Raw genomic sequence first — 124067 nt, 5'->3', positions numbered from 1 at the left:
ATAAAGTGAAACCTCAAATTGAATCAATTTCACATACAAAATGACTCATTCCAATCATTTTCATATTACATACACTTGATGATTTAAAGTTCATCACGATAATATGTATGAAAAAAAATTCTGAAATTTCATTTTTTACAATGTTTTCAAATTGATTATTTTTTTATATCAAAATGAACGATTCCATGATTTATAATTAAAAAAAAATATTTATGTTCGTATTATATTACAAGGATGAAAAACATATTTAATCTTAATAAAAAAACAAAATAAAATTATTTCAAATTGTTTTCAACTCAATGTTATGTAATTTGTTCTTTTTTAACAAGGCATGTTACAAAGTGGACTTTAAACTTAACTCAACTTCATAAAACCGGCTAATGGGGTGAGGTTTGCACCTACTTATATACAATGAAAGGCTCTAATATCTAGTGGAGGTGGGATCTCCATCAAGGAAAAAAAAGACTTTATGAACTTCTTTTAACTCCATTTATGTGACATTTTTATGCAGATAAAAACGACTGAGATAATTCTTAACCTGCATAATAGTAAGTTAAGTGAAAGTTTGTATAATTTGAAAAAAAAGTGAAGTAGAAAGTGTTGGAGAAAAAGAATGTATGACAATGTTATCTGGATTTGAATGATGTTGAACAGAGATTCTCACACACATGGTCCCACTGCTACAAAAGAAAACAATAAAAAGCCAGCTGCTGCTGCTGCTTGTATTTTTGTGAGCCATGATGAGTGTTGGGAATGAGACATCTTGTTCTCTACCTTCTTCTCTCAATGCTCATTGATTTGATATTTTTGTAGCCTTTCTTTGTTTTTATCTACTTTGTATATATATGAAACTAATTCTTCAATAATTTCATACTTAAACTCATTTATAATGCAGCATGTATAAGGAAAATGATTAAAACTGTAAACTAATCATGGTAAGATAATGATAGTTAGAGACTGTTACTGATAAAGCTAAACAAAGTGGTTGTTCATCTCTCTTTGTCAATAGTGATTCTTATTTTATGTTTTTCTTCTGCCTTTTTCTTGTCAATAGTTAGTTCTAGATCTTCCAAAGGTTGACCAAATCATATGTTTAAAAGCTTAGAACAACTTATTGCATAAACTATTGTTAATTAAATTCAATGGTTGTTTTCCCAGTTCTTGACTCAGAAGGTGGTAAAGGTTGAAGAGTTTGATTTTAGAATGAAAAATTTAAATAATTATCATAAAAATTCACAGCTTTTTACTTGTAATAGTTTATGAATGAGGAAAATATAATACATCTTTTTCTGTATTATTATAAAATTTTATGTTGTTCAAGTTTCTTTACTTTTTTTTAATATTGTTTCAAGATGGAGTTAAACAGAGTGTTAGGAGAGGCCCACATGTGAATTCTTTATATTGCAAACTATAATTCTATTAAACTAAGTTATCTCACATAAATAAAAGCGACATTAGAATTAAGAAAAGATTTTTTATTTTATGTTTTTTCTGACAATCTCTCGACTGAATATGTGATAAACATAGATGAATTTACTTGCATGATATTACTGATAAAAAATGAGAGAAAAAAAATTATAAACATTTATAAAAAATACTTCATTTTTTTAATATTTTTATAAAACATAGACGGTCATTCTTTCGAGGTATATGTGAATATGGTAAGAATTTTCGAGTTGTTCCATCGAGTGGTGATGTATTTGTAGAAGATTATTTGACCCTCAAATCAGTTAGATAATGAGATAAATCTACTTTCTGATAGGATTAATGTTTCTATAAACTCGTAGAGTATTGATGTTTTTATAAACTCGTGACTACTTTGTTGTAACCGTTCAGGCTATGTTTGTTCTTTCTTACATGTGTCATATTAATAAGGAGACTTGCTAGTTATTTGACGGATAAGACCGAACAAATATGAATAGTTACTGTTGAACTATAAAATGAACTGTCATAACCGATTTATTGATTCTTTTATTAATACATAATATTTTGTAAATCTCTATTATTTAGGTAATGAGTATTACTGTAAATTTATTTTGTTGTGAAATATTTTCTTCCCACTATAATGCCATATCAAAGAAAGGTGCGAGAGTATACATGACCAAAAATCATATGTTTCCTCTTTTTTAAGTTGAAGTTAGTGTCTTACGTTGATGTCTACTTCAAAACACACGTCTTCACATAGATTTCAATTTATGTTTCAGAGGATCACGTGTAATTATAGAAGTATGCACAAGTAGATATATGAGTAGAGGATTTTTTTTTGTCAATAAATTCAATCGACTCTATAATATTACTGAAATTTCAATTTGATTTATTTATTTGAATCCATGTGAAACAAAAAAAAAATCTAGTTTCTAACTGTTCTTAACAGCAATTAAAAATCCTTTGGAAAATTATAAACATGACTTTATATATCTTTTACATGTTTAAAAGAGTTTCGACTAAGTAAATTGACTCCTACGGGTAGAACTCATTAAATAGTTTAATTTATGATAAATGATAATTTTTTGTAACTCTACACAACTGAGCTGACTCACTTAACTATATATATTTAGTTCTCCAACTTTTTTTTAACCTATTATATAAACTACATTGAAAATGCTTCAATGTTTTCAGAAGCTCAACTCCATATTTGAGTTTAAAAAAACAAAAAAAAAATATTATAAAAATGTTCCAAATCTATCTAGTTTGAATTTAAATAACAAAAATATTATAATAAATTTAGGGATTTAAATGGAAAATAATAGTGAATCAATTTATCACCAATAAAATTTGTAGTGGCATGGCTGACCGACATTCTGACGTGTCTCAGACACTCTGACCGAACCGACGGAGACATCACGCATGGTCAGACTGACCGACACATATATCTCAAACCAAGGTCAGTGAAGTTAAACTACCATTAACAATTAGGTAATAGATAATGCAACTATAAGTGTGATCCATTCCACTAATCAGGCCCAATGAGGTAAGCCCATTAAAATAATATAAATAGCACACATTCCAAGGAACAAGTACGTCATTATTACTATACACCTATCCGAGTGTCGAATACCCTTTACTGACTTGAGCGTCGGAGTGCCTTATGCAATATCTCCCCCATTTGACATTCACCCGAGACTGAGAGCCGAAGGAGTATCACGAAGGCAAGAAGGATCCCGGTGAAGCCCTAACAACCTACCTGAAGGAAGGAGGAAGACGAAGACTTCAATAGTTCTCTAGGTCTCATCTCCCTAGCAGGAACAAAGTTCAAACTTGTATATATTGTCTAGTTTTAAAACATTGGCGTTGATGGTAGAAATGGAAAAGTAATTCCAAAGACGGATATTCGCTCATTTGGACTTTGACAAGATGAATCCTTGTTCCCCATAGTTCTTGACTGAGGTTTTATTCCGGTACATTCAATAGTCTCACTTTGTTGACAAATTAAGGTCAAGAACAATTTAAAAACATATTTTGATGAGTTGGCTAATTTATGATTTATTCATAGAGAATCATTTCATTGGTATAATAGGTTTCCATCTAGTATGTTATTAGAATTCTTTATGAATATGTTATAGTTTACCTATGTATCGTTTTTATTAACATATGAGTTTTTTTAATAATATTTTTTTCATGGGAGGCAGATGATTATTGTTACTTGAGGTGTCAACCTACCTGAAATGTCAAGTTGCATAATCATGTCTAACATGAAAGCATTTTTATAAAAGAAATACATATTCTTTCCTTAATCTTTTCGAAGTGCCTTTTAAAGACAAAACCATTATCCACCTCTAAATTCCAAAAGAATATTATTTAACATTACAAAACTACAACTGAGATTGCAATTTTAATGATATATCTTATACATAGTTTAATTATTATAAAATAATTTATTAATATACGGTTCAAATACGAGCGAATCATTGAATGTACCTAAACCCGATAAATGATGAGTCAGATTTTAATTACACGAGTATCTAAACTCTTAATTTCATATTATAATTCCATCTTACTATTCTATGATATCTCTCTTTTACTTAGAACTTGTAAAAATATTTTTCATGAACAGTTTAACCCTACTATAACAGCACATGTAGCACTAAAAATGATGAAGAATTGCATGTGGTGAACAAAGAGAACGATAATGGAGCCCTATCATCATATGCATAGTAGCTAAGTTTGTTCTGTTCTAATTATAGACATTTTGTTGCTCTCCGTAAATCAATCCAAATTTCTTTTCAAATTAACAGAAAAATTGTCAACCATTCAATGTATTTGTCTAAATTCTGTTCTATTCAATTTTCTTCATCCATTCACTCATTGAACTTCTTTTCCTTCAATTTGTTTTTGTATTTTTGGCACTGGTTTTGTTGATCAAGAACAGTTTCTATAAGGGGTGGCAGAGAAATAGAGTATGGAAATAAACAGCTATTGTTAGATTGATGATTCTGCTTGTCATTTATGGAAATCAATGGAAGTATGAACCTCTCATCCGTTCATTCAGAAACAAACTCAACAGATTACTGCTATTATCTGCTTCAAAACATGAACACCACAATTCTATGAAACAACATCAAGTTATTCATTTTCTCTTAAGTTTCTCTGCTGACATTCTTTGACATAAGTTTTCTATAGAAGGGGTTCTTTTTCCTCAAATAGTACTTTGAAGGAAATAAACATCAAGAAGAGGGAACACAACAAACATAGCTTCAAGGCCAACATTTCACCTTCCAACTACTTGTTCCTTTGTTTTTTTTTTTAAAAAACAAAGGTAACAGTGTGACACTCAAAGAAGGTCGGATCAACGATGGTTCGAGCTTTTCATCACCGAAGCAGCATGCAGAAATCCAAATCTTTTCATTTCAGAAGGATGTTTGAGAATTCAGGGAAACATGGTCATGGTTTAGGTGATAAGGATCATGATGAAGCATGTGAAAGTGGGAGGATATACTCAAAAAGCCTTGACTCTAGGAGCTCATTTAATCACTCCTTGGAGTTTCATGTCCCAAATAGCGATCATAGTCCAGCAGCAAGCTTGGGAGTTGAAGTACCTAGAATGCCTCCAAAGAAACCAACAGGTATATTTGATCTTCCTACTTTAATGCAAGTCAATATTGTGCTGGATTTCAGATAACAGTTAAATTAATATGATCACCCTCAAAGTGATGAAATGAAATCATAAAGTGTTTGTTAGTAGTTATAAGAAGATCAAGAACACTAGGCATAAATTGCTAAAAAGCCTTTTTTTGTACTTTTATTTCAGACGCTGACTTGATGAAGGAAAGGTTTGCTAAGTTGCTTTTAGGAGAAGACATGTCAGGTGCAGGGAATGGTGTTTCTTCAGCATTGGCCCTATCAAATGCCATAACAAACCTGGCTGGTATATGCCTTTTTTTTACCTCCAATCAATGTGTGTCAGTTGAGTATTTTATAGTTCCTAAGAGCTTGTAAGGGGATTGAAATGGTTTCCACTTTTCCAGAAGAGGAAGTGTGATTTAAATCATGGGGTTTGATTTATGTATATATAACTAATCGATACTGTAGTCATCTCAATTCAAATTCAAACACATGAATATTTAAAGTGTGACTGACTGAAATTTGTTCTCTCAAGTCTCAGTGAAATTTGCAGTCAATAATTTGCTTGTTTCTGATGCAATGCAGCATCTGTTTTTGGAGAAATATCAAAGCTGGAGCCAATGTCCGCAGACAGAAAGTCAAGGTGGAGAAAAGAAATTGAGTGGCTTCTATCTGTCACTGATCATATTGTTGAATTTGCTCCATCACAACAAATAGCTAAGGATGGATCAAGCATGGAGGTATGCAACCTTATTATGTCTCTACCTTCTTACCCCTCCAAATTTAAGACTAACATATTACTAACTATAAAGCAATATGTTATGATATTGTGCAGATCATGACTACTCGGCAAAGAATTGATCTGCTCATGAACATCCCTGCCTTGCGCAAGCTTGATGCAATGCTCATTGTAAGTTGTTAAATCTTATCTGAATCACTTTATTCAAATGGCTTCACTTCACTTCACACTCGAGACTAATTGGATATGGATGAAACAGGACACCTTACACAACTTTAGAGATCAAGATGAGTTCTGGTATGTCTCTAAAAATGATGAGGATTCTGAGGCTAACTCTAACAGCCTAAGGAGGAGTGACAAATGGTGGCTACCAATAGTTAAAGTTTCCCCAACAGGGCTGTCTGAAGGGGCCGGAAAATGGATACATTTCCAGAAGGACAATGTTAACCAAGTGCTTAAAGCAGCCATGGCAATAAATGCTCAAATACTATCAGAAATGGCCATCCCTGAAAACTATATTGAATCTCTCCCCAAGGTAATATAATTAAACCAAAACGAATCTCTAATTGGCTTAATAATTTCATTAGCACTCAAAACTTGGAACTGGGGTCAATCTTCTTCTCCTTCATGTCTTTGTCAGAATGGTAGAGAAAGCCTTGGTGAATCAATCTACAAGAGCATTACAGTGGAATATTTTGATCCTGGGCAATTTCTCTCAACAATGGACATGTCCACAGAACATAAGGTGCTTGACCTCAAGAATAGGATGGAAGCTTCCATTGTGATATGGAGAAGGAAGATGACCAACAAGGATAGTAAGTCTTCCTGGAGTTCAGCAGTGAGCATAGAGAAGAGGGAACTCTTTGAGGAGAGAGCTGAGACCATATTGCTGATGCTCAAACATCAGTTCCCAGGACTTCCACAATCTTCACTTGACATTAGCAAAATACAATACAACAAGGTGAAAACAACACTGCAACTAGTTTGTTCATGTTACAATATTATGTCTAGATGATCACTAACAAACTTTGAATGCTTTCACAATGAGCACAGGATGTGGGACAAGCCATCCTAGAGAGCTACTCAAGAGTTATAGAAAGCCTGGCTTACACAGTTTTGTCTAGGATTGAGGATGTCTTGTATGCTGATTCAGTGGCAAAGAACCCTTCATTGGTAATGAGCAGCAGAAGGATTTCATTGGATTCTTTACCAGTGTCTGGGAAGACTTCACCAAACTCTCTGGATGAAAATATGAACTTTCACTCTTCAGAGACACCACCTTCAATGACTCTCTCAGACTTCATGGGTTGGAGTTCAATCAAGGAGGAGTTGGACACAAGGAACTCCACAGGAGATTTTGATGAGTATGTGGACGAAAAAGATGAAAAGAATGCAACTAAATCTCCTAATTGTGCAGCCCCTCAGAAATCTTACTATTTGGAGAAACTTGAGTATTTGAATGCTTTAAAAGCTCCCATAGCTCGACATTAATATCAATAACAAATTGGAATGGGGTAGGGAAAAGAAATATTAGAAATATTGGAACACATTAAAAGGGAAGCTATTGTATAAACACTCATCGAGGCTTTGGTTATGCAGGAGTATGATCCTTCTTATGCTTCTTATTATAACCCGCTTGTACATTATGTAACTCAGACTTAGTTGTAAATTATTTATATCTTTACTTCAAAATAGTGGAAGATTCATAGTCCTGGTAAAATCACCGTTGAAATCTTCACCCTTAATTGGAACCCAATTTGCAGTTTATTGGTACCTGAATCCTGGTTATGTTCAAAAGTTCAAGTTCAAAAAGTATGAAAATTCACTTGTGCTAAAAGCCTGAAACTAAATCATTATAACCATGATGATTTTTGCTACCAAAATTCTAAAACTAACTACTTTCAAAGTGCCTCAATATATAACTATTTGCAAATAATGTTTGGTTCTGGAATCATAACTTGCATTGAACTGCCCCATGAGTACTTAAGGCTAGTAGCACTTGAATTACAATCAATATAGTTTTTCATTGGATTCGTTTAGTACGCCGTATGAGCCATAAGATGTCACTGCCATGCAAGGATCTTCTATTGCGTGCAACCTTCTGGGAACCCTACAAAAGAAAATAAAAGCCTTTCACAACTACAAATCTATGACTCATAAAAACCAATTTATTAGGTAACATGCACCTTGAACATGAAACAGGTTAGAGTATAGAAAACAAACTCACTTGAAAATGAAATGTAGGATTTGAAACTTTTGTTAAGACTGATAAACCGTCCCGAACAGGTACCACTATAGTTTTAGAATGGAAAGAAAATTGTGTTAGAGATGCAACTAAAAAGAAAGCCGTGTAGAATAACAAAATATTACACTTTTCACATTAGAAGAACATGATGTTGTACCCATCGTCAAATTGCTATGTTTGTTCAATGTAGTAACATTGGTTGGCTTCAAATTCTTATCTGCATATGGCTTTTGGGTGTACAAGAAAAGTGGCAATTCCTCCTGCTTATCTAGTATGTGTTTATCTTCTACTTTTGAGGGATCTTTGGTTTTAGAATCACTGCATTGGATAAAATAAGAATATATTGAAGACCAAAGTGAAATGTAAAATATAGTTCATTTTCATGATGAGAATGTCATATCCTTGGTTCTGACAATTAGAAAACATGTGTTCAGTTCAGACATTAACTATTGTCAGATTCATGAGGGTATTGAGGAATGAGTACCTTAATCTCTCACTGCTTGATCTCTCTAGGATGGGTGCTGTTCATAGAAAGAAGGTAAAAAACAACAACAAATAAATGGAAAAACATTAATGGACTGACAATATAATGTACTTGATTAGAAACACTTTTGTCCCTTTCAAAAGAATAAAGATGTGCATCAAATCTTTACGTGAAGATAAATATCGAGAATGGAATCTTGGCACTTTCTCCCTCCATCTCATTTTTGTGAGCTCAAGCTTATCAGCATATTGTTCACACGAGAAAAGTCTCTGTTGAAAAGGTCCATTCAAGTAACTGTTAAGGATTTGCTACATATGTTAAAGTTTTATGTCTTTTTCTTCTCCATTGTAACATATATTTTATGGCAATGATATTCTTACATTAGTTTTGTACTTTTTCTATGGAAACTAGTAATCTATTATCAAATTTGTGATCATACATTTTTCATCACTGATGTGTAAGATATTCTGCGAATAACAAGTTACTTTTTTCAAACAAACATAAATCAATCAGCAAAATAAACAAACTATTAGCTAGCATGTATAAGTTGTTTAATGTTACAAATTTGAGAACATCATTGTTCTGTTTTCTATGTAAATTCTAATTTTTAGATAACATGCTGTAATGTATATTTTGAACAAGTGCAAAGTAAGAATACTAACTTGTTTGAGGCACTGGATTCGTGACTCAGCCTCAGAAAATGCATTTGTTTGAGAAATAAGGCCTTCAAGAGTAGCTGAGACGTTTCCGAGATGATCAACTACAGTGACTATGGCCCTGCATATGTATTCTTTTGTGTTTTCCATCACACTGCAATGTACACAAATTCCACTCAGTCAAGGGTCACAGAACAAACTCTAACAAAATTAGAAATGAAAATGATGTATAACAGAACATGTTTAAAAACCCAGTTGTGGAGGGATATGAAAAAAATAGAGTATATAGATACATGCAAATATCAACTAATAAATCATTTTTACAAGGTTAAATTAAGTAAAATCTCGCTCAGATATCACAAATGTTTGTAAATTATTCAAAACAAAGAGAAAAAAAATTAATGACTAAAATCTTGCCATGTACACATGGACCACCATAGCAAGGGAGAAATGAATCTTGAACCTCATAGCAAACTGTCAAAGATAAAAACACAAGGCTAAAGCAAAAGGCAGAAAATAACATTCATATAGGTATAGAGGAACTCACTCTCTCTTAGCTTCACTTTTCAAGAAAGTTGTTTCACAATAATCTGCAGCATGGTGCAGCTGAGACTGCAGCCCTCTTAGTTCCTACAACCACCATAACCAAAACATGGAACTTCATTAACAGACTGTAGAAATACATACAGCACATTACTTCTGCATGTATGTAGATGGATAGATAGATAGATAGATAGATAGATAGATAGATAGATAGAGAAACACAAGTACCTGAAAAGACTTTTGAAAGCGCATGTCTTCTTCTACTTCAGCATCAGCTTCTGGTTTATCAAGGCAAGGAGACTTGAAACTCACCTCCATCCTCTTGCTGCTGATTCAGAGGAACAAACAAGAGTTTAAGCTGTGAAAATAATGCTTGGGAGTTCCTTATCTTTTCCTTATGCAGAATGAGAGCTGTGGATGTGTATATGACTAAACAACATGGCTTATTTGTGTGCATCTTATAAGGAAGTGACGAAGAGGACTCATGTCAGTAATCTAGGTTTGTGTTGTGCCATGTTGAAACAAACAAAAATCATTAAAGAGCTGATTAGCAAGAACAAAACATATGGTGGAACGTGACAAACAACAGTTTCAGTCCCGTGACATTCTGTTTTTTCTCTTTTGTTGAGCTTTTATGTTAAAAGGCATTGTTATGGCTGACACTACACTAGTACTTCCATTACACATTTTATTTTATACCCTTTTGAAAATTGACTGAACAAAACATTGAAGCTTAGAACTACTGATTTGGATTATCTTCTAAAATTCTTTTGATAAAGGACAAGGTAATGTTGCATTTACATCTGTACCATCTCATATATATATATATATATATATATATATATATATATATATATATATATATAAAACAAAATGGCTCATAAATGGTTGAGATTTTTCAGATTAGGTTTGAGATAAATGGCACACCCAACTATGCAAAGGGTTGATGTGATGGGCAGGCACATTTGTAAAGGATGCCACTCATTGAAGAAATGACAGAGTGACAAGTGTCTCAATTAAGCAAATGACTAAAAGATATTTGTTTTGAAGTTGGATTTTTGAATTGATAAAAGTTCTTGAAATGTGTCCAAATTAATTCTAATTTATAAATTTCACAGTGAAAATGACTTTTACTTGATTTTAATATTCAAGTGTTTTCTAGACGACAGTATATGGTGATGAACATGGTTTTTACTTGCTTCTCACAACATTGACCACCACACAGAAAGCTAGCAACCATGTGCAGTGCATGAAATGCTGTTCTTAAAATCAACTCAGAGACTATAGGGAGTTTTTTTTTTCCACTTTCTACAATGAAAGTTTTTAGTTTTATTTATACTTCCAGCAGCATGTGCATCATGAAAAAGTTTTTTAATGAAGGTTTTGATTTAATTATTTGAATGCCAATGAGAAGAGAAAACTTGAATGGGTTGGTGTGGAAGAGTAAATCATAATCATTCATTTCATATTTTGACTTTTAAAGAAAACATACATATTAATGCTGTTTTCAACCTTATTTTGAAAATCAATTTTAATAATGTTCAATGCATTTAATAAAATACAAATAGTCAAAATAAATCAAAATAGGGAAATATAAATTTTATTTTCATTTCCCTAAATTTATAGAAAAAGTCATACATATATATTGTTTGGGGTAGGATTGCACTAGAGCAATTATAGAAGAATACAAAAGAAATAAAACAGAAAATTTTAATTTAAAATATAGTTCTTTATTTTGATTGGTGTTTGCACCTTACATTTACTACCTCCACTCATAAAAAATATACATTCAGTAACAGTACTTTTCACTGTGGTAATAAAAAATAATACTTTTACACTCCTTAAAAAAATTCCTCTCACTTAGTGAAAAGTTTTTCTTCAAATTGGTTAGGTTTGCTTGAAGAATGAGTTGGGCCATTGGGTGAGGAATTGGGCTCATCATGGGGAAGAAGGTGGGGCTATTATTTCTTGCGTGTTTCTTCCTACACCCCATCATTTCTGGAAAAGACTCTTTCTTCTTAAATGTTTCCAAAACATACTTTTCAAAAACACATTTTATGAATCCAGATTTATTATTTTTGAAAATCAAAAAGATATGTTCTGGAAAAGATATTTCTTAATGATTTTTTCGTCTTTTAGATTTTTTATTCCATAAACATTTTTACTTATAGAACACTCCTATTTTGAAATTATCTAAAATTGTCAAGGGTAATTTTAATATTTCGAAGAATGTAGGGTTGCAAGAAGAAACACCCTTACTTCTTTCATAGGAGGATTATTTTTTGCACCTTCATAATTTTCTTTTGCAGCCTTATAAATATATATATAAAAAAATCTGTTCTTTGCACTTTTGGTTTATGAATAAAAAGGCTTTCAGGTGTACATAGAAGTATTTTTTTATATAATTCAAAAATTGTTTTGACTTTTAAATTATATAATCTAATGTTTTTTTTACTTCTGAATTATACAATTTGATTTTTTTATGAAAAAACTTTAGATTGTATAATCTATAAATATTTTTTTTAAAAAGTTTAAATTGAGTAATTCAATAATAATTTTTCATAAAAAAAAATTAGATTCTACAATTCATAACACTTTCTTCCTTTTAAGTTTATTTATGACACAACACAATGAAATATTTAAAAATGATATAATATTAAATACATAGTGATGTAGAAGTTTGTTGAGGGAAATGAGACTTGACCAGCCACTTTCTTCCATTGGGTCCACTCATCCAAATTTCCTATTTAATTTTGAAGAAACCACATTTCACATTCCCTTCAACTACCTATCAAACATAATGCATCACAACTCTCATCCCTCAAGTCAAATTCTCAAACTAATAAACATTTTCTATCAATTAAGTTTTTCACCCTAAAAAACTTTTTTTTTTAAATATGTTTTTTCTTTTCAGTTTTATAATATGAAATTCGTTTTTGTCTTTAATCTAAATCTTAGACCATCCATTAATCTATTTGTAGATGATTGTTAGTTTTTTTTAAAGATTGATAGTTTTTTTTTAAAAAAAATTGTTGTTGTTTTGATTACAAATTGATACTAGTGTAACTATTTCTAATGGGTTGATGGAGTGAAACTTCAAATTGAACCGATTTCATATACAAAATGACTTATTTCAATCATTTTCATACTGCAAGTACCTGAATAATTTAAAGTTTATACCAGAAATAAAAATCAATTTCATGTTATAATACATGGACGAAAAACATATTTAATAATTTCTTCTATCATCAACATTTTGTATAATCGAAACATCATCTTTTTCTTTGATTAATCATCGTAGTTATAAACATTCTCTCCAAGACAAAGCAAATGAAGTGAGAAGATAAGGGTAATTGGGTTTGGATGAGATGGTTGAAATAAAGATGATAATAAAGAAGAAGAATAATATATTCACAACCTACTTCAATATACAAGCTCTGATTGATAATAAAAAATAAAGATATTTTTATCATTTCATATGAAAAACTAATGTTGGTACGAAAATAATTTATTTTCTTTTCCAATAATTTTTTTAATGCACATCATCAACAATAAAGATTTTAAATCTATTGCATTTTTACAAAATTATTTATAAAATAAAAATTATATCCTTATTTAATTTATATGAGGAAATGGAATCTCAATCAATTTTTATCTATTCATTCATCTATTTTTGTTTTCTCTAGTTTAGTTTATTGTTGTTCTAACAACCACTATCTTAAATTTATGCAAAGATCCTCAAATTCCAACCACACTAACCATGCTTTTAACTTTTTCAACCATTAACAACAACAACAACCCTCTCAAACTCTTTTTCCAACTGCATATTCACATTCTATAATCATATATCCATAATTAACTCTAATCTAAATAACCTTCATTTAACAATAGAACCATATTAATTTTCTCAAACACATTTTTCAATTAAAACTTATCTAAACTAATTTTGTAATCTCTATTCCAGAAAAAATTAAAGATTATGTGAAAAAGCCTCAAAAGATATTAGCAAGTATATAATGATAAAATATTACACACACAAAAAATTGAATAAAATAATGATACCTTAATACTAATTACATTTCGATACTTAAATAAATTATTATTTTATTATAATATAACATTTTATTTTAAAAATCAGGCTGTAGAATAATTATTTTTCTTTGATGTTAAATAAATTTTATTTTTTATATAATGATACTTTTAAAGTATATATTTTAAAATATTTTAATTTAAATTGTGAATTAATTAAACCTAGACAAACAACGTGATTTGGCCATGTCACATGCATTTTTTTTTTTGTTTAAATGCTAATCGGAGTGTGTCAGTCTTTTAGTTAATGAATACATATTTATTTTACTAATAAATTTTAGAGTGAAAATGACTTTTATTTGGTAGAAATTAAACTATTAATTAAAGTGAAGAATTTAATTTATGGTATTGTCAATTTTGAATTTCAGAATTTTGTCAAGAAATTGTCTTCGGTGAGTTGAAAGAGAAACATCAACTCTTTAATTGTCTGAGGATACTGGAATAATAACTTCTAATAAAATGAAAAAAAATATATAAAATTTTATTTTTATTTATTTTAAAATTTACTTATAAAAAAACTTCAAGTCATATAATAATTATTTTTTTATACACTTTCTTAATATCTTATCCTTAACTTTTGAATAACTAATTTTACGATAGTTGCTTTATTTTAACCGTGTTAACCTTTGTTTTCTATTATCATAAAAAAATATAGACACATGAATGCTATAATATACATATTCCCACTAATAATATTAATGTTTTCTAAATAGAACAACAAAAAATCGCAAAATATTTTTTTTCTCCTTTAAATCTATTTTTTAAGTTTGGATTTAATTTCTTTGAAAAATAAAAAAGACTGAAACCAATTTTAATTTTTTAAAGAAATAAAACTATATTTTACCAAAAACAAACGATAAGCTTCACACAAAACAATGAATAAGCCCTTATCTAACTAAAAATGAGATCGAACATTTAATAGATGATAAATAACTTTTAACTATCTTTTAAAAAAAATATTTCTTTTAACAAGTAATCAATTCATTGGCTGGCATAACAATTTTTTTCATAAAATTAAAATGAAACACCATTACAAAGTTATTACTGCAAAAATTCGTAGATAATAAAAAAAATTCGTAAGTAAAATAAAGTTATATATGAAAAAAATAAATTTAGCATAGATAATTGTTACCTAAAAAGTATCTATATGTGAATTACATATGATAGTAATTGAAATTATATATATAAAAAAATATATTAAAGATCTTACATATACAGTACAAACAAAATATAATATATAGATAAATATAAATATAATGAAATTGAATTAAATTCAAATCTTATTTTAAAAGAAAATTAAACTTAAAAGTAGAATCTGTATATAAATTTTAATAAATAAATTATTAAAATTTTAAAATGTTGAGTTTAAGGTACACTTATTTATGACGTGTCTTAACCTTAATATTTATGACATGTCTTAACCTTAATTATTTTATATAACTTTATTTTAAATTTATTATTATTGTTCTAACAACCACCACACTAACCATGCTTTTAACTTTTCCAACCATTAACATTTTCCAACTGCATATTCACACTCTATAATTTTATATCCATAATTAACTCTAATCTAAATAACCTTCATTTAACAATAAAACCATATCAATTTTCTCACACACATTTTTCAATTAAAACTTATCTAAACTAATTTTTATAATCTCTATTCCCGAAAAAATACAAGATTATATGAAAAGAAAAGATAAAAAATTAACAAGTACATAATAATAAATTTACGAGAAGCAATGATAACTTAATATCGATTATATTCATTTGACATTTAACTAAATTATTATTTTATTATAATATAATATTTTATTTAAAAAATAAGTTCTAATAAATTTTATTCTTTATATAATGATACTTTTCTCAAAGTACATATTTTAATTAAAATTGTGAATTAATTAAACCTAGAGAAACAACTTGATTTGGCCATATCACATGCATAAGTTTTTTTTTTTATTTAAATACTAATCTGAGTGTGACAGTGTTAGTTAATTAATACATATTTATTTAGGTTATGTGGAATCTTGAAAGAGAATCATACCCACTTTTTCTTTTTAACATTAATACTTATTAAAATATGTTTACTTTTGAAATTGACAGTTACCACAATTTATTACTAATACTTAATTGTGATTAATCATGTTAAGAGGGTTCGAATGTTAGAAAATCATTATTACTTAAAATAAGATATTAAAATTATTTATCACGTATTTTTCTAATTTTTATTTTTTACGGAACACATTTTTGAGATTTGGTCAGTGAAGTCAAATCTATGTGGAAGTGCGCTAAAACCATGTGCAACACATTTTTTTAATATATGTATTTTTATTTATTAAAATTTATAAATATAAAAAGATGATCTCGATGGTTAGTGTTATTATGATCACATATCTTTTCTATAAAGTGTATACTATTTTTTAATTTATTATAAAACCAAGATGAAACATGAAATATTTATCAACTTGGGCCTACAGAGTGTTTGTACAATTGATTTTTCTTTTTTTCTCCTTTTTCTTGTGTTCAGATTTGATTTTTGGTGTAGTGTATTTTTAAAAGGTTATCACGCTCAAGTAAATATATAATATTTAGGTGAAGTTAAATATTACTTTGGTCTAATATTTTATCTATATTATGTATAATAAGTTATATTATTAATAAATTATATTTAACATATATTATTATGTAGTGTAATTTGTATCTTACAATATTTTTTTTTAATTTTTTCCAGTTCAGACTGATAAATACGTTTCAAAACTTTTTGCCTTAGTTCAATTAAAGGCTTGGTCGTGGTCACTATCAAGTCTCACATTATGCTTTTCTCTTTTTCTGACTGGTGTCTTGATCCTCTAGTCTGTATGAAGACGATTTGTTGATGTTTCTTTTAAGGGTTTGTTTTTTTAGATTGGATCTCAAAGTCCAGTTAAATAAGTTGACTTGAGTTTTTTTTATACGGGTTGAACCACTTCTGAAGTGGTTCATATTTATTGGATTTTTTATTATCAATAAAAAAAAGTATTATTATAAAGAATTTAATTTATTGTATATTTTTTATTATTTTAAGATTTTTATACGGACATTTTTAATATCAAATGTTATCGGATCATCACTTCCGACCAATTTAGTATTTATATTCTTAAAATTAAAAATGTTTTTTTTTCTTTTATTGAGAATGTATAATGAATATGATAGTATTCAAGTCTGCATGATTGTATAATCTTCTAAAAATAAATAAATAAAACTTAAAAAATGTCTCTGAAATTATGATATATTAATTAATGTTTAAGGTTTCAAAATTATGTGTGAAATGATATATTTATTTTTTATCATGTAATAATTTCTTCATTTTTTTTCACATTTTCTATTCGGTGGGGAAACACCCCACGAAATTCATTGTCTTCTAAATCGATTGCCACTTTCCATCATAGTCTTTGGCCTTATCCTTCTTAAACCCATTTTGTGTTCTCTCAGTTTCATGTGAAACAACATAGTTTGATTCGAAAAGGAAGGAACTTGGGACTTGTTTCTCTCAGAGATGGCGTTGCCTAAGGTTGATTTTGAGGTTGGAGCTGATGGGGTTGCTGTCATCACTATGGGCAACCCACCCGTCAATGCTTTGGCCATTCCAAGTAAGCTTGATTCACCAATTCTTCATTCTCTGTCAATTCTATTTTTTTGATTTATTTCATGCATTGACTATGTGTGATGTTTTGATTGTTTTGATCAGTTATCATGGGGTTGAAAGACAGATTTGATGAGGCAGCAAGGAGGAATGATGTGAAAGCTATAGTTTTGACCGGTAAGTGTCTAGGTTTATTTGGATTTTACATGTGTGATGATTTTTTGGTTTAATTTTATGATGCTGCCGACATTGGTTTTTATACAATTCATTGTTCAAGTGAGGAATTTTGCATGTGTGATTGTTTTATCTTGCTTCCACCATAATTTCAGGCAAAGGTGGGAGATTTTCTGGTGGCTTTGATATCAGTGTTATGAAGAAAGTTCACGATACCGGTAAGATATGATAGTATGATCACACATCCGTTTTGCAAAATTTAGATCAGCTATGGTTATGAGTCTTGAAAGTTTTTGAACTTTGAATTAACTGTATTTGCTGTTTTTCTTGGCAGGGGATTCCTCGCATCTCCCTGATGTTTCAGTGGAACTAGTAGTCAATGCGATTGAAGGTTGTAACTTGTAACTATTCTTTTAGTTTGGGCTTACCTTGATGGAGACATTTTCTTGGTGCTTCTGTAAATGTTACTTTTGCTGTTTTATTAATTAACATTATTGACAAATTCAGATTCGAAGAAGCCTGTTGTTGCAGCAGTAGAGGGGCTTGCTCTTGGAGGTGGCTTAGAACTGGCTATGGTTAGTTTTTTCCTAGTTGAGGAGTGATGCTGTTCCTTTAAATAAGAATTGTTGTCCAGGTGTCTTCATTAGTGCATGAACTGTAACACCTTGTCGGTGTGTAGGGATGCCATGCACGCATTGCAGCTCCGAGAGCTCAATTGGGTCTACCAGAGCTGACTCTTGGTATTATTCCTGGATTTGGAGGTAATCAAGATTTGCATGCACGTATATTCAAGATGAGGAACTTTTCATCATTTAGTAGCACTTGCTCAAAATAATATTAACAAAATTTGTAATTTTTAAGGAACGCAACGTCTTCCAAGGCTTATTGGGCTGTCTAAAGCTGTTGAAATGATGCTGGTAAGACACTGACCATTGTTTTTCATTTGTTTGTGTTCCCACTGCATTTTTGACCGTGGTAGATGAACCCCAAAACTTATTTAGTGATTTGTGAAATGTAAAAAGAAAATTAATAGAAAAAAGTGGGAAAACTGGAGATCTTACTTTGTTAGCAAAGTGTCACAAATAATTGCACACACTAAATTCAATGAATACAACTTTGGAAGAATAGCTAGAGAGGAACAACTCTATGATTTGTGGTACTTTGGGATCTTCATTACTGTGCTTAACTTTTTTGCAGACTTCATTCTAGTAAACATTATTTTCTTCCCTGAAATTTATCATGTATATATATATGTGTGTGTATATATATATATATATTAAAAAGCTTTGTGATGCAGAACAAATATGTTAATTTTGATGTTGCATTTCTTGCAGAAATCTAAACCTATTACGTCGGAAGAAGGGAAGAAATTAGGACTTATTGATTCTATTGTGTCTTCTGAGGAGTTACTAAAGGTATCTAGGCTGTGGGCTCTTGAAATAGGAGAGAGGCGCAAACCCTGGGTTCGTTCACTTCATAGGACAGACAAAATTGGTTCCCTGTCTGAAGCACGTGAGTTGTTGGGAACTGCCAGGCAACAAGTAAAAAAGACTGCTCCACATTTGCCTCAGCAGCTGGCTTGCGTAGATGTGATTGAATATGGAATAGTTCATGGTGGCTATAGTGGTGTGCTAAAGGTATTATTGGTTCTAAGATATAGTCTTTGTTCAGAAGGAAATATGTGCTTTCTTCCTTCCATTTTTATGCACTTAGTTTCTTGTCATATTAATTTCTAGTCCGAGATAGATGTAGTTTTTGGTCTAGCATTGTTAGCATTCACAGCTTATAACCAGTTCTAATTACAGGAGGCAGAAGTATTCAAGCAATTAGTTGTGTCGAACACATCAAAAGGTTTAATTAATGTCTTCTTTGCTCAGCGGGCTATAACAAAGGTACATGGTTAGATATGACCTTTGTGGGTTTGGGTTTTTAATATGGATTTCTCATTTTATATTGACTAAACTTGAGGAAACAACTGACTACTCTGTTTTGGCAGGTGCCTGGTGTAACTGATATTGGTCTTAAGCCGAGAAATGTTAAAAAAGCTGCTGTTGTTGGAGGAGGTCTAATGGGATCTGGCATTGCTACTGCTCTTCTACTTGGCAACATTCATGTCTTACTCAAGGAAATCAATTCTGAATTGCTTATGAAGGGAATAAAAACAATAGAAGGTGACTATTCCAGTCATGTGAGTGAATTAGGAATAATTTGATACAGGTGATCAATTGGTTAAGTAGGGATACTTGGATGCAGAAGACCAATTGTTAATTGGTTGAAGTTAATAACAAGTTGTTCTTAGTTGCTGTGAGTAGTGTCTTCCATAGTCTTGGAGTTGTATGTACAAATATCATGCTCAGCAGAATTAGTCTTTGGGGCATTTTTAATATGCACCTGCTATCAAATGGTTGGTTTAATATGTATATCATCAATAGTACATTTTCTGGACATTGATTTGTTTATATAATCTAATTGCTATTAAAATAGATGTTAGTGAATTAATGCTCTTTGCTTTATGTATCTGTTATTTGTCATATTTGAAGGAAGGTTTTCTCCTTTGTAATCATTTTAACGAAATGCTAGGCCTTTATGAAAAGTGTAAACTACTCACAGTCTCACCTTTGATACATGTGATAATCTTGTAGACTTTTTTTAATTTATGTTTGCTTCATCTTGCTTGGCAGGAAATGTTAATGCCTTACTAAGAAGAGGAAAGTTGACGAAACAGAAGGCAGATGCTGCACTGTCACTGCTTCAAGGTGTTCTGGATTACTCAGAATTTAAAGATGTGGACTTGGTTATTGAGGTTGGTTGCCTGAAGTACTTTTGTTTTACTGGGAAAATAGGTGACATGTTTTTTAATTTTGGATCCTTTCAAAAACTTAGCAAAGTGCTTTTCGTGTTAACATTTATTCTTCAGTTCAATTCCTCAGTTTCATGGCACTGAATACTTTTCAAACAGTGGAAATATTTAACATTCAGCTGAGGATATATGTAATGGAACATTTCTTTGCTTATACTGTTGTCTGTTCAAATCTAAATAGCATTAATTTTCTCTCTCTGTAGGCTGTAATTGAAAATCTCAGTCTCAAACAAACCATATTTAGTGATCTTGAGAAGATCTGTCCTCCACACTGCATTTTAGCATCAAACACATCAACTATTGACCTTAATCTTGTTGGTAAAATGACCAGCTCTCAAGATCGCATTGCGGGTGCTCATTTTTTCAGGTTATCTATCTCATTTTTCTTATTATCTTGATTTTTAAAATAAAGAGGACCTTTTTTATTTTCTTGATCAGTGAATTCAGTTTACGAGGGAGTATTTTTGTGAGAATAGGAACAAATACTACATTAGATTTCTTTGTATTGTTGTTTTTATATGCTGAGAGAAGTCAACAGCGCTTGATTCATAATTTATAATTTATGCCCCTTTGGCACGTATTCCTGTTCTCGGGGGAATTAATGGAATGTGAAGTTTGTCATGCTATTCTATGTTGAACATTATGAAAAAATATGATTGAGCATCTTTTTATGAATAATTCTTGTTGAAAATGCTGGGCTAGTGTTTTGGGGCTGCAGGTGGGTGCTGTAGCATGTATGTTTAATTTCTGGCAGCAAGTTATTCCTTTAGATTTATCCATGATAGACTTGCTTGATCCACCAGAAGAATTGCCCCCGACTTTTTAGAGTATTCTTTTATACAAGGGATGTAGAAGCTTTAATTACTCCTCTTTATGAAAACAATATGAGAGCATAATATTGTTGGTTGATTTTAAAAAAGTTCTATTTAACTGTAAGCTCTATATAGTGAAGCCACATAAGTTCCATTCTATACTTTCTGGTAATCTATTTCCTGCATTGATGTGAATGACAAAGAAACTACATTTTTCAGAAATAGGTTCTATGATTTCTTTGGTCAGAAGAAGTAATCCAGTCCTATATTTCAAAGAAATTAGGCCTGTCAATAGGCTAGTTTCCTGATGGACTTGGTTGAATATAGTTGAGCCAAGCAAAGAGAATTCAGATGACTCTAATGAATTTAGTTTTATAATGTATTTGTTATCTTTAAATTGGTTTTCTGAGGCTTATCCCAGTTAAAAACTGGTTATTTTCCATTGTCTCCTTTCCTCTGGGATCCATGTTCATGTGCTTTATGGTTAATTTCATGATTTCATGTCTAGAGATCCCACACTTGATCATAGTCAAAAGGCAACTATAATTATTTAGTTAATGTAGCCACACTTATTGCCTCAAGCATATACAAATGTCGTTTACTATAAATGAGGTAACTTGTATACTGCACACTTACCCTACGCTATAGAAGTTTCTGAATTCTGGTAGTTAATGTCAGCTTAGATAGTGAAATTACATTTGTCTCTTGTACTAGGAACATGTTTTAAACAACTGTTAGAAAACACGTTTTATGGAGGCTTTCTAATTTCATTTCTTTGATATACAGTCCTGCCCACGTTATGCCTCTTTTGGAGATTATACGAACTGATAAAACTTCTCCACAAGTGATTCTTGATCTGATAACCGTTGGTAAAGTCATAAAGAAGGCTCCCGTTGTGGTGGGTAACTGCACAGGCTTTGCAGTGAATAAAACATTCTTCCCATATTCACAGGCTGCCCAGTTGTTGGTCAACTTGGGAGTTGATGCTTACAGAATTGACACATTGATACGCAACTTTGGCTTTCCAATCGGTCCTTTCCAGTAATCCTCTTTTCTCAGGAGTTCTGTATTTTCGAAGATACATGTTAATAAATTTTTTACACTTTTATGGATTTGTTAATTGATATTATTGCTTTGCCATGCATTCCCAATATGTGTATGCAAATGATACCATTTCACTATCTTGAAGTTTCTAGTTGAATCCTATGTTATAAAAACTGTTTCAAGCCATCGCCGCATTTTGAAACATGCATTTAAATCTCAAGTCACCAATACTATGCTAAAATTAAGAACTGGTATAAAAGAAAAATTTAATGGTTTCATGGGTATGTGAGAACCAAAGCATTAAATATTGAACTGTGGTTCCATAGTATGAAGTCAAACTTTCTGTTATTTGCAGGCTTGCAGACTTGGCTGGCTATGGAGTTGCTGTTGCTACATCCAAAGTATTTGCCGATGCTTTTTCTGATCGCGTATTTAAATCTCCATTGCTTGATCTTTTGATCAAATCTGGGCGAAATGGTAATTGTGTATCAATGTTCTTTTTAATAATTTTTACTTTCTATGTACAGGGAATGTAATGAATGATTTGTGACCTTGGCTATCTATGTTCTACCAGGCAAAAACAATGGGAAAGGTTACTACATTTATGAAAAGGGTAGCAAGCCAAAACCTGATCCTTCAATACTACCAATCATCGAGGAGTCTAGAAGAGTTTGCAATATTATGCCCAATGGAAAGGTTGTTTTATTTGGCAGTGTCATATTAGAAAATATTACTACTCCCATTTATGTTAGCACTGCATTGAAGTTGACATAATAGCTTTCAATGTGTTGGTTTAATCTTAAGTTCCCTCTCTATCACTAGTTGGAAAATATATATTTGTCTCTCATTGAGTGAAGGAGAGCTAATAGTATTTGTTTTATTTGCAGCCTATATCTGTTACTGACCAAGAGATCGTGGAGATGATTCTCTTTCCAGTAGTGAATGAGGCATGCCGTGTTTTAGAAGATGGAGTTGTTATTCGAGCATCGGACCTCGACATTGCATCTGTTCTTGGAATGAGCTTCCCCAATTACCGGTTGGATTTCCTTTTTTCAATCTTTTAAATTGACATAACTAAGAAAAGGGGACAAGGAAATAAAAAGTAATAACCAATAAGGAACAGCAACAAAAAAAAAAGAGATGTTATTAAAGAAAGGCAAACTGTGCTACTGGCTAATTGTGAGTGATATGCAGCACTGGGTAACTTCATTGGGAAAAACAAAAATAGGATCTGTTTGAGTTCTTCTTTTATGCTTATTATGCATCATCCTAGGACCAATGAAGTGCATGAATCACTAAGAAAAGGCATCACAAGGAAATTGCATGATTGTTACATAATTAAGTATAGCAATTTGCCAAATGTTTGAACTCCTTATAACCTGCACTTGCTTTGCTGTCACTTGTTTTTTGCAGGGGTGGCATTGTTTTCTGGGCAGATTTGGTTGGGGCTAATCATATCTATACCAGCCTAAAAAAATGGACACAATTATATGGTAACTTCTACAAACCCTCAAAGTATTTGGAAGAAAGAGCGCTCAAAGGCATTCCTCTGGTAAGATGCTTCTTCTTTCTACTGTATTCAAATTTCTTGAAATTCAGCTTTAATAATGTGTATGATTCAGTCCTTGATTATCCAAACATGTTCAGGGAAAATGGGAAAGTTTCAATGATTTCAATAACTAGTTTTTTTAGTAGTTATAAATGTATTATTACATAGGAATAAGATTGTCTTTCTTATCATACAAATCTTGCATTGTTCAACAAGATAAAGTGCTTGACTTGGTATTTTGTATTGGTTGCAGAGTGCACCTGCTTCATCTACCCCAAAGCCAGTGGCGCGTCTATGATAAAGCCCAAGTGTTCCAGCATGTTGGATGCTCGTTCTACCATAGAAAATGTAACAGATAATAAAATTTGCTTTCTTCCCAGTTTTAATAATATGATAAAATTGGTTTTGCAAAAGTAAAATTTTATTGATCATGCATCTTAAGTAGTTGTGATTCAAAGTCCCTTTTCTTGAGTGCTGCTGAAAAGTGTTTAATGCATTTTGATTGAACATATTAAGCTACTAGTTTGTTTGGATTTGCTACGAACATACTCTTTGTTTAAATGAGAATTCGAACATGCTGTAGCAGTTACAACTAGTGTTCCAGTGATTTTCTCCCTTGATAAAAAATGATTTTTTTTAAACTTGGTTTAGACAATTTTTTTTTTTAAAATTAAAAACCTTTCAAATTAATTTCTCAATATCAGTTTTCGCAATATATATATTATGATGTTGAAAATGATGAAATAAATGATTATATATAACCTAAATTTGATTATGATTTTTTTTTTCATTTTTCTACTATTAAAAGAATAATAATATGAAAATAATAAATGAAGTACTTTGCTTTTAACTTATTTTTACTTTAAGTATTTTATTTTCTTTCATTTTCCGCTACTCACTTTAACATCTCACCATTGGAATTAACTATTATTAATTACCTTTTATGTTAACTTTAATTTTTACTTATTTGAATACAAGTGATGTCAAATCACCAACCCATGAAAAAATATGGTGACGAATGAATAAAGAAAAAGATTTAGTATAATGGAACTTCTAATTCACTGTGTTTCTTACAAAATAAGCAATTACCCTCTCCAAAATCTATAAATAATAGAATTGAGGGACCAATTACCTCTCACAAAAGAAATGAAAATAAAATAAAATAAAAAGAAATGAAAAAAATAAAATAAAAAGAGAAATGAAAAAAGTAAATTAAAAAGAAAATCTGAACTTTGTTAAATAAAAGGAGGAACTAAGAGAATGATTATCTTGGATCTAATTTCAAGCATAATTATTTATTTGTTATTTTCTCTAAAGAAAGTCAACTCATTCTGCATTTTTAATAAATGAGGAACCAACTATTATTACAAATGGATATACCAGTGATAAAATATGTATAACAAAAAATGATTTTTTTTTCTTTTAATTTAAGTTTTTCTTTCAAATTTAAAGAAAGACAACTCCTTACATATTTATGTTTTACATAAAAATAATAAAAATAAACAAGAGGGAATATCAATCACTTTTTAAAGTTGCACCTTATCTTTAATAACTTTCTAAAGTTCTTTTAAGTTGAACTTTATCTTTATGCACACATGATTAATCATTTGTGATTATTTCTGGAATAAAAACAAAAACAAAAAAGAAATGATTTTTGTTACATACAAGTTTTTTTATTTATTTTTTATTTAGGTACCAACCTATGTTATTTTGTTGTTCTTTCAAAGTCTATTATTAAAATACCTATTTCAAATTGTTTTAACCACTTCTAATTGATGCAGTGAACTAAATTTATTTTAAGTTTGTAAAACTTACTTGTTTTCATGTACCAAAATAAAATATTTAATTAATTATTTTCAGAACATATGAAATTATTAACTGTTACTTCATTTAAATCTACTCGATTATCATATGTTGATTGAAAAAAATGTATGATAAAGTGCATTCTATTAGAAGAGTATATAGATAAATTAAATACATTCCCACTATAAAAGTAGTGAAGTATTATCATTCAATTTTACAAAATAAAATACTTATATATTAAATTTTAATTATATTTTGATAAACTTAAATTTATATGATAAATGCATTTTATTTTTTAAAAAGTCCTGTTCATGGGTAAGAATACTAGTTGTATACAATACAAATCTAAAATATTAAAACACTGAATGGCCTAACCAAAGGCAGTAACAAACTTATTGAATTATTACAGAGAGCTAAACTCAGCTTAAAATATTGCTGTCAATACAGAGGACACAGTAATGAACAAAGCAGAAGAAAAGGGAGACATTGAAAAATCCCTGAATAAAAATGTATATTTAAATTACAAGCTATGGAAGTCATTCAAAGAAAAATCTAAGCGATATACTTTATGAAATTATAACTCAGCAATTTACAAGCATCGCGATAAAGCAATGTTGAAGCTGAAAAATTAATTTAGATATCTATGAATGACCAAAAGGAGGACAAGAAAATAGATAAAAAGAAGAAAAAAAATTGATCCTACATGGGCTAATGGTGGGGTCTGTATGCTTTGCAGACCTTTTGGATGAGGCAGAAAATGAAGAATGACAATGCTTTTATAATTATATTACAGAGAAGTTCTAGCATACCTTGAAAACATTTTCATTTCTTCTTTCAATCATATATGTGCGCATCCTTCTAAGTTAGATTATTTTCATATATCTTTTTCGATTTTGACCTTAGATTCCCCATTTTCAGAAATATTGGCAGGGATCATACTTGTCGAAGTTGTTGCCAAAGGTGAAGCAGCAGGTTTGGTAACACCATTGCTACTGGCTCCATGTTGACGCGAGCTGGCATTTCCAACGCCATTGATGATTGGGTCCTTTTGATTCTCTAATTCATTTCTGGCCAACGAAGAACACTTTGTTTCTGAAAATGAGAATCTAGAAATTAGTCATTTTTAACAATAAAGCAGGTACTGAAATTATATGACAGTCATACCATACAATAATGCATTTAATACCAGAGTCAAGCACCCAATAGGTAACGTTAGACTGGTGGCATCAGAAATTTCAGAACCATTTGAAATGACAGCCATGTAAAACATAATAATTTAATTGCACAATGGAAAGGTCTTCTTGCCAAAGCCAACACCAAGGGATTTTAAGAATGTTAACAAAAGTAAAATTATACGGAAAGGAGGAAAGGAAAGTATTAACTTGCCATTGATTTCCCCCATAGTGATAACCCTATTGAGAAAATCCCTAAACTTTGTTAATACAATCCTTTCTTGCTCAGCATAGACCTCTGTCATTCCTTGTCCATAAGGAAATTGTGAAGATGTATTGCAAGCATGAGCCATTGGCCCAATGGGGGAGGCGGCTGTCATGAACATTGTATCTTGCTCATCACACATCAAGGCTAAAGTCCCAGGAGACATTGGCCTTCCTTTTGGGACATCAGCACCATCGGAGCTGGAATCATCTGGGCTGATTTTATCTGTTTGGTTTGCACTCGAACAATCATCAGCCACAGTCTTCTCAACATGACCTTCCATTTGATTTGGTGGTAATGGCTCTTGACTTGACGAAGCAAGGGATGTTTCTGTCTGATCTTCTGCATGCTTTTCCATTAAAATTTTCTGGTCTGGTCATAATAATAACAATAATTGATGAGAAAAAAAGTAATTACTGATGTATACATTAACAAGGCTGAAGTCACTTGATATGTAATAAAAAGCATCAGATGAAAATGAACCTAGCAGGTAGTACCCCAAAAATGTAATACAAAATGTCCCACGACGGACCCTATAGCAGCAGTGTTTCATGACTTGCTTCCTCATTATTGTTGTACAGATTGACAAATGTGAGATGGACAAATGTCATTATGTAACTTTCCAAAAATAAAACAAAAATTAATAAAGATGGATTATTTGCTAATGAACTTCAATTTCGACTGTTATCCTAATGCACAAAACAGAGTGAGTTATTTAGTTATAAAAGCGAATCCTTGATGAACCATGTTAGAAAGAATGTAAATAGAGATATTACATTTTGTGTATTATTATGTAATTACAATAATTAGGATAAATGTTATTAGAATATGTAATAGTATCTTGATTATATCTTTAGAATAATTTAGACCATCATAGGTATTATCTGATAGGATTAGTCAAGATTACTCTCCCTATTTCTTTGGTTTCCGTAGTTCCTTATTATCTCATTATATTTTTCCTTATTTAGTTAGAATTATGATCTAGTATTGGTATAAACAAAGGTTAGTAGTTTATGCTGTGTAATACATCTTATTAAGTTAATATCAATTTCAAGCGCTTGCAGAGGAAAAAAAAATAAAAAAAAATGAAATGAATAATTTAAAAATAAATTTTAGAAAACTATGAGAGTTTTTACAAATTAACATATGTGGAAACTAATTTCAATTTTGCTTCTAATTTTGTTCTGTTAAAAGTGTTAATGGAGAAGGAGACTCCTTCTCTCCTTTTCCTCCCTCTATGCCTAAACCCTATAATTTCAACAAACATAAATCCTTGTATTCATTACTTTTAGTATATATAATGCGGATAATGTAAATTTATATTCTCCGCTGTATAATTGACACAAATTTCATCACATTCTCTCGTTCTTCTTCATTGAACGAGGAAAACATAATGGACGTTCAGAGATCAATAGCAGCAGTGGTGATTGGTGATGTAGGATGTCAATTTACCTGTAAGTGTCTTTGCAGCTTGTCCTGATACTAGCACCAGAACTGAGCATAGCTCCTTGAGGTGCTGTGGTTGAATAATGTCTGCTAAAAGAGACCTTTAACAATAATCAAGTCAGCAATTAAGCGTAGTAAACTTATCATCATTTCAAATATGTATCCAACATTACCTGTACATAAATTTTGAAGGACCTAACGTTGCAGTTCCAACACGAGCGCCTGAGATAGGTGACAAAGATGAAGAAGGTGCTGGACCTCTGACATGGTTTACCTGGCGGGCACTAAAAAATGTTGATAGTGTACACAATTTCAAAAATAAAAAGCGCCCATTAATCATACTGAATTAGTAATAGCACATTCACTATACATTGCAGCACACATCATAAAAAGGTCTTGAAACCGAGGCTTTTGACCTTGAACCTAATTGCCTCTATTCTATCCAATTTAAATAAAGGGAGCTAAGTTCAATTTAGAAATTCAAGTTTAGATGCATCCTTTAAATAAAATGATAATGATACCAACTCCTAACAATAACATAGTTATGTGACTAAAAATAGTTATGTAGACTGGACTAATGTTGTCTATTTCACTGATTTAATCAATCACTTAAAATAAACCCCTATGCTAGTTGAATTGTGCTATGAGCATGTTTTACCTGTTGTCCCAACTTGCTAATGGATGGATCCTTGGTTGTAGGCCAAAAGAAGAGTTCCTGACCTTTTCTTTTCTTGGATACCGGAGGTGATGAATAACCAGAGGAACCAATAGCTCCAGTTATGGCAGCGTTTGCCGCTTGCTGAATATATGCCATGTTATTTTGATCTCCATGAAACAAAGCTTGCCTTTCTTCACTTCCCTCAAAATTCTTGCAGTCCATGCATTTACAATTTTCAGAACAAAGAATGTTGGCTTGAAAGCATTCGCAGTACTTCTTGAGGCACCCAGATTTTTTACAATGACACCCCTTGTTATGTTTTCCTAATATTAAAACATCCCCAGCCTCCTCCTACATTTGTTTTCAGTCAGATAGTCAAGACAAGAAAAAAAACATTTTTTAAAGTATAAAATACAAAAAAAAAAATGTTCTAGTTTCAACAAGTTCTACAAGGAATATTAAAGTCCAAAAAACCTTTATTTTCCATTTATGTAGAACATAAATCAAGGCACTTGCCAAGTATTTTAATGGTAAGCTCCTGCCTTTCCATTAAAATATAGCATGAAAAGTTCAACTTCCTGCTAAGACATACTGTATAGAAACATGATTGAAAAAGTATATATTTAACTGAGTTACTTCTAAAATTCTAAGTAGATTTTAGCATTTTAAATTGACTTTATATCCTTGAGTTGCTACAAAAAGCAGATGTAAATAAGGAAACTAAAAACAAAAATGAATTTGTTTCATCAAGAAGAAAATTCTTTTAATACAATGACAAAAGGAACAACTGATCAAAATTATAACTTGAAAAAATAAAAATCAACAGAGCAAAGGGCATGAGCCAACAGAAAATTGATTTTTCACTCGCGTGATTCCATGATTATCAATTATGGGATGTTGCACCCAATTGAAATAGCAACAGCATGCTTTTACTTTACTATGAGAAAAAAATCACACTGAGAAAGTGACCTCCCATTATACACAGAAAATATCCCTTTTTCATAAAATTCCACAATGACCAGAAAGAGACAGATAATTCAAGAACAATCAATGTCTGACATTATCAGAACATAATTCATCATAGTATCCTCCAACAAAAAGTTGAAACTTTTATGATCAATATAACCACTATATATAACTGATTTCGTCATCCAAACAATAAAACAGTAAATCCAAAAACTACTAGTCACAAAAAGTTAGAACTAAGCACCCTGCTATCACGTGTTCCATGTGGGCTACTAGCAATTTTGGGCCTAAATGCATTTGGATTGCGCTCCAAGGTAGCTTCAACAGCTTCTCTTCTGGCAGCTTCATTTTCAACATTGTTGAAACAATTTACACAGTTGCAACCATCACAATATATTCCTGATGCAAAACATTCACAATACCTGCTCAAAATACTTCAAAAATTAGCTTCATAAAGCAAACAGTAAGTTGCAACAACAAAATGTCTTCTGTTGAAAGAAATAAATTACTGAAGACAGTATTTTTTTAACATAATACACTTTCAGATTCTTTAAAAAAAAATATATATATATTACTGCACCACAATGGTTCAACTTCACTTTGGTGATGGAATCAATGACTTCATCAAAGAACTACCCATGCATATATAATAAGGAATTTGACAGAGACAGAATAAAAACATTTTCCAATTTGTTTTCTGGCAGGAGTGATATTTCCATTTTCCTTGAAATTTTGTAAGTATTCAATATTATTGAAAGAGAAAGTTTATTCCAAAAAATTGGATGCATACTCAAAGCAGGCCACTGACTCCCATGGCTGATTGTTCAAGCTCACCTAGGTTTATAGTACCCTATTCACTGAGTTGCTTAGGTTAACACTTTAAATCTGCCTTCAAACACACCAAACTGATTTCATCTTTCAAACATCGGGGAGACGTTCCCAAAAAACAAAATCAATGGGAGAAACAACTAGGAAGGAAGAGAAAAAAAATGGAGCAAAATAGCAATGAGTCCTTTAATGAGGCAACTTAACTAAACCAAAAAAATCAATTTTCTAAAGTAAAATAAGTAAAATCAGGAATTGATTTTGAGTCTAAACCATAATAAAAACAAATAATGAACAAATGATGAGTAATTTATGAAAATTCCTTTTTTTGTTGATATAAAAAAAGAAAAAAAATTCTGACAAGTTACTAATACTCTACGAACAGCACCAAGACACTGTGTTTAGAGCTGAAATGTTGAATTATTACTGTGTTACAAATATTATGTTCATATATATATGTAATTTAGAAGGTTTTTAGTATTATTTTTATAAACAGGTAAACTATTATGTGTTCACATATTGAGTCTACAGAGACTCCATGAGTTTATGTAAACTTTAGAGCATGACAACGCACACACCCACACACTGTTAGAGAGAGAGAGAGTTTTGCTTACAGCTTTAAGCATTTAGAGTGTTTACAATTGCACTGCTTTTGCTTCTTGGGTGTAGCATCTTTCATTTCAAAGTTAGGTCTTGATCTAGATTTTGGAGATTCTGGTTTCCTGAAAAAGTAAAGGTTAGTTAACTGAAGATCAAAACATATAGTCAATATCACATTCAGAGTTATAATGTACCATTCAACCAAAACTTCAAAATACTATAACTAGGAAATGCCTATTTCAATTCAAACAGTAACTTCATAAAATGTAAGCCTTACAATTGTGAAAGAACTGAGTGAACAACATTCACATTGCATGAGAAAAAATTTGGAGAAAAATCTAGATCACTCCAATTGTGCGAGATAATACTTTGGAAAAAATAGCCAGACATAGATTGATGTTATACCCCAGTCCCAAAAGGCTCCTCTTTATGTGAAGGTATGGGGGAGGGGCATGGTATGCAACCTTACCCTTGCATATACAAGAGGTTTTCTGGATTTGAATCCAGGACTCAACTTTAGCATTGCGCCAGGGCCCACCCTCTACATAGATTGATGTACACAAAAAGAGAGAAAACATATTATAAAAATAACTTCCAATCATGTAGTGGCCCAACCAACCAATGTCTATATGGGGGTCTGTGATACTTTCATTTCGTTTTTTGATATTTTATAAGATGATACATATAAGTTTTCTATTATATCCATATCCAACTTTGTAACAAAATTCAAATCTCCCCCACATCACACCTGTATCTTATTGAGTATACACATGTCATATATAACAATAAATTTATAATACTTACATCTTATAACGGTACCAAACCATTAAAAGCTCAAAAGCGAATTGAAATTACTACAAACAACTTCATAAATTGTGTTAGCAAGAAAGCCTACAGTTCTAAAGTTCCTTACTAATGCGAGACACTCAAAACAATTTAAACCTCCTACCATCTTATTCCCAGTGGAAGAAGAAACCACAGTTACAGCAAACTAATGAAAACATGTGAGTCTGGGTAAAGTAAGAAATAACGGAAATGATTGATAAAATTGCCATTTTCTACTAGAAAACCGAGGCATTCCATATGCATTAAAAGTTCAACTCACACAAAAACTAAAATCCTCCAAACAAACAGTGACTCCCTAGATAAGATGACTGCCACACACTAATTTTAAAACTAAAACAAAAGACTCCATTACATGAGCATCTAATTTATGGATTTTGAGGTGTTCCTAAGAAGCACACGATCAAAATTTCACTCCAGACATCAAAATTCAAAACAGAAAAGATACAGCAAATCATTTAAAAAAGAACTAGTTTCTACAAACTCACCCAACCCTTGCATGAGGCGCCTGCGGCGGCAACGGCAACACCGCCACCGGCTGCTGCTGTGGATGCTCCGGCGCGCCCGTGAAATCGAGCTGCCGCGCCAGCTTCCTTGCCGGAACTTCCAGCGCCGCCGTGGACACTACCGCCGGCGCAACAACTTCCGACGACAACGCATTCTTCGGAGCGCAACCTGCTCCTTCGCCTTCACCCATGGCACGCGAAGCAAAACAAAAATCCGAAAACTCTCACAACGATTTCCGAATTCCGCCGAAAAGGACCTAGGATTACGGCTTTAGAACGAAACAAAGCGTCGATAGCTTCGAAACGCAGCTCGAATTCGAACACCGCGCGCGGATTGCGCAGCTCGTGATTGATTGCTGCGTGTGTGACGAAATTGAGAGACGCGTGGATCCAAACGCTGCGCTCGAGGAGGCGGAGCTGAAGAGAGATAAGGTTGTTGCAGAAATTATAGACAGAGAAAACGAAGAAGAAGAGTGAGATTTGGAGAAGGAGGAAGAAGCAGCAGAAGAAGAAGAAGGAGAAGAGAAGAAGAAGAAAACGCAACACAAACACACACACTCCCTCTCTCTTCCAAGCTTTTGAAAATTCAATTTAGTTGTAAATATTGAACGGCCAGATCGCATTGCCCGTTTCATCTGACGCTCCACAAAGCATCAAATCCATCGACGGTCACGGTTCGCTGAAGCCACCACAAGCTAATGCCGTAGTGCAATTACTCTGTAGGATAAAGATATCTTCTATTTTGAAAAATATAATTATTATTTTAAAAATAGTTTAAAGGTATGGTAAGATTCAAACATTTTTTTTTATATTTTTGAGACATTATATATATATATATTATTTAATATTTTCTCTATAAATTGTTGGAAATATTTATATGAGAATTTAATATTTCAATATATATATATATATATATATATCAGGCAGTTCTTTAATTTTTCTAATATAAAATCAATATTTTTTGTTTAAGTTTAAAAGTTGACTTTGTCCATAACATTAGTTAAGTTTTTTTTATTCCTTAACGAAATTTGATATTTTTAGATTTTTTTTTGTATAATGTATAATAATAGAAATTAAATATGTATTTTAATTATATTTTTTAAGAGAAACACACGAGTCCAATCAATTAATCTATAAAAAAACAACATTGATTCTATAATCGAAGTCTTTATTCTTAAATGACAATGTTTTGAATTTTCGTTTTGCATTAAGTTTTTCTTGTAAATCTAATTTTTTTTAATTTATTTTAATTTAATATGAGTTTTAATCCACAGATATCAATTACTCATATTAAAAAAATTATTATTTTAAATATTTTATTTACTCTGATAAATTAAAGTTACTTGTTCTTTGCTTATTAGTTTAGTATATGTAATAAATTTTAAAAACTAATTAAATGAAATGGCTATTTAAAGAACAACATATTTTATGGTAAATATACAGGTAAAAAATATTAAAATTAGTTTATTTTTTTATAATTGAAATGCCTTAAAATTTATGGATGACATAATAATTTATTTTTTTGTGGTGAGGAATTATACGGTGCAACAAGCACCACGGTGGGTAGAAACTTGAGTAGAAAGGCGACATGTGTGCTTTGTCATGAACACGTGGAAGCTTCTTATTGGTCTGTGTCGAATAATTGAAAAACGCACGGGTTGAAAACGAGGGATTCTTTTATCATTAATTTTTTTCAGATTTTGGGATTAAATATTTTCTTAAGATTCTTTTGCTCAGTTAAAAGAGAAAATAAAAACAAGTTGGCACTAAAATAAAAGGATCCTATGAAATTGTTGGCTTGAAAAAGAAAATTTATACAAAGTTAGAAAATATTACTTTCATTTTATAATTATAATATCACATAATTAAATTTTAAAATTGTTTCATTATCAATAATTTTAAAATTATTTCATTAACAAGTTGAATTGATATTGATCATCTATTATATATAATCTTATGTATAAATTAACAAATATGAAAAAATATGTTAAAAATCTCTCATATTATAAATTAATTTTGTAAAATTGAATTAATTTAAAGAAAACTCTCAACATATTAACATTCATAACAGTTTATTCTAAAGAAAAAGAAACCTAAACAATAATTATGTTACTTGAATGTTAAATCACATTAATTATCATAGATTTGGTATAGATTCTTAATAAAAGTTAAATTGATTTGTGTGGGAAATTTAGTGTAACTCACTTATCACTCGAGTTAAACTTATATACTCAATTAGATTGATTTTATGAGTAAAGAGTTTATTTATTTTTTAATTATAACTTACTATTCTAACTCATAAAGTAACTTACAAATCTACTTATAAACTTAAACATACTCATTTAATTATAACAAAGGATATTATTAATTACAAAATATTTTATATATAAATATAAAATTAAAATATAAATGAATTTTGAAACTATTAATATATGTCCTTGTTTAACAAAATTAACTTATTGATAATGTAAAATAGGATAAAATAATATAACTATTTAAGTTTTATTATTTATAAAGAAAAAATATATTATTGTGTAATACAATTTTAGATTCTTTTAAATAATTTAATTTCTTAGTATTTTTAAGTATTTTCTAAAGTTTGCATATGTTTTTCTAGTTAGTCGTTTCTTTTATTTAAATGAACTGGTCTAATTAGTATTAATCAAATTTACTTTATATTTATTTTTTAAAATTTAAGTTTTTAATTTAATATATTGTTACATTAAATTTTTTTTAACAAATTTTATCGTTAGTAATTTTTATATAATATCATATAGTAATATACTTATTTTATACACAGTTTAAATTAAAAAATAATATAACAATTAATTATAATTTTAAGAACGAACTAATTAATAATAAGTAATACAAAATTAACAATAATGTAAAAAAAATATTAGGAATAATAAAAAAAATTATATAAGTCACTTTTTGAAGTATTTACTGAACACTGTTACACTTTATCACTTATTTGTAATATAATAAAAATGTTGATTCATCATTTTAATTTAATGTTTAAGGAAATTAATATGTCATATTTACTTTATTTTTTTTAGTATTTTGTAAATTGAGTTAAGATTTTGCTTTTCTTTACCAACATGTGATGGGTTTATAATCTCAAATTTACATAATATTGATAACAAACTAATTGTTATTGAAAATGTAATATAGACAAAACTTGTAAGCAACCACAGTGTCTTTAGTTTGAGCATAAAATAAGGTTATTGTATAAAAAAATAATTAAAAAAATAGATCCTAGTAAAAATAATAAACTAGACCTTTTTAGCAAAAACTAATTAATGCAGACTTCATACTAAGACCATGAATTAATCTGAATAATTATGATATTTAAACACTCTTTCATAAATCTGAATAATTATGATATTTAAACACTCTTTCATACAAGCAAACTGTAGCTGTTATTCACTGGTACACACTGCAACACATTGGAAACTAAATGGTGCAAAATTATTTGCTTCCAGAAGAACAGCATTAACAATGAAGAGATGCAGCAAAAAGAACACAAGTGTAACAAACATCAACTCCACTGTCACATTAATTATGCTTTTCCTTAAGGATCAATGGACAGAAGGAATGCATATTATGGAAGTGCAGAATTCATTATGGATGACATGAAGAAGGCTTTCAAAGATGAATTCTAGAATTTTCATATTCCTCTTAACCACATGAATGACATAAAATGCCCTATCTGAAATAGCACAATTAGAGATACAGATTTGACATGGATACAGAGATATATGTATAATTTCTAAAATATAGAACACGGACAGATATCTATATATTATATAATTATAAATTGATAATAAAGATTTATGTGTACAAGTATGTTTCAGTTTTTTTGGAACAGAAAGATGTTCTTCATGACTGATTTAAAATGATTTATTCCTTATTTTATAATCATAATAAAAGTTTATACAATAAATTTAAGTTTTTAGAAAATCAATGTATTTCTTCTTTTTAAAATTGTGTCAGAACTGTGCTTAAATTGTCAGAAATTCAACAAATATTTTTTAAATTAGACACTTCACCGATACGTGTCCTACGAGTATCGTACAAGTACCAGTGTGTTTGACTCGAACACACTATTTAAGAGGAGTGTCCGAACCTCATAGACTTGAGACCTCTATCGTTTAGAGATAAATCATTGAATAAGACGGTTACATTTAAGAGGATTTTTCTAGTAGAGACTAAAAATTTCCTCTTTCAAAAGAAAAATGTAGCTAACTTTCATATCTGTCAATAGTGAGGCTCTTCCTAATCCTATTGCCTAATGTCTAGCTAGCCTTGTACCAAAATTCTTTAAGCAATGTAGAATTGTATTCCTGTGGTGTAAGAGAAAAACTTTGAATGATGGTTGCAAAAGGACACTGAATAGCTTGAAAGATTGGTTAATGGGTGGTGGCCAAACAACAATTAAGGCTAAAAATGTAAACTCTAAACCATAATGAAATATTGTACAAGAGTTCATAAACATGGAAAATAGAATTAGAACAAGTCTTAAACCAATCACACTGAAAAATTATCCTAGTTTTCCTTACAGGGTTAAGTCATAAAACTATAAATATGAATTAAGATGAAAAATATGATAGCCACCATTATAATGCTAAAGGCATTTAGGTATCATAGACTCAAATAATGGAGAGGGCAATGTTCACTAAATCATATTCTACATATTATGAATGAATGGTTCAAGATTTTCCTCCCATATTTTTATCAGCTAGGTCACTAGACTAGGTGCCAAAATAAATAAAGAACCTGACCCCAACAAAAGAAACAGTGAGGAAACTTAATATTAAGTTTTTGACATTTTTTCTATGTAATTTTCAAGTGCAAAGCAAAGTGAATTATTTGATTCTGTTGCATACACTTCAGTATTGGGTGAAACATGAAGAAATGCAGAGAGAGTATAAAATTTAAAAGAAAAAAAATTGTAAAAATTTAAATTATATTCAGAATTCCATGAATTTTATCTAGAATCTCCCAAGTAAAACATATTGGTATGTTGTACTGTCATGAAGGAAAGTAAATTTACCCTCACACTAGATTTTTGTTCATGACATAACACAGCTGAAAGCCAGATTCTTATTATATTTACACCATTCTGCAACAGCCAAGGACAGGTCTAACATTGTGATTTTGATTTTGCTTCCTAATTATAGTCAAAGGCTGTATTCCAAAAGAACTTGAACAAGTAAAAAAATGGAAATGGCAGCATACTGTCAGATGCTTATGCTTTGACTATCATTTTGCTTATGTTTCCTTTACACATCTGTCTCTTGTAAACCATCTGCATGATCTTCAGTGCTACCTTGCAGCTTCTAAGATTTTCACCTAGCTCGCATTCTTCTTCGAACGATTTAGAATTTCACTGGCATCTTTTAGAAAACCAATGTTGCCAAGCATTGGCAACCAGTTGCACATTGATCATTTTATGAACAATATACTTCTTTTCCATTGTAGTGACAAGTAATTCTTCAGTTTTCCATTTTTGTTTTTCTTTTCCACCCTTGGTATTAAAGTTTCCTATTTGTTTATCAGAGTTCGTTGTTGCAACAAAATGAAAAATATTACCAAGGTAAAGGGTGAATCGTCAAATAGTATTCAATCTCCTCATCATTCCCATTCTATGAACAATTATTGAGTCCATAACTAGATTAAAAGTGTCAACTTTCTTGCTGGATGAAAGAACAAATTAGAGCATCCACGTCTATCTACATGAATTTGACCATGAAATTAAGCAAGTTATATTTAAGAACCCCACAAGAAAAAATGAACCTACATTCCTTATAAGCAATCTCCACCCGCCAATTTACCAGGTTTCTAAGAGGCTGTCTGCAACAAGCTAGTGTCCTATTTGTTACTTTCAACATGTACACGAGTCAACTTTTAAAAAGCCTGTGGAGCCTAACTGTGAAACTAAGGTAATTTGAATATGCTGCTGGACAAATTCAGGAGATTCTACTCCCTCTAATTCCATTTGTGTGAGGTCCAGGAGTGAAAGTAGAACTTTGTTTGGTAAGGAAGCAGATGGTGGTTATAGGGGATGAACACAGCTTGGATACTGATCATTCCAATTTGATGTGTCCCTTTTGGTTGACATGAAATTTGCTGGGGTCAGGAATGGTTACAACTCGTTTCATTTCAAATTGGGGAACTGATAACCAAAACATTCTTGCAATCACGATCTTTAGTGTTGTCACAGTTTTGCTATATGAATGTGGTATGACCTCCCCCAAGTGGTATTTTTGGCCTAAATTCCATATGCACCATCAAGAAGGGACAGTGCTTGAAATCAACACTCTGAAATAGTAAGGAAGCAGAATCAGGTCCCAAAAGACAAATGCAGACCACAAAGAAAAATATAACAAATAGAAGGAATAAAAATAATAAGGATCATCAATATTCAGGGTGTGTCATGAATTCAGACAACTTGTAAAATGTTGAGAGGTCGACTTACTGGAATGCTTTGTAATTGTCCTTGTTCAGTGATCAGAACAGGCAGGCTTCTCCTTGCAGCAACTGGGATAGATTTTAACTTGTGGAGAGCTTGTTTTGCTGATACACTGGCATAGTGCAAACATGGAGATGTCCTGTCCATTATCTGCTTGGTTTCATTCACTGATTTAACCTCATATTGGGTGAAGTTTTTAGAAAGTGGATATTTTGATAACTCAGCCAGATACAGCCAGTCAGATTCAATCATGTGTCGCACCTCAGGTATATGACCAACTACACAAGATGTGCAACAAAAGCTCCTGGCTTCCTTGCTCAAATCCATTTCATAATCCACTAAACCAGAAAGTTCATCTTCATCAATTTTATTTTTCAAACTCCACGTGAGAATGAATCGATCCATAAAGTAACAAAATTGTCCTGGCTGAAGAGATTTTCTAGAAGGGGTAACAATTTCAACTCCATGCTTTGATGCAGGGTCATAACTTGTCTCAGTTTTAGACCTGAAGTTAGCAGTTTCTTGCTTCTGCAAAGCAAGAATATTAGAGTAGGTTGATTCACTGATTATGTTTAGCTTTTTGGCTTCCGTCAAAATTAAAGTAGGATTCACATCCAAAAAGTGTACATCTGAAGCATCTGGAACCAAGTTATTTGCAAATGAGTTTTCATCCTCTATAATTTTTTCTAACTCATTGGCAGCACAATGCACTTCTTGTCCATAAGAGAGAGACTCAAAAAATTCCATCTTTAATGGCAAAGCACAGTCATCAGAGCAGCAGCAGACCAGGAGTCTAGACCCTCTAGAACCAGGATCTGGACAAAGGTAACAACCTGCTGCTGTGATAGAGTTCTACAGGATAATTGAAGACAAAATGAGAAGTGATAATAAATGTTGAAATTAATTAAATATTTAAATAAACTTGTATGTTGTAAAGGAAATATTAGATACAATTCTGTAATTTTGTTAGGAAAGCAATTTTACCTTGCATGGAAATGTACGAATGTAGTCCATTAGCAATTTCATAGCACTGCCTCTGACTTGCCTTTGCCTTTGTGATACAAACTAAAACATAAAATTTGACAGCAATTACAAGTGTAATACACAAAAAAGGATTCAAAACTAAAATAATCACATAAAGATTAGAAGCACCTGTAAGACCAAGGAAAGAAATTTCATCAGGCATATGTCCTCAATTTTCAAAGGACACAGAATCTGTAAATCAATAACAGCATAACCATGCTGCAAAAATAAACCACGCAATGATCCCAACAAACATAATAATAGTAAATTTCAGGGACAGATTAATATAACTTAAGCAACAAACAGACAAAGGGCTTATATTATTATTTTCCATAACAACATCGACATGATATTTAGTTATTCAATACTTAACTTCAAGTGTTATTCAAATAATCAATGAATAGAATAAGAAGTTAAGTGACACTTACATCCTTGATAATCACGGCATCATGTATCAAGCTATAGCCAATTTGATCAACATATGTGCGTGTTATTCTGCATGCAGAAATTATTGCTTGAAGCTCAAACTTGAATTTAGCTGGAAATATTAAAAAAAAGTCATTTAGACAACTCAGCCTGTGTTTTCCATATAAATCACGACCATACCACCTGATCTTCAAGACCATAACAAAATGTTAGTGGATATATTAGCTCAAACTCAATTTTCAGCATGCAGTACAGACAGATGACAACTTCTCAGAATATGTTGTGCTTGCCACAGGTCATGCCAGGAGGCTTACAATGTAATTGCTGTGAATCTATCTAAAATAATCACTTAAGAAATTAGTGCTGAATGCCAAAAGAACTCCCTACTGAAAGGAGTATGTTAGTAAACCACCCATTAACAAAAGTTTCCAGAAGAAAGAGGTAGAGTCGTGACTGAATATTACATTACTGCCACATGCAGTCATTCATAATAGAGATTGTCAGGTGGACAATTAATTGCGATAGTAGCAGACAAGAGACAGAGATTGTAGATGTCTAGATGTCAATAAATTATAATAAAGGGGGAACTTGTATAATCAAGGATAGAAAACCAGATTCATTTTCTCCCCTTTACTGCAAATACTGATATTTTTTCAATTGCACATGCACTACGTTGTTTATGAACCACGTTTACAGACAATTTAATGAGTTTGGGATGAACCAGAATGAGTGCTTTCCATCCAAAAGGGATGATTGCTAGAAGATCTTAACAAATTCTTAGAGTAACATTAAAGAAGTCACGAATCGCATTAACAAAACTTACAAGATGACAAATTATTCAGCACCATCCGTATCCTATTACGTGCATATAATGGGCTCTGATTAGTAGGGTCTTCCACCCAATCCTCACTACCTCCTTGGCATATCTGTACAGATGATTTTTTTTATCATAATTATAACGTAAGATCATGAAAAAGAGAAATCCATATAAAACTAATATCTAGAACCAACCTTGTACATATCTTCCTTTGAAAATTCCAGAAGAGGCCGCACAAGAAGAATGCCCTGGTTTACCTGAACTTCCTGGACGGAATGTGTATATGTAGGGAAAATCTGGGAAGTAAAAGGCATGCCTGCAAGTCCAAGCACACCACTATTTCGAGAAAGCCTTAAAATAAATAACTCGGCCTGCATTGTTTCTCAACAATCACTACATGTCTAACATCTTGAGCAAGCCTTAAAAGGTTACAGGATAATAAAACATCATTAGTCATTTCTCACTCAAAAAGCACTTATGTCCTAAGTATTTAACCACATGCAGACTGTCTATGCCCAAACATCAATAAATCACTTCATAAATACCTAGATGTTGGAGAACCACCTTAATTGTGATCACCCATTGCCCGTCTTAGAGGTGGTCCCTTTGGGAGTTGCCTTAATTGCAACCTCTATGGTGGCCATATAATTCCACACCAACTAGTAATATAGCTAAAATAAAATATATAAGTTGGACACAAACATCGCCTTACAAGTTGATTTTATAAGGTTAAGTTATACCCCATACCCCATGTTCTAAGACTAGAGTTCCTACAGTGACATGCAGTTCATGAAAACAATGTGGGAAAATGAAGAAATGCAAATATAAGTAAATATAAAGCATCATCAATCATACCTGATCATCAGCATGATGTGCAATAAGCAATACCCCAATCTGGTGTTTGGCACAAACTTCTTGAAAGATTTGGTACCTAACGTTCAACAAACCATAATCTGCAATTAGTATACTTTATCAAAGTTCCTAACTTCCCAAAACAGATATCTAAGATTTCTTCAATAAAATGAATAGATGCAATAACCTCATTTCACGGGCAGCTTCCTGCAAATGACCCTGTTTTGGTCTGCCTCTTGGCCAATCACAGCTGGCGATCTCACACCTGATTCCTGTAATAAGTGTCCATGTTGTGTAATGTCAGCCGAACCTATAGCTGGATAAGTTCAAGACCTCGAGTCATGTTACCACACTATGCAATCACTGGAAAATGAATCCTCTCTTGTTAAATTTGCACATAGCATTGCCGTGTAAAATTTGTTATATCATTCTCTTCGTAAACCTCCACAAATTTTGATAAACTCTCGTTTATTTATTTAATCTTTATAAAGAAAATAATTTACCATTGTTTTTCACATGGCTCATAATAAGGTCACGTGAAAATCTAAGAAGAAAATATCCATATTCCATTCCTGCAATAAGAGACAAAGCAACCAAATTTGGACAACGAACCCATTTCTGAAACTCGGTGAGAAACAACGTGGGCCTCCTGTTTGCTCTCTGCTCGAAGACCATGATCAACAATTATCGCCAGTAGCCCATCTATGAGACCACCATTCTCAGTCGTGACAACATTAGCACCAGCAGTTTTCCATCTAGCAGTTAACACACAGAGTGCCATACTGTCAGGGCCACCAGAGACTCCCAAAGCTGATAGGAAAAAGGCATCATAACATCAAACAGTTAACATACAATGCAGTGACTTATTAGTTCACGGCATCATTAGCAAATAGACAAGATTCTAAAACTTTCAATCCCTTTTCAATTTATCAGCATACTACTTTAAGTTTGATTCTGACACAAGTATAATAAAATGGGCACGCACCAAGTTGAGCAAATAGCAAAATTTCCAAAAAAGATTCATTTTTTCTGTATGATATGAGAAGTGAGACAGAGAAGCTGACCAATTTGGTGATGGGGTTTGAGACCAGCCATGGCCATTCGTCTGGAAAATGCTTCTGTGTATTTGGACATGTCAATTGAACATTGGGAAGAGGAAGAAGACACGCTGAAGCAGCAAGCCAATGGAAGTAGATGATGATGATGATAGTATTGATGGTGCACAAGTTTAAAACCAAATGAAAGATTGAAACTTTTTGGTGGGGTTTTGGAGATGGAAGCAAAGAGACAAGTTGCTGCAGTGAGAGTTGAAGAAGATAGCATTAGCTCTCGCGCCATAGCCACTTTCTGTAACAACAAAAATCACTTGGCAAGCTTCTATTGTTTCACTACCAATCCAATAAAAATATTTTCCATAAAAATAAACAATTTTAAACAGGTGCTTCTTTTATTTCTTAATTTTTAAGTCAACAGTATTTTTTTTTTTAAATATTGCAATATTCCTCTACCTTTTATTTATTTATTTTATAGTAAAAAGGTCGTATCATTAGTATAATAAATATATATAGATATAGGTTTTGCAGACATAAACTATTTAGACAGTGAACCCATTAATAAACTTATGAACAATTTATGATTTATCATGATTTAATTTAAATAAGAAAAATTAATTTAAAAAAGATCATCACCAAATAAGCCTAAATCAGTCGAAGTCAACTGATATTAATTTTAAAAAGTAGAAATAAATAAACAATATGAACAATATTTTATTATGCTTTTCTACTTTGTATCAGTTAAGAGTAAAGTGTTGAGTTTCATAGAGAGATTAAGTAAATTTCTGACTAACCATAATAAGAAAAACTTTTTTTATAAATTAAGAGTAGATTATAGAGAAATTTGAAAGATATATCATATAATTTTTATGTTTGAAGGTATTTATGAAAAATATTAATAATTTCACTCATTTTTTCAATACAAAATAAAGTTATTGTATTTTAATTACCAATATATATGTAAGAGATAGAGAATTATATATGATTTTAAGTTAGTTAAAGTGAGATTTCTTAAAAGAATATAAAAGGAATCTGAGATGAAGAATATAAAAATATAATTAATAGTTGATGTTAAAAAATAATAATAAAATGTTTGAGAAGAAGAAAGTCTGAGAAATGAAGATGGAAGAAAGACAAGAGGAAAGAAGCAAAGACTTTGATATGATTGAGACAAAGTGATCCCAACATAAACCAAACCAAACATCAACGTTGGCAAAAACCTGTTTCTGTGTTTCATCTCTGTTATATTCTCTATCTTCAATGTAGGAGCAGAACAATGGCCACCATTTCTCACCAATGGAGCATCTTTTCACTCTCTCTCCTCATTCTCTGCGTCGCCCTCTTCCAAACCCTAACACCCAATTCCGCTCCTCCCCCTCCCAATTACATCGTTGCCTTCCGCCACTACGCCGCCGCCGACCGCCACCGCGCCTACCTCGAATCCGCCCTCAGCACTGAGGGATGGCGCTGGATCCCGCGGCAGAACCCGGCGGCGCAGTTCCCCACTGATTTCGGGCTGGTGGCCATCGAGGACTCCGGGGTGGTCGACGAGATTCGGAATCTGGGGTCAGTTAAATACGTGAGCTTGGATGTGAGCTACAAGAGGGGTTTGTTGACGAAGGATCAGCCACGTAACAAGAAGGTTGGGGCGTTCGAGGATGGGACGAAGAAGCGCCCTGGGAAGATCTTCACTGCGATGTCGTTTTGCGAGGCTGAAGAAGAAGATGAAAAAAATGTTGGCAATCGCAGCAGTTCCGTCAAGTGGGGGCGGGAATTGTTGTTGCAGGTTAAAATTTATGGTTTTCTTTGTTGGGTGTTTGGGGGAACGGCAAAGATTTGAACTTTGATTTGGTACCTTTGGTTATGGTTGTTGGCATTGTTTTGTCTATGATTTGTCAAAATTGATTTAGACTTGTATAATTTAATTACTAACCTGCTATATTAAAATTTAGTTTAATTACTAATCAATTTTAATATTCAACATCAATTTTGTAGACATTCACAGCTATATTTGAATTTATTAATTGAAAGTGTGCAGTTGCTTGTTTTGAGTTGTTTTGGGTTTTGGCAGAGATCACAAGTTACGTCAATGTTTGGGGCTGAGGATCTTTGGGCGAAAGGGTACACTGGTGCCAAGGTCAAGATGGCTATATTTGATACTGGCATTCGGGCTGATCACCCTCATTTTCGTAATATCAAGGTAACTATTGATTTGAAATAATTGCTTTTGGGTTGATGGTGGATGAGTTGAGTGATGAGGAAATTTACAGGAGCGTACTAATTGGACCAGTGAAGATACTTTGAATGATAATCTTGGACATGGGACTTTTGTTGCGGGTGTAATTGCTGGTGTAGATTCTGAGTGCCTTGGTTTTGCACCGGACACTGAGATTTATGCATTTCGAGTGTTCACTGATGCACAGGTAATGCCTGTTGAATGCTATTGTTGAACTCTTTTCTTGCTTTGGAAGTGGGAGGTGATTGAGTTAAAATCTCTGACTGCATGGAAATGACATTTCTTTCACCCGGACTCCAAAATACCGACATTGTAGATGCATGATATAACAATGAACAGAAGTTTATAAACCTATAGTAGAAGCTAGCAAGCTCTAAGTGGAGAACCTAGATGCATCTTCATTTGTTATAAAAATGCACAATGTTTTTTTCCTCTAGTTTTTCTGCTTATAATTATTTTATTCTAGAATGCTTGGCAAGATTTTGAGAAGATTGCATTCAGCCTGTTGCAGGTATCATATACATCATGGTTCCTTGATGCCTTCAACTATGCAATTGCAACCAATATGGATGTGTTGAACTTGAGCATAGGTGGACCTGATTACTTGGATCTCCCGTTTGTTGAAAAGGTAAATTTCTTGTGCCTATCTGTTCCTGCTGCTCATTAATTAGTATTATTAAGTTCTTTATTTTGCTTATTTTGAGGTAGAAAATTACAATGTATTACTTACGAAGATATGATGGTATTATTTGGCGAATAGTTATAACATGACATGTTAGTTTCTCTGCTGTAACTTATATTTAAAGAAGCCATTATTTGTTTTTGGTAATTGTGTGCAGTAATTATTTCTTTCACATAGTACCGAAATGTCCTTTATAGAGCTTTATGGTAACAGATATGGGAGATAACAGCAAATAATATAATCATGGTTTCTGCAATTGGAAATGATGGACCACTTTATGGAACTTTGAACAATCCAGCAGATCAAAGTGATATCATCGGTGTTGGTGGTATTGACTATAGTGACCATATAGCCTCCTTTTCCTCACGTGGCATGAGTACCTGGGAGCTTCCTCATGGGTAACATCCTCTTATTAGTTTGTATCGCTTATATTTCACTGTTCCTGCTTCACTGTCATTTGTTGAATATTTCTGATGGCGACTTCTGTATTATTTTCCCTAGCTTTTTTTGTGCAAATAGTTTTAGCTGTTGAAGAATGGATATTTGAGTTCAAACAACTAATTACCCATATTTCGCTGAGGCATAATCTCCACTTACAATTTGTAGCGATCCTATTTGTAGAATTGATGAGCTTTATGAAGCCTCAGTCATTGTACAATGACGTGTTAGATGTTTAGCTAATGTGAAAATCTTTTTTTATTTACATGAGTTATTCTTGTCATCTGTATTTTTCTGTAACATCTTTAATTTGTATGCAAGTTTACTTTCTTGTTAATAATTTTTTAAATTGTATTAACATCTGTACCTTGCAGTTACGGCCGCGTGAAGCCAGACATAGTTGCATATGGACGGGACATTATGGGATCAAAAATTAGTGCGGGCTGTAAAAGCTTATCAGGAACTAGTGTTGCAAGTCCTGTAGTTGCTGGTATTGTATGTTTGCTTGTCAGCATCATTCCTGAACCTGAGAGAAAAAGTATCTTAAACCCAGCAAGCATGAAACAAGCATTGGTTGAGGGTGCTGCAAAGCTTTCTGGGCCTAACATGTATGAGCAGGGTGCTGGCAGAGTTAATCTGTATGTTCTCTTTTTTAGCTTTCTATTTTATTTGGTTTTAAGATATATCTTGTTGGGACACACAATTTACCATAGGAAAGCAATGCTTGCCGAGTTATTGTTACTATGATAGTTCTCAGCATTTTAGAAACTAGGCTAGGCAATGAATTAGCATGAGTGTATGTATATATACATTCATAGTTCGTTGGTCAAACCATATTCGATCCAATTGGAAACATATATGCAATGTTATTGAACTTGAGAGTCTACATAGACTTGTGGGGACTCCATACAACTCAACTTGCAGATTTGTAAGAGTCTACTTCCTATGAAAAAGAAATAATACTTGTAAATAGCATACTTGTGAGCTTTTAACTGTGTCCATGGTGTTGTTTTGAATGAATTTTCTTTTGCTCACATGGACTCGCCAACTCAGTCACAAACTAGCAAGTCTGCTCGATTTTGCCCATGTCTGCCAGACTTAGCACAAGTCTACTCCAAAACTGAGTTAACTCGTGGCCAGTCACTAGACTCATAAACTTGTCCAAGTTTGCAAGATAAGCAGTGATTTTGGTAACAATGCATACATGTGTGTGTCTGTGTATATATATATATATATATGTATTTACAAACTAATATAAAAATTATAAGAAAACAAATTAGTTAAACTAAAACAATTTGTTCAACCAGTTTGACATACTGATTTTTTGCCTACTAAACAGGTTTCTACCTGTATAAAATGAGCATATGGTTGGGTTAATTGGACTAGACATTTGACCATTTAACCAATTTTCTTCTCAAGCTGACCAGATATATAAACAATTGTAATTGCCAGATACATAAACAATCGTAATGTCCCAATACTTTATGGAAGCTTTTTAAGTAGTTCCATATAGTTTTAACCAAACTGAGTTCCTTGGTTTTAGAAACTTCTTTAGCTGGCTTCCTGCGGGGACCTGAAGGACCACAATAAAAAAAGCTTTTGAAATTATTGGGATTCATTTACGATTTTTTAACTGCAATGATTTAAAAATTCCAAAAACTAATTGGGACTTGCCAGATTATCTAACTGTTCTTAAATCATGTCTTATTCTTCAGGTTAGAATCATATGAGATTCTTAAGAGCTACAAACCTAGGACAAGCATCTTTCCCAGTGTTCTTGATTATACAGATTGTCCTTACACATGGCCCTTTTGTCGTCAACCACTCTATGCAGGTGCCATGCCTGTCATCTTCAATGCCACCATTTTGAATGGAATGGGTGTTATTGGATACGTTGAAAGTCCACCAACATGGCACCCTTTTAATGAAGAAGGGAATCTTCTAAGCATACATTTTACTTATTCTGAGATCATTTGGCCTTGGACTGGTTATTTGGCTCTTCACATGCAAATAAAGGAAGAAGGTGCACAGTTTTCTGGTAGGATTGAAGGTAATGTGACTCTCAAGGTTTCTAGCCCCCCGGTTCAAGGTGAGAAGGACCCTCGAGTTAGCATCTGTGTGCTTCAATTAAAATTAAATGTGGTGCCAACACCACAACGATCAAAACGAATTTTGTGGGATCAGTTTCACAATATCAAATACCCACCTGGATATATTCCTAGAGATTCCTTGGATGTTCGTAATGACATTCTTGACTGGCATGGGGATCATCTGCATACAAATTTTCACATCATGTTCAACATGTTACGAGATGCTGGTTACTATATTGAATCACTCGGTTCTCCTCTTACATGCTTTGATGCTCGGCACTATGGAACACTTCTGTTGGTGGATCTTGAGGATGAGTACTTTCCTGAGGAGATTGAAAAACTAAGAGATGATGTTGTAAATACTGGATTGGGATTAGCTGTCTTTGCTGAGTGGTATAATGTAGATTCCATGGTAAAGATGCGATTCTTTGATGACAATACACGAAGCTGGTGGACCCCAGTCACTGGAGGTGCTAATATTCCTGCACTTAATGATCTTTTGGCTCCATTTGGGATTGCTTTTGGAGATAAGATTCTGACTGGTGATTTTTCGCTTTTGGGTGAGCAGAATCGATATGCATCTGGGACAAATATAGTGAGGTTTCCAAGGGGTGGTTATGTTCATAGCTTTCCGTTTTTAGATAGTTCAGAAAGTGGAGCCACACAGAGTGTGCTGCTAACTTCTGGCTCAACCAAGGTGTGACATGACACCTAACTCATTAATTATTGATATTGAAATAAACATTGATAAATGTAGCCTCTGAAGGAAGAAAAGAGGTTAAATGTAAAATACCTTCTAATTTCGAAATATGGTTTCTTTTTGGTGAAACAGGCAGATTCTCCAATTCTTGGTCTCATGGCAATGGGCAAAGGTCGCATAGCTGTGTATGGGGACTCCAATTGTTTGGACAGCAGTCATATGGTTACAAATTGTTTTTCCCTTCTGAGGAAAATACTGGATTTTACCAGTGAAGATGTTAGAGATCCAACACTTTTCTCTGATTCAATTAAACAAGACTCTCCCTTGTATGAAGCTGACAATCAGTTGCCATCCCGCAGAAGTGATGTAAATTTCTCTTCATATTCAGCTATTGTGGGTAAGGAAATGATCTGCGGGACCGACACAAGGTTTGAAATCTGGGGAACTAAGGGCTACAGCTTGCAAGTCAGAGGGAGAAACAGAAGACTGCCGGGTTTTCCTGTCATTGATTTGGGGAGCGGTTTCAATTCATCGTCTGACACTTCTAACACTAGACGACCAAGGTTGACAGTAAGAAACAAGGATGATTCTCTGGGGAACAGGTACTTAGGCCTGTTCTATGAAGACGAGGTATGAAAAGAAACAACTATTGTATTGGTCATTTACTGTTGATCTTTATGTTTGTGATCAGATCATGCATATTGCTAATATTCTGGATTCTTTGATCCTTCTTGTAGCCTGATGCACCTATTCTGGTTGTTGGTCACTGGCTAGTTCCTTTTGTTGTCGCAGTAACTGGTTAGTAAACTACATGTATTTTTACCATCCATTTTTAGACCATTATATCTATGTTGTTTAAGCTTCATGCATTTTACTTCTGGCAGGTGTTTTGCTATTGAGTTTTTGGCGAATTCGCCAAAAGAGGCGTAGACGAAGGAAAGGATCAAGTTCTGGTAGATTGGCCAACATATAGTTTAGAATTACATTAATCAATGAAATTGTAACACTAGCCTCCAAAGAAACCCCACTGTAGCATTAGCAGCATAGTAACATCACTCACCAGCATCACTGTAGGAAAATAGCCAAATAAGTTGTGCCTTGTTTCCTAGAGTTGTAACATTTTTGCTGTTTTGGATGCTTTTCAAATGAACAAATTATCTGATAGTGAATTCATTTTGTCTAATGTTTATGGCTATTGGTTCAGCAGAGTATTATAGGTAATTAATAACTAATTGTAATGTAGTTTTCTGTTTTTAAGTAGGTTTCTTCTTTCCTTAACCTCTTAAACTATTGAAGTGTAACTTTTAGATACCTGGTTGTGTTCTTGTTTCCTATAACAATGTAAAAACATGAGATAAAGGTCTAAAGTCGATTTTCTTAATGATTTCAATTTCTACTTGAAAAGAACATCAAATATATAATCTCTAAAAAGAAAAAAAAATCATTTATAAAATATAATGAACAGATAAATAAATTAAAATTGATTTTATATTGTAAAAAATTTACCTATAGAATTTGCTTTTAAAATTGCACTACACTCGGAAAAAAGACCTTCGAATCTAATTATTTTGTTTTCATATTATCTTCTCAGTTCAGTTTCGATCTAAATAAAGTATTTAATTTTGAGAAAATAAAACGATTTTTTTTTGTTTTTCTTACATTGAAAAACATAGTAATCGAAAAACATAGTAATAGATAATTCAAAATAATTTAAAAACGATAAAAAAATTGATGAAATAAATAATTAAACTAAAATAGTAGTTCAAAATCAATTAAGAAAATATGTTTATTTTTTGCTGAAAATTTAGAAGAAGAAAAAAATGATTTAAAAACTAACAGGGAGGTATGCTAAAAGCCACACCTAAACTGGTTTTGAAATTCTACTGTTAAGGAGAAACCAACACTGCACAATAGAATAGAAAGTGTAGATGAATCAAGAATCATGCAAGTGGAAGAATAAAAGAAAAAGCATAAACACTAGACAGAGAATTAGATGCTAGGGAATCAATAATTAAGCTGAAGAATCAATAACTAAGCTGAAGAACAACGCTTCCTTTACAGTGAGAGTGAAAAAATCATTCTAAAATCAGTGTATTTATAGTTTTTGCAGGTGAACATCAGAGAAGACAAGAACTAGTTTTGAATAAGTGCACATTCACTACACACACACCTTCTTCAACTCATCCATTCCAATATTTTGTGGTGTGCTGCATCTATTCTACACACTAAAACATGGGAAACAACAACGTTGCTTTTTACCGTCATAGGGGGAATCTTCCTTTTCCATGCCATGTTCAACTGGGAGGAGATGCTACCATCAACTTGACCACATCTGTGTGTTACAAGGGGGATGATGGATCATATGGCATTGAGGGAGAAGTTTCATACACCGTTTAAGGGTCAACGTGCAACCTCGCGTTAAGAAGATTTGTTGACAAAAACGGCCATGTCAACTACGTATCGTTGCTTCTCCATGACAGCATAGCATTTTTAGACAGAGAAAAGCTATGCATGAATATATGCAAAACCGAAACCGGTTTTATTACGATGGAATATAAGTCTAAAGTCAGTTCCATCGGGTGGACGAAGACGAAGAAGAAGGTTGATGCATGGGGTGGTGTTACGGAGACCAAAGTTTACTTGTATGGCACTGCAAACAGGTGCGGTCTTCTTGTTTGGGAGTGCAAAGTTTTATGATTTGTTAATGGACGTGCCACCTTACCTTGGTTGAAATAACATATGAAAGTACTTGTGTGAATTTTTTTAGCGCAATACGGACCCGGAAAAAATTGCAGAAAGTATGGCGAAATTTCACAAGTTTGGGTAAAGATAGTCTTGCTTTGCACAAAATTTCTGAAAAATTCTCCCGAAATAGATTTTTCCTAAAATTCTACGTATGAATCTCGACTGAATTTGGGACAAAACGTGACAAATTTCTGGTCAAACGGATGACTATTCACCTAGGAAAAAAATAAAACAGTTTCACACACAAACGAACCTTCCTTTCGGCCCTGACAGTGATCAATAAAAAACTTACTGTAAACCCTGTGGGACGAATCTGGGGCTCAGATCTCAGCCAAAACTCGATAGACACAATGACCAATGTTTGGTAAAAATTTCATTCCAAAATACCCATGTTGTAAGGCGTAGTAAGTCCCAGACCAAGAGTGAACAAAACTGGTGTTCCGAAAACAGAACGTTGTGGCTTTTCCACCCCGTATATTGTTTTTGTGATTTGTTTATTGACGTGCTTCCTTACCTGGGTGGAAACAGCATATGAAAGTACTTGTGTGAATTTTTTTAGCGTAATACGGACCCGCAAAAAAGTTGCAAAAAGTATGGCGGAATTTCACAAGTTTTGTTAGAGGATAACCTTGGTTTTCACAAAATTTCTGAAAAATTCTCCCGAAATAGTTTTTTTCTAAAATTCCACGTAAGAATCTCGACTGAATTTGGAACAAAACGCGACAAATTTCAGGTCAAACGAATGAGTATTCACCTAGGAAAAAAATAAAACAGTTTCACACACAAATGAACCTTCCTTTCAACCCTGGCAGTGATGAATAAAATATTTACTGCGAATCCTGTGGGACGAATATGGGGCTCAGATCTCAACCAAAATTTGATAGACACAATGACCAATGTCTGGTAAAAATTTCAATCGAAAATACCCAAGGAGTAAGGCGTATTAAGTCCCAGACCGAGAGTGAACAAAATTGGTGTTCCAAAAACAGAACGTCGTGGCTTTTCCACCCTGTATCTTCTTTTTGTGATTTTTTTATGGACGTGCCTCCTTACCTGGGTGGAAACAACATATGAAAGTACTTGTGTGAATTTTTCTAGCACAATACGGACCCGGAAAAAAATTGCAGAAAGTATGACGAAATTTCACAAGTTTTGGTAGCCTTGGTTTGCACAAAATTTATGAAAAATTTTCCCGAAATAGTTTTTGCCTAAAATTCCACGTAAGAATCTCGACTGAATTGGGGAAAAAACGCGACAAATTTCAGGTCAAACGGATGAGTATTCACCTAGGAAAAAAATAAAACAGTTTCACACACAAACGAACCTTCCTTTCAGCCCTGGCAGTGATGAATAAAAAATTTACTGCGAATCCTGTGGGACGAATCTGGGGCTCAGATCTTAGCCAAAAGTTGATAGACACAATGACCAATGTCTGGTAAAAATTTCATACCAAAATACCCAAGGAGTAAGGCGTAGTAAGTCCTAGACCGAGAGTGTACAAAATTGGTTTTCCGAAAACAGACGCCGTGGCTTTTCCACCTGGTATCTTGTTTTTGTGATTTGTTTATGGACGTGCCTCCTTACCTGGGTGGAAACAGCGTATGAAAGTACTTGTGTGAATTTTTTTAGTGCAATACGGACCCAGAAAAAAATTGCAGAGAGTAAGGCGGAATTTCACAAGTTTTGGTGAGGATAGTCTTGGTTTGCACAAAATTTCTGAAAAATTCTTCCAAAATAGTATTTTTCTAAAATTCCACGTAAGAATCGCAACTGAATTTGGGACAAAACGCGACAAATTTAAGGTCAAACGGATGAGTATTCACCCACGAAAGAAATCAAACAGTTTCACACACAAACGAACCTTCCTTTCAGTCCTGGCGTGATGAATAAAAAATTTATTGCGAATCGTGTGGGACTAATTTGGGCTCAGATCTCAGTTATCTAACTCTATTTAACATTATCATAATGCATAAACATAACTAACCTAATTTTAAGGAAAGGATTTTATTTTGAGCCGAAAATTTAGAAGAAGAAGAAAGTGATTTTAAAACTAAAAGTGAGGTATGCTAAAAACCACCCCTAAACTGGTTTTGAAACTCTACTGTTAAAGAGAAACTAACACTACACAATACAATAGAATCGAAAGTAGATGGATCAAGAATGATGGAAGTGGAAGAATAAAAGAAAAAGCATAAACACTAGAAAGAGAAAAGTGGCTTGGAAAAATATGACAGAACCAGATGCTAGGTAATCAATAATTGAGCTGAAGAATGAATAATTAAGCTGAAGAACAACGCTTCCTTTACAGTGAAAACATCATTCTAAAATGAGTGTATTTATAGTTTTGGCATGTGAAGATGAGAGAAGACAAGAACTAGTTTTGAATAACTCCACACCTTCTTCAACTCATTCATTCCAATATTTTGTGTTGTGCTGCATCTATTCTACAGACTACAACATGGGAAACAACAACGTTGCTTCTTTTTACCGTCATAGTGGGAGTCTTCCTTTTCCATGCCATCTTCAACTGGGACGAGATGCTACCATCAACTTGACCACATCTGTGTTTCACAAGTGGGATGATGGATCATATACCACTCAGGAAGAAGTTTCATACATGAAAAAAATATGATATTGGGTTTTCTGTTGTGGTGAAGATTGCAGAATCTGATGGAAAATATGATATAACAGTGGAGGGTCCTGAACGACACCCTGTTTCTGCATTATTATACATGTTCAATGAAGTGAACAGAAGTGGGATTTGGAAGCCAAGCATGTGCCCTCAGTGTGGTAACGTTCGGAGGAACATGTCTTCTTCGCAGTCTGATAGTGAAGAGAGCGATGGCAGGCAGAGAAATGCAGTAAGAATATACAATGCTGATGGAAGGTTCAACGGGCATGCTAATGGTGCCTCCATTAGATGCAGATATTTCAATATTTTTAGTTAAGGGAAAACCCTAACTTATAAGTAGCCGAGTCAAACAACATGTATAATGTTAATTATGAACTTTATGACATTCTGTGTTGAGTTTTTTTTATTGACTCAGTCAAAGGAAATTATTTTTTTGTGACTTTAATTTTACTTTACATATTTGTGGATAAAATGTGAGGAGAAAGTTCCTTAATTTTAGTTATTTTGGATGAACATTTGTATGGTATTATTTGTATCCAGTTCACTGCTTATAGATATGAGTTGGAGGTACCAAATACTATTTTATTTTATTTATATATGAAAAGTCAACATATTGACAACTTGCATAAGTTTACAACTTTATTTCTTTGTCTAAAATTTCAATTTTTACATAACATGATAAAAATATCATTTTTTCATGTTATCAATCACAAATTGTATATTGCAATATGTTGTCAAACTATCATTACTATTTATGTATTATTTTTTACATATATAAAACCTTCATTTCTACTGAAAAATTCTCCCGATATAGTTTTTTCTTGAAGTTCCACGTAAGAATCTCGACTGAATTTGGGACAACACGCGAAAAATTTCAAGCCAAACGGATGAGTATTCACCTCAGAAAAAAATAAAACAGTTTCACACACAAACGAACCTTCCTTTCAGTTCTGGCAGTGATGAATAACAAAATTTATTGCAAATCTTGTGGGACGAATCTGTGGCTCAGATCTCAGCCAAAACTCAATAGACACAATGACCAATGTCTGGTAAAAATTTCAGACCAAAATACCCAAGGAGTAAGGCGTAGTAAGTCCCAGACCGAGAATGAACAAAACTGGTTTTCCGAAAACAAAACGTCCTGGATTTTCTACACTGTATGTTGTTTTTGTGATTTGTTTATGGACGTGCCCCCTTACATGGGTGGAAACAACATATAAAAGTACTTGTGAGATTTTTTTAGCACAATCGGGACCTAGAAAAAAATTGCAGAAAGCATGGCGAAATTTCACAAGTTTTGGTAGATGATAGCCTTGGTTTGCACAAAATTTCTGAAAAAGTCTCCCGAAATAGTTTTTTTCATAAAGTTCAACATCAGAATCTCGACTAAATTTGGACCAAAACAAGACAAATTTCAAGTCAAACGGATGAGTATTCACCTAGGAAAAAAATAAAACAATTTCACACATAAACGAACCTTCCTTTCAGCCCTTGCAATGATGAATAAAAAATTTATTTCGAATCTTGTGGGACGAATTTGGGCCCCAGATCTCAGCCAAAACTAAATAGACACAATGACCAATGTCTGGTAAAAATTTCAGACAAAAATACCCAAGGAGTAAGGTGTAGTAAGTCTCAGACCGAGAGACCGAGAGTGAACAAAACTGGTTTTTCGAAAACAGTACGTTGTGGCTTTTCCACCCCGTATCTTGTTTTTGTAATTTGTTTATGAACGTGCCTCCTTACTTGAGTGGAAACAACATGTGAAATTTCTTGTTTGATTTTTTTTAGCGTAATAGGGACCCAGAAAAAAATTGCAGAAAGTATGGCGGAATTTCACAAGTTTTGGTAGAGGATAACATTGGTTTGCCAAAATTTCTAAAAAATTCTCCCAAAATAGTTTTATCCTAAAATTCCATGTTACAATGTTGACTGAATTTAAGACTAAATGCGACAAATTTCAAGTCAAACGAATGAGTATTCACCGAGGAAAAAAATAAAACAGTTTGACACATAAACGAACATTCCTTTCAACCTTGGCAAAGATGAATAAAAAGTATTATTCCGAATCTTGTGGGATGAATATGGGGCTCAGATCTCACCCAAAACTCAATAGAAACAATGACCAAGGTCTGGTAAAAATTTCATACCAAAATACCCAAGGAGTAAGGCGTAGTAAGTCCCAGATTGAGAGAGGAAAAAACTGGTTTCCCGAAAACAAAACATCCTGGCTTTTCTAACCTGTATGTTGTTTTTGTGATTTTTTTATGGACGTGCCTCCTTACCTGGGGGAAACAACATATGAACGTTCTTGTGTTAATTTTTTTAGCACAACAGGGACCCATGAAAAAATTGCAGAAAGTATGGCGAAATTTCACAAGTTTTGGTAGAACATAGCCTTGGTTTGCACAAAATTTCTGAAAAATTCTCTCGAAATATATTTTTTCCTAAAATTCCAAGTAAGATTCTCGACCGAATTTCGGACAAAACACGACGAATTTCAGGTCATCCAATAAAATAGTTTCACACACAAACGAACCTTCCTTTCAGCCCTGACAATGATGAATAAAATATTTATTGCGAATCCTGTGGTACGAATAAGGGGCTCAGATCTCACCTAAAACTCAATAGAAATATTAACCAAGGTGTGGTAAAAAATTCAGACCAAAATACCCAAGGAGTAAGGAATAGTAAGTCCCAGACCGAGAGAGAAGAAACTGGTTTTTCGAAAACAAAACTTCCTGGCTTTTCTAACCCGTATTTTGTTTTTGTGATTTTTTTATGGACGTGCCTCCTTACCTGGGGGAAACAACATATGAATGTTCTTGTGTGAATTTTTTTAGCGCAATAGGGACCCAGAAAAAAATTGTAGAAAGTATGGCGGAATTTCACAAGTTTTGGTAGAGGATAGCCTTGTTTTGCACAAAATTTCTGAAAAATTCTCCCGAAATAGTTTTTTCCTAAATTTCCACGTAAGTATCTCGACTAAATTTGGGACGAAATGCGACAAATTTAAGGTCAAACTAAGGAGTATTCACCAAGGAAAAAAATAAAACAGTTTCACACACAAATGAACCTTCCTTTCTGCCTTGGCAGTGATGAATAAAAAATTTATTGCGAATCCTGTGGGACGAATTTGGGACTCAGATCTCAGCTAAAACTCAATAAACAGAATGACCAATGTCTGGTAAAAATTTCATACCAAAATACACAAGGAGTAAGGTGTAGTAAGTCCCAGACCGAGACTGAACAAAACTGGTGTTCCGAAAACAGAACGTCGTGGCTTTTCCACCCCGTATCTTGTTTTTGTGATTTGTTTATGGACGTGCGTCCTTACCTGGGTGGAAACAACATATGAAAGTGCTTGTGTGAATTTCTTAGCACAATACGGACCCAGATAAAAAATGCAGAAAGTACGGCGGAATTTCACAAGTTTTGGTAGAGGATAGCCTTGGTTTGCTAAAAATTTCTGAAAAAATATCCCGAAATATTTTTTCCTAAAATTCCACGTAAGAATATCGACTGAATTTCGGACAAAACGCGACAAATTTCAGGTCAAACAGATAAGTATTCACCTAGGAAAAAAATAAAACAGTTTCACACACAAACGAACCTTCCTTTCAGCCCTAGCAGTGATGAATAAAAAATTTATTGCGCATCCTGTGGGATGAATCTAGGGCTCAGATCTCAGCCAAAACTCGATAGACACAATGACCAATTACTGGTAAAAATTTCAGACCAAAATACCCAAGGAGTAGTAAGTCCCAGACCGAGACTGAACAAAACTGGTGTTCCGAAAATAGAACGTCGTGGGTTTTTCACCCCGTATCTTGTTTTTGTGATTTGTTTATGGACGTGCCTCCTTACCTGGGTGAAAACAACATATGACGGTGCTTGGGTGAATTTTCTTAGTGCAATATGGACCCAGAAAAAAATTGCAGAAAGTATGGCGGAATTTCACAAGTTTTGGTAGAGGATAGCTTTGTTTTCAACAAAATTTCTGAAAAATTCTCCCGAAATAGTTTTTTCCTAAAATTCCACGAAAGAATCTTGACTCGATTTGGGACAAAACGCGTCGAATTTCAGGTCAAACGGAGGAGTATTCACCTAGGAAAAAAAAACAGTTTGACACACAAACAAACCTTCCTTTTAGCCCTGGCAGTGATGAATAAAAAATTTATTGCGAATCCTGTGGGATGAATCTGGGGCTCAGATCTCAACCAAAACTCGATAGACACAATAACCAATGTCTGGTAAAAATTTCAGACCAAAATACCCAAGGAGTAAGGCGTAGTAAGTCCCACTCCGAGACTGAACAAAACTGGTGTTTCGAAAACAGAACGTCGTGGCTTTTCCACCCCGTATCGTGTTTTTGTGATTTGTTTATAGACGTTCCTCCTTACATGGATGCAAACTACATATGAAAGTGTTTGTGTGAATTTTCTTAGCGCAATACGGACCAAGAAAAAAATTGCATAAAGTATGGCGGAATTTTACAGGTTTGGGTAGAGGATAGCCTTGGTTTGCACAAAATTTCTGAAAAATTCTCCCGAAATAGTTTTTCCCTAAAATTCCATGTAAGAATCTCGACATAATTTGGGACAAAACGCGACAAATTTCAGGTTAAACGGATGAGTATTCACCTAGGAAACAAATAAAACAGTTTCACACACAAAGAAACCATCCTTTCAGCCCTGGCAGTGATGAATAAAAAATTTATTGCGAATCCTGTGGGACAAATCTGGGGCTCAGATCTTAGCCAAAACTCGATAGACACAACGACCAATTTCTGGTAAAATTTTCAGATCAAAATACCCAAGGAGTAAGGCGTAGTAAGTCCCAGATTGAGACTGAACAAAACTGGTGTTCCGAAAATAGAACGTCGTGGTTTTCCCACCCCGTATCTTGTTTTTGTGATTTGTTTATGGACGTTCCTCCTTACCTGGGTGGGAACAACATATGAAAGTGCTTGTGTGAATTTTCTCAACGCAATACGGACACATAAAAAAATTGCAGAAAGTATGGCGGAATTTCACAAGTTTTGGTAGAGGATATCCTTGGTTTGCACAAAATTTCTGAAAAATGCTCCCGAAATAGTTTTTTCTTAAAATTCACAAAACGCGACAAATTTAAGGTCAAACGGATGAGTATTCAACTAGGAAAAAAATAAAACAGTTTCACACACAAACAAACCTTCCTTTCAGCCCTGGCGATGATGAATAAAAAATTTATTGCGAATGCTGTGAGACAAATCTGGGGCTCAGATCTCAGTCAAAACTTGATAGACACAATGACCAATGTCTGGTAAAAATTTCAGACCAAAATACCCAAGGAGTAAGGCGTAGTAAGTCCCAGACCGAGACTGAACAAAACTGGTGTTATGAAAACAGAACGTCGTGGCCTCTCCACCCCGTATCTTGTTTTTGTGATTTGTTTATTGACGTGCGTCCTTTCCTGGTTGGGAACAACATATGAAAGTGTTTGTGTGAATTTTCTTAGCGCAATACGGACCTAGAAAAAAATTGCAGAAAGTATGGCGAAATTTCACAAGTATTGGTAGAGGATAGCCTTGGTTTGCACAAAATTTTTGAAAAATTCTCCCGAAATAGTTTTTTCCTAAAATTCCACGTAAGAATCTATACTGAATTTGGGACAAAACGCGAGAAATTTCAGGTCAAACGGATGAGTATTCACCTAGGAAAAAATAAAACAGTTTCACACACAAACGAATCATCCTTTTAGCCCTGATAGTGATGAATAAAAAATTTATTGCGAATCCTGTGGGACGAATTTGGGGCTCAGATCTCAGCCAAAACTCGATAGACGCAATGACCAATGTCTGGTAAAAATTTCATACCAAAATACCCAAGGAGTAAGGCGTAGTAAGTCCCAGACCGAGACTGAACAAAACTGGTGTTCCGAAAACAGAACGTCGTGGCTTTTCCACCTCGTATCTTGTTTTTGTGATTTGTTTATGGACGTGACTCCTTACCTGGGTGGAAACAACTTATGAAAGTGCTTGTGTGAATTTTCTTAGCGCGATACGGACCCAAAAAAAAATTGCAGAAAGTATGGCGGAATTTCACAAGTTTTGGTAGACGATAGCCTTGGTTTGCACAAAATTTCTGAAAAATTCTCCCGAAATAGTTTTTTCCTAAAATTCCATGTATGAATCTGGATTGAATTTGGGACAAAACGCGACAAAGATTTGTGTGCTCAATAAAGACATGAGTATGTGGATCGTGACCCTAAATATTTGCTGCATATTTTCAAAGATTTTCTGCACAAATTCAGAGCATAAACAGATGAGTATTCACCTAGGAAAAAAATAAAACAGTTTCACACACAAACGAACCTTCCTTTCTGCCCTGGCAAGTGATGAATAAAAAATTTATTGTGAATCTTGTGGGACAAATCTAGGGCTCAGATCTCAGCAAAAACTCACTAGACAAAATGACCAATGTCTGGTAAATATTTCAGACCAAAATGTCCAAGGAGTGAGGCGTAGTAAGTCCTAGACCGAGACTGAACAAAACTGGTGTTCCGAAAACAGAACATCTTGGTTTGCACACTGACCAAAATAGTTTTTTCCTAAAATTCCACGTAAGAATCTCGACTGAATTTGGGACAAAACACAACAAATTTCAGGTCAAACGGATGAGTACTCACCTAGGAAAAAAAAGAAAACATTTTCACACACAAACGAACCTTCCTTTCAGCCTTGGCGGTGATGAAATTTTTTTTTATTGCGAATCCTGTGGGACGAATCTGGGGCTAAGATCTCAGCCAAAACTCGATAGACACAATGACCAATGTCTGGTAAAAATTTCAGACCAAAATACCCAAGGAGTAAGGCGTAGTAAGTCCCAGACAGAGACTGAACAAAACTGGTGTTCCGAAAACCGAACGTCGTGGCTTTTCCACCCCGTATTTTTTTTTGTGATTTGTTTATGGACGTGCCTCCTTACCTGGGTGGAAACAACATATGAAAGTGTTTGTGTGAATTTTCTTAGCACAATATAGACCCAGAAAAATATTGCAGAAAGTATGGCGGAATTTCACAAATTTTGGTAGAGGTAACCTTGGTTTGCACAAAATTTCTGAAATATTCTCCCGGAATATTTTTTTCCTAAAATTCCACGTAAGAATCTCGACTGAATTCGAGACAAAACGCGACAAATTTCAGGTCAAACGGATGAGTACTCACCTAGGAAAAAAATAAAACAGTTTCACACACAAACAAACCTTCCTTTCAGCCTGGTGTTGATGATTTTTTATTATTATTATGAATCCTGTCGGACGAATCTGAGGCTCAGATCTCAGCCAAAACTCGATACACACAATGACCAATGTTTGGTAAAAATTTCAAACTAAAATACCCAAGGAGTAAGGTGTAGGAAGTCCCAGACCGAGACTTAACAAAACTGGTGTTCCGTAAACATAACGTCGTGGCTTTTCCACCCCGTATCTTGTTTTTGTGATTTGTTTATGGACATGCCTCCTTACATGGGTGCAAAAAACATATGAAAGTGCTTGTGTGAATTTTCTTAGCGCAATACGCTCCCAGAAAAAAATTGCAGAAAGTATGGCGGAATTTCACATGTTTTGGTAGAGGATAACCTTGATTTGCACAAAATTTCTGAAAAATTCTCCCGAAATAGTTTTTTCCTAAAATTCCACGTAAGAATTTCGACTTAATTTGGGAAAAAACGCGACAAAGTTCACGTCAAACGGATGAGTACTCACCTAGGAATAAAAATATAACAGTTTCACACACAAACGAACCTTCCTTTCAGCCATGTGGGTGATGAAAAAAAAATTATTGTGAATCCTGTGGGACGAATCTGGGGCTCAGATCTCATCCACAACTCGATAGACACAATGACCAATGTCTGGTAAAAATTTCAGACCAAAATACCCAAGTCGTAAGGCGTAGTAAGTCCCAGACCGAGACTGAACAAAACTGGTGTTCCGAAAACAGAACGTCGTGGGTTTTCCACCGCGTATCTTGTTTTTGTGGTTTGTTTATGGACGTGCCTCCGTACCTGAATGGAAACAACATATGAAAGTGTTTGTGTGAATTTTCTTAGAGCAATACGGACGCAGAAAAAAACTGCATAAAGTATTGCGGAATTTCACAAGTTTTGGTAGAGGATAGCCTTGGTTTGCACAAAATTTCTGAAAAATTCTCCCGAAATACTTTTTTCCTAAAATTCCACGTAAGAATCTCGACTGAATTTGGGACAAAACGCGACAAATTTCAGGTCAAACGGATGAGTATTCACCTAGGAAAAAAATAAAACAGTTTCACACACAAACGAACCTTCCTTTCAGCCCTGGCAGTGATGACTAAAAAATTTATTGGCAATCATGTGGAACGTATCTGGGGCTCAGATCTCAGCCAAAAGTCAATAGACACAATGACCAATGTCTAGTAAAAATTGCATACCAAAATAAAAAAGGAGTAAGGCGTAGTATGTCCCAGACCGAGACTGAACAAAACTGGTGTTCCGAAAACACAACGTCGTGGGTTTCCCACTCCGTATCTTGTTTTTGTGATTTTTTTATGTACGTGCCTCCTTACCTGGGTGGAAAAAACATATGAAACTGCTTGTGTGAATTTTCTTAGCGCAATACGGACCCAAAAAAAAATTGCAGAAAGTATGGCGGAATTTCACAAGTTTTGGTAGAGGATAGCCTTGGTTTGCACAAAATTTCTAAAACATTCTCCCAAAATAGTTTTTTCCTAAAATTCCACGTAAAAATCTCGACTGAATTGGGGACAAAAGGCGACAAATTTCAGGTCAAACGGATTAGTAATCACCTAGGAAAAAAATAAAACAGTTTCACACAGAAACGAACCTTCCTTTCAGCATTGGATGTGATGAATAAAAAATTTATTACGATTCCTGTGGAACGAATCTGGGGCTCAGATCTCAGCCAAAACTCTATAGACACAATGACCAATGTCTGGTAAAAATTTCAAACCAAAATATCCAACGAGTAAGACGTAGTAAGTCCCCGACCGAGACTGAACAAAACTGGTGTTCCGAAAAATGAACGTCGTGGCTTTTCCACCCTGTATCATGTTTTTGTGATTTTTTTATGGACGTGCCCCCTTACCTGGGTGGAAACAACATATGAAAGTGCTTGTGTGAGTTTAATTAGCGCAATAAGGACCCAGAAAAAAATTGCATAAAGTATGGCAGAATTTCAGAAGTTTTGGTAGAGAATAGCTTTGGTTTGCACTTAATTTCTAAAAAATTCTCCCGAAATAGTTTTTTCCTAAAATTCCCTGTAAGAATCTCGACTGAATTTGGGACAAAACGCAACAAATTTCAGGTAAAACGGATGAGTATTCACCTAGGAAAAAAATAAAAGAGTTTCACAGACAAATGAACATTCCTTTCAGCCCTGGTAGTGATGAATAAAAAATTTATTGCAAATCCTGTGGAACGAATCTTGGGCTCAGATATCAGCCAAAACTCGATGGACACAATGACCAATGTCTGGATAAAATTTCAGACCAAAATACCCAAGGAGTAAGGCGTAGTTAGTCCTAGACCGAGACTGAACAAAACTAGTGTTCTGAAAACAGAACGTCGTGGCTTTTCCACCCCGTATCTTGTTTTTGTGATTTTTTTATGGGCGTGCCTCCTTACCTGGGTGGAAACAACATATGAAAGTGCTTATGTGAATTTTCTAAGCGCAATACGGACCCAGAAAAAAAATGCAGAAAGTATGGCGGAATTTCACAAGTTTTGGTAGAGGATAGCCTTGGTTTGCAGAAAATTATCTTAAAAATTCTCCCGAAATAGTTTTTTCCTAAAATTCAACGTATGAATTTCCGAAAACTAGTGTTCCGAAACTAGCGCAATACGGACCCAAAAAAATATTGTAGAAAGTATGGCGGAATTTCACTAGTTTTGGTAGAGGACAGCCTTGGTTTGGGCAAAAGTTTTGAAAAATTCTCCCGAAATAGTTTTTTCCTAAAATTCGACGTAAGAATCTTGACTGAATTTTGGACAAAACGCGACAAATTTCAGATCAAACGGATGAGTATTCACCTAGGAAAAAAACAGTTTCACACAAAAACAAACCTTCCTTTCAGCCCGGGAATTGATGAATAAAAAATTTATTGCGAATCCTGCGGGACGAATCTGGGTCTCAGATCTCAGCCATAACTCGATAGACACAATGACTAATGTCTGGTAAAAATTTCAGACCACAATACACAAGTAGTAAGGCGTAGCAAGTTCGAGACCCAGAGTAAACAAAACTGGTGATCCGAAAACTTAACGTCGTGGCTTTTCCACCCTGTATCTTCTTTTTGTGATTTGTTTATGGATGTGACTCCTTACCTGGGTGGAAACAACATATGAAACTACTTGTGTGAATTTTTTTTACCGCAATACGGACCCGGAAAAAAATTGCAGAAAGTATGGCAGAATTTCACAAGTTTTGGTAGAGCTCGCCTTGGTTTGCACAAAATTTCTGAAAAATTCTCCCGAAATAGTTTTTTCCTAAAATTCCACGTAAGAATATCGACTGAATTTTGGACAAAACGTGATAAATTTCAGGTCAAATGGAGGAGTATTCACCTAGGAAAAAAATAAAACAGTTTCACACTCAAACGATACTTCCTTTCAGCCCTCGCAGTGATTAATAAAAAATTTATTGCGAATCCTGTGGTACGAATCTGGGGCTCAGATCTCAGCCAAAACTCGATAGACACAATGACCAATGTCTGGTAATAATTTCACACCAAAATACCCAAGGAGTAAGGCGTAGCAAGTCCCAGACCGAGAGTGAACAAAACTGGTGTTCCGATAACAGAACGTTATGGCTTTTCCATCCCGTATATTGTTTTTGTGATTTTTTTATGGATTTGCCTCCTTACCTGGGTGGAAACAACATATGAAAGTACTTCTGTGAAATTTTTTAGAACAATACGTACCCGAAAAAATATTGCAGAAAGTATGGCGGAATTTCAAAAGTTTTGGTAATAGCCTTGGTTTGCACAAAACTTCTGAAATATTCTCCCGAAATAGTTTTTTCCTTAAATTCTACATAAGAATCTCGACTGAATTTGTAACAAAACGCGACAAATTTCAGGTCAAACGGATGAGTATTCACCTAGGAAAAAAAACAGTTTCACATACAAACGAACTTTCCTTTCAGCCCTGGCAGTGATGAATAAAAAATTTATTGTGAATGTTGTGGGACTAATCTGGGGCTCAGATCTCAGCCAAACTTAATAGACACAATGACCAATGTCTGGTAAAAATTTCAGACCAAAATACCCAAGGAGTAAGGCATAGTAAGTCCCAGACCGAGAGTGAACAAAATTGGTGTTCCGAAAACAGAATGTCGTGGCTTTTCCACCCCGTTTTTTGTTTTGTGATTTCTTTATGAACATGCCTCCTTACCTGGGTGGAAACAACACATGAAGGTACTTGTGTTTTAGCGTAATGCGGACCTGGAAAAAAATTGCAGAAAGTATGGCGGAATTTCACAAGTTTTGGTAGAGGATAGCCTTGGTTTGCACAAAATTTCGGAAAAATTCTCCCGAAATAGTTATTTCCTAAAATTCCACGTAAGAATCTTGACTGAATTTTGGAAAAAACGCGACAAATTTCAGGTCAAACGGATGAGTATTCACCTTGGAAAAAAAATAAAACAGTTTCACATACAAACGAACCATCCTTTCAGCCCTGGCAATGTTGAATAAAAAAATTATTGCGAATCCTGTGGGACGAATCTGGGGCTCAGATTTCATCCAAAACTCGATAGACGCAATGACCAATGTCTGGTAAAAATTTCATACCAAAATACCCAAGGAGTAAGGCGTAGTAAGTCCCAGATCGAGACTGAACAAAACTGGTGTTCTGAAAACAGAACGTCGTGCCTTTTCCACCCCGTATCTTTTTTTTGTAATTTGTTTATAGACGTGCCTCTTTACCTGGGAGGAAACAACATATGAAAGTGCTTGTGTGAATTTTCTTAGCGCAATATGGACCCAGAAAAAAAATGCAGAAAGTATGGCGGAATTTCACAAGTTTTGGTAGAGGATAGCCTTGGTTTGCAGAAAATTATCTTAAAAATTCTCCCGAAATAGTTTTTTCCTAAAATTCAACGTATGAATCTCGACTGAATTTGGGACAAAACGCGATAAATTTCAGGTTAAACGAATGACTATTCACCTAGGAAAAAACTAAAATAGTTTCACACAAACGAATCTTCCTTTCAGCCCTGGCAATGATGAATAAAAAGTTTATTGTGAATCTTGTAAGACGAGTCCAGGATCAGATCTCAGCCAAAAATCAATAGACACAATGATCAATGTCTGGTATAAATTTCAGACCAAAATACCCAAGGGGTAAGAAGTAGTAAGTCCCAGACTGAGAGAGAATAAAACTGGTTTTCCAAAAACAAAACGTCCTGGCTTTTCTATTCCGTATCTCTTTTTTGTTATTTGTTTATGGACGTGCCTCCTTACCTAGGTGGAAACAACATATAAAAGTACTTGTATGAATTTTTTTAGCGCAATACGGACCCAAAAAAAAATTGCATAAAGTATGGCGGAATTTGACAAGTTTTGGTAGAGGATATGCCTTGGTTTGCACAAAATTTCTGAAAAATTCTCCCGAAATAGTTTTTTCCTAAAATTTCACGTAAAAATCTCGACTGAATTTGGGACAAAATGCGACAAATTTCAGGTCAATTAGATGAGTATTTACCTAGGAAAAAAATAAAATAGTTTCACACACAAACGAACCTTCCTTTCAGCCCTGGAAGTGAAAAATAAAAAATTTATTGCGACTCTTGTGGGACGAATGTGGGGCTCAATCTTTCCCAAAACGCAATAGACACAATGACCAATGTATGGTAAAAATTTCATACCAAAATACCCAAGGAGTAACGCGTAGTAAGCCCCAGACCGAGACTAAAGAAAACTGGTTTTCCAAAAACAAAACGTCCTGGCTTTTCTACCCCGTATCTTGTTTTTTTTATTTGTTTATCGACGTGCCTCCTTACCTGGGTGGAAACAACATATGAAAGTACTTGTGTGAATTTTTTTAGTGCAATACGGACCCAAAATAAAATTGCAAAAAATATGGCGGATTTTCACAAGTTTTGGTAGAGGATAGCCTTGGTTTGCACAACATTTCTAAAAAATTCTCCCGAAATAGTTTTTTCCTAAACTTCCACGTAAGAATATCGACTGAATTTGGGACAAAACGCAACAAATTTAAGGTTAAACGGATGACTATTCACCTAGGAAAAAAATAAAACAGTTTCACACACAAACGAACCTTTCTTTCAGCCCGGCAATGATGAATAAAAAATTTATTACGAATCTTGTGGGACGAATTGGGACTCAGATATCATCCTGGTCCATTTACTTTGCTGATAAAAAGAATGTTCTGCACTAAACTAAAGCGTTGAAGTATAAAAGGTAATCTACAAAAAAAATATATTTTATTCTTTAAAAAATATTATAAATTTAATTTTTAATTCTAAAAGAATAATCTTACTATCATTAATACATAACTTTATACTCTTGGACTAGTGGTTGGTCAGATGGTCGGATAGTCCATGAGCTTTCAGCTTAATTAAATCCAAATTACGAGACTTTAAAATATTATTTAATTATTAATATATAGATTATGATTAAAGTGTGATTGGTTTTTTTAACCCTCTGCCCGTATCTGTGACAATAAAATCCAACCAAAAAATATAGATAATATATTATTTTTACTAATTTTTCAATTCTCACATCTGCAAAAGAAAAGTGTGAAAAATCTTAGTAACACAAGGAAACTGTCATTTCTAAGTCTATTTAACATTATCATAATGCATAAACATAACTAACCTAATTTTAAGGAAAGGAGTTTATTTTTAGCTGAAAATTTAGAAGAAGAAGAAGAAGAAGAAAGTGATTTTAAAACAAAAAGTGAGGTATGCTAAAAACCACCCCTAAACTGGTTTTGAAATGAATCAAGAATCATGGAAGTGGAAGTGGAAGAATAAAAGAAAAAGATAAACACTAGAAAGAGAAAAAGTGGCTTGGAAAAATATGACAGAATTAGATGCTAGGGAATCAATAATTAAGCTGAAGAACAACGCTTCCTTTACAGTGAAAAATTCATTCTAAAATGAGTGTATTTATAGTTTTGGCATGTGAACATCAGAGAAGACAAGAACTAGTTTTGAATAACTGCACATTCACTTCACCCACACCTTCAACTCATTCATTCCAATATTTTGTGTTGTGCTGCATCTATTCTACACACTAAAACATGGGAAACAACAACGTTGATTGTTTTTACCGTCATAGTGGGAGTCTTCCTTTTCCATGCCATCTTCAACTGGGACGACATGCTACCATCAACTTGACCACATCTGCGTTTGGCAAGTTCACTTATGGATTATATGAAGAAAAGGCAGAAGTTTCGTACACCGTTGAAGGGTCAACGTGTAACCTCGAGTTAATTGGAACCGTTGAAAAAAACGGCCGTGTCTATATCCTATCGTTGATTCTCCATGACAGCACATTTTTAGACGGAGAAAAGCTATGGCTGCATGTATTCAAAAGTGAAACCGGTTTTAGAACGCTCGAATATAAGTGTAACGGCAGTTCCATCGCGTGGACGAAGACGAAGAAGAAGGTTGATGCATGGGGTGGTGTTACGGAGACCAAACTTTACTTGTATGGCACTGCAAACAGGTGCGGTCTTCTTGTTTGGGAGGGCAAGAACAATGATGGTCATGAAGAGGCTAAGGCAGTGACTATTGCACACTATTTTGTTCATAGTAGCGGAACAGTAGCTGTTAACAGATGTGAATCATCAGATATTGGGTTTTCTGTTGTGGTGAAGATTGCAGAATCTGATGGAAAATTTGATATAACAGTGGAGGGTCCTGAACGACACCCCGTTTCTGCATTATTATACATGTTCAATGATTTGGAAGCCAAGCATGTGCCCTCATTGTGGTAACGTTCGGAGGAACATGCCTTGGCAGTCTGATAGTGAAGACAGCGATGGCAGGCAGAGAAATGCAGTAAAAATATACAATGCTGATGGAAAGTTCAACGGGCATGCTAATGGTTCCTCCATTACCTGCAGAAATTTCTATGCTTCTATAATTAAGGGAAAACCCTAACTTGGTGTATGTGTATATATTTTTTCTATTATTATGTTAATGTAAAATGTAAGGAGAAAGTTTGTAAGTTTATAGATATTTTGAATGAAGTTTTTGTAATCTTATTTAAATACACTTCACTTAACTAATAAAAAAATGTTAATTATATATATATATATATATATATATAATATGTCAAAGTCATCCCACTAGCTAGGTTAAGATCAAAAATACATCTATTATTCTCCATTGTTCTTCTTGTTTGATTCTTTCACTTGTTTCATAATATATAGTGGGAATTATTTTCTTTGAATTTGTTTGAATCAACTCGATATGTAATAGAAGAAAAAAAAATTGATGCACAATATTTCATAATATAATAATGAGAATTAAACATAAATATAATTTATAGATACAATCATATTCTTAAGCTATATAAATTAGTACTAACATGGTTTGTTGTGGCTAACATGTGAAATTTTATGATAAAAAATTTATAAATTTAAAAACTATTTTATAAATTTTATTAAAAATAGAAAATATTTTAGATATCAATATTTTTTTAATTTTTATAACAATATTTAATTTAATTAATATAATAGTTAATTATTTTTTTTCTAAAATTTATTTTTATTTAATAATTTTATTGTCGTGTAAACTAAATTTTTACCGTAAACATTTCTTGAAGATAAGATGAATTCACTCTTAATTTTTTCTATTTTCAAATAGATATATGGTTAGTCCTCCAAATTAATACAATTAATTTTTTTTAATCAAAATCAAAGCAAAATGTCTAAATTAGAAAAGACAAAATAAAATTAGAACATAAGTAAAAAACAAACAGCTAAGAATTAAACATATGACATTTTGACAATGAAAATAGCAAAAAGCAATCAAAACCTACTAATGGTTTTGACACTGGAAATAGCATAAAGAAATCAAAATCTACTTAATTCCTCTTCGTTGTGGACACATTGTGAGCAATCTCAGCACTGTTATGCATCGTGAGAAGCTCAAGGTCTTTCACATTGTGCACAACAAATTTCTTCAAACCATTTGGAAGATAATGGCGAGTTCTCTTGTCTGAAGCATAACCAATGTTGGGCATCAAAGCACATCCTTTCACCTGGTGTTGATGTCCTTGAAGTTATATCAATATTATAAATTTAATTTTTAATTCTAAAAGAATAATCTTACTATCATCAATACATAACAATATATATTCTTGTAGTTGCTCAGATGGTTGAATGGTCGACGACCTTTTGCCATACTTAAATCCAAATGATGAGACTTTAAAACATTATTTAGTCATTAATATACTAAATTATGTACAAAGTATGATTAAAGTAAGTATGATTAAAGTGTGATTGAGTTTTTTTCAACTTTAGGCAGGTCCATGACAATATAAGATTCAACTAAAAAATATAAATAGCAGAGACAACATTGATAACTCAGTCTGTGTATGGTGTCAACATATCATCATCTTAAACATAACTAACCAAACTTTAAGAAAATAAGTTTATTTTTAGCTGAAAAATTAGAAGAAGAAGAAGAAAGTGATTTTAAAACTAAAAGAAAGGTATGCTAAAAGCCAACCCTAAACTGGTTTTGAAACTCTACTGTCAAGGAGAAACCAACACTAAACAATAGAATCGAAAGTGTAGATGAATCAAGAATCATGCAAGTGGAGGAATTAAAAAAAAGCATAAACAGCAGAAGAGTATTGATTATTTGACACTCAATGTACCAAATGACTTCAAATCATTTTCCACAGCAGAAAGAGAAAAGTGGTTTGGAAAAATATGACAGGGAATTAGATGCTAGGGAATCAATAATTAAGCTGAAGAACAACGCTTCCAATACAGTGAGAGTGAAAAAATATTCTAAAATGAGTGTATTTATAGTTTTGGCATGTGAACATGAGAGAAGACAAGAACTAGTTTTGAATAACTCCACACCTTCTTCAACTCATCCATTCCAATATTTTGTGGTGTGCTGCATATTTTACACACTAAAAACATGGGAAACAACAACGTTATTTTTTTCCGTCATAGTGGGAGTCTTCCTTTTCCATGCCATCTTCAACTGGGAAGAGACGCTTCCATCAACTTGACCACATCTGTGTTTCACAAGTGGGATGATGGATCATATTCCGACAAGGCAGAAGTTTCATACACCGTTGAAGGGTCAACGTGCAACCTTATGTTAACAAAATCTGTTTACAGCAGCGGTGTCAACTTATTAACCTTCATTCTCCATGACACCGTAGTATGTTTAGACGGAGACAACCTATGCATGCAGATAAACAAAACCGGAACCGGTTTTCTTGGTACGGTCGACTTTAAGAATCACAATTCCATCCCGTGGACGAAGACGAAGAAGAAGGTTGATGCATGGGGTGGTGTTACGGACACCAAAATTTACTTGTATGGCACTGCAAACAGGTGCGGTCTTCTTGTTTGGGAGTGCAACAAAAATGATTCTCATCAACAGGCTAAGGCAGTGACTATGGCACATTATTTTGTTCATTGTAATGGAACAGGAGCTGTTAACAGATCAAGTGAAACAACAGATATTGGGTTTTCTGTTGTGGTGAAGGTTGGTTTATCTGATGGAAAATTTGATATAAGAGCGGAGGGTCCTGAACGACACCCTGTTTCTGCATTATTATACATGTTTGATGAAGTGAACAGAAGTGGGATTTGGAAGCCAAGCATGTGCCCTCATTGTAGTAACATTCGGAGGAACATGTCTCGGCTCTCTGATAGTGAAGACAGTGATGGTGTTCCCCTACCACCACATCATGGCAGCCAGAAAAATAAAGCAAGCATTGCCAATGATGGAAGGTTCAAAGGGCATGCCAATGGTAGCTCCATCAGATGCAAATATTTCTATGGTTTTAATTGAAGGAAGAACCTAACTTGGTGTGTGTGTGTATATATGTTGCCTATTTCTATTATATTAATGTTGCCTATTTTACACAATATATATTATATAAGAAATTGTGATTGTAATATTATATAGTGTCCATGTCAAAATAAGGTTTCTTTTTCTTCAATGTGGAGCTGAGAAAGTTCATAAAGTTGATGATGATGATGATGAGAATGGGCATGCTGACTTTGCAGAAACCGTGTGGGGTTCTTGGAGCCACCAAATAATCCCTCCTTTCTCCAAATGCAATCATGAGCTATTTGTGGTTGCATTCTCAATCTTTTAGTTTAATGATTCAATCCATGTTACACTTCAAATGGCTTGTATATATATATATATACACTCTTCCATCATAATCCACATGGCAGAAAGACCAAAATAACACAAGCGGCTTTAAAAAACACCGTACTGCTTATGACTCGGTTGTATTTGGTTGTATTCTATGTTAATGTATAAATTCCTAGGATTGTATTCGGTTGCTCTAGATAGTGGTAGTACTTTGTTGAACAGGTAGTGGAACAATAATAGTTGAAGGTGAAATTTGGAGTGGAGGAGAAATTTGTTTGTATAGAAAGAGAATCAGATCGCTCAGTTGTTGTTTTTGTTAGAAAATAAAAAGGTTGTTGAGGAGGGGAAAAGCGTTTGGATAGTTGGATTTGAAAGGATGATAAACAATTGAAATTTTCAGTGAAATTTGTCTATAATTCTTTAAGGATAAAGGTGGGAGGTGTGGACAGGGCTCTATTTGAGAAGTTATGGAAGGTAAAGGCTCTTCCTATGCACAAATCATAGCTTCGAGGGTGCTAAATAATTGTATAGTAACTAAGGTTTATGTGTTGAGACGAGGAGTTTTACTGGCGAGTTTCTTGTGTCGGTTATGTGGTGAGGAAGAGGAGATTGTTAATCATTTATTTTTTTAAGTGTAAGGTTGCATGGAGAATTTGGAGTATTTGTTTGTCTTGGTTGGGTTGTTTGTTGGTGAATCACTATGATGTCAAGGTACACTTCATGATGTTTTGTCTTATGAAGGTTAATGGCCCGTTTTCGAGAACCTGGGGAGTGGTGTGGATTAATAATAGGTAAAATCTGGAAAAATCGGAATATGTGTGTTTTTAATAATGGGAGAGTTGACCATATAGAGGTGTTTACAGTTGGACCCGTAACTAGAAATCTTGTGCTGGTTTGACTCTGTTTAGTAGGTGTTTTTGGAGGTTCTAAACTGCTTGGTCTTCAAGAGTTGAGTCTGTCGTAGGTAACAGGCCTTTGGTTGGAGCTGGACTTTTTTCTGGATGTTGATAGTGGTTGGAGGAGGTATGAAATAGGGCATGCTTGGCACTGTTGTGATTGGCACTGTTATGAACGAGAAGACCTAAGTTGTGAATGACACTGTTGGAACCCCTGATCGGGCACTATTAATGCAGTTTTTATATGATGTTGTCTTAAAGGATAGGATCAACTGTTTGTTCTCTTGAGCAGATATGGGTGGTGCCTGGGAAGGATGGAATGTAAAAGTTGTTTGTTGAGCTGTTCACGTGAGCTAATTATGCTTGCAGGGACCAATCTTTTTTATGCTTTGTGGAGGAAATGGACAATGCATCACGTATTCTGCTACAAACCCAAGCTTTATTGAATAGATTAGGCATGCAGCATCTTTATTTTATTTTATTCTTCTGCTGTAATTGTTGTTAAGACTTGTTGTTGCTGGTTCAGTATAAGGATTGGGACACCTCAGAAGTGTCCCCTTTAATTTATTTAATTCTTTGTTGATAAAAAAAAAGAAAATCTTGGGCTTTGATTACCATTAAAGAAAAAGATTTAGAATTGTTGTAGGGATATCGTGTGCGGAAGCGTGATAATTTCAACCAAAGATTATGAGAAATTGAAGTAACAAGTAAAGTGAGAATGATACCAGAATTTTCAGGTGGAAAACCCCTTTAAATAGAGGTAAAAAAGCACCGGCGAGAGAGCCAAAACTTTCACTATAATGATACTGGGAGTACAATGAATTCCTCTCAGACTAATAGACAAATAGCCCTAAAACAAATTCTCTCTATATGGGTTAAACACTTACACCCAAGAACAAGAATAGAGAGTATATGAAAAGAGAGAGGAAGCAAGTGTGTGTTGCTTGTCTGTAGTGTGTTACATTGCTGGAAGGAAGCCACTATATATAGTGGTTATAGGATACAACAATAATAAATACAATTAATGGTAATTAACCTCCCATTGATGACAATTGATTGTGGCAATTAATCTCCCATTGATTGCAATTGATTGCGGCAATTAATCTCCCATTGATTGCAATTGATTGCGACAATTAACCTCCCAATTATGACAAGAAAACGGAAAGGTGAGTCATAAACCCACAAATCTCCACCTTGACTTGCCTTTGACTGGAACACTCTTTCGCCATGAAGCCTTGATTAAGTATGGATAATACCAGCTAAGTTCAGGCAATGATCGAACTTAGCCGATGGAAGTGGCTTGGTCAACATGTCTGCAGGATTTTCGGTCGTATGAATTTTTTCAACAATTATATCTCCTGTATCAACAATGTATCGGATAAAATGGTGTTTAATTTCAATGTGCTTGGTCCTTGAGTGATACTTACTATTCCTGGTTAAGTGGACAGCACTCTAACTATCACAAAATATAACAAGAACATCTTGTTGAAGACCAAGTTCACTTACCAAGCCTCGAAGCCATATAGCCTCTTTCATACCTTTTGTAGCAGCAATATATTCTGCTTCAGTGGTGGACAAAACCGCAATGGCTTGAAGTGAAGAATACCAACTGATAGCAGACCCACATAGGGTAAAAATGTAGGCTGAAAGTGACCTTCTCCGATCTAAATCACCACCATAGTCAGCATCAACATAGCCAACTGCTCCTCCGGGATCGGCTCTATGTTGATCAAATACCAACCCAAGATCTGGAGAACCTTTCAGATAACGAAGTATCCATTTAACGGCTTCCCAATGTGCCTTGCCTGGATTATGCATGAACCTGCTAACAATGCTAACAGCATAAGCTAAATCAGGTCTAGTACATACCATAGCATACATGAGACTTCCAATTGCATTTGAATACGGGACATGTGACATGCGTCTTTTGTCCTCGTCTGATTTTGGACACTGATCTGATGACAACTTGAAGTGGGTGGCAATTGGAGTATTAACAGCTTTGCAGTCTCGCATTCCAAATTTGTCAAGCATCTTAAGAACATACTTCTTTTGTGATAAAAAAAAGTTTTCCAGCTTGACGATCTCTATTGATCTCCATTCCCAAAATTTTCTTGGCAGGACCTAAGTCCTTCATATCAAATTCACTGCTAAGTTGGTCCTTTAACTTGTTAACTAAAGATTTATCTTTTGCAGCAATCAACATGTCATCAACACATAACAACAAGTATATAAATGACCCATCAGATGTCTTTTGAAAATAAACACAGTTATCATAGCTACTTCTGGAGTATCCATGTCCAACCATGAAAGAATCAAACCTCTTATACCATTGTCTTGGTGATTGCTTCAAGCCGTAAAGAGATTTCTTCAAACGGCATACATGGTCCTCCTTTCCAGGAACAACGAAGCCCTCAGGCTGCTGGATGTAAATCTCTTCCTCAAGATTACCATGAAGAAAAGCAGTTTTCACATCTAACTGTTCCAGCTCCAAATCATACAAGGCAACTAAAGCAAGTAATATACGTATTGAGGTATGACGAACAACAGGAGAAAATACTTCATTAAAGTCAATACCTTTCTCTTGATCAAAACCTCTTACAACAAATCTTGCTTCATTCCTTGTACTCTCAACACCAGGGATCCCTTCTTTTCTCTTGAAGATCCACTTGCAACTAATGACTCGTTTTCCTTCTGGTAACTTCACCAATTCCCATGTTTCGTTTTTGAGAAGACTCTCAACTTCTTCTTGCATAGCAGCAATCCACTTTGTTGAGTCGTCACCAGAGATAGCTTCAGAGTAATTCTTGGGTTCACCTTCTTCACCCATCTCTTGTGCAATAGTTAAAGCATAAGCAATGTTGGTAGATTCTGCAATTAATCTTTGAGTCGGTTTTCTTGGTCTCTGTTGTGGAAGTTCTTGAGCCATAGACCACGGCTATGGTAATCCTCGTCGTTTAGGTGGACATTGCTCATGTGGACTCAAATGTTCATTTGTACCATCAGTAACAGTGACTTGATCACCTTGAGTACTGGAGGAATTGGGAACGTCTTCCTCATGAGCGGGTGTTTTAATCTCAAACTCCACCTTCTCTCGAGCATCTTCCTAGTCACCTGACCAAACTTCTTCTGGAATGTTGCAATCAATTGATCTATTAGGAGAGCGGTTTATCAGATAACATGTCGTTGAAGCCGCTTCAGCCCAAAAAGATTTGCTCAAACCAGAATGGGAGAACATGCAACGAACTCTCTCCAGGATAGTTTTATTCATTCTTTCTGCAACCCCGTTCTGTTGTGGAGTACTTGGGATAGTGAAGTGTCTGGAAATGCCTTCCTTCTTGCAGAAATCATTGAATTCATTCGAACAGAACTCAAGGCCATTGTCTGTCCTTAACCTCTTTATCTTCTTGCCAGTCTGATTCTCAATCAATAATTTCTACTCTTTAAAAGTGGAAAATGCTTCATTCTTATGTTTGAGAAAATACACCCATAGTTTTCGTGAGAAATCATCAATAATTGTCATCATATAACGACATTTACCTCTGGAGGGAACTTTTGACGGACCCCAAAGATCTGAGTGAATGTAATCCAAGGTACCTTTGGTTCTGTGTATGGCTTTAGAAAAACTAACCTTTTTCTGCTTACCAAAAATGCAATGTTCACAGAAATCAACCTTTCCAGTACAGTGGTTACCAAGGTGACCCTTCTTCTTGAGGATTAGAATTCCCTTCTCACTCATGTGGCCTAATCTCATATGCCACAACTTGGTGTTATCTTTGTTGGGTGAGGCAACAGCTGCAGAACCTGTAACAGTTGAACCCTGCAGCACATACAAACTATCACATCGACTTGCCTTTAGTAACACAAAAGCTCCTTTAGACACTTTCAAAACTTCACCTTCAGCTGAGTATCTACACCCATGAGATTCAAGGGTGCCTAAGGAAATGAGATTCCGTTTCAACTCAGGGACATATCTGACACCGGTTAAAGTTCTAACAATTCCATCATGTGTCTTGATTTTGATTGTTCCTTCACCAACAACTTTCTTTGCATTGAGCATCGTTTCCCATCAAAACAAGACCATTATAAGCTGGTTCATATGTGGTAAACCAATCTCTATTGTAAGACATGTGAAAAGTACAACCAGAATCAAGAATCCATTCATTTTTAGACCTTTGTTCAGTGTTGGAAGCTACAAAACAATCCCCATCAGATTCAGTTGCAACAATACTAGCTTCGGCAAATTTTTCTGGTTGTTTACCATTTCCCTTATCTTCTCTATCTTGCTTATTTTTCAATTTATAGCATTCAGAGATCTCGTGTCCCTTTTTCTTGCAATAACGACAATATTTGGAGTTCTTGCCTCTAGATTTTGACCTAGATTTATACTTATTGTTCCTACCTTTCTCTTGGTTTCTCCCTCTAACTACTAATCCTTCACCAGAACTTTCAGAATGAATTTGAGTATCAAATTTTTCTTTGGCTAGTAAATTAGTCTTGACATCATCAAAGCTTAAGGTAAGATAATTACCGTATAACATAATTTCTTTGAATTGTCGGTGCGAGGGTGGTAGAGAAACAATAAGTAGAACTGCTTTATCCTCATCATCAATTTTAACATCCAAATTTTCCAAATCAATTATGATGGAATTAAATTCATCAAGGTGAGATTGGATGGGAGTACCTTCGAACATTCGGAGTGTAAAGAGTTGCTCCTTTAACCGGAGTTTGTTTGCAAGACTTTTGGTCATGTATAAAGACTCCAATTTACTCCATATGCCTGCTGTACTTTTCTCGTTGATGACCTCACGCAACACCTCACGGGACAAGCATAACTGGATTGCAGACAATGTCTTTTCATCCATCTCATCCCACTGCTCCTCCATCATAGTGGTTGGTCTCATCATTTTACCTGCCAGAACTTTCTTTAAACCATTCTGGGTGAGAACAGCTAGCATCTGGACTCGCCAGATAGCAAAGCTGATTTTACCATCAAATTTCTCAATATCCAATTTTGACATTATTGAACAATAGATCCTGGTTGAATTATCGAAAAGCTCTGATACCAATTTGTAGGGATATCGTGTGCGGAAGCGTGATAATTTCAACCAAAGATTATGAGAAATTAAAGTAACAAGTAAAGTGAGAATGATACCAGAATTTTCAGGTGGAAAACCCCTTTAAATAGAGGTAAAAAACCACCGGCGAGAGAGCCAAAACTTTCACTATAATGATACTGGGAGTACAATGAATTTCTCTCAAACTAATAGATAAATAGCCCTAAAACAAATTCTCTCTATATGGGTTAAACACTTACACCCAAGAACAAAAATAGAGAGTATATGAAAAGAGAGAGGAAGCAAGTGTGTGTTGCTTGTCTGTAGTGTGTTACATTGCTGGAAGGAAGTCACTATATATAGTGGTTCTAGGAGACAACAATAATAAATACAATTAATGGTAATTAACCTCCCATTGATGACAATTGATTGTGGCAATTAATCTCCCATTGATTGCAATTGATTGCGGCAATTAATCTCCCATTGATTGCAATTGATTGCGACAATTAACCTCCCAATTATGACAAGAAAACGGAAAGGTGAGTCATAAACCCACATTCTCTTGAGCAGATATGGGTGGTGCCTGGGAAGGATGGAATGTAAAAGTTGTTTGTTGAGCTGTTCACGTGAGCTAATTATGCATGCAGGGACCAATCTTTTTTATGCTTTGTGGAGGAAATGGACCATGCATCACGTATTCTGCTACAAACCCAAGCTTTATTGAATAGATTAGGCATGCAGCATCTTTATTTTATTCTTCTGTTGTAATTGTTGTTAAGACTTGTTGTTGCCGGTTCAGTATAAGGATTGGGACACCTATGAAGTGTCCCCTTTAATTTATTTAATTCTTTGTTGATAAAAAAAAAGAAAATCTTGGGCTTTGATTACCATTAAAGAAAAAGATTTAGAATTTTTTTATTCTGATTGGTGCTTGAAACTTCTGATATGTATGAAAATTGTTTTTTTTTTCAACAAATATATACATATGAACCACTCCTGAAAAAGATTTAGAATTTTTTTTATTCTGATTGGTGCTTGAAACTTCTGATATGTATGAAAATTGTTTTTTTTTTTCAACAAATATATACATATGAACCACTCAGGAGTGATTCAACCCATATAAAAAGAAAAATAAAGCTAAGCATTGCCAATGATGGAAGGTTCAAAGGGCATGCCAATGGTAGCTCCATCAGATTTAAATATTTCTATGGTTATAATTGAAGGAAGACCCTAACTTGCCTATTTCTATGATATTAATGTTGCCTATTTTACACATATTATATAAGAAATTGTGATTGTAATATTATATAGTGTCCATGTCAAAATAAGGTTTCTTTTTCTTCAATGTGGAGCTGAGAAAGTTCATAAAGTTGATAATGATGATGAGAATGGGCATGCTGACTTTGCAGAAACCGAGTGGGGTTCTTGAAGTCACCAAATAATCTCTCTCCTTTCTCCAAATGCAATCATGAGCTATTTGTTGTTGCACTTTAAATCTTTTAGTTTAATGGTGCAACTCATGTTACACTTCAAATGGTGTGCATATATACACCTTTTTCTTCATCCAACATGCATGAATCTTGCAATCCACATGGCAGAACGACCAAAATAACACAGGCGGCTTTAAAAAACATGGTACTACTTATAACTCGGTTGTATTGGTAATGTATAAATTTCCAATATTGAATTTGGTTACTGGAGAATTTGGTAGTAGCAGGTAGGTGGAACAATAGTAGTTGAATTGGGTGGAGGAGAAATTTGTTGTGCGGTATGAGAATCAGGTTGCTAAGTTGTTTCACAATGCTAAGTTGTTGTTTTTGTTAGAAAACAAAAAAGTTGTTGAGGAGGGGGAAATTAGAAGGATGATAAGCAGTAGTAAAATCTGCATATAATTCTTTGAAGATAAAGATGGGAGGTGTGGATATGGTTATGATTGAGAAGTTCTAAAAGGTAAAGGCTCTTCCCTCTACAGTTTTACCCGTGAGTTGCTTGTGTAGGTTGTGTGATGAGAAAGAAAAAACTGTTTGTCATTTATTTTTTAAGTGTAAGTTTGTAGGGAGAATTTGGATAAATTCGGTTTATCATAACAAAGGTTCATGACTAAAAACAATAAATAAACTCTGTACTGAGATGTAAAGTAAACTCCGACCGAGAACTATAAACTCCGACCGAGCACTATAGTAATTAAAGAATAAGACTTGGAATGAAAAGTAAGAAGACAACTGGCACATCAGTGATTACCGGCATATTAACGATTGTACTACCAGTTTCATTTACTATTTAAATTCACTTTCTCTAATTAACCTAATTTTAAGAAAATGAGTTTATTTTTAGCTGAAAAAATTTAGAAGAAGAAGAAGAAAATGATTTTAAAACTAAAAGAAAGGTATGCTAAAAACGACCCCTAAACTGGTTTTGAAATGAATCAAGAATGATGGAAGTGGAAGAATAAAAGAAAAGGCATAAACAGCAGAAAGAGAAAAGTGGTTTGGAAAAATATGACAGAGAATTAGATGCAAGGAATCAATAAGCTGAAGAACAACGCTTCCTTTACAGTAAGAATGAAAAAATCATTCTAAAATAAGTGTATTTATAGTTTTGCCATGTGAACATGAGAGAAGACAAGAACTAGTTTTGAAAACTGCACATTCACTTCACCCACACCTTCTTCAACCTATTCCAATATTTTGTGGTGTGCTGCATCTATTCACACACAAAAAGATGGGAAACAACAACGTTGGTTTTTACCGTCATAGTGGGAGTCTTCCTTTTCCATGCCATATTCAACTGGGAGGAGATGCTACCATCAACTTGACCACATCTGTGTTTCACAAGTGGGATGATGGATCATATACCACTCAGGAAGAAGTTTCATACACCGTTGAAGGATCAACGTGCATGCTCGCGTTAAGAATACGTGGTTACAAAAACGACCATGTCAACTACGTATCGTTGTTTTTCTGTGACAGCATAGTAGATAAGATATGCCTGCACATAAACAAAAGCGAAACCGGTTTTGATACGATCGAATTTAAGCTTGACAACAGTTCGATCGCGTGGACGAAGAGGAAGAAGAAGGTTGATGCATGGGGTGGTGTTACGGACACCAAAGTTTACTTGTATGGCACTGCAAACAGGTGCGGTCTTCTTGTTTGGGAGGGCAAGAAAAATGATTCTGATGAAGACGCTAAGGCAGTGACTGTTGCACACTATTATGTTCGTAGTAGCGGAACAGTAGCTGTTAACAGATCATGTGAAACAACAGATATTGGGTTTTCTGTTGTGGTGAAGATCGCAGAATCTGATGGAAATTTTGATGTAACAGTGGAGGGTCCTGAACGACACCCTGTTTCTGCTTTATTATACATGTTTGATGAAGTGAACAGAAGTGGGATTTGGAAGCCAAGCATGTGCCCTCATTGTAGTAACATTCGGAGGAACATGTCTCGGCTCTCTGATAGTGAAGACAGTGATGGTGTTCCCCTACCACCACATCATGGCAGCCAGAAAAATGCAGCAAGCATTGCCAATGATGGAAGGTTCAAAGGGCATGCCAATGGTAGCTCCATCAGATGCAAATATTTCTATGGTTTTAATTGAAGGAAGACCCTGTGCGTGTGTGTGTGTGTATATATATATATATATATATAGCCTATTTCTATGATATTAATGTGTTGCCTACTTTACACATATATATTATATAAGAAATTGCGATTGTAACAGAAGAAAATAAGAAAAAAATAAAATAAATTTGACACAGACTATAGTGATCCATGTCAAAATAAGGTTTCTTTTTCTTCAATGTGGAGCTGAGTGAGTTTCATAATCCTTCTTTTAAAGTTGATGATGATGAGAATGGGCATGCTGACTTTGCAGAAACCGTGTGGGGTTCTTGGAGCCACCAAATAATCTCTCCTTTCTCCAAATGCAATCATGAGCTATTTGAGGTTGCATTCTCAATCTTGGAATTGGATTACCATTAAAAAAAAAAATTTAGAATGTGTTGAAACCTTTGGTATATATAAAAATTGTTTTTTTATCAACTATAAATAATATATACATATGAACCACTTTATGGGTGATCCAACCCATATACAAAGAAACAATGATACTCTAACAACCCAACAACTTTCAGACAACTACTCAATAAACGAACCTTGCCTAAGACAACTATCAACAACGAGCTATAGTGAAGGAAGCCAGATCAAAGGATCAAAACACCGATCGGAAAAAGAAAAACAAGCAAAGGGAAATTTATGAGTGATCCAAGACCAAACCTTCACTTGAATCAAAGAAAAGATCATAATAATAAAAAAAAACTCCACCTTTGAAAATAATCTTATTCCTATGGCTCCAAATTGTGAAATAATCTAGTCTCCCTTATCTTGGTTTATATCTCTAACTCCTTTTTTAAGAAGGAAAAAATTATGTGTTTTGCACAAGGGTCTTTAAGAGTATATCCTCCTATGTGGAGTAAGGGGTTGGTTTCCTTCAGGAGCTTTTATATCTTAATTTAGGATAAAGAGATCCAAAGGAAAAGTATAAGGGAAGTGAAAAATGTTACCTTTTGTTCTTTTTTGTTGAGTTAGTGGGTTGTACAACTGGTATGATCTTTGTAAAAAGTTTTATAAGTTCCTATATTTGCTAGTAATTTATGTTTGATGGTTTGTTTATGATTCGATTCTAGGTGTTTATGGTGTTGGTACACTTTGGTTGTTGCCATGGGTGAATTCATATGGTTGTGTTTTGATTGGGATAAGGGTTTGTGTTTTGATTGGGATAAGGGTTAGTTGGTAGCTTCTCTTGAGGGCTTGGTTTAGGTTAGGATGTAAGGTTTTTTTTTTTTCTTTTGTATAAAGGTTAATCATTCTTTAAGTGATCCATATTTATTTATTGATTCTTGATGATAAAAAAAAATCAATATATATAAAAGAACATATTAATATTTCTATTATTTGATATATTTAAAATTTAAGTAATTTTAATTTTAAAAACTAATTAAGAAGTAACAATATTAATATCAAATCGACCTCAAAATTGAGACTAATAACTAACATTAGAAAATAAAATTATTAAATAAACATAAATTTTAGAAGAAAAAAATAATTAATTATCATATTAAATAAATTATATAATACTCTATGTAGTAAAAAATTTAGTGGTATGTAAATTAATTTATATTATTAATAAAATTTCTAAAAGTTTATATTAATGTTTTAGTTACACATTATAATTTAAATTAATTAGTAGTTAATTATATATATATGTAAAAAAATTATTTTATAAATTTTATTAATAATAGAATCTAGTGTAGATATCAATAATTATTTTAATCTTGTATCTAATTTAATTAATATAATAACTAATTATTTTTTCTTTTTAAAATTGGTTTTTATTTAATATTTTTTTATAGTGTAAACTCAATTTTTACTAGATAAATTCCAAACAAAAACTTTTATTAACGAGTTCATTCACACTTGCTATGGTTGAAACACAGGTCAATAATGCCTTTAATTTTTCGTTTTCGGATTGAGATTTGAATCTTGTTATCTGCATTAAAAGCTGCAGGTAGTTGGAAAGGGCAGGTTCATTGTGAGAATGGTTTCAGTTGGATGAACAGGGCTCATGTTCCTCTCAAGGGTGTGCCATGATGCTGTTAATTCTGGTTTTATTTGCGTTATGGTATATGCTTTTAGGTGCTGCTGGCAGGTTCTTTTGTTGTGATGCAGATTAAAATCCTCAATGTGCTATTCTGGTGCAAAATTATTGATCTGTCGGATGCTGCAGATATGCTTTTGGTCAAGGATATGAAGGAGTGAATGTTTGTTTTTACATATTTTATGTTCTGCACTAAACCAAAGCATTGAAGTATAAAATGTAACTTTCAAATAAGAATATATTTTGGTTACAGAACATATTTTATTCTTTAAAAAATATTATAAATTTAATTTTTAATTATAGAAGAATAATCTTACTATTATTAATACATAACGATATATTCTTGTACAACTAGTTGCTCACATGGTTGAATGGTCGACAGCTTTTGGCATACTTAAACTCAAATGATGAGATTTTAAAACATTATTTAGTCATTAATATATACAAAGTATGATAAAAATGTGATTGGGTCTCTTTTCAACTTGGGTTAACTCTCGTGTAAATTCTACTAAGACTAACTCAACACTGCACAATAGAATCGAAAGTAGACGAATCAAGAATGATGGAAGTGGAAGAATAAAAGAAAAAGCATAAACACCAGAAAGAGAAAAGTGGCTAGGGAATCAATAATTAAGCTGAAGAACAACGCTTCCAATACAGTGAGAGTGAAAAGATGATTCCAAAATGAGTGTATTTATAGTTTTGGCATGTGAACATGAGAGAAGACAAGAACTAGTTTTGAATAACTCCACACCTTCTTCAACTCATCCATTCCAATATTTTGTGTTCTGCTGCATCTATTCTACACACTACAACATGGGAAACAACAACGTTGTTTGTTACCGTCATAGTGGGAGTCTTCCTTTTCCATGCCATCTTCAACTGGGAACATATGCTTCAATCAACTTGACCACATCTGTGGTTTACAAGAGAAATGATGGATCATATCACGATAAGGCAGATGTTACATACACCGTTGAAGGGTCAACGTGCAACCTCGCGTTAAGAAGAGCGATTAACAAAAACAGCTATGTCAGGTGTGTATCGTTCGAACTCCGTGACAGCATAGTAGATATGCTATTCCTGAATATAAACAAAGCCGAAACCGATCTTCTTAAGGTCCAAACTATTTCGGACGCCATTTTTAAGACGAAGAAAAAGAAGAACCTTCATGCATGGGGTGGTGTTACGGAGACCAAAGTTTACTTGTATGGCACTGCAAACAGGTGCGGTCTTCTTGTTTGGGAGTGCAACAAAAATGATGGTCATCAACACGCTAAGGCAGTGACTATTGCACACTATTTTGTTCATAGTAGCGGAACAGTAGCTGTTAACAGATCAACTGAAACAACAGATATTGGGTTTTCTGTTGTGGTGAAGATTGGTTTATCTGATGGAAATTTTGATATAACCGTGGAGGGTCCTGAACAACACCCTGCTTCTGCATTGTTATACATGTTCGATGAAGTGAACAGAAGTGGGATTTGGAAGCCAAGCATGTGCCCTCATTGTGGTAACGTTCGGAGGAACATGTCTTCTTCGCAGACTGATAGTGAAGAGAGCGATGGCAGGCAGGGAAATGCAGTAAGAATATACAATTCTGATGGAAAGTTCAACGGGCATGCTTGTGGTGCCTCCATTAGATGCAGAGATTTCTATGCTTTTAGTTAAGGGAAAACCCTAACTTTGTGTATGTATATATATTTTAATGATAATGTTAATGCAAGATGAATGTGTTTATGAATGTGTTTTGTGAGTTGATGGAGGCTAGCTATTCTTAAAAGGTTACACTGATATGGAATCAAATAATCTATGCTAAGGATGATGTTTAATGTTGGAGAGATGATCTTTTTTTTTTCCTCTCTTGAGTAGTCTTTTCTGTTGTGTTTGTGGGAGGAATCTAATAATCTTGTGTGAATCTATTTTTACCTTATATAATCTGGTAAAATGTGAGAAGAAAGTTTGTAGATTTATAATTATTTTGATGTAATTTTTTTTAATCTCATTTATGTACGATTAGCTATTTATAAATGAGTTGAAGTGACAAGAACTATTTTATTTTATTAATATATTTTTTTTATTGATAAAAATATTAATATTCTTTCTATATATATAATATAATATATATATATATATATAATGTCATAATCTATTTGATGAAGTTTGTTCTCTGGTCTATCTCGTTGTTTTATCTATTTATGTTTAAGGTACCTTCTGTAGTGTTGAAAAAGATTGTGAATCTTTTTATGGGGTTGGGGATCTGAAGAAGTTAGAGGACTGGGGTAGGAGGTTTGAAGACCGTTTTGGTTTAAAAGTTGGAAATGGGTAGTCTATTAAGTTCTAGAAGGATAGATTGGTGGGTAATGAAGCCCTAAAGAGTAAATTTCCAAGGCTTTTTTCTCTTACTTAGTATTTCTAAAGAAGTTTCATTGGACTATTGTGGGACTTGGGTTAACAATGGGTGGGAATGGAATTTGGTTTGGAGAACGAGCCTTTTTGTCGGGGAGAAGAACCAGGTCGACCAACTTCTGAAGGTGGTGCAAGACCTTGATTTGGAAAGAGTTGATAAGTGGGCCAGGGAAAGATGTCGCAAGTTTAGAGTTTTCGGTTAAGTCCGCTTATGTTTTTCTAAAAGGAGATTCTGAAGGAGCATCTGCAATCATTTAAGGCCTTTTGGAGGATTGAAGCTTTGCCTTTTGCTCATTTTTTTGCTTGAAGGGTAATGGAAAACAAGATCGCAACCAAAGCTAATTTGGTCAGACATGGGATTGCGGTTGAAAATATTTTGTGTAGCTTGTGCAGGGAAAAAGAGGAGAATTCTCTTCATATGTTTTTTGGTTGTCGTTTCACTTGGTTAGTGTGGAGTCTCTATTACGTGTGGTTAGGGTTGAAGTCAGTTGATTCTTTTAATCCTCATACTCATTTCTTGCAGTTTAACCTGACAATGCACCAAATTCTGTCAATTTTGTCTTGGGGAATGTCTGGATTGCGGGGATTAGTGAAATCTGGTGTGTTAGGAACAAGGTCATCTTTAAAGGTGTAGTGGCGGATCTTTCAGAGCCTTTCTCTTTGGCTCAATTGAAGGTTTGGTATTGGATTTCCTCTAAAATTTCATCTGTTTGTTTTTCTTATTCAGATTGGTGTCTTGAACCTATGGTTTGTCTAAACTCGATTTAGATTTGGTTTTAGCTTTGCTGGTATATGGTTTTGGGACTTCTTGTTTTAGAGTAGTTTGGTTGGCTTTAGAGTAGTTTTGTTGGTAGTTAGTTGGTTTTTTTTTAAGTTGTATAATGATTGGTTCACCCCTAAAGTGTTCCGTATTTATTTATTCATTATTGCTAATAAAAAAATAGATTAAGATAATCAACATCTCTTTCCACTTGTTTGATTCATCCACTTGTTTAATTCTTTCATTTGTTCCATTATTTTATATATATATTGGAGATTATGTTCTTTGGATTTGTTTCAATCTAGTCGATATGTAACAGAAGAAAAATGAGAAATATAAAAATGAAACACAATATAAGGATTCATACCATAACAATAAGAAGAATTAAACATAAATATAATTTATAGATAGAATCTTAGTCTTTAGCTATATAAATTGGCACTATAAACTTAGTCTGCTATAGCTAACATGTGATTAATTAAAATTTTATGGTAAAGTGTTTCCCAAAATCAATATATAAAAAGACATATTAATATATCTATTCTACATATTCAAAATTTAAGTAATTTTAATTTTAAAAACTAATTAAGAAGTAACAATATTAATCTTAAATCAGCCTCTAAATCGAGACTAAATCAACACTAATAATTAACATTAAAAAAATAATTAAATAAAAAAAATTTAAAAGAAAAAAAAAATAGTTACTAATATATTGAATAAATTATATAATAATTATTGGTATATGTAAAGTAGTTTCTATTATTAAAAAAAACTTTAAAAGTTTCTACATTAGTATATAATTAACTATCAATGTTTTAGCTAAACACTTCATAATCTAAATTAATTGGTAGTTAATTAAATATTAATATAGAAACTATTTGATAAATTTTATTAATAATAAAAACTAGTTTAGATATCAATAAATTTTTTAGTCTATACAATAATATCTAATTGAATCAATATAGTAATTAATTATTTTTCTTTTAAAATTAGTTTTTATTTAATGATTTTCTTATTGGACAGATATGTAGTTGGTCCTCCGAAATAATGTAATTAATTTTTTTAATCAATATATGTACAAATTAGTCTTACAAAAATATTGTTGTTCTATACATGGAAAATCTTATTATAAAATATAAACTTTTCATTTTTAAAAGTTTTTAGTGTCTTTTAATGAAGATATTTAGAGGTAATTAGTTTTATAAAAATTTTGAAATATTTTATGATGAAATATTTTGTTTAGATAAAAAAAGTTGAAGTTATAAAAATTTATAAGAATAATTTAATTATTTAAAAATTAGATAATGTTAAAATGTACCTCAAATTAAAGAATTAGAAGTTTTTACACTCTCATCTTTCAAATTTAGTTATTTTCTTTTCATATTATCAATTTCGATCTAAATAAAATATTTAATTTTGAGAAAATAAAACGAATTGTTTTATTTTTTTCTTACATTGAAAAACATGATAATAGATAATTTAAAATAATTATAAAATTATAAAAAAATTGATGAAATAAAAATTAAACTAACATGATAGTTCAAAATCAAAACTTTTAATAACGAGTTTATTCAAAGTTATGTATAAGATGATCATTAATTTTTTAGTGTACCAACACGAAATTACTACAAGAAAAAAAAATCTAAAATATACTTATTTTAAATAAATAATAATAACATAAAAATTTAAATTAAATTCTAGAATGTATATTATGGATCATAAGACAAATCTACTGGTGATGATGTCCTTAAAGTTATATACTGATTCATATCTAATACAAATGTATACATGAATGTGTGACCAACTTTATTAATAATCACTATTTCTAATGCTAACAAACAGAAAATAATCCAATAGAAACCAATTTTTATAAATCAAAATAATTAATTGCAATAGTAATTAAATTAAAAATTATTTTAGAAACTAAAACAAAAATTGATTTTTAAATTAGTTTCTATTATTTTATATTATTGTTAAATAGTTTCTAAATTGGTCTCTAATTAGCAACCAAGTTTTATCTACCAATTATTTAGTTTCTAAATTTAGTCTCTAAAACCTTGGGAACAATTTAGAAACTATTTAACAATAATAGAAACTAATTTAGAAACCAATTTTTGTTTTAGTTTTCAAAATGATATCTAATTTAGTTACTATTGCAACTAATTATTTTGGTCTCTAAAAATTGGTTTCTATTTCATGATTTTCTTGTAGTAAACCTGTCTCAAATTAAAATTTCAATATAAATTACAAAAATATTAAACTTTGGAGACCTGGTCCACGTTTTAGGAATTACATATTTTATGTTCTGCACTAAACTAAAGCATTGAAGTATAAATGTAATCTTTAAATAAGAATATATTTGGTCAAAGAATATATTTTATTCTTTAAAAAAAATATTATAAATTTAATTTTTAATTCTAAAAGAATAATCTTACTATCATTAATACATATCGTTATACTTGTGATCCACGACCTTTCGACATAAATAAACCCAAACGACGAGACTTTAAAATATTATATAGCTATTAGATATTCGATTATTTGAAAAGTATGATTATGGTGTGATTGAATCTCTTTAAGAAGAATCCGTTATAAGAACAAACTCTTATTTCAAACACTATTTAAAATTATCGCAATGCATAAACATAACTAACCTGATTTTAAGAAAATGAGTTTATTTTTAGCTGAAAATTTAGAAGAAGAAGAAGAAAATGATTTTAAAACTAAAAGAAAGGTATGCTAAAAACCACCCATAAACTGTTTTTGAAATGAATGAAGAATGATGGAAGTGGAAGAATAAAAGAAAAAGCATAAACACAAGAAAGAGAAAAGTGGTTTGGAAAAATATGGCAGAGAATTAGATGCTAGGAAATCAATAATTTAGCTGAAGAACAACGCTTCCAATACAGTGAGAGAGTGAAAAAATCATTCTAAAATGAGTGTATTTATAGTTTTGGCATGTGAACTTCCCAACCATGCTCACCGGAGAAGACAATAACTGGTTTAGTTTCCCATTATTCTTTTGAATAACACTGCACATTCACCACACAAAAAGATGGGAAACAACAACGTTGCTTGTTTTTACCGTCATAGAGGGAGTCTTCCTTTTCCATGCCATCTTCAACTGGGAAGATATGCTTCCATCAACTTGACCACATCTGTGTTTTACAAATGGGATGATGGATCATATTCCGACAAGGCAGAAGTTTCATACACCGTTGAAGGGTCAACGTGCAACCTCATGTTAAACAGATGTGTTGAGCAAAACGGCCATGTCAGCTTCGTATCGTTGCTTCTCCATGACAGCATAGCATGTTTACAAGGAGAAAAGCTATGCCTGCATATAACCAAATTCGAAACCGGTTTTATTACGATGGAATATAAGTCTAACAGCAGTTTCATCGCGTGGACGAGGACGGAGAAGAACGTTGATGCATGGGGTGGTGTTACGGACACCAAACTTTACTTCTATGGCACTGCAAACAGGTGCGGTCTTCTTGTTTGCCAGAGCAAGAAAAATGATTATCATGGAGAGGTTAAGGCAGTGACTACGGCACACTATTTTGTTCATAGTAACGGAACAGGAGCTGTTAACAGATCAAGTGAAACAACAGATGTTGGGTTTTCTGTTGTGGTGAAGGTTGGAACATCTGATGGAAAATTTGATATAACAGTGGAGGGTCCTGAACGACACCCTGTTTCTGCATTATTATACATGTTCGATGAAGTGAACAGAAGTGGGATTTGGAAGCCAAGCATGTGCCCTCATTGTAGTAACATTCGGAGGAAGCAGAGCAGAATGTTTTGGCCATCTGACAGTGAAGACAGTGATGGTGTTCCCCTACGACCACATCATGGCAGCCAGAAAAATGAAGCAAGCATTGCCAATGGTGGAAGGTTCAATGGGCATGCCAATGGTAGCTCCATCAGATGCAAATATTTCTATGGTTTTAATTGAAGGAAGAACCTAACTTGGTGTGTGTGTATTAATGTTGCCTATTTCTATGATATCAATGTTGCCTATTTTACACATAAATATTATATAAGAAACTGTGATTGTAATATTATATAGTGATCCATGTCGAAATAAGGTTTCTTTTTCTTCAATGTGGAGCTGAGTGAGTTCATAATCCTTCTTTTAAAGTTGATGATGATGATGATGATGATGATGAGAATGGGCATGCTGACTTTGCAGAAACCGTGTGGGGTTCTTGGAGTCACCAAATAATCTCTCCTTTCTCCAAATGCAATCATGAGCTATTTGTTGTTGCACTCTCAATCATTTAGTTTAATGATTCACCCATGTTACACTTCAAATGGTCTGGATATATACCCTTTTTCATCATCCAACATGCATGAATCTTGCAATCCACATGGCAGAACGACCAAAATAACACAGGCGGCTTTAAAAAACATGGTACTACTTATGACTCGGTCTAAGATATTTTCTACCCAAGACTAATTCTTCAATAAACCAAGCTTTATCAGATAAATTAATCATTCCGCAAATGGTCTTCCATACTGAAAAAGATCAATTTCTTAAACATGTCGCAGTCCAACTTATCATTTTCTTTTACCAAATCAATTCAATTTTTGAAAGATCCTAAATAGATAGACCATGATTTGAAACCTCTTAACTTGTTTTGCCCACGTTTGCAGGCTGACTCGGAGAGTTCCCACACGACACATGCGCCGTTGAACAGACCTTAAACAACGTGGGTGCAACTCATTGTTGTCTTCTAGGAGAAATCAATTTAGGTAAAAGGTACAAATACATATTTTCATTTTGAGACACACAAGTAAATACCTTACAAAAAGTTTGATACCAACGTTTGACAAAACCATCCCACTTTCAACTACCAGAAAAAAATAGACACATGAGCAACAATGGAAATTGTAAAACAAGGTTTGATGCAGCAACCCATTTCCAACACTATAGCTGAATAGCCGAAAAAAAGAAAAAGAAAATAAAGAATGGACCTGTGTTATTTTTTTTTTTTGTATACATACCCTGATAAATACAATTCAAAAGATGATCAATTTGGTAAAGAAAAAAAATTATAGTAATTGGTAAGTCTCTCCAAAGATGTCAGTAAAGCAATCAACTGTGACATTGGCAAGAAATGAATATAGATTTATACAAAAGATAAAGGCATAAACAGTTACTAAGGATCAAGAGCTTCCACTGAAACCTTGACTGTTCTTCATCATCTTTCTCATTTCCATTTCCCTTGTGGTTTGGCGGCTCTGAGCTTCACTGCTTGAGCCAGATGGGTTTAAACCATACTCACTTGTAGCTGCACTGTATTCGCTGCTTGCACCATATTCCTGAGTTCCCAATGCCATTTTTCTGAACTTTTTCATGTCTTCCCTGTACTGTACAGTATCATAATCTGAGCTTTCATGAGAACTGTACATAGTGCTGTGTCCAGGTTTGACTCCTTCGTTAAGATCTGATAGAGACACATCTCCTTCCAGAGCACGCACAACCTGTAGTTTGTGTATCATCATCATTAGTTTCCATGGGGATCATGTTCTCATATCTTAGGCCAATTCAAGATTCTTCAATCTACGTATTCGAGAGTTAACTATGAGCTTAGCATGGTGATACTTGAAAAATTACAACATTTACCTGGCTCATTCTTGGTCTGCGCTTTGCCGAATGACGTGTGGAAGCTGCAGCACATGCCACCATTCGTGCCATCTCATTAGGGTCATAATCATTCTGAAGCCTTGGGTCAATAATAGAGTCAAAATCATCCTCTTCCAAAGCTCGTGTGAGCAAAGGTCTAGCCTGTGACATGATAAAGATGGATTTAGTCAAGAGTTGCTCTGCAGCACCATGTTCTGCTCCAAACACACAGAGAAACCTCTCTATTTCTTGACTACTTGTAACTAAGAAATTCACATATGAATTCATAAATGTATACACAGTGAATTTCTTAGCTAAAATGGAATGCCATAATACTTACCCATTCTACCAAACTATCCTCCATGAATGTTTGATTTTTATCAACTGGTCTCCGTCCAGTTATTAACTCAAGGAGCATGACTCCATAGGAGAAAACATCTGATTTGTCTGTGAGTTTTCCACTAGAAGCATATTCTGGAGCCAGATACCTATAATAATTGAAGCACGAGTTGTGAGATTGAAACGTGGCACCAAACAACAAAATATTTGATCGAGTTCATTGTTGTTGGTTTTCCTTATAAACTGTTGGTGGCACTTGACAGCAATAAGTTAATAAGTTGAAAGTTGAAAGTTTGAGATTTTTTAGCTATGATGTACTCTCTTTATCTATCTCTCGTGTCATTAAAGAATAGCATAATAAGTTAATTCGTCCATTGAAAACAGATTATTCCACAAGCTACTTTCCATAATGATACACATCCAAGGTTCGTAAAAAGATAGAAAGAAGAAAGTGTGTCCCTACCCAAAAGTCCCCATCACTCGTGTAGAAACATGAGTATTAAGATCAGAAGAAAACTTAGCAAGACCGAAATCTGCAACCTGACAACAAAATAAAGGTGTCAATTCAATCACAACTTCAAAATAACACTTTGAAAGTAAATAATGAAAGTGATTTTATGACTTTTATCAACTAGACTAAATCAGGTAAGCAATGAACAGCTGTTTTATCAAGTTGTGAGAAAGACATGTAGTGTAGCACAAGAACACACCTTGGCTTCAAACTTAAAATCCAGAAGAATGTTGGCAGACTTGATATCACGATGGATGATCTTAGGATGACCTGGAAGTACAGAAAATCAAAATAAACATTTTGGTTGGAAAATATAAATTAATAACAGAAGAAGAAACCAATTCAGAGGTGCAAAACATACAATCTTCATGAAGATATGCCAGTCCCTTAGCAGATCCTAAGGCAATTCTTAGTCTTGTGGGCCAATCCATGGTAGGTCGTCCTCTTCCTGCATTGCAAATAGCCATCAAAACCGCTTCAATCAAAAGCATTATGCAAATGGTAGAAGTTGGTGCTTGGCCAACTTTCAGCAGAAAAGATGGACCAACCAAACAGAATTTTTAAATGGAAAGGAAAAATGGGAAGCACCAACCATGCAAATGGAACTCTAATGTGTTGTTTGGAACAAATTCATAAACAAGCAACCTCTGGGACCCAGTGATGCAGTATCCAACCAAAGATACAAGATGCTTGTGATGAACACGGCTAATTATCTCAACTTCAGCCTGGAACTCACGCTCCCCTTGCCCACTTCCAGCCTTCAATTGCTTCACTGCCACCTCCTTGCCATTGGGAAGAATTCCTCTGTGAACATATCCAAATCCACCTTGTCCAAGGAGGTTCGCATCAGAGAATCCATCTGTGGCGCGTGCCAACTCCTCGTAGGTAAAAGTGCTCTTAGAGAACCCCAATGAAAGCCCTGGAGAAGGAGGAGGAAGTGGTTCACCACCTGAATAGTTTGATCCAGACCCACCACTGCTGGTGAACAAAGGAGGCGGGGGAGGAGCAGTTTGAGCAGCATAAGCCGGAGCCGGTGGAAGCGACGACTTTGGAGGCATCATTGAAACCACATGATCCTGCGGAGGGGGAACATTGTGTTGCCATTGACGTGGGGGACCACCATAATCATCTGAAAAATATGAAGAAAACACCATGAAATAAGTAATTATCATTTGACTTCAACTCTGAACATCACCAAAAGACACGGTAAAAACTCTCATTTCTTCAAGAATTAGAACAATGTCTAACAACTGTGAAGAAATCAGCACGAAACGAGTTCCTATTTAGATAAACTTCTTGGTAAAAAATTCAAAATGAAACATGTCAGATATATTAAAATCTGCTATTGGAGAAGCTGAATGAAAAAAAAAAGTCTTTATTGATGAGTTTGAACAAACTGAGTAATTAGAACAAAACTTAAGAACTAAGAAAAAAACCAAAAGCAAATTGTAAGATATGAAAATACATGATATTAGTTTTACTTAGTTAATAATGTGAATCCATAAGTAAAAAGATTCGAGTGAGGAATTAAACATTGAGAACATCTTGAAACCAAACACAATTTGCTGAAAACTTAAAATCAATAAAATTAGCAAAAACATGAAAGGCTTCTTCGACAACATTATTAGATCAAATGTGAAAAAGCAAAATCAAAAGCTCACTCACCTTTGGGTCGCTGCGGCGGCGGAGCATAGTACTCCTCGTCGCGTCTTCTCTTCTTCTTCCGACAGCATATGCAGAGAATGCTTAACACAACAAGAACCGCGACGGCCCCCACGGCGATTCCGACCACCACGCCAGTCGAAACACCCGACGAAGACGACGGCGGAGGAGAAGGAGTGGTGGGAGTCGATCCGGACGGAGGAGAAGGCGAGCTCCGAGACGGTGGGGAAGGAGTGTTGCCGCCTCCGCCGCTACTCGGAGGTGAAGGTGGAGTACCCGACGGCGGCGACGGAGGAGAGCTCGAAGGAGGCGAGGGTGGAGAGCTCGATGGTGGATTGCTCGACGGCGGGGTTGGAGGCGCAGGAGTAGACGGAGGAGGAGAGGAGGGAGTCGACGGAGGTGGAGAAGAAGGTGTCGCCGGCGGAGGCGCGGAGGGAGTTGCTGGAGGCGGCGACGATGGAGGTGTTGGTGGAGGTGACGAGGGAGTGGCTGGAGGCGGCGCGGAAGGTGTGGTCGGCGGCGGAGCCGCCGGAGTGGACGGCGGAGGCGCTGTGCTGTTAGAGGGCGGCGAAGACGGCGCTGGAGCTGTTGACATTGCTGAGAACAGCTGCAGAAACAAAAATCTGAGATCGAAAAACAAAAAAGCAACCTTATAAAGGATTAAGGTCGAAGAGAATAAGGTTTATATGATTATGTGTATTTGCATCTCTCTAAAACGGTTTAGAGAGAGAGAGCAAAAAAAAAAGACAACGAAGAATGGTTTGCGTGGAAGTCGGAAAGCGTTTTATCTGAAAAAACCGTGGATTCTCTTTCTCACCTATCACCTTTGAAGCTGTTCCTCAGTCTCACTGTCACTCTGTTTTTCCTCTTTTTTATTTTTTATTTTTTATTTTTTTATTTTTTATTTTTACTATTTATTTTAACTTATTGGTTGAGCCAACCAGCGAAGACAAACGGGTAGCATGGACCCACACGAATACGCCGCGGACACCTTCTTCTTACAATTTATTTATTCATTTTTTTAATTCTCTCATATTTTATTTTATTTTGAAACCAAAAAAAATTAATTATATAAAATCAGTATTAAAACAATCTTAATAAACTAAAATAAGTAATTCAAAACAGAAGGCGTTGGTCCGTTACGACGGTTGCTTTTTTTTTTTCTTTTCCGGAATTTGTTTTTTTGTTTGCATTTTCGCTTGCAATTAGTTTTTTTAAATTGGCGAAAAACAAAATCCAGTTATTAGATTTTCTACGCGTTGATTAATTTTGTTATAATTAAACATTTAGTTTTAATATTAAAACATTAGCATACGGTGTAACCGTGTTCCAGTGCTACGTAAAGTCGTGAAGAAGAAGACAAATTCCAGCACATGAGAATTGCAGACTCAAATATCATAATCACGAAAACATAACATTTTTATTAATTAATTAAATAAATAAATAAAGTTACGTTTGAATTCGGTATTCAACCGTTGAGCACACTCTCCGCTGCAAAAAGCGAAACTCATAAATAAAATAATATAAAAATAAAAAATATCGTGTTTCACACCATGTGCACTCTCTGTTTTATCTGTCAAAATTAACGTTTTATTAGTTAACGCCGTAATTGCAGGCCTTGAGCCGTGAAATCGAAGAAGATTGAGAAATTTGTCACATTAATCTCTTACCAGAATCGAGTTTAGCATTAATTAATTTTCCTTTCAACTTTAATTACTAATTAAAACAAATTTGCAATATTGTTCCAGTTTTATTTAAAGAATTGAATACTAAACTAAACACTTGTTTATAAAACTTAATTATTAATTACGAAAATTTGAATGTGAAAACTAGCTGTTTAAACTCCATTTTATTATAGTTTTGTCCTCTCATGATTGTTTAATTGGAACTGAGTCAAACATTAGGTAACCCGTTTTCTTGTATAAATATAAATATAAATATATATTTATATATGTGTGTATAGAACGAGTAAAGTTTTTATAATTAATATTTATAGTAGCTGTTACTCTAAGTAAGAGTTAAATAAGCAGCTGGATCACACTATCAAACAACGCAACCAGACATGGACATCATAATATAAAAAAATCAAAAATTATACTTGTACAAAATCTTTGTGTAACATATAAAATGTACAATATAAAGAGATAAAAATAAAATAGTGAATAATTTTATTTGTTGAGAGACTATGCAGTAAAGTTCTTCATTATTATTTTGTTTAGATATAGAGAGATAAAAATAAAATAGTGAATAATTTTATTTGTTGAGAGACTAATTTATTATTATTTTATATCTGTAATATCACGATCGGATGGATTTGGATGATTAGATAGTACTAATCCATCGACATGTTTAAATGTATTACGATTAAATGATGATTAACAAAGTTAAGTCATATGAAGAACTATGTAATAAATCCTTAATCACAATTCATATATTAATTTTGGTCCAACACAGCGTATAAATAGGCACAACAAACAAGGAAAGTGCCAGAACATCTTTTGTGAGAGCCCTTCCGACCGAAAGTCGAAGGTAGCGAGTAAGGATCAAAAGAAAAAAATGTCTGACCAAAACGAAAGAATTAACCGAAAAAAGACGGAAAAAAATTAATATCGACCGGAAATTGTTCAGTTCGTTGAAAGATTCTCTTAATTTTTTTATGTGAGAATAATATCAATTTTTTAATTATTCATAACATTTATTTTATGTAATATTCAAATTAATATATTAATTATTTGAAATGTGTATGTAAATTAAAGACTTTAATTTGTGATAATAAAACACTTTGCTACGTATGACCAAATATAGTTTCTCTTAAATATTTTTGTCCGTGAATTAATTTAATACTATTTATTGCGAATGTTAATGTAATGTAATAAGAATAATAATGTTGATTATACAGTGATTGAATTTAAGAAAAGATGATAAAATCAGTCATTTCATCATAAATTAAGATCACCTTAATTAAGATTTCGTGAAAGAGTTATTATGAAGTAATGGAAAATGTTATCATACTTAATATGAATAAATAACAATGTTTTATTATTTATACCTTGTTAATTAATTTCTTTCAAATATTTTCTTCTTAAAAATAATGATCATTTTCTCATTTTTATAATACATTTTCTAAAACATTAAATTTTCAAAAAATATATTTATATTATTTTTCAATATGATTTTACTTAATTGATTAATTTCTTTCCTATCTTTTCTTAAATTTGAATTTTTTTTTTATTTATTCATTCATGTGAAGTAATATATTTTCATATAAGTAAATTAAAAGTAAGCATATAATAGCCAATATTATGCTTAATAATTGCTAAACCAATATGATCTATTATTGAATTCGTTAATTCCTCGCAATGATTACATAAAGTCGAAATAATTAGCATTTTAATTGATAAGGTCAAACTTAATATCAATAGATGTTAAGTCTTTTTTTATCAAACTTTATCTTTTCCTTTATTTATATACGTTTTTTCTTTAGGAATATTATTTAGTTAACTATTCAAAATAGCATATTTTCTATAAATATTAGTTTTAAAAATAATTATCTTAATTTTTTTGTCGTTACATTAATTTCAAATCTTATTTCTATTATTTATTTAGTTTGAAATAATTAGTTTGTTCTAAAGTTGAAATAAGTAGTCTTTTGACTAATATAGTGAAACTTAAATAATAGATAGCTGATCTTTTTATAATCAATTATTTTTTCAATCATAATTAATTAAAAAAATATTAAAAAATTAAAATTATCTTTAGTACATACACCACAACCACAAGAAAATTGTCAAATTTAAACCAATTTTAAAATAAAAGAAAATAATTAGGGATTATATTGACTAAATTATATATTATTTTAGAAAATGGAGAAATTACTCAAATCTAAAGTAATTTCTATTATTAATAAAATTTATAAAAATTTTAAATTAATATCTAATTAGCTACTAAAATTTTAACTGTCTGTTTATAATTTTTTTTAAATAAAAAAAAAGGAAAAATCATTTGACAGATATTTGTAATAGCACTACAAGAAAATCACTAAATAAAAATTAAATTAAAGACAAAAAATAATTAATCATTATATCAACTAAAATAGATACTAATTTAGAGACTACAAAATTTTTCGTATTTAAAGTGATTTCTATTATTAATAAAAATTTATAAAATAGTTTTTAAATTGATATCTAACCATTAACTATCAAGATTTTAACTCCTTATAATTTTTTTTTTAATATTAATTACTATTTTATATTCTAAATTAGTCTATATTACTATCTAATCTAATTAAATTTTAAATTCTAAATTAATTTATATTACTATTTAATCTAAATAAATTATAACTAATTATTTTAATTATTTATTTATTTAATAATTTTATTGTAGTGTAATAACAACTCTGCAAAGTCATGACCTACAAATAAAAACGACAGAAATTTTTTTCAATACCTACAAATACAAATTGTATATTTAATCTGTCCGGCACCAATTATGCAGAATGATGATAATTTTTCAGAAAAATGGAATTTTTTGTATGTTTTTATAAACAACAAAACAATAAAGTTTTTAAATAAAAGCTTTCATTATTAAGTTGACCAAGAAATGGATTGAGAAGGATTGCATGGGAAAAGAGTGTTTCGTAAAAGGTTACAAATGAACCATTTCTAACGTTATTATAATAATATTTTGAAGAGAAGAAAAAGAAAAATGCTGTGTCTGTCTATGTGCTGTTTGTGAGTGGAAGAAGATGCATATTCAAATCAACATTGCAGGCTTCTGATGAATTGGGATTTGAGAATATGTTTTGTTTTGACTTTGAATTTTTCTATTTTGTTATGCTTCTCCTCAGACACCAATTAATGCATAATACAAATGTTTGGAAGGTTTCAACTTGCCTTTGCCTTCTGCCAAACAACACCACAATAGTTTTCGATGTTCTCTGGTTTTGGTTCTAGGTACACATGAATAAAATATTTTCTAAAAAGTTTTAACTTAGTTTATCAACAAAATGCAATTATCCACTTGAATTTCTCACAATTTTTTTTTTAGAAATATTTTTTTTTTATTAAATATAAACTAATTTTAAAAACTAAAATTATTAATTATTATATTGACCAAATTAAAATTATTTTATAAATTAAAGAAATTATTAGTATGCAAAACAATTTTTATTATTAATAAAAAATTATAAAATAATTTCTAGATTGTATCTAACTATTAATTATTAATATTTTTGCTATTAATTATTTTATATTCTAAATTAGTTTCTATTAATCTTTTAAAAACTAATTTAAAATCTAAAATATTAATAGTAAATTTAAATACCGTTTTATATATTTTTACTAATAATAAAATTTATTTTAAATATTAATAGTTTTTTAATACTTAAAATAATATATAACTTAGTTAATATAATAATTAATTATTTTTATTTAATATTTTTTTTTAGTGAAATGTATTTCATTTTTCACCACTAAACCTTGACTATTTTTGTTAACAGTTAAAGATTTTATCACGACCTTTTCAAAAATTTATATTGGAGTGATTGAATGTGTTTCTGGAAGAAGTTTTTAAGTTTGACCCGTTTTAAAAAAATAAATAAATAAGAAAATCAACTATATAAATAATTATAATTATAATATATTTATGTCATGTTAAAATAATAATAATTTTTTAAAATATAATTATTATTTTATAAGATGAGTTCTTTATATATAACCAAGTTCATTTAAGTCACGTCCTAAGGATGCAATAGAAAATTGTCTAATTTAGTTTAAGTCATAGTTTTTTTAGTCTAGTCTATATTCTAGTCTTTCATATTAGTATATTAAGTTAAGTCTATTTTGAAAATAACGAGTATTACTACGACTTTTTATCAATTATCTTTGCTTATTTTTTAAAAAAAAATTATCTACCACTTGCTTTTGTTTTGACAAATTTATTCAGAAAAACCTCTGAAAAATAAAAATATGAAAAAAAATCTTATTTATAAGTTAAAAACAAAAATTTAGAAAAACAATTTCTATGAATAAATCCAGACATAAATTAATTTGAATTGTTAATGATGTAATATTTGTGAAAGAATATGATTAATTATCTCCTTTTCTAGCTTCTTCTTTTTTATAAAGTTTAAACTTAAAACCTCATATAAGAAGATTGAAATAGCCTTAAACAGAAAATTTATTGGTATTTTAAAAGGATTTAGGATTATATAAAAAAATTAAGCAGTATAAATTGAGAAATTATGAAAAAAAAAAGAGTGTAATTTAGTTTAAGGTTTGATATAAAATTTTATCAAAAAATATTTTTTGATATGTTAATAAACAATTTATCTATTAGATGATCTATCATCTTTTTATAGATAGTTATGATAATAATTTTGAGTTGCAAAACAGATAATAATTCAAATACAATAATTAACATTAACAATATTATCTCAACATAATTAAATTAGAATGAAACTTAATTAACAAATAAAATTTATATTTTTACTAACACTTTCCACTCTCCACCTATACATATATCTATTATTTTTCAAACTGAAGACCTTATTTAATACATTTGAACCACCAATTTATTGATATTTTAAAAGGATATATAATGATGTAGTAAAGAGGTTAAGAAGTGTATAAATTAACAAAAAGGTAGGAGTGTAATTTATTTATAATTTATAATATTGTGGTTTTTTGACATTAATTATAATTTTAATATTTAATGTACTTTTATAGTAAAAAATTAGGTATGCATTAAAATGAAATTGATAAGATTAGGAACATATGGAAATTGAGGAAAAATATGGTTCCGACAGTGTGGCATTTCATGTCTGACAGGTTGGGAAGCTTGCTTTTTTTTTGCATGGTAGTTGCATTAGTTATTAGATATATAAAATGAAACACAGTAAAGTTAAATACTAATAAAAGCGATTAAATAACATATGAATACCAACAATTTTTTATTCAATTTTCTTCTGTCATTTTCTGCTGTGTAAGGTGGGTATGCTGCTCAGATTCACATGCCATTTCCTTTGTTCTTAGATGAACACATTCACACCAACATATAACATTATAAATTTGATTTAGTTTAATGGATTGGGTCGATATACTCAATAATCTCTCATGTTGAGATTAATAATTTACATGGATATCAATTTAAATATATTTTTTTAATCTTTCAGTACGTCTTTTAAGAACTATGTAGCACAGACATTATACGACACAGATACGAACGCGAAAATACGTAAAATTTTTAAAATGTAGAATATGAGACACAAATCTATATATTCTATAATTATGAATTATATAAATTGACAATAAATATTTATGTGCACAAGTATGTTTCGAATTATTTTGTAGAGCAAAAAGATGTTTTTCATTACTGGTTCACAATGATTTGTTTCTTATTTTTATAATCATAATAACAATTTATACAAATAAAGTTTGAATTTTTAGAAAATTAATGTATTTTTCATTTTTAAAATTGTGTTGAATTGTCAAAAATCTAACAAATACTTTTTGAATTGGACACTTCACGGATATGTGTCATACAGGTGTGATACGAGTGTCGGTGTCCGATACTCGTATCGGACACCGACACGCCATTTAAAAGGAGTGTCCGAGCTTCATAGTTTAAGAATAAGATGGTGACAGAGTTTCAAGTTGCAAAACGGATAATACCTATTGATCCTAATGATGTTATTTCAACATATTTGAGGTTGAAACATTAACATCATCTTTTTTTTAATAGACAAAAATAAATAAATAAATATGGGTTACTTGAGGAGTGGTCCAACCCTTATACATCTTGAACACCAAATATTCAACTCAACATAAGAAAGACGATATTCATCCCTTACCAACAACAAAACAAACACATGACCAATATAAAACAAATCACTTCAAGACACCAATCTAAATAGGAAAAACAAGTTGAAGGAACTTTGGAGGTAATATAGGACTAAACTTTTAATTGAGCCACGAAGAAGATTCCGTAATGATCGATCATTCACTCTTTCCTTATCGTATGTGAGAATGGAAAGTGAACTCTCAAACCCCTTAACACTCGATTAGAGACTTGTTCATGTACACCTAATAATCTCATATCACTTAAAAATCAATATAAAATATAATTTAAATTTTTATCTTTGAATCCTTAAATTTTAAAAGTAAAACTGTGATAAAATTTTAACTCAAAAACTATCAATATTTTAAATATAAAAATAGAATTCGAAAAAAATATTAATTTTATTAATTTTAGTGTATAATCTTTATTAAAATATGTTAACAATATAAGAAAATAAAAAAAGTAAACAGAATCACATTGGCACATGGGTGTATCACAGAGAATTATTATATTTGGTTTCGAACTTCTCTCATAATTTGTGCCGTGACATTCGTCTGATTTTGACTCTCTGGACCCAATATGTTATGCTCAACCATTTTGTTTTTAATTTCTTTCTGTACTTATTTTCGATTCTCTTTACCTATTCTTTTACTTTCTTCCATCATTTTATTATTCTTCAACATGGATTATCAATACCAAAAACAAAACGTCAACTCTCTATTTATTATTATATTTTTTAATCATTTTTTCCCAACTTTATTCAAAATTCTAAGCAATTACAAATTGAATATTGCTTGTGTTCCAACTATATGCCTTAGCTTTATCATCATAAAATAATGAAGATTGAAGCTGGAAAATAAAAAGAGTGAGGGAGAGAGTAAACCTTAAGGAAATTCATTATTTTTTGGTTCAAACATGATAAACATTTAGGTCAACGTAATGAATATGATCTTGTGATATTTGTGATTAATTAACACACTGTGGCAAGAGATCCATGCAATTTATGCTATATTTTTAAAAATTTAAGTTTAATTTTCTAAAATAAACTATTTAAGTTACTATAAAACTTCATATAATCTCTTGTAAGCATAATAATTATTAACATTTTTTTTAAATACTTATATAGTTTACAAATCTCAACTTCATAAGCTTTACACATATCAATTTATTCATAGAGTAAAAGTAAATTTATTCCATATCAAATTTTGATTGGATACGAATATTTTATATGTGCTTTGTTATCTCTTTGCTGGTAGGATCTGGTTATGGAGAAGATGAGAATTGAAATTAGAAATGAATAGAGAAATTTAGGGAGGAGATGTGTAAAGAGGAAAAATATGAAAAAAAAAAACAAAGAAGGAGGAAAAGAATGGTTTTCTGGTCGCCTCTTAAAATTTAAATTACTAAAAAGTGATAATTTTTTAAAAAAAATTGTCTCTTAAAAATTATTTGGGGTTACTAGTTTGTTGCATATAAATATAAATAACATGATTAATACATTTGAATTATTCATTTTTCTTAATTGACTAGATTCAAATAATGATTTGTTTGTCTTAAACTTCCTATTATCTATCCAAAATAAATATATACACAATGTTATTAATCTATGTAAGAGTATATGTATGCTGAATTTCTACACTTATGAGATTGAATTTCTACACTTAGTACACTTATGAGATGTTACTTGATCTGATCTCATCCTTTTAGTTTTTTAGTTTTTCGATCATTAATTTATTTTAATGTAATCTCTTGCTTTGACGACCTTTCGAATGTTGATCAGGGTAGCAACCTTCATGATGTTGATAAGGAATGGTTTAAGATTAGCGTATTAAGACTAAAACTAAATATGGATTACTTGTTAATTAATGATAAATTAGAAAGGACAAGGCTTAGGCTTAGTGGTATAAATATTATAAACACCTGACCAATAAAGCTCAATATCCAAGAAAGGACAAGACTAAAGCTTTTTCTTCAACTCAATTCACTGCTTAGAGGGTGTTGGTTAATTCGATTGCTTCTAAAGACAACTTAGAAAGACGTGGGGTTGCAGTTGTTAGCAACCTATGTTGTTTTGTAGGGTGGAAGTGGAGTCAACAAGACATTTGTTTTCTGAATACATAATTGCTTGACTAGTTTGGAATCAGTGCTATGCTTGACTGGGGTTGATGCCGGTAGACCATCATGATCCTGTTTCACACTTCTTACATTTTAAATAGTTAAATTTTCCTGTTAAGGTCAATGTAGTTTGAGAAAGTGTTTGAATTACAGTTGTTGATGAAATTTAGAAGTATAAAAACAAGCATATTTTTAAAGATGGAGTCATTGATCATTCAGAAATGTTCACATTGGTCCAACTAAAAGTATGATCTTGGGTTACATATAAATCTACTTTTGCTTACTTTTCTTATTCTAATTGGTGCATTGATCATCTCGCTTGTATGTTTTTTATTAAGTGACTTTGAACTTCAAGGCCTTTAATTTGAGTAGGATGGACTTGAGGTGTTTGATTGTATTTGTAAGACTTTTCTTTTAGTGGGTTTTATTTTGTACAAGAGTTGAATCACTCCTAAAGTTATTCATATTTATTCATTTTTTGTTGATAAAAAAAAGAAAATAATAATTACGCTCACTTATATATTGTAAATTAGTTTTATTTCTAGTTAGCATGGGATCTCTAATACACACCTAAATCTAATAAATCTAACCAACGTTAATAAGATAAACTCTGATATTATATTAAAAGTAGACTTTAATTATAATCTATCAATTCTAAGTGAGGAATTGATGTAAGATTATCTCTAGTGATATTTGATGCCTTTATCTTTTCTAATAAGATATGTGGTTGGCATGAAAGCATATTAGCCATATAATGGGAAAGGAAACATAAATTCTTGTTCTTCATAGTTCACTTCCTCTTGCTGCTTAGTGAATTTGGAATCTCAGTAAAAAAAAAAGTTATAGACAAAAGATTTTTTTTTTGGAATCTCAATAATAATTGACAGAGATATACACCCTCCAAAAAGAGAACCTCTGAATCTTTATTTATTTATAGCTAGCAACTAGCTGTATTATAAACAGAAAAAAAAACTACTTTAGCCATAGAAAAACAAAAGTAAGCTCATGCCACAACAAAAGAGTGTAGTATATCATAGTATGTAATAGTTCTAAATAGAGTTTTCTTTGGGATTTCATTCTATATATATGCCTCCATTTTAGAAATTTATAGAAAAGTTTCTAATTGTTTTATGGTTTAATTATATTTTTAATCTCTTGAATTTAGAATAATTCTAAATTTGGTATATATGACTCTAATCTCTAAACACTAAATTTGAAGTACTAAAAATGATTTTAAATTCTTAACCTTAAATTCTAAAAGAAAAATTAAGCAAGTTACCCCAAATGAAAGGGATTAAAAACATAATTAAGTATTTTGCTTTAATACTACTTGACGGATACTTTCTTTTATATATTTTATTAGCTCTCTTAAAATGGTTAAAAAATATTACAATTTGTATTTGTAAATACGATTATTGTAAATGTCAAAAAGAAAATACATTCTGAAAAAACCTTAAAGAATGTAATAGTAATTAGCACTTTAAAGTATAATCAAGTATCCTGCAAAACAAAAAATATTTTGTTAGTTCTCATATGTTTTTGGTCAAGCATAATTAAGTATCTATTCTTTTATATCAATGGAATACGTTGATTTTTAAACTTTTAAAAACATAAAAATATCACGTTTTTTAACGTTTAAAAAAATTAAATTTACATATTTTTTAAAGTTTTAAGAAAAAAATTATTGACATGATATTATAGCAAGTTTACATGACTACACTGTAAAAATCAGTAAGTGCTACGAATGAATGAAGGTGATATCGACGGATCATTGAGAGCCAACAATGCATGATTTAAATTTAAAGATCAGTGGAAGGAATAAAAGCGTTAATCAGATTTGGAGTTGTGTATTGATAGCAGTGGTAGCTAAGTTGTGGAAACATAGAAAATAAGAAGACTTTTAAAAGCGGCAGGATAAACCCTATTGAATTTTTCACAATGGTGCAACAGAATGTTTGGTCATGGGTGAATTCCAAAGCCTGCGAGGTAAGTTTTTTATATTCTGACTGGTGTCTTGAGTTTATGATATATATGAGATCTTTAAGAAAATGCTAGGTGGTTTTTTTTTATATGTGGTGGGGTTTTATAGGGGTTCTTTAATGTTGTTAAAATTTCTCCTTTGTTTTATGTGTTTCGGTTTATGTAAGGAAATAAAAGGAAAAAATTTAGGCTGATTTTATATAAGGGTTGAAGTATTCCTGAAATACCTCCATTATATTTATTCGTTTTATGCTGATAAAAACAAACAGTAGTATGTAACTTTTTTTTGGATGTTATTATATGAGTTGATATATCAATTAAATATTTATTTTAATTTAATTTATTTATTATCAAATTTTATTGATAAAAAAAAAGATTGTAAAAATGTTGATTTAATTAAACACCTAGCCTTTAATTACACAGTCCATTTGACGTTTGAAAGTAGCGTTGAGTTTAAGCTGAAAGCAATATGAAAGAAAGGAACATGACAGGTCCACCACTGAGTTCATTGTAACCCTAAATGGATCATGCTTATCTCAAGAATATACGAAGCCAAACCCCACTTTCCATCACTTCTTCGGTAACCCTAACATTTCTATCTCCACACCAACACATGCATGCTTCATTGGGGCCACTTTCAAACAAAACCAAGTTACAACATGTATTTATATATCTTAAACGAATGTCTGTCTTCTATATTTTGCACCCTAGGGTTTCTTTCTTCTCTCCTTTATTATATATATAAAAACTTGCATATTAAGTATTATTATACAATTTGACACCTCAAGTAACAATCATCATTTCACTAAAAAAAAATCATGAAATAGAAACCAATTTTAAAGATAAAAAAATAATTAGTTTTTATATTGATTAAATTAAAAACTATTTTTTGTTGGAGATCTCACATCGATTAGAGATAAGGACAATTCATTTGTATATAAGTGAGTGTAAACTTCAACCTTATGAGCCGATTTTATGGGGTTGAGTTAGACATAGACTTAAAGTCTACTTTGTAATATGGTATCAGAGTCATTTCAATCCTATCCTAGCGAGTATTTGTTGGGTTTATCAGGCCACCACCCATAATATATTATCCCACGCACGAGCTGCTGTCATTCTCGGCGTGAGGGGTGTGTTGGAGATCCCACATCAACTAGAAATAAGGACAATTCATTTGTATATAAGTGGGTGTAAACCTCAAACCTCATGAGCTGGTTTTATGGGTTAAGTTAGACTTAAAGTTCACTTCGTATTGGTAGCTAATTAAATACCAATTTAGAAACTATTTATCGATAATAGAAATTAATTTAAAAATAAATAATTTTTGTAGTCTCTAAAATGGTCTCTAATCTAATTAATATAGAAACTAATTATTTTTTATCTCTAAAATTGATTTTTATTTTATAATTTTTTTTGTAGTATTTGTCATTACATGAAAAAAATATTATTAAAAAAATAATTTATTTTCTGTATTAGATAAGGCTTTGTTTGTTTGTTGTTGAGTAGGTTGGCATGAACGTGGAAAAATATATTTATTTAGCTTTCTTTTTACTTTCACTTCTCCTTAATAGTTTTATTTATTTACTTGGCTTGTGAGAAAGCATGTGTAGTGTATGAAGGTGGCATAATGCGAAGGCAATATATAGTGTTGTCATTTCACCAAGTGCTCCAACCCTAGCCATTGTATCCATTTTTGTATGATGCTTTTAAGCTATGTTTGTATTCTGAATATACACTCATAACCACCAATGTGAATCTCATGTTTGGTTTCAACAGCTAGGATTCACTCATTTGCTTCATATTTAAGTCTTCACTTTCTTCTTCATTTAACAATTCTACAAATTAAGTTTTCTTGTACTTTGATTAGTTAAATTTATTCCATATACTCATAAGTTAGAATTAACAACTCTTTTGTTTAGTTATTTGTGACTTTTTTAAGGGATAAAATTGTGATGAAGTTCTAAACTCTAAATCAAACAATACTCGGATATAATAATCGACTCTAGTGATACTATCTTAATAAACTTGAAATTCAAACAAAATTTAAACTCAACAATATTTAAATGTTTTTTTATCAGCACTTAAATGTGTTAATGGACCTAACTAGTGATACTATCTCAATATATTTAAAATCAAAACAAGATTTAAATTCAAAAGTGAAAGTGGAAATAGAATAAATGTCTTATCGCATGTTTTTTTTGGATTTTAGAGTCTAGGTTTAAAGACGTAGAGTTTAAATCGAAAGAAGATTTAAATTCAAAAGTAAAGTGGGACAAATGATTTATCTCATAGTTTTTTTTAACAATAACTTCAAAAATTTGGATCCATTAAGTGACTAATTTATGTTAATTTTTATTTATATTAAAGATTTTGCTTTAAATTCTTCAACCCAAAATTATTTATAAAAATAGATTTATATATCTTTATTCATATTAATTATTTATTTATTGTAGTTCCAAGAAAGTGGTGTTTGATGAAGAGAGTATTCCTAAATGACAATGACAAGGGAAAGCAACAGAAGCAGTGATTAGCGGAATTTGGCAGAATGCATTGTTCAGTGATTCACGTTCACATGACTCAGCTCACTCTATGTTCTGTCAATTTCTTAAGCCAAATGCCATATGCACACCATTTTTACACTTCAACAACTTTTCATTTTCATTCCTCAACTCTCAAATTACACTAAAATAAAAGGAATATGTTACAAGTTTATGTCCGAGTTTTTTTTTTCTTTAAAAGACGTATCTGTAGGTTAAGGAAGATCACTTCGAGAATATTGTTCACTTTGTAATTTTGTACTTAAGAAGACGTTTAAGTATATTAAGAGAGGAATACGTATTTAAATTATCATTAATCTTAAGCTAAGTGATGCTATATATTGTTTATACCGAAAGAGTATATATATTATCACTTTTCATTATAATATATGTACAAATTTTTCATATTGTTTATATGTATTCTCCTTTCATAAAAATTTATCTTAATACTCTTTTAAAAGATTTGAAATTTAAACTAGACTTAATTTGTGTTTTTTTTATCTATCTATAAGTTTTTACATTTTTTCAAATTCCATAGTAAAAGGTTAATTTGATTATGCCATCATATTAGCAATAGTATTGTTATGTCAATAAAAATTTCACGGAATTATTAATGAGAAAGGAATAATATGATATGGAGTTTTTAATACTTTTAAGATATATTTAATTGGACTTTAATTTTTTTTTTAAAAACTTTCTTATAATTGTTTTTGGTATTTACAGTTTTTAAACATTAAAAAATACATTATAATATTCAATAAAGATTATTATAAATTTTATTGGAAGAGAAGAAAATTTTCTAGTATTTTCTATTAAGCTTTTAAAATTTGAAAAAGAATAATTTAATATTAAAAAACGTAGATGTTTTATTAGATTTTAAACAATAGACCAGAAACAAAAGAAACTTATTGAGAAATATTTTTCAACCATTTGTATTTTTTATTTTAAAAATAAAAATTGTTAATAAATTTATTAGATGAGTTTTTCTTTTTATTCTTTTAATCGCTAAAAAAATATGTAAAAAAACTAGTGTTGAAACATCTAAAATACCAACATAATTTTATTTAAAACCTTTTTAAATCTCAATTATCTACTCATAATTTTTTTTTGTAATTAAATTTGGGACCCCATTTAGAATCATCCTTCCATTTTTTTTAATCATTAAAAAAAAAATTCTTGACAGAATCAAATTCATGAGGTATTAAAGGAAATTATAATAATATTGATAAAAGTAAGACTAAACAAGTTGATAATAAGAAATTAGTAAATCCAATTGGTATTAATTATATACCAAAAAAACTAAGTGATTTCAAATTGGGAAAGAACTGAAAGAGAATAAATCATAAATCGTAGTCCAAAACCAGTAAAAAATTGCATTGATACGTTTCTTCTAATATTTGAAAATTCTTATTCAATTAAATATTTTTTTATTAAATGAAAAGTCAACCCTAACAAACGTCTATATATTTAAAGAAACTATCACAAGTAGATTTGGATAAAAATTAAAGACAAATAAAATTGGAATGGGTCATTTTTCAATTCAATTGATTTAGATTCGTTTAAATATCAATCTAATTAATCCCATCATTTTAGATTTATAAATTATACCATTTCCGAATTACATAATCTAAAAAATATATTTTTTATTGTAAAATTTATAATATATTTTTAGATTAAACTCATTTCAAAATAATCTGAAATATTTTCAACTCATGAATAATTTGAACTTTTTTCATGAAGAAACAAAAAGAAAATATGATTTATTTTTGGGCCAAACTGGTATCCAAACTGAACAAGAAGTGTTTCAAGTTTGATTGTTTCTTCCTGCACTTCCGTATCTTCTTCTGCCACCTCCATACACAATTTGAAAATATATTTTTATCCTTTTTGTGTCACCCCATAGATTAGTTTCCAGATTATGTAATCCGGAAACTTATTTGAAAAAAGACTTCCGAATTACATAATCCAGAATTTAAATAAGACTTCTGGATTATGTAATCCAGAGTAATTATGGATCTGAAAAATAGCTTCCGGATTATGTAATCTGAAAGTTAATTACACATTTGAAAAATAACTCCCAAATTATATAATCCAGAATATTGTAGAGGGGTATTTTTGGAATTTGGAAATTTATGGAGGTGAGAGAAGAAAGTATGGAAGTACAGGAAGAAACAGTCTTCAAGTTTTAATACAAGTTTTTTTAGGAAGAAATATATTTTAAAAAATCTATTTCAAGAAGTTGTAAAAAAAGAGGATTTTCCTAAATTAACTTAAATAAACATCTAATATCATATTATTGTTAGATGCTTTTAATCTATTTTTTTTTTTACGTGTTTACCCATATATAATTATCTCAAAATAGTTTAACATTTTAGCTACAATAATTTTTTTTATCTATATTTACTTCTATCCATGGAAACCTACTATAACATTTTCATAAAAAAAAGTATAATATAATAATTTGCCATTATTACTTTAAATTCTTAGAGTGACTTAGGTGTTGTAAAGTATTATCCAGATGCACCTCCATTTAGTTCTCAATAGAACAACTCATTCAAAAATTCACAAGCTTAAACAAATATCTATTCAACAATATTTTACTTTTCGATAAAAACAATGTTGGAGATCCACATTAACAATGTTCTAGAATTTTTTTAGATATTAAATTTTTAATATCAACTAAAATTTAAGATATTTTATATTTCACAATATAATATTTTATAATATCAACTAAAAATTAAGATATTTTATATTTCACAAATATATAAGTGAATGAATTGAATATACATATTTGTTATTCTAAATTTCTCTGTCTGCAAAGCCTCATTGTCACACATGATTTAGTTTTGATATAATATAAATGTTATGTAGATATGGATCCAAATTAGTCTCATCCACATATTCTATAAAGATCATACAATTTAGGAGGACTGCACTCTCACCAATCACCTTCGTTGTAAAGATATACATATAATCATTGAAATTTGAAAATTGGGTTATGCAGAAATGCTATTATTATAAGGGATTGTTAGATAAGAATCACATGCTCCAAATTATTTGTTTCATGGCTGAAGCAATCATGCCAATAGTCCATATTCCTTGTCAGAATGCATGTGGTAAACTGGTATCAACATATTAAAGAGACTGTTGGATAATGTTCTGCATGATTAGTCAAATTCTCCAAAAAAAAAGTCACTGACAGAACTACTGATGTAGAATCTCTGAGGGAACTGGTATCAAAACAACAAAACTTGAAAAACAAATCTATGTAGCATTAACTGAGTGATGTCCAATGTCCAATGTAAATTTCAGATATAAGCTCCCAAGTAACATACATTCAAATAAATATGAGATTTCACTACAGTCTACAATTCAATGAAGGGTATACATGGTAACATACTATGACTACAAGCAACTCAATGGAGAATGCTGATTGCAGGGAAGCCTATACATAGAGCTTAGACAAGTAACCAAATGTCTGAGCTAAAGGCCACAGACAGCAAGTAAGTGTGTCAAACGATAATTGTTTTGGGTGGACATGGTGGAAAGAAACACAGATCCACTTTGTTTATGATTCACTATGTTGTTGTCTTGATGATTTTTCAGGCACTAAATTGCCTGTCCACAGAAAACAGAAGCACTTTTGCATTGGCAGAAAGACATTATAGCATGTTGTTGCCTGTGCTGGAAAGAATTATGAAGGCACACACAACTGAAAGTGAGAAGACTGGTAACAAGGTGTTCTCTGTGTACATTTCCATTGCATCTGTGAAAGAAAACCGGGCTCGGTCTTCAGCCCAATTTCGAAGTCTGTCTGCTTCAGCTGCATACAAAGCTCTTCCCTGAAACACACACATGGCTGTAAGTTCTTGCTCAATTTACCTCTCTCCATTTAACCAGAGATACATTGCATTGCATTGGATATTACAGCAAAAGAAGGTGTTGTTATATATGCCACTTCAATAACTTGAATCAGTTTATGTTGATCCAAAAAAATTTCAACTCTCAAATTGACCTGAGATAGTTAGTACATGATAAGAACTTATAAAGCTTGTGGGACTATAAGGGTTTTCCCAATAATTCAAATTCAAAATTAGGACACAACACAACTTGATCCACCAAGAAATATAGTACTTAAGTTTAATCAATCATGTGTATCTCTATGCCTACTCCTTCAGCACCCCCTTGCTGCTATTGTAATTTTTTCAAAAAGTACATTTGAAATTATTGAGACTTTTTCTTTTATGAAGTGTACCATGTTTGTATTAACATAACATGATAGTATATTTTGATTTCACCCTCAAAATAATCATCACCTGCTCATCAAACCAGCGACCTCGCCGTAACCAGGCAGTGACCAAAGCAAGTAAGATTCTGGGAGGGGTCAAGTAACTGATGGCTTTGCCTGTTCCCTTCACAACACGCATTCGTGGAACTAATGTTCTAGCAACAGTCTCAGGAAGCTCACAGATGATGTTAAACATCTGCCTGTTTTGAACAGTTGAGCCACTGTGGAAAAACATAGTTAGTTAGCACATGTATTAAGTGATACTTGTAAGTTGTATGATCATAGAAAGCTGTGAAGTGAACACAAGAAAGTTCTTAGTTGAGGGGAAAAAGTGACCAACTATGTTATGTTCAAATAAATAGATAGTTCCTATAAGAACAATGAGAACCACCAGAAAAAGATTGTGGACTAGAAAAAAAGGTTGGAACTTCAAAATTAGCAGACATAGGGAAGTGATCCATGCAAAATAAGAAAGCACTTAGAGGACCAAGTTAAATCAGGTTTGCAATGGAGATACCTTAATAGCAGATCTGTAAGAACCATGCCTGGAGATGCAGTATGAACACCTACTTTGGATCGCTTGCACTCCTTTAATAGTGATCCTTGAAGTTGCCTAAGGCCACACTTTGTAGAACCATATCTACATGTTAATTGAAAAAGGAGATAGGTAAGAATCATCAGCAATCACCATCCACCTTCACCTTTGAAGAACATTATATATATATACATATATATATTTCAGTGAGTTGTGCAAAAGCTTGGTGGAATCATCAGCTTCCTCCCATAGGAGAAAATGCATGCTACTCACACAGCAGTCAAAGGTGTGCTAGAGCCTCCAGAACCGGCACCATCCATGTTAAATATGTGACCTGCATTGGCTTGGTTTCTCATCAAACGCATGGCCTCTCGTGTGCAAAGGATAGATCCAACCAAATTTGTTGAGACAATCTGCAACAATTATAAACCAATCAACTTAACAAAATAAGGGTAAAGACTATAAATGATTATTTGGGAACAAAACTTTCACATCTCAGTCTCAAAACACTGAATGAATGACTGTTAACACATACCTGTTTAATATCTTCGTCACTAAACTGAAGCAATGGTCTAAAACCTTTATTTGTTCCGGCATTATTTATCTGTACAGTAGTTTTAATGTGAAAAATGCAAAAGGGATCAGAACCAAAAACATAAAAACTGCTTTCTGCAATGGAAAAATCAACCTTCACTGAAGGGATAACAAGCATATAAGTAGAGTAAATCAGCACATCAGTTCCCTTTCTCGAAGGCTAATCTTCATCTAATCTTCATCAAAATACTGAACGTAGAAACACACCCCATTTATTAGTTTTTAATTACCCATACTAGAAAGTAAATACCATACAAAATGAGTAAACAATTTCTTTTATTTTATTATATTTCAATTATGCACAACAGTGGAAAGTAACAAGATGGATATAAATACTTGAGATTATGATAAGTTTTGCAGCTGCAAAAACTTTAATAGTTTTCAGCTATTAGCTTCAACCAATAGCCGGTGTTCATGTGAAGATTTTATTATTATGTGCCACAATTGGTTAGATTCCATATGCTCTAGCACTACCCTGAAATTATTCATGAAATCTGATGATTCACAGCCACAACCACCACCACAACACTTACCCAAATGTCAACATAACCAAGTTCTTTGACAGCAAAGTCAGCCAATCTCCGCACATCATGAGGCTCACAAACATCACAAGCAATGCCTACCACCTTTGCATGAGAAAGTTTTGTCAGTGATGAACCAACTGAATTGGCAATGCCTTCCTTTAGATTTTCCTCAAGTTCTTTAACAGTTGCTTGCACAGACTCGAGGCTGCCTTCACAAAATGAGAGAGTGGAAGCAACAACATGTTGTGAGTAAAATGTACACAAAAGCCACAAAATATATTATTCCAATCTCTATAAAATGTTCTCATAGTTGGAAACACCACCTTCGAGAGGTAACAATCACACGATCTCCAGAAAGAAGGAACTCTCGAGCTAAGGCTTTACCCAATCCCCTTGTACTGCACAAAACAAACCATTAACATATCATTAGATACCATCAAAGTAAAACAATTCTCAAAGTCATATGTTTCTGTAATGATAATTTCTAATCACTTCCAGAAGAAGGGGATTGAGTAACTCTACCTCCCAGTTATGACAACATTACGCGGACCAGCACGACAATGTTCTTCCAACACCATGTTAGCACCGATCATTGTTCCAATGATCACTCCTCCTAGCCAACTGTACCATATCAATGCATCCATCTGACTGTCTCCACCTTCAAAAAACTCACAAAAATTTAGCATTTCACTTGCGAACCAGTGCATAACAAATCAACAGTTAGGAAAAAGTTGCATATAGGCCAACCTGACATCTGAAATCCAATCGAAAGGATGACCCCAGTGCTCATCATAGTCACAATATACCTTCCAATTTGAATGGCAATCTTGTTTTCGCCAATACACAAACACAGTTATGTTTAGCATTCAATAGAACACAACAATATTAACCAAAAAAGATGGAACAACAGAAACAAAAACTCACCGAGGATAGCAGACCCTCCACCTTCACCACAGCTTGGCGATACTCATCATCTGATTTTGAACCCACCATGAAATTCCTCAACAAGATAGACTGGAGGGAGCTCCAAAACCCACTTTCCCTTTTGGAAATCACTTCACTTTTCTTCAAATTTCGAGACTTTTTGTCCTTGGCATCCCCACCATCTTCAGTCCTGAAAGCCCTGCACTCTCTCACAGAGAACCGATCACTATTATGGCCAAAACCAACCACCCCAGAAGAAGGGCAGGAGCCAAATTCCCTCTTGAGCAACCTGGTTCTGTGGCTGCTCAAACTCTCTGGGAAAAGGTGGAGCTTGACAAGTGTGGCCATGGATGTGGTGATAGAATATGGGAAGAGGAAAAGTTCATGAAAATGGTAAGTGAGAAGTGTTGTGTGAGATATTGGTTTATTTATTGTTATCCTTTTGGTGAAAACTGAAAATGAAGTTTTTGTAAGTTTGCTGGTGGAGAAAAATATCAGATGAAGCTAGATCGAAGGGACATGTAACTAGAAACGTAACAAGGAACATCGGTGAGTGTGATGACCACACGTTCAAGCAACCTAATCTTCAATCTTTAAGGACACGTGGCATTGTGGGTCTGTGACCACCTCACTTTTCATAACCCTTTTCGAATTTATCTTAGATTACACAAAGGACAATGACAAGTTGTTTGAAAAAATTTATATTCATATGCATTCTCTTTGTAAAAGATTTTTTTTTCATAAAAGAATGTGATAAAAATTGTTTAATTTCTCACCTTGTTTTATTTATTATCAATTAAGATGAGTTTGGCTTCATTTTCCAGTAGGTTTGGTCAAGAGTATCCAACCTATTAGCTTGTGTGGTTAGCCTCATTCCAGTGTATATGGAGAACACTCTCCCAATAGTTCCACATGGATTAGCATGTGAAATCTAGTTCTATTATTAAGAAATAAATAACTAAAATTGGGTTCTATAGAAAAATTAGGTAACATTAATTTTCAAAATTCTATAAGATCTCATATTATTATATTATGTTGTTATAAAAAAAAACTAATGTGATGTTTATTAATCTTCATCATAAAAATAATGCGTATTTTCTTAAGTTTACTTGTAATTTTGTTTATAGTAACAAGCTTTGGTATTTTCTTAAGTTTATTTGTAATTTTGTTTATAGTAACAAATTTTGTCTTTTATCTTGAAAGTTAGAGTTCTTAAATTAAAGCATCATTTTAAAACGGTTTATAAATCCTCCTCTGTTTGACACGTGATTAAACAGTTTTATGATACTATTATTGAACATACTTATTGGACGGTTGTTACATGTACTTTTATTAATTTTTGGAATGATAAATAGTGTTTCACTCCTTCTTTATCAATCATTGCACGGGTATCTAATGGTTTTAGAATCTCGGATAGAGTTTATCAATTCTAGACAAGTAGTGTTGGAGTATTCCCTTGCCATTACGTAGATGCCTCATTTTTTTTTAATATATCATGATTAGGCAGGAACCAAATATTTCTAATTGGATTCTGAAAGATTTTGGGCGTTTCACTCTGATAGCAGTCGTTTTGCTGTCAAATTAATATGATTCTAGCGTAGACTTGTCTAACACTAGAGAGATGATAGTATAATTGTGGACAAATGTCCCCAAGTCGTCTCCCAACGAATCCAATAGTAAAATCAGTTGATCAGGGTTTAAAATCTATCTGCAGACAATACAAGTTAGCAATAACAATAAAGATAAAAAGGGGGTTTGAGATAGTTGTGCAGAAAATATAAAAAAAATTAAAATAACAAATAAAAAGCGGTTGATCCCAAGTTCTTCCACCATTGAATTCTTCACAGGTTCTCTAAAGATTAATCTTTTTTCAATCCTCCAACAGAGCTAAACCAGATTGAACATGCGCCAATCTGATTCAACTGAAACTCACCAGTAAAGCATGCGTCTACTAGTTTAATCAATACCCACTTTGTTCCATGTGTATACTCCATGGGAATGCTTACCTCCTCTCCCTTGAATCATGCACCCAAGAAATTAATTAGAACAATGCGAACTAACTAAGAAACCAAAGTTTAAGACAAGGAAGACTCTCAATTCAAGTACAACCTCTCACAAAAACCAGTTTTCCAGGAGATTAGACAATAAAAACAACTGCTATAGAGAATTAAAAATCGAAACTTTTATTGGAACAAGACCTCAGAACTCAATGGGGAATTACAAAAGAATCAACCAAAAAGGTTTAGCCTTCCATGCGGAGGCAAAACAAAAGAATTACTAAGAAGAAAATAAACTAAGAAAACCCTATGAAGCTCTTCCTTTTCTCCTTGATGCTTGTGTCCTTTTATAGGCTTTTATGCTCCAAGGATCTTGAGAGAATATTGTAGTTTATATTTTGTTAACCGTTTCCAAGTTTCCATCTTTCCAGAATTCCTATATTTTGCAAAAGATTTGCTTCCAATTCTGTTTCTGAGATATTGTAGATTTTATTTTCTCTTTCTTCTCCTCAGAATTTGTTTTCTGTTTTGGTTCAAGAAGCAACTTGGACTTTTGCATATTTGGCCCATTCACAAAGGTAGATGCTTCCTCCGGATAATTTACTCTAAAAACACAAAATTAACAATAATAATAGTTAAGGCCCAAATAAACCCAATTATAAGAATACTAATTAAAACAATGGATTTATTTATTATTATAGTCCAATAATCTATGAATAAGGCTAGTAAGTGTGAATAAATATATGCTCATCACACTCTTAAGTCCGTTAGGACCTTTTTCTTAGATCCAGGAATTCTTTGTGTCTGGGGTAAACTCATTTGGTGTTCATATATACCTCATTTCAAAACTTTAGTTCTCTGAAAAGTTTTTCATAAATGAGCACATCCAGATGTTTGCATATATGTTCTATGTGTACGCTTTGTGAAAAGCAGGAGGAATCTATTCACCATTTATTTTTTGAATGTCCTAATGTTATGCATATTTGGAGTTGGGTTCAACAAATTTTCCTTACTTCTCATTTCTCTAATGTGGATGATTTTCTTTCTTTTATTAATAGTGATGGTAGTCCTTTGATTAATTTGATTAAACTTGTTGTGATAACCTTTTATATTTGGATGATATAGCTTATGAGGAATTGTGCTAGATTTCAGGTTAAAATTTATGTTTTTATGATCATTTCAGTCATTAAAGATTTCACTTGTTTAGTGGGTAATTCGCCCAAAAGTTCTATGTAAAATTATATGTTTGATTTCAATGTGCTTAAGTTTGTTGGTAGTAATACTCGTAGTTGTAAAGTTCTATCTCCTCTTCCTGATCGATGAGAGTTTCCTTCTTTAGGTTGGGTTAAAATAAACATTGATGGTGTTACTAGGGATTCTCCTGGTCTTGCTACTTGTGGTGATATTTTCCGTGGGAGTATGAGGAAATTTATTGGTAGTTTCTCTACTTTCCTTGATGTTTAGACTGCTTTGGTGGTTGAGTTTTATGGAGTTATACATGCTATTGACCAAGCTCAAAAGATGAGTCTTACTAGTTTATGACTTAAATGTGATTTTGCCTTGGATGACTGCATTTACTGCTATGACTAATGTTTCTTTAATGCTTTGTAATAGGTGGAATAGTTGTCTTAACTACGTTAGGGAAATCAGGTTTAGGATTTCTTACATCTTTCGTGATGGAAATGCATTTGCTAATAAACTTGCTAGCTTAGACTTTATTCATATAGAGTATTTTTATTGGTATAATAAACTTTCATCTATTCTTTTCTTAGAATTCTTTATTTATAGGTATAGATTACTTATGTATATATGAGTTTTGGTTTAGTACCATATTTTATTGTATTTCTTATTTTTTTATTTTAATAATATTATTTTTATACGATAACAAATGATTGTTATTATTTGATTTGTTAGATATCAAATTTTAAAACGTTTTAATAATGAAAAAGACACTAAGTATAACTAATTAATACTTTTATTTGTTAACAAGAAAATTGTTAAGGAAAGTACAACTGAACTTAGAAGGGAGAAAATAAAAAGGTGTAATAAAAAATGCATTAATTAATTTATACATAGAGAAGGAGTAGTTGTTTTTAGATAAGTTTCATCTTTCCAAATCTATTAAATAAAAACATGTCTTCATTACACATTTTATCATTAAATTAAAATGTTAGTATTTTATTTTATTTTCTCACAAATTTTTTATATTTAATCATCAAGCTTTCAAATTTCGTACATTTTATTACCCAAACTTTTTTCACAAATTTTACTATGAGGTCTTTTTCTAATTTTTACAAATTTTATCATCAGGTAGAAATCGTTTAACGAAAAAATGTGATAAAAAAAATCTTTATTTCCCAAAACTAAGTTAACATTTTATTACAAATTTAATATATATTAAGAAGTATATTAATGAAAAAATGTTTTTATTTTTATTGATGTAAGATTTTCAACCATATATTAACAAAATATTTGAATTCTTTGGAAAAACTGACGAAAAAACATTTAGATGATGAAAGTTTATAAAATGAGTATTGTTGAGTAATAAAATATACTGTTAAACCTAAATACTTATACAGAGATAGATCCATACATTGATTTTTATACAAGGACTAAGTTGCAAAATGAAATGAATAAACCATATACTTCCAAACTTTTTCTTTTTCTACTGATTCAAACAACTTGTCTACAACACTATTGTCCAATCAAAACAACTCAGTAATAGCTAATAAAAGCTGGCAAGCACCACAGAAACTGCAGACATTCAACTTCAGTACAATAATGTAATAATCTAAGTACTTATTCTATAATCACATCCAAAATTAAGCAAAAAGAATATGAACTGTTAAATAATAGAAGAAAAAAACCAAAAATGTTGGTTATTTCACAAATCACACAATGTCTTTTAGATCAACATCTGAGAAAATTTCATCGGAAAACAACACGTATAATCACTAAGCAACTCTAAAAAATAAACTACAAAATTTAACATGATTCGATAGTCAACTACAACTCACATCAACACAAACAACAACTATTAAGTTGTATTTCTTTCATGTTATAGATCCAATTACAATAAATCCAATTACAAAATTTAAATAAATATTATAAAGGAAACACAATGATTAAACTCACCAACTAAAATATAGTATTTAGTCAATCAATTTAATTGATCATGACTTTATAATAATATATGAATACACTCGATAATCTCACATTTCACAAAAGTTTAAGACATCTAAAAATACATCTAAAATACTCCATAGTTTCATTATTTAAGAATTTAGGGAATTGAACGTTTAAATACACATTTTTCATTGAACATCTTTTAAAACTAAAATTAAGCTCCAACTTCTAAAATGGAGGATTACCATTTCTCTTAATCTAGTATAAAAATTATAATATAGTAATTTTTTTGAGGATTGATTAAGAGAAAAATAGTAGAGTTGAAAAAAAGGGAAGAAGTTAACATGGAGAGAAAGAGAAGGAGAAAGGAAGATAAAAGGAAAAAGGAAGAAGATTGAGGAGGCGTGAGAGTTGGACGCGGAACCATACACTCCATGGCGAATATTTAGCTGAAAATAGATTCACCACACAATCACTTTCTCTTTCTCTCTCTAAAATCTACAACCCATTTTTTTCTCTCTCCTTTTCCGATTCAATTCAGCATGAACAACAACATCACCAGGTCTCAGGATCAACGCTCAAGACCTGCCAAGCCAGCCACCATCCATGGCTGCGCCCTCTCCGGTGACCTCGCCGGACTCCAGAGGCTACTTCGAGACAACCCTTCTCTCCTCAATGAGAGAAACCCTGTTGTAAGATCCCATTTTCCCCAACTGGGCATCGTGAAATGTTTTAATTTTTGCTCATTGAACTTTCAAAATTGGATCTTTCTGATGTTATCCGTGGAAAAACTTGTGCTTTTGTTTGTGGGTCAATGCAAATTTTGTTAATTGAGGGTTTGGAATGATATGCATGACTCTCGGATCTGCTTGGTTATGACTCATGGTGACTTTATCAACTGGGGTGATATGATTCCTTGTGTGGTTAAATGGTTAACTTGTGCTCTTATGAAAGAGTAGACTTAGTGGGGTGGTAGGAGAGGATATCAATTTCATATTGGAATTAGTTTGATTGTACTACTCTAGTTTGATTTGATCCTCGTTTTTGCTGTACTTGCGCCCCTTGTGTTCAATGTGTCAGCTACATTAAGAATTGAAAGGCGTGCTTGTCGAATATGGCAGGGTGTTACAGCTTATTGACAATTTCTTTTCATGGCATTCCTTTGAGGGGAAGATTATATGTTTAAACTTGTAATGG

General features: G+C 32.5%; 11 protein-coding genes across 21 annotated transcripts in view; 6 read left to right on the top strand and 5 right to left on the bottom strand.

Annotated features, from left to right (window-relative positions):
* Nucleotides 1–3948: 3948 nt before the first annotated feature.
* Nucleotides 3949–7675, top strand: LOC137838084 (rho guanine nucleotide exchange factor 8). The gene is made up of 7 exons (XM_068647308.2): nt 3949–5063; nt 5249–5365; nt 5647–5801; nt 5897–5971; nt 6060–6335; nt 6441–6761; nt 6854–7675. The coding sequence occupies exons 1-7, from the start codon at nt 4793–4795 to the stop codon at nt 7289–7291; spliced, it is 1653 nt and encodes a 550-aa protein (XP_068503409.2). The 5' UTR covers nt 3949–4792; the 3' UTR covers nt 7292–7675.
* An 8-nt stretch (nt 7676–7683) lies between these two features.
* On the bottom strand, nt 7684–10396 carry LOC137838085 (uncharacterized). The gene is made up of 8 exons (XM_068647311.2): nt 9957–10396; nt 9733–9815; nt 9192–9339; nt 8699–8798; nt 8530–8566; nt 8203–8363; nt 8028–8092; nt 7684–7910 (listed from the first exon to the last, which is right to left on the bottom strand). The coding sequence occupies exons 1-8, from the start codon at nt 10044–10046 to the stop codon at nt 7824–7826; spliced, it is 771 nt and encodes a 256-aa protein (XP_068503412.2). The 5' UTR covers nt 10047–10396; the 3' UTR covers nt 7684–7823.
* Nucleotides 10397–17115: 6719 nt separating this feature from the next.
* AIM1 (Enoyl-CoA hydratase/isomerase family) lies at nt 17116–24473 on the top strand. Its single transcript, XM_068647305.2, has 18 exons — nt 17116–17446; nt 17545–17616; nt 17769–17831; nt 17948–18004; nt 18121–18188; nt 18293–18374; nt 18475–18530; nt 18948–19250; nt 19419–19505; nt 19610–19784; nt 20295–20416; nt 20677–20840; nt 22072–22326; nt 22685–22806; nt 22904–23025; nt 23217–23365; nt 23743–23881; nt 24132–24473. The coding sequence occupies exons 1-18, from the start codon at nt 17353–17355 to the stop codon at nt 24174–24176; spliced, it is 2175 nt and encodes a 724-aa protein (XP_068503406.1). The 5' UTR covers nt 17116–17352; the 3' UTR covers nt 24177–24473.
* A 1573-nt stretch (nt 24474–26046) lies between these two features.
* Nucleotides 26047–33536, bottom strand: LOC137838083 (Tesmin/TSO1-like CXC domain-containing protein). 4 transcript variants are annotated; one of them, XM_068647306.2, is made up of 8 exons: nt 32945–33536; nt 31628–31735; nt 30433–30610; nt 29223–29573; nt 28738–28838; nt 28571–28665; nt 27068–27490; nt 26047–26773 (listed from the first exon to the last, which is right to left on the bottom strand). In XM_068647306.2, the coding sequence occupies exons 1-8, from the start codon at nt 33151–33153 to the stop codon at nt 26556–26558; spliced, it is 1683 nt and encodes a 560-aa protein (XP_068503407.1). In that variant the 5' UTR covers nt 33154–33536; the 3' UTR covers nt 26047–26555. The 4 variants fall into 4 exon arrangements, with proteins under 4 accessions (XP_068503407.1, XP_068503408.1, XP_090157728.1 ...); XM_068647307.2 differs by having other exon boundaries at nt 31628–31727; nt 32945–33535; XM_090301602.1 differs by having other exon boundaries at nt 30433–30587; nt 32945–33534.
* A 5167-nt stretch (nt 33537–38703) lies between these two features.
* On the bottom strand, nt 38704–43942 carry RSY3 (Adenine nucleotide alpha hydrolases-like superfamily protein). Of its 6 annotated transcripts, none has more exons than XM_090301356.1 (11): nt 43617–43942; nt 43165–43362; nt 42740–42824; nt 42556–42631; nt 41895–42071; nt 41707–41809; nt 40886–40995; nt 40587–40649; nt 40419–40499; nt 39441–40286; nt 38704–39283 (listed from the first exon to the last, which is right to left on the bottom strand). In XM_090301356.1, the coding sequence occupies exons 1-11, from the start codon at nt 43888–43890 to the stop codon at nt 39191–39193; spliced, it is 2106 nt and encodes a 701-aa protein (XP_090157482.1). In that variant the 5' UTR covers nt 43891–43942; the 3' UTR covers nt 38704–39190. The 6 variants fall into 6 exon arrangements, with proteins under 6 accessions (XP_090157482.1, XP_068503405.1, XP_090157485.1 ...); XM_068647304.2 differs by having other exon boundaries at nt 40587–40676; nt 43617–43941; XM_090301359.1 differs by having other exon boundaries at nt 40587–40676; nt 42740–42868; nt 43056–43362; nt 43617–43903.
* A 738-nt stretch (nt 43943–44680) lies between these two features.
* On the top strand, nt 44681–50933 carry S1P (SITE-1 protease). Of its 3 annotated transcripts, XR_016520524.1 has the most exons (11): nt 44681–45390; nt 45676–45804; nt 45875–46027; nt 46352–46468; nt 46736–46920; nt 47335–47598; nt 48676–49520; nt 49619–49747; nt 49883–50380; nt 50488–50548; nt 50635–50933. XR_016520524.1 is itself a non-coding variant. In XM_068647302.2 (10 exons), exons 1-10 carry the CDS (start codon nt 44881–44883, stop codon nt 50721–50723), a joined length of 3078 nt encoding a protein of 1025 aa, XP_068503403.2. In that variant the 5' UTR covers nt 44681–44880; the 3' UTR covers nt 50724–50933. The 3 variants fall into 3 exon arrangements, 2 of the variants coding, with proteins under 2 accessions (XP_068503403.2, XP_068503404.2); XM_068647302.2 differs by having other exon boundaries at nt 48676–49747; XM_068647303.2 differs by having other exon boundaries at nt 44686–45390; nt 46342–46468; nt 48676–49747.
* A 21172-nt stretch (nt 50934–72105) lies between these two features.
* Nucleotides 72106–73442, top strand: LOC150028155 (uncharacterized). Its single transcript, XM_090301733.1, has one exon. It carries the CDS (start codon nt 72294–72296, stop codon nt 73179–73181), a length of 888 nt encoding a protein of 295 aa, XP_090157859.1. The 5' UTR covers nt 72106–72293; the 3' UTR covers nt 73182–73442.
* Nucleotides 73443–82050: 8608 nt separating this feature from the next.
* On the top strand, nt 82051–83245 carry LOC150028154 (uncharacterized). Its single transcript, XM_090301355.1, has one exon. It carries the CDS (start codon nt 82165–82167, stop codon nt 83041–83043), a length of 879 nt encoding a protein of 292 aa, XP_090157481.1. The 5' UTR covers nt 82051–82164; the 3' UTR covers nt 83044–83245.
* A 9993-nt stretch (nt 83246–93238) lies between these two features.
* Nucleotides 93239–97264, bottom strand: PERK1 (proline extensin-like receptor kinase 1). Its single transcript, XM_068647301.2, has 8 exons — nt 96418–97264; nt 95345–95881; nt 95114–95200; nt 94952–95022; nt 94705–94781; nt 94243–94390; nt 93903–94064; nt 93239–93760 (listed from the first exon to the last, which is right to left on the bottom strand). The coding sequence occupies exons 1-8, from the start codon at nt 97007–97009 to the stop codon at nt 93443–93445; spliced, it is 1992 nt and encodes a 663-aa protein (XP_068503402.1). The 5' UTR covers nt 97010–97264; the 3' UTR covers nt 93239–93442.
* A 16869-nt stretch (nt 97265–114133) lies between these two features.
* On the bottom strand, nt 114134–118372 carry NYC1 (NAD(P)-binding Rossmann-fold superfamily protein). Its single transcript, XM_068647300.2, has 10 exons — nt 117748–118372; nt 117571–117649; nt 117346–117481; nt 117147–117221; nt 116833–117028; nt 116241–116309; nt 115979–116118; nt 115688–115810; nt 115199–115391; nt 114134–114724 (listed from the first exon to the last, which is right to left on the bottom strand). The coding sequence occupies exons 1-10, from the start codon at nt 118093–118095 to the stop codon at nt 114545–114547; spliced, it is 1539 nt and encodes a 512-aa protein (XP_068503401.2). The 5' UTR covers nt 118096–118372; the 3' UTR covers nt 114134–114544.
* Nucleotides 118373–123159: 4787 nt separating this feature from the next.
* Nucleotides 123160–124067, top strand: part of LOC137838077 (AAA-type ATPase family protein / ankyrin repeat family protein) — a 3817-nt gene continuing 2909 nt past the window's right edge. The window contains exon 1 of the mRNA XM_068647299.2: nt 123160–123562. Within this exon, the coding sequence (XP_068503400.1) occupies nt 123413–123562 (150 nt within the window). The 5' untranslated portion in view covers nt 123160–123412. The remainder of the gene's footprint in view (nt 123563–124067) is intronic.

The sequence above is a fragment of the Phaseolus vulgaris genome, chromosome 4 (assembly GCF_051622355.1).
Source record: "Phaseolus vulgaris cultivar YP4 chromosome 4, ASM5162235v1, whole genome shotgun sequence".
Taxonomy (NCBI): domain Eukaryota; kingdom Viridiplantae; phylum Streptophyta; class Magnoliopsida; order Fabales; family Fabaceae; genus Phaseolus; species Phaseolus vulgaris.
The sequence above is the reverse complement of the archived record's forward strand: the minus strand, read 5'-3'. Positions and strand labels throughout refer to the sequence as shown.

Excerpts from the sequence above, each read along its gene's own strand:
- S1P (XM_068647302.2), top strand. The coding sequence starts at position 44,881 with ATGGCCACCATTTCTCACCAATGGAGCATCTTTTCACTCTCTCTCCTC. Across the intron at positions 45,391-45,675 it reads GGCGGGAATTGTTGTTGCAG|AGATCACAAGTTACGTCAAT; the intron begins GTTAAAATTTAT and ends GGGTTTTGGCAG. Across the intron at positions 50,549-50,634 it reads TTTTGTTGTCGCAGTAACTG|GTGTTTTGCTATTGAGTTTT; the intron begins GTTAGTAAACTA and ends TACTTCTGGCAG.
- AIM1 (XM_068647305.2), top strand. The coding sequence starts at position 17,353 with ATGGCGTTGCCTAAGGTTGATTTTGAGGTTGGAGCTGATGGGGTTGCT. Across the intron at positions 20,841-22,071 it reads GCGGGTGCTCATTTTTTCAG|TCCTGCCCACGTTATGCCTC; the intron begins GTTATCTATCTC and ends TTTGATATACAG. Across the intron at positions 22,327-22,684 it reads TTTCCAATCGGTCCTTTCCA|GCTTGCAGACTTGGCTGGCT; the intron begins GTAATCCTCTTT and ends TGTTATTTGCAG.
- NYC1 (XM_068647300.2), bottom strand. The coding sequence starts at position 118,095 with ATGGCCACACTTGTCAAGCTCCACCTTTTCCCAGAGAGTTTGAGCAGC. Across the intron at positions 117,650-117,747 it reads TGGAGGGTCTGCTATCCTCG|ATTGCCATTCAAATTGGAAG; the intron begins GTGAGTTTTTGT and ends GGCGAAAACAAG. Across the intron at positions 115,392-115,687 it reads CTTACAGATCTGCTATTAAG|TGGCTCAACTGTTCAAAACA; the intron begins GTATCTCCATTG and ends GTTTTTCCACAG.
- LOC137838084 (XM_068647308.2), top strand. The coding sequence starts at position 4,793 with ATGGTTCGAGCTTTTCATCACCGAAGCAGCATGCAGAAATCCAAATCT. Across the intron at positions 5,064-5,248 it reads GCCTCCAAAGAAACCAACAG|ACGCTGACTTGATGAAGGAA; the intron begins GTATATTTGATC and ends CTTTTATTTCAG. Across the intron at positions 5,802-5,896 it reads AGGATGGATCAAGCATGGAG|ATCATGACTACTCGGCAAAG; the intron begins GTATGCAACCTT and ends GATATTGTGCAG.
- LOC137838085 (XM_068647311.2), bottom strand. The coding sequence starts at position 10,046 with ATGGAGGTGAGTTTCAAGTCTCCTTGCCTTGATAAACCAGAAGCTGAT. Across the intron at positions 9,340-9,732 it reads AAAAGTGAAGCTAAGAGAGA|TGTGATGGAAAACACAAAAG; the intron begins GTGAGTTCCTCT and ends TGTACATTGCAG. Across the intron at positions 8,093-8,202 it reads ACATAGCAATTTGACGATGG|TGGTACCTGTTCGGGACGGT; the intron begins GTACAACATCAT and ends CTAAAACTATAG.
- LOC137838083 (XM_068647306.2), bottom strand. The coding sequence starts at position 33,153 with ATGGGTGAAGGCGAAGGAGCAGGTTGCGCTCCGAAGAATGCGTTGTCG. Across the intron at positions 29,574-30,432 it reads ATGGAACACGTGATAGCAGG|GAGGAGGCTGGGGATGTTTT; the intron begins GTGCTTAGTTCT and ends AAACAAATGTAG. Across the intron at positions 26,774-27,067 it reads CACTATGGGGGAAATCAATG|AAACAAAGTGTTCTTCGTTG; the intron begins GCAAGTTAATAC and ends TCTCATTTTCAG.
- LOC150028155 (XM_090301733.1), top strand. The coding sequence starts at position 72,294 with ATGGGAAACAACAACGTTATTTTTTTCCGTCATAGTGGGAGTCTTCCT.
- RSY3 (XM_068647304.2), bottom strand. The coding sequence starts at position 43,890 with ATGGCGCGAGAGCTAATGCTATCTTCTTCAACTCTCACTGCAGCAACT. Across the intron at positions 43,363-43,616 it reads CAAACCCCATCACCAAATTG|CTTTGGGAGTCTCTGGTGGC; the intron begins GTCAGCTTCTCT and ends TTTTCCTATCAG. Across the intron at positions 39,284-39,440 it reads GACAATTACAAAGCATTCCA|AGTGTTGATTTCAAGCACTG; the intron begins GTAAGTCGACCT and ends TTACTATTTCAG.
- PERK1 (XM_068647301.2), bottom strand. The coding sequence starts at position 97,009 with ATGTCAACAGCTCCAGCGCCGTCTTCGCCGCCCTCTAACAGCACAGCG. Across the intron at positions 94,065-94,242 it reads AGGATAGTTTGGTAGAATGG|GCTAGACCTTTGCTCACACG; the intron begins GTAAGTATTATG and ends ATCATGTCACAG. Across the intron at positions 93,761-93,902 it reads GCAGACCAAGAATGAGCCAG|GTTGTGCGTGCTCTGGAAGG; the intron begins GTAAATGTTGTA and ends CACAAACTACAG.
- LOC150028154 (XM_090301355.1), top strand. The coding sequence starts at position 82,165 with ATGGGAAACAACAACGTTGGTTTTTACCGTCATAGTGGGAGTCTTCCT.